At 44.8% G+C, this 143,768-nt stretch overlaps 6 protein-coding genes across 9 annotated transcripts in view; 5 read left to right on the top strand and 1 right to left on the bottom strand.

Annotated features, from left to right (window-relative positions):
- Positions 1-12,150, top strand: part of LOC119908586 (NLR family CARD domain-containing protein 3-like) — a 15,121-nt gene extending 2,971 nt beyond the window's left edge. The window contains exons 4-7 of the mRNA XM_038726372.1: positions 6,134-6,212; positions 9,179-9,408; positions 9,848-11,659; positions 11,796-12,150. Of these exons, the coding sequence (XP_038582300.1) occupies positions 6,134-6,212; positions 9,179-9,408; positions 9,848-11,659; positions 11,796-12,150 (2,476 nt within the window). The remainder of the gene's footprint in view (positions 1-6,133; positions 6,213-9,178; positions 9,409-9,847; positions 11,660-11,795) is intronic.
- Positions 12,151-19,367: 7,217 nt separating this feature from the next.
- LOC119908585 (stonustoxin subunit beta-like) lies at positions 19,368-22,461 on the top strand. The gene is made up of 4 exons (XM_038726371.1): positions 19,368-19,402; positions 19,924-20,112; positions 21,301-21,347; positions 21,498-22,461. Exons 1-4 carry the CDS (start codon positions 19,368-19,370, stop codon positions 22,049-22,051), a joined length of 825 nt encoding a protein of 274 aa, XP_038582299.1. The 3' UTR covers positions 22,052-22,461.
- A 16,004-nt stretch (positions 22,462-38,465) lies between these two features.
- Positions 38,466-53,488, top strand: LOC119909377 (NLR family CARD domain-containing protein 3-like). Its single transcript, XM_038727582.1, has 13 exons — positions 38,466-38,817; positions 39,008-40,134; positions 40,222-40,341; positions 40,540-40,656; positions 41,191-41,304; positions 41,862-41,975; positions 46,131-46,209; positions 46,390-46,612; positions 46,905-48,693; positions 48,821-48,994; positions 49,246-49,419; positions 51,105-51,151; positions 51,380-53,488. Exons 2-13 carry the CDS (start codon positions 39,986-39,988, stop codon positions 51,940-51,942), a joined length of 3,663 nt encoding a protein of 1,220 aa, XP_038583510.1. The 5' UTR covers positions 38,466-38,817; positions 39,008-39,985; the 3' UTR covers positions 51,943-53,488.
- A 2,433-nt stretch (positions 53,489-55,921) lies between these two features.
- Positions 55,922-112,706, top strand: LOC119908584 (kinesin-like protein KIF26A). The gene is made up of 18 exons (XM_038726370.1): positions 55,922-56,041; positions 56,150-56,407; positions 60,654-60,903; positions 63,955-64,079; positions 65,463-65,915; positions 70,572-70,696; positions 87,515-87,707; positions 90,626-90,811; positions 92,037-92,130; positions 92,220-92,491; positions 93,280-93,463; positions 96,325-96,481; positions 97,487-97,649; positions 99,208-102,412; positions 105,159-105,337; positions 106,388-106,408; positions 106,956-107,106; positions 110,011-112,706. The coding sequence occupies exons 1-18, from the start codon at positions 55,922-55,924 to the stop codon at positions 110,196-110,198; spliced, it is 6,324 nt and encodes a 2,107-aa protein (XP_038582298.1). The 3' UTR covers positions 110,199-112,706.
- Positions 112,707-131,902: 19,196 nt separating this feature from the next.
- On the top strand, positions 131,903-135,113 carry LOC119909410 (kelch repeat and BTB domain-containing protein 11-like). The gene has a single exon (XM_038727633.1). It carries the CDS (start codon positions 132,320-132,322, stop codon positions 133,502-133,504), a length of 1,185 nt encoding a protein of 394 aa, XP_038583561.1. The 5' UTR covers positions 131,903-132,319; the 3' UTR covers positions 133,505-135,113.
- A 4,209-nt stretch (positions 135,114-139,322) lies between these two features.
- ccr6a (chemokine (C-C motif) receptor 6a) overlaps positions 139,323-143,768 on the bottom strand; it is an 8,444-nt gene continuing 3,998 nt past the window's right edge. The window contains exons 1-2 of one of the 4 annotated variants that reach the window (XM_038727632.1): positions 142,072-142,913; positions 139,323-141,811 (exon numbers count right to left, since the gene is read on the bottom strand). In XM_038727632.1, coding sequence (XP_038583560.1) covers positions 140,666-141,802 — 1,137 coding nt within the window. In that variant the 5' untranslated portion in view covers positions 141,803-141,811; positions 142,072-142,913 and the 3' untranslated portion in view covers positions 139,323-140,665. Of the gene's footprint in view, positions 141,815-142,071; positions 142,914-143,768 lie in introns of those variants that run through there. The other 3 variants (XM_038727631.1, XM_038727630.1, XM_038727629.1) reach the window with 3 other exon arrangements.

Below are 143,768 nucleotides of genomic sequence, written 5' to 3'. Positions count from 1 at the left end.
TTCATACAGCTCATGAGAACCCTTTTTATCAACGCATTATTATAGACTACACCTGTTCATTTAGACATTCACACTGTCAGCGACCTTCTGAGCAGAGCGGAGCGGGACACAGCAACACAATAAATCTGTATGTGTGTCGGGGAGGGGCGCTGTGACTACTATCACAGAACGCAGACACAGTCAGCTACCCAATGAGGATTTTTATTCAATCCGAGCACAGATATTGTTGCTTCTTCTTCGTCCGAGGAACGTGCTGACGTATTGCGGTAAGCGTGTCGACTCATTTCCGTTTCCGGTGCTTGTGTGTTGGTACCGTGTTGTGCTGCTCTCGCTAAATAACAGTTACATTTGTTTGATTACAGCAGCCAACTGTCCACTAAACACTTATTCTTACAGTAATTTTGCCTAAGCACTCACAGTTCTTTCCATCTTTTAGTGACTGCTGTTCAATCTCATAGTTGTTCTAAAGTTTTGGTAACTGACGCTACAGTAATTTAGCTTAGCCGTTAGCGACTTTAGCTTAGCAGCTAGCGATGGCTTCTCCTTCTCCCTCTCTCTCTCCTACTTTCTCCTGCTCGGTGTGTCAGATGTTTAGTTACTCCTCTGCCTCCTTTAGCGGTAATGGTACATGTAATAAGTGTAGTTTATTTATAGACATGGAGGCGAGGCTCAGTGATTTAGAAGTCCGGCTCCGCACCTGGTAGATCTTGGTAGTCTTTAGCTACTGTAGCTAGCCAGTCCCCGGTAGTCGGTGCGGAACGGCCTGAGTTAGTCTCTGGTAGCCGTCCTCCGGCATCTCCTGTGCAGCCAGGAAAGGGGGGCTGGGTGACTGTCCGAAGGAGGAATAGTCGTAAGCATTCAAAGTCCACGAGGCATCATCAACCTGTTCACGTTTCTAACAGATTTTCCCCACTCAGCGACACACCCGCTGAGAAACCAACTCTGATCATTGGCAGCTCCATTTTGAGAAACGTGAAGTTGGCGAAGCCAGCGGCCATAGTTAAGTGCATCCCTGGGGCCAGAGCGGGCGACATTGAGTCTTATTTGAAACTGCTGGCTAAGGATAAACGTAAATACAGTAAATTGTTATTCACGTCGGCGGTAATGACTCCCGGTTACGCCAATCGGAGGTCACTAAGATTAATGTTGAGTCGGTGTGTACATATGCAAAAACAATGTCGGACACCGTACTTTTCTCTGGACCCCTGCCAAATCTGACCAGTGATGACATGTATAGCCGCATGTCGTCATTCCGCCGCTGGTTGTCGAGGTGGTGTCCAGCAAACGATGTGGGCTTTGTAGATCATTGGCAGACTTTCTGGGGAAGACCTGGTCTGATCCGGAGAGACGGCATCCATCCCACTTGGGAAGGAGCAGCTCTCATTTCTAGAAATCTGGCCAAGTTTATTAGTGGACCAAATCCATGACAACCCAGAGTTGAGACCAGGAGGCAGAGTCGCAGTTTAACACACTTCTCTGCCCTTCTTTTTCAGCAGTTACCCACCCAAAACCCTACGCAGAGTCGCAGTCTAACACTTCTCTGCCCTTCTTTTCAGCAGTTACCCACCCAAAACCCTACGCAGAGTCGCAGTCTAACACACTTCTCTGCTCCTCCATTTCAGGAGTTACTTAGTGAAAATCCTATAGTGATGGTGTCTGTCCCCCGACCATCGAAATTATTTAAAAAGGTAAACAGAAGAGGAGCTGTGCATAAAAACCTTATAAAAATTAAAACCACAAGAGCAATAGTGCAAACAAATAGGAGAGTTAAATGTGGACTCTTAAACATCAGATCTCTCTCTTCTAAAGGTGTACTAGTAAATGAACTAATATCAGATTATGATATTGATTTATTTTGTCTTACTGAAACCTGGCTGGGTGATGGAGAATATGTTAGCCTAAATGAATCCACCCCTCCCAGTCATATTAATACTCAGATTCCTCGAGGCACAGGCCGAGGAGGTGGAGTTAGTTATCTTCGACTCTAGCCTACTAATCAGCTCTAAACCTAAACCAAACTATAACTCATTTGAAAGTCTTGTTCTTAGTCTTTCGCACCCAAGTTGGAAATCACTGCAACCAATTCTCTTCGTTATAGTGTACCGAGCACCTGGCCTGTATTCTGAATTCTTATCTGAATTTGCAGAGTTTTTGTCAACTTTAGTCCTTAAAACGGACAAAGTTATTATTGTAGGGGATTTTAATATTCATGTGGATGTTGAGAGTGACAGCTTTAGTACTGCGTTTATCTCTCTGTTAGATTCCATCGGCTTCTCTCAGAGTGTTCATGAACCGACTCACTGTTTTAACACACCCTCGACCTTGTTTTGGTGTATGGTATTGAAATTGAACATTTAGTGGTGTTCCCACAGAATCCCTCTTTGTCCGACCACTGTTTGATAACTTTTGAGTTTGTATTGCTGAACTACTCGCCATTGGGCAAAAATTTCTATACAAGATGTCTGTCTGATAGTGCTATAGCTAAATTTAAGGATGCGATTCCATCAGCTCTAAATACATTATCTAGTCACAAAGTAACGCAGGACTCCTATGCTAATTTCAGTCCCTCCCAAATCGATCATCTTGTTGATAGTGCTGCAGGCTCGCTGCGAATGACACTGGACTCTGTAGCCCCTCTAAAAAAGAAAATACTAAAACAAAGACGGTTAGCTCCATGGTATAATACTGAAACTCGCAAATTAAAGCAAATATCACGGAAACTTGAGAGGAATTGGCGTTCCACCAAAGTGGAAAATTCTCGTTTAATTTGGCAAGATAGTCTTAAAACTTATAGGAAGGCCCTCCGTAATGCCAGAGCAGCGTACTACTCGTCATTAATAGAGGAAAATAGGAACAACCCCAGGTTTCTTTTCAGCACTGTAGCCAGGCTGACAGAGAGTCACAGCTCTATTGAGCCAAGTATTCCCATAGCTCTCAGTAGTTACGATTTCATGAGCTTCTTTAATGATAAAATTTTAGCTATTAGAGACAAAATTCACCAAGACCTGCCCTCAATTGGCACCGACTTATCTCTTAACTCAGGAACCTTAGAAACAGCTGTAGAACCAGATACATGTTTAGACTGTTTTGCTTCCCTCAATCTTTACCAACTAACTTCAATAATTTCTTCATCTAAACCATCAACCTGCCTCTTAGACCCCATCCCGACTAGGCTGCTTAAAGATGTTTTACCCTTAGTCAGCACCTCTATACTAGATATGATCAATCTATCTTTATCAACAGGCTATGTACCACAGTACTTTAAAGTAGCTGTAATTAAACCTCTTCTGAAAAAGCCCAAACTTGATCCGGATGTTTTATCAAACTATAGACCTATATCTAACCTTCCATTTCTCTCTAAGGTTCTGGAGAAAGCAGTTGCTAAACAGCTGTGTGACTTTCTACAGAGCAATAGTTTATTTGAGGATTTTCAGTCAGGATTTAGAGCTCATCATAGCACAGAGACAGCACTGGTGAAAATTACTAATGACCTCCTTATTGCATCAGACAAAGGACTTGTCTCTGTACTGGTTTTATTAGATCTTAGTGCTGCATTTGATACCATTGACCATCAGATCCTATTGCAGAGACTGGAATATTTCATTGGCATTAAAGGAACCGCTCTAAGCTGGTTTAAGTCCTATTTATCAGATCGATTTCAGTTTGTACATGTTAACGATGAGTCCTCCATGCACGCCAAAGTTACTCATGGAGTTCCTCAGGATCTGTCCTTGGACCAATCCTCTTCACTTTATATATGCTTCCTTTAGGCAATATTATCAGGAAACATTCCATAAGCTTTCATTGTTATGCAGATGATACTCAGTTATATCTATCGATCAAGCCAGATGAAACTCATCAGTTAGCTAAACTTCAAATGTGCCTTCAGGATGTTAAAACCTGGATGACCTGTAATTTTCTAATGTTAAACTCAGATAAAACTGAAGTTATTGTTCTGGGGCCTAAGCACCTCCGTGACGCATTATCTAAAGATATAGTTTCCCTGGATGGCATCGCCTTGGCCTCCAGCACCACTGTGAGGAATCTTGGAGTTATCTTTGATCAGGACATGTCGTTTAAGTCCCACATTAAGCAAATTTCAAGGACCGCCTTTTTTCACCTACGTAATATTGCGAAAATCAGGAACATCCTGTCTAAAAATGATGCAGAAAAACTAGTCCATGCATTTGTTACTTCTAGGCTGGATTACTGCAATTCCTTATTATCAGGCTGCTCAAAAAGTCCATTAAGACTCTTCAGCTGATCCAGAATGCTGCAGCACGTGTTCTGACAGGAACCAGGAAAAGAGATCACATTTCTCCTGTTTTAGCTTCTTTGCATTGGCTTCCAGTAAAATCCAGAATAGAATTTAAAATCATTCTTCTTACCTACAAAGCTCTTAATGGTCAGGCACCATCTTATCTTAAAGAGCTCATAGTACCTTACTACCCCACCAGAGCACTGCGCTCCCAGAATGCAGGGTTACTTGTGGTTCCTAGAGTCTCCAAAAGTAGACTAGGAGCCAGAGCGTTCAGCTATCAAGCTCCTCTCCTGTGGAACCAGGTTCCAGTTTGGGTTCAGGAGGCAGACACCATCTCCACATTTAAGAGTAGGCTTAAGACTTTCCTCTTTGATAAAGCTTATAGTTAGGGCTGGCTCAGGTGAGTCCTGAACCATCCCTTAGTTATGCTGCTATAGGCCTAGACTGCCGGGGGATTTCCCATGATGCACTGAGCTCCTCTCTCCTCTACTTTCTCTCCCTCTGTATGCAACCTTATCCCATTATTGCATGTTACTAACACAACTTCTCCCCTTTCTGGTAGTCTTGTGCTTTCTCGTCTCTCTCCTCTCTCCTCCTATCACTTCCTGCAGGTTTTCTGGCTCTGGAGCTGTGGAGTCTGGATCTGTGGCTGCGGGTCGCCTGCTGCCCCCGTGTTCCTGCTCGACACCCTCTGCTGCAACGACTATTGTTGCTAGTCTTATTGTTATTATAATCATTAACATTACGATGGTTACCATTAACACTATTATAAATATCTGTACCATTTTTCATTTAGTTTATAGCAACGTTACCTTTACTGTCTGTACCTCTGTGTGTATATTGTGTAGGCTGCCTCCCTCCCCTCTCTCTCTCCTTACATCTCTCTCTCTCTCTCTCTCTCTCTCTCTTTCTCTCTCTCTCTCTCTTTCACTCTCTTCTCTCTCTCTTTCTCTCTCTCTCTCTCTCTCACCCCAACCGGTCGAGGCAGATGGCCGCCCACCCTGAGCCATGGTTCTGCTCGAGGTTTCTGCCTCTTAAAAGGAAGTTTTTCCTTGCCTCTGTCGCCTAGTGCTTGCTCTTGGTGGGAACTGTTGGGCTTCTGTAAATATCATCACAGAGTACGGTCTAGACCTGCTCTTTTATGAAAAGCGCTGTGAGATAACTGTTGTTGTGATTTGGCGCTATATAAATAAAATTGAATTGAATTGAATTGAGATATTGACTCGTATTACTCATACTCGTACTCGGCAAAAGTACTTTATCCGTACCAGATACTTCAGCGGAGTATCCGGCTCAGCTCTATTGATTGTACAATAATTTTCCTCAAGACACAAACCGTCTTTATTCTGACATAAGATACCCATTCTTATCTTTAGTTTCTGTGCCAGTTGCTCCACATGATGTTTAAAAGACACCGCTGTCGAGCCAACTTCCCAGGTGTTTATAAAATTGGACCATTTCAGTAACATTAGGTGTGTAAATGGCCGGGAGATGTGCAGTGGAATAATGGATTCTTCAGAATAAAAACATTTTGTCTTCAGCATTCAGTTTTAGAACAAGCTTGAGATTCTGCAGAGACATCTAGAGAAACTAACAGTGTCAGCCTTCAGATGCAGGCTGAACAATGGATGGCCATCACCACGGTGACTGCTGTGGAAACCTTTAGTGTTTCTGGGATCTAATATCTCCGAGTGCTAGAAGGGGGCTGCAGAAAAGCATGATCCATTATTGGTGCTGACTTAATCTAAGGGTGTTGGTGTATTTGGAACTATCTGGATCACCTGAGAACAGGTCCTGTTCCATCACTCCATTCTTGAAGTGAAATGACATTAAATTATTATTTAATAATTAAAATGAATATTTTCTCCACAGAGTTGATCAGCAGAGCTTAAAGGTTCCCAGTGGTCAGTCTGCCCGGCAGCATCAAACAGACCTGGACTCCATATTTATGGTGTGTAAATGTACAAGCTCAGCTACTACTGCTAGAATAGAAAAGAATAGAATATTTTTGTTGTCATTGTAACAGTTCAGTGAAATGTGCAGTCCTTATTCAGTGCAAGACAGGTAATAAAATATATAAACATAAAAAAAAACAAAAGACACACTCAGACATTCATTCAGCAATATTGCACTCGTAAAAGTAAAGTGACTGTAAACTGCATTTGTGAATTAATTTTTGGCAGTATTTAATTTGTTTGTTCTTGTTTTGAGAGTCCTGTATCATCTGCCTGATGGCAGTAGTTCAAACATTCGGTTTCCAGGGTGTGATGAGTCCTGCACTATGTTTTGTGCTTTCCTGTTCCATTGAGAACTGTGTTGGGGCAGCCGACGATTTCTGTACGACCTTGATGACCCTGAAGAGCTCCTACAGACAGTAGGTCAGTAGACTCTCTATAGAGCAGCAGTAAAAGGACACCAGCACTTTTCGGGGGGTATTATTCTTCCTGAGGACTCTTAGGAAGTAAAGTCTCTGCTGGGCCTTCTTCACCAACTCAACTGAGTTTGCACCCCAGGGCAAGTCCTCCATGATGTTAACTCCCAGAAAGCAGAAGTTTGATACAGTCTGTTAATGAAAATTGGCTGAATGTCTGTTTTCTTCTTCCTGAAATTCACAATGCACTCCTTAGTCTTTTTTGTATAGAGCAACTGATTATTGTCTCTGCACCACACCGTCAACTGCATCACCTCGTCTCTGGGGGGGATGTGTCCACCTACAGAGATCCACACCACCACTATGGTGTCATGTGCAAATGTGACCATAGTGTTCCTGTGGTGGGTGGGGGTGGAGTTATATAGAATATAGAGCAGGGGACTATGCAGCCAACCCTGTGGGGAGCCAGAGGCTGAGGGTTGTGGAGATGGGGCCCACTTTGAACCTCTGTGTGCATTCTGTCAAGAAGTCCTTTATCCAAAAACAGTTGGAGTGTGGAAGTCCCAAGTGTGATAGTTTGGACACCAGTCTATAGGGGAGGATGGTGTTAAAAGTAAAAGTAAAGTCTATGAAGAGCAGCCGAGCGTAGCGCACCTGCTGCCCTGTACGCAAACTGGTGGATGTCAAAGGTGGGAGCGATGAATTACATGATGTGACTCCGGACCAGTTTCTCTAAGCATTTTATCACCACGGGGGTGAGTGTTACTGGCCGGTAGTCATTGAGGGCAGTGATGGTTGTTTTTTGGGCAGAGGGACTATGGTGGAGGACTTCAGGCAGGATAGGACAATGGTCTGGAACAGAGACTGGTTGGAGATCCTAGTGAAGACCGCAGCCAGCTGGTCTGCACAGTCCCTTAGCACATGTCCAGAGAGCAGTCAGGACCATATGCCTTAGTCAAGTTGGCAGCTCGCAGAGTGCGCCTCATCATACACTCCTCCACCGTGAGGATGGGGTTGTTGCGGACCACTGACAGTAGCATGGCTGCTTCTGGAATTGAAAAAACTGGTTCAGCTCCTCTGCCAGTCAGGCATCACCATCGGCAGCTCCAAGGTTGGTTCTGTAGTTGGTGATATGCTGGACTCCCTGCAACACCTGTCTGCTGTTGTTGCTGCTCAGGTGGTCCTCAATCCTCCTCCTGTAGTCCAACTTGGCCTTCCCAATGCCTCTCTTTAGGTTCGCCTATGCCACGCTGTAGAAGAGCCCTGTCACCCGATCCAAAGGCGGTGTTCCTTTCTTTTAGCAGCTGCTGGACCTGGATCTCCATGTTGACCTGGATCTCTGGTCATCCAGGGCTTCTGATTGGGATAGACCCAAATGTGTTTCTCCACTTTTACAATATCTGTGCAGTTCTTAATGTAGCACAGTACAGTGTCGGTGAACACCTCAAGGTCTGCATGTTCAAATATTTCCCAGTTTGTGCTGTCGATGCAGTCCTGGAGCTGGTGAGATGCTCCATCTGGCCAAGTTTTAACAGTCTTTGTGATGATAGGAGCGGTTTTCCTAACGGGGGTATATGCACTAGGTTGGGCGGTATACCTCATTATATGATATAATTTCAAAAGAGATGTAAAATTAGACAACGTTTATACCAGTTTAGTTTGATGTTGAGTTAATTATTAGGTTTCTGTAAAGTCTTGCCAGTGTTTGCTCCTCTCTGTCCCTCACCGTGCAGCCCCGCCGCTCCCTCTACATCTGCACGCAGCTGTCTACTCACAAACTCTCTAACAAGATGGAGGAAGACACTGCTGAAGGCTTGTAAGAAGAAAAACACTGTTCATTCAGTGTTTCACAAGTGAAAGGAAAGGAGGCAGATTCAATAAGTGAGCACTTACAAATAAGGTAGAGAATGCAGTAGGCGATAATTAAAACTTGAAATAAGAAAGTAGTTAGTACAAATAGTAACCAGTAAACGTGCCAGCTAACACTGACACCCAACCCAAACCCTCAGTTAATCCATTTTATTAGCGAGTGATCTGGCGTTGGTGAGGAAAACACTTTGAAGCTGTGGTTTGTGTGGCTACCTTCATAGCCTCATTATCACGCCGGCCCCGCAGCCTCGCTCGTGTTTACTCTCCCTGTACCGCCTTCGCCACCTGCCCGATGATGGTGATCCATGGGAGGCCGGGTCTTCTCGCTGTGTCCACTGGTATGTTGTGTGAGCAGAGAAACTCAGGTGTAGCAACACTCCTCTCACTGCAAGCTACAATCTCGATAAGATTGAGCTGGTAGTCCACCCAGCACAATGTAGATAGGACAAACACAAACAAAGAGCCACTGCAACTACGTGCTGCGTCATCATTGCCATCATGAAGTGAGATCTAAAAATCACTGCTTGAGGCATTTCTAGTGTAAACAGCCACAAACTAAATGATGAAGCCTCATTCTGATCCATGCTGCACTCTGCAGACCAGCAGGCTTTCTGTCTGTCACAGATGATCTGATGTTGACTTCTACCAGTTCAACTTTACATTTTCTTCTGTTCCAGCTGCTCCAGGAAAACATTATCAGTTTTGTGAAGAACGAGGTGAAGAAGTTCCAGAGAGTTCTGAGTCCAGATTACTCAGAATTCTTAGAGAGTCAGAGGGAGGAGGAGGAGGTGTTGGACTGTGAGGAGGAGGAGCAGAGGAGGAGCAGCAGAGAGGCATTTCTGAAGATCACACTGCACTTCCTGAGGAGAATGAAGCAGGAGGAGCTGGCTGAGCGTCTGCAGAGCAGTAAGAGGATTTGAACAGATTGAACATGATGGAAATGGAGGCAACACTGCTGTTAACACACATTTGGATCAGATCTATGAATTCTTCTGGGCTGAAACTCAGAAACTGTTCACAACTGATTACTTTACATTACATTTATTCATTTTGCTGATGCTTTTATCCACAGCGACTTATTGCTACATATGTCAGAGGTCGCATTCCTCTGGAGCAACTAGGGGTCAAGTGTCTTGCTCAGGGTCAAATTGGTAGACATGTCACAGTTGGGAGTTGAACTCGGGTCTCTCACACCAATGGCATGCGTCTAATCCACTGCTCCATCACCACAAACTGATGAGCTGATGAGATTTCATGAAGGAGGAAAATAAATACCATCTTGATGTTTTAAATTTTACATTTATCAGATTTACTGTAGCATCCACTTATTAATCACATTTCTTATTTCTTCATTCAGGAACTGCTGCAGTGTGCCGACGTAAACTCAAGTCTAACCTGAAGAAGAAGTTCCAGTGTGTGTTTGAGGGGATTGCTAAAGCAGGAAACCCAACCCTTCTGAACCAGATCTACACAGAGCTCTACATCACAGAGGGAGGGACTGCAGAGGTCAATGATGAACATGAGGTCAGACAGATTGAAACAGCATCCAGGAAACCAGACAGACCAGAAACAACCATCAGACAAGAAGACATCTTTAAAGCCTCACCTGGAAGAGATGAACCAATCAGAACAGTGATGACAAAGGGAGTGGCTGGCATTGGGAAAACAGTCTTAACACAGAAGTTCACTCTGGACTGGGCTGAAGACAAAGCCAACCAGGACATACAGTTCACATTTCCATTCACTTTCAGAGAGCTGAATGTGCTGAAAGAGAAAAAGTACAGCTTGGTGGAACTTGTTCATCACTTCTTTCCTGAAACCAAAGAAGCAGGAATCTGCAGCTTTGAAGAGTTCCAGGTTGTGTTCATCTTTGACGGTCTGGATGAGTGTCGACTTCCTCTGGACTTCCACAACAATGAGGTCCTGACTGATGTTACAGAGTCCACCTCAGTGGATGTGCTGCTGACAAACCTCATCAGGGGGAAACTGCTTCCTTCTGCTCGCCTCTGGATAACCACACGACCTGCAGCAGCCAATCAGATCCCTCCTGAGTGTGTTGACATGGTGACAGAGGTCAGAGGGTTCACTGACCCACAGAAGGAGGAGTACTTCAGGAAGAGGTTCAGAGATGAGGAGCAGGCCAGCAGAATCATCTCCCACATCAAGACATCACAAAGCCTCCACATCATGTGCCACATCCCAGTCTTCTGCTGGATCACTGCTGCAGTTCTGGAGGAGGTGTTGAAGACCAGAGAGGGAGGAGATCTGCCCAAGACCCTGACTGAGATGTACATCCACTTCCTGGTGGTTCAGTCCAAACTGAAGAACATCAAGTATGATGGAGGAGCTGAGACAGATCCACACTGGAATAAAAAGAGCAGGAAGATGATTGTGTCTCTGGGAAAACTGGCTTTTGAGCAGCTGCAGAAAGGCAACCTGATCTTCTATGAATCAGACCTGAAAGAGTGTGGCATCGATATCAGAGCAGCCTCAGTGTACTCAGGAGTGTTCACACAGATCTTTAAAGAGGAGAGAGGGCTGTACCAGGACAAGGTGTTCTGCTTCGTCCATCTGAGCGTTCAGGAGTTTCTGGCTGCTCTTCATGTCCATCTGACCTTCATCAACTCTGGTGTCAATCTGCTGTCAGAAGAACAATCAACATCCCATCTGTCAAAAGTATTCAGAGACAAACTTAAACTAACACATCTCTACCAGAGTGCTGTGGACAAGGCCTTACAGAGTCCAAATGGACATCTGGACTTGTTCCTCCGCTTCCTCCTGGGTCTTTCACTGCAGACCAATCAGAGTCTCCTACGAGGTCTGCTGACACAGACAGGAAGTAGCTCACAGACATATAAGAAGATAGTTGAGTACATCAAGAAGAAGATCACTGAGAATCTGTCTCCAGAGAGAAGCATCAATCTGTTCCACTGTCTGAATGAACTGAATGATCGTTCTCTAGTGGAGCAGATCCAACAGTACCTTAGTTCAGGAAGTCTCTCCACAGATAAACTCTCTCCTGCTCAGTGGTCAGCTCTGGGCTTCATCTTACTGTCATCAGAAGAAGATCTAGATGTGTTTGATCTGAAGAAATACTCTGCTTCAGAGGAGGCTCTTCTGAGGCTACTGCCAGTGGTCAAAGCCTCCAACAAAGCTCTGTAGGTGGAAGGATCAGTAGATTACTAGTTAGCAGGGGTTTTTGGAATTGATATTTTAAATACAATACATTGTACATTTTTATGTTTTATAGATGATCCATTACAAACTGGTTTTTTTGTCTCATCAATCCTCCAGACTAAGTGGCTGTAACCTCTCAGAGAGAAGCTGTGAAGCTCTGTCCTCAGTTCTCGACTCTCAGTCCTCTAGTTTAAGAGAGCTGGACCTGAGTAACAACAATCTACAGGATTCAGGAGTGAAACTGCTGTCTGCTGGACTGGGAAGTCCTCACTGTAAATTGGAAACTCTCAGGTCAGAATTAAGCTCATTGTTTAGTGTCACACTGGCTTTGCAGAGCAATTTACCTCAAGCAATTTTCAGTTTCATAAAAACAGAAGTCTCCCCTTGTCTTAAATCACTGTACTACAAAACAAGAAAAAATCTTATTAAATTTTCATATAGACCTACTACTGGGTCAGCACCATCTACCTAAACTCCATAATATAAGCTTACATTCCTTCTCGGCCACTGCACTCCTCCAACGAACGCCAGCTGGCTCTGCCGAGAGAGTTAGTTAGGAAGAGTTAACAAAAAAGTGCAATTAATACAAGATAATTAGAAGAAGAATAACACAGGAAGTGCGAGGTAGAGGTGTTATAAGAGGAAGTGTTCTCAGAAGAGATGAGTTTTCAAGAGCTACTTGAAGTTAGAGAGGGACACCCCTGCTCTGATGGCGTGTGGTAGCTCGTTCCACCATCGTGGTGTCACAGATGAGAATAGCCGGGACTGGGATTGCTTTGTGTGAAGGGATGGCAGAGCCAGGCGGCGTTCGTTGGAGAAGCATAGCGGCCGAGAAGGAACATAAGTTTGTATTATGGAGTTTAGGTAGATGGTGCAGACCCAGTAGTCACTCTGTATGCAAGCAATAGTGACTTGAATTTGATTCTGGACGACACGGGGAGCCAGTGGAGGTCACTGAGTAATGGAGTGACATGAGTCCTTTTGGGCTGATCAAAAGCCAGACGCGCTGCTGCGAGATAACAATGGCCTGTACCAGAATCTAGTTGGTGTACTGAGTGAGGTAGGGCGTGATTTTCCTTATGTTGTATAGAGCAAAGCAACATGACCGAGAGACAGCAGCAACATGGTCTGAAAAGGACAGCTGGTCATCAATCATGACACCCAAGTTTCTCACCACCTTGGTGATGGTGATGGTTGAGGAGTCAATTTGTAGTTTGATTTTATGGTGGATAGATTGCTTGGCTGGAATGACCAAGAGTTCAGTCTTAGAGAGGTTTAGTTGAAGGTGGCAAGCCTTCATCCATGCAGATATGTCTGAGAGACAGTCCGTGATCCGCGTTGAGACGGTGGGATCGCCTGGCGGGGAGAGGCCATGCGAGCGAATGATCGGCCCCAGTGAGGTGGTGTAAATTGAGAAGAGAAGGGGCCCAAGCACTGAGCCTTGGGGCCCCCCTGTGGAGAGGCAGTGGGAGGAGGATAATTGTCCTTGACACAAAACATTGTAGGAACGCCCCGAGAGGTAGGATTCGAACCACAGGAGTGCTTTACTCGAGATGCCCATTGCAGAGAGAGCAGATAGCATGATCTTGTGGTTGACTGTGTCAAAGGCAGCTGATAGGTCAAGCAGGATAAGAACCGAGGATTGGGCTGCAGCTTTAGCTGACCTTAGGGCTTCTGTTACAGACAGAAGATAGAACGCAGTATTTATCACATGAGTGATTGCTGGGACCACAGCAGGAGATATGGCTTGGAGGAGATTCGTAGGAATCGGGTCCAGTGGGCATGTAGTGGGACGGCTATGGGTCAGGAGCTCTGATACTTCGCTCTCTGTGAGAGGAGTAAACGAGTAGAGTGAAGAACCATTGACCTGGGAGGTCAGGGGAAAAGATGTAGTAGGACTGCGAGCAAGCTTGGTGGATAGAGGACACAGGCTATCCGGGCATGAGCTTAGTGTAGAGCACAGAGATTGTGTGGCATCATTGACCTCAAGTGAAGAAAATGTGTTGAGGGAAGGTAGAGCGGAAGCTACCACTGAGGAAAAGTGAGTGGGAGACAGGTTGCGGAGGTTGTGGCAGTGTGAGACAAACAGTGTTGGAACAATGGGCTGTTCCTGTAGGCATACCGTGAACTGAATGAAATAGTGGTCAGACACATGTAGAGGTGTGACTGTTAGGCACTCTGTGGCACAGTTGCGGACAAGAACGAGGACAAGCACCTTGCCAGCTTTCTGAACCAGTGTTAGATCAAAGGACTGAATGAGAGAGAGGAAGTCGAAAATCACAGAGACCTTTACCGGAGCGGACACAAAGACAGCATGGTATTTGAAAGAGGCATATTGATTCGGGAGTAGCAGCTGTGCGAATTTCCATTTGTTGGAAATTAAGAACCCCAGTCCCAAAAGAGAAAGAGTAATTGGTGGACAGCGCAGCGGGGGTAGCAGAGTTTTCTGGTTTGATCCTGGTCTCAGTGAGCACCAGTAGCCCAAGAGAAAATGTGTTAGAATAAGCAGTGATAAAGTCAGCTTTGTTAACTGTCGACTGGCAGTTCCATTCAATTCAATTCAATTCAATTTTATTTATATAGCGCCAAATCACAACAACAGTTATCTCTCAGTGCTTTTCATAAAAGAGCAGGTCTAGACCATACTCTGTGATGCTATTTACAGAAGCCCAACAGTTCCCACCAAGAGCAAGCACTAGGCGACAGAGGCAAGGAAAAACTTCCTTTTAAGAGGCAGAAACCTCGAGCAGAACCATGGCTCAGGGTGGGCGGCCATCTGCCTCCAACGGTTGGGGTGAGAGAGAGAGAGAGAGAGAGAGAGAGAGAGAGAGAGAGAGAGCAGCCTACACAATATACACACAGAGGGGTACAGACAGTAAAGGTTGCTATAGACTAAATGAAAAATGGTGCAGATATTTATAGTAGTGTTAATGGTAACAGTCGTAATGTTAATGATTATAATAACAATAGGACTAGTAACAATAGTCGTTGCAGCAGAGGAACACGGGGGCAGCAGGTGACCCGCAGCCACAGATCCAGACTCCACAGCTCCAGAGCCAGAAAACCTGCAGGAAGTAATAGGAGGAGACTGAGCTGACTCACCTGAGCCAGCCCTAACTATAAGCTTTATCAAAGAGGAAAGTCTTAAGCCTACTCTTAAATGTGGAGATGGTGTGTGCCTCCTGAACCCAAACTGGAACCTGGTTCCACAGGAGAGGAGCTTGATAGCTGAATGCTCTGGCTCCAAGTCTACTTTTGGAGACTCTAGGAACCACAAGTAACCCTGCATTCTGGGAGCGAAGTGCTCTGGTGGGGTAGTAAGGTACTATGAGCTCTTTAAGATAAGATGGTGCCTGACCATTAAGAGCTTTGTAGGTAAGAAGAATGATTTTAAATTCTATTCTGGATTTTACTGGAAGCCAATGCAAAGAAGCTAAAACAGGAGAAATGTGATCTCTTTTCCTGGTTCCTGTCAGAACACGTGCTGCAGCATTCTGGATCAGCTGAAGAGTCTTAACGGACTTTTTCGAGCAGCCTGATAATAAGGAATTGCAGTAATCCAGCCTAGAAGTAACAAATGCATGGACTAGTTTTTCTGCATCATTTTTAGACAGGATGTTCCTGATTTTCGCAATATTACGTAGGTGGAAAAAGGCGGTCCTTGAAATTTTCTTAATGTGAGACTTAAACGACATGTCCTGATCAAAGATAACTCCAAGATTCCTCACAGTAGTGCTGGAGGCCAGGGCGATGCCATCCAGGGAAACTATATCTTTAGATAATGCGTCACGGAGGTGCTTGGGCCCCAGAGCAATAACTTCAGTTTTATCTGAGTTTAACATTAGAAAATTACAAGTCATCCAGGTTTTAACATCCTGAAGGCACATTTGAAGTTTAGCTAACTGATGAGTTTCATCTGGCTTGATCGATAGATATAACTGAGTATCATCTGCATAACAATGAAAGTTTATGGAATGTTTCCTGATAATATTGCCTAAGCATATATAAAGTGAAGAGGATTGGTCCGAGGACAGATCCTTGAGGAACTCCATGACTAACTTTGGCGTGCATGGAGGACTCATCGTTAACACGTACAAACTGAAATCGATCTGATAAATAGGACTTAAACCAGCTTAGAGCGGTTCCTTTAATGCCAATGAAATGTTCCAGTCTCTGCAATAGGATCTGATGGTCAATGGTATCAAATGCAGCACTAAGATCTAATAAAACCAGTACAGAGACAAGTCCTTTGTCTGATGCAATAAGGAGGTCGTTAGTAATTTTCACCAGTGCTGTCTCTGTGCTATGATGAGCTCTAAATCCTGACTGAAAATCCTCAAATAAACTATTGCTCTGTAGAAAGTCACATAGCTGTTTAGCAACTTCCTTCTCCAGAACCTTAGAGAGAAATGGAAGGTTAGATATAGGTCTATAGTTGGCTAAAACATCCGGATCAAGTTTGGGCTTTTTCAGAAGAGGTTTAATTACAGCTACTTTAAAGTACTGTGGTACATAGCCTGTTGATAGAGATAGATTGATCATATCTAGCATAGAAGTGCTGACTAAGGGTAAAACATCTTTAAGCAACCTAGTCGGGATGGGGTCTAAGAGGCAGGTTGATGGTTTAGATGAAGAAATTATTGAAGTTAGTTGGTAAAGATTGAGTGAAGCAAAACAGTCTAAACATGTATCTGGTTCTACAGCTGTTTCTAAGGTTCCTGAGTTAAGAGATAAGTCGGTGCCAATTTTGTCTCTAATAGCTAGAATTTTATCATTAAAGAAGCTCATGAAGTCGTATCTACTGAGAGCTATGGGAATACTTGGCTCAATAGAGCTGTGACTCTCTGTCAGCCTGGCTACAGTGCTGAAAAGAAACCTGGGGTTGTTCCTATTTTCCTCTATTAATGACGAGTAGTACGCTGCTCTGGCATTATGGAGGGCCTTCCTATAAGTTTTAAGACTATCTTGCCAAATTAAACGAGAATTTTCCACTTTGGTGGAACGCCAATTCCTGTCAAGTTTCCGCGATATTTGCTTTAATTTGTGAGTTTCAGTATTATACCATGGAGCTAACCGTCTTTGTTTTAGTATTTTCTTTTTTAGAGGGGCTACAGAGTCGAGTGTCATTCGCAGCGAGCCTGCAGCTTTATCAACAAGATTATCGATTTGGGAGGGACTGAAATTAGCATAGGAGTCCTCCGTTACTTTGTGACTAGATAATGTATTTAGAGCTGATGGAATCGCATCCTTAAATTTAGCTACAGCACTATCAGACCGACATCTTGTATAGAAATTTTTGCCCAATTGCGTGTAGTTCAGCAATACAAACTCAAAAGTTATCAAACAGTGGTTGGATAAAGAGGGATTCTGTGGGAATACCACTAAATGTTCAGTTTCAATACCATATACCAAAACAAGGTCGAGGGTGTGGCTAAAACAGTGAGTCGGTTCATGAACACTCTGAGAGAAGCCAATGGAATCTAACAGAGAGATAAACGCAGTACTAAAGCTGTCATTCTCAACGTCCACATGAATATTAAAATCCCCTACAATAATAACTTTGTCCGTTTTAAGGACTAAAGTTGACAAAAACTCTGCAAATTCAGATAAGAATTCAGAATACGGGCCAGGTGCTTGGTACACTATAACGAAGAGAATTGGTTGCAGTGATTTCCAACTTGGGTGCGAAAGACTAAGAACAAGACTTTCAAATGAGTTATAGTTTGGTTTAGGTTTAGAGCTGATTAGTAGGCTAGAGTCGAAGATAGCTGCAACTCCACCTCCTCGGCCTGTGCCTCGAGGAATGTGAGTAGTAATATGACTGGGAGTGGTGGATTCATTTATGCTAACATATTCTCCATCACCCAGCCAGGTTTCAGTAAGACAAAATAAATTCATAAATCTGATATTAGTTAATTTACTAGTACACCTTTAGAAGAGAGAGATCTGATGTTTAAGAGTCCACATTTAACTCTCCTATTCGTTTGCACTATTGCTCTTGTGGTTTCAATTTTTATGAAGTTTTTATGCACAGCTCCTCTTCTGTTTACCTTTTTAAATAATTTCAATGGTCGGGGGACAGACACCGTCACTATAGGATTTTCACTAATTAACTCCTGAAATGGAGGAGCAGAGAAGTGTGTTAGACTGTGACTCTACGTAGGGTTTTGGGTGGGTAACTGCTGAAAAAGAAGGGCAGAGAAGTGTGTTAAACTGCGACTCTGCCTCCTGGTCTCAACTCTGGGTTGTCATGGATTTGGTCCACCAATAAACTTGGCCAGATTTCTAGAAATGATAGCTGCTCCTTCCCAAGTGGGTTGGATGCCGTCTCTCCGGATCAGACCAGGTCTTCCCCAGAAAGTCTGCCAATGATCAACAAAGCCCACATCGTTTGCTGGACACCACCTCGACAACCAGCGGCGGAATGACGACATGCGGCTGTACATGTCATCACTGGTCAGATTTGGCAGGGGTCCAGAGAAAACTACGGTGTCCGACATTGTTTTTGCATATGTACACACTGACTCAACATTAATCTTAGTGACCTCCGATTGGCGTAACCGGGAGTCATTACCGCCGACGTGAATAACAATCTTACTGTATTTACGTTTATCCTTAGCCAGCAGTTTCAAATAAGACTCAATGTCGCCCGCTCTGGCCCCAGGGATGCACTTAACTATGGCCGCTGGCTTCGCTAACTTCACGACTGATCTACCATGGTGCGGAGCCGGACTTCTAAATCACTGAGCCTCGCCTCCATGTCTATAAAAAAAAAAGAAAAAAAAAAAGAAACAAGTTCCATGACCCAACAGACAAGTAAACAGATGTGGGTGGTGCCTGTTTTAAAGGCTTGAGGAGTGCCTGATTTCTGTGCCTGATGGCAAGATACGTCTTGCGTGGACCAGAGACAACAGGAATAGTATAGTAGCACATGGCCTAAGTGTAGTTGTAGTCAGCAGCTTTAGGTGAGTAGGTGTGCCACAGAAAAGGAAAAGCTACTCTTGTAGGTGGCCTTGCACAGGTAGACTTGCTGGTCGTTACCCAAGGCCTTGCACAGGTAGACTCGCTGGTCTTTACCCAAGTAGGTCTTCACACAAGGATAGGTTGGTTCAGTGGTAGGTTTCACTGAACTAGTATGAGTCTAATTGCACACAGGTGTTGGGAATTACAACTGTTTTCACCCAGCTGAGATTTCCCTCCAGATTAACTAGACAAAAGCTTGGTTTCAGTGGGTGGGACACACACCCAGTTGTTTGATCTTGCTCAGCCGGCCTTCAGATTCTAGTGGATTGCTCAGTAAAAGTGCAAAGAAATAGCACCACAAGAGTAGGAAAGATAAAGTATTACCTCACTGCTGCAAACTCGTATTTGCCCTACAATTCTTGTATCTGAAACTCAGCTATGTAACCTCTGTTGGGTCGTTTGCCAAGATCATTACTGGTTTGTTAGTGCTCCTGGCTGTTGTAACGACAGTTGTTATGTTCATTTGAACCACCCGTGGCCAAGTCTGAATGGCCATTGTTGGCATCTTCAACTGAGGCCAAGAGGTAACGTTTGTTAACTTTCCTGGGAAGTGATTTAAGAACAGCAATAGACCCTCTCTACCGATGGTTTCTCAACCCAGGTGTAAATGGCTTCCTTGACACCTCTTTCAAACCATCCATTCTCTCTATCTAAAATGTGCACCTGATGGTCCTCAAACGAATGTCCTTTGTCCTACAGATGTAAATAAACTGCTGAGTAGTTGACCTGAGGGGTTAGCCCATCTGTGTTGAGCCATGCGTTTGTGTAGTTTTTGTTTGGTTTCCCCAATATACAGCTCTGTGCATTCCTCACGGCATTGGACCACATACACTAGATTGCTTTTCTTGTGTTTGGGTGTGCGATCTTTGGGGTGTACCAGTATCTGTCTAAGCGTGTTCTTGGGTTTAAAAAACACAGGGATGTGGTGTTTGTTGAAAATCCCTATGAGTTTCTTTGATACTCCAGACACATATGCAATCACAATGATGTTGCGTTTACCTTCTTTTCCTCATCCCCCGTAGTGTTGGTCTTCTTCCTGGATCTTGTGGCTGTTGAAGGATAAAGGACACTTATTTGAGGACCATCAGGTGCACTTCCCCACTGTCCATTTCAAAACTGAAGAAGTCTCTTGGATGAGGGACAAAATGTCTTCTTGTATCTTCTTCAACCAAGTCCAGTTTCCCTTGATTTTATCATTTTTTGTTTAACTGAGATTATGAAGTTTTCCTAATTTCAGTCTGTCAGGCTGTCTGATCACAGAGGAAGGCTGTGCTTTTTTGGCCTCAGCCCTATGTTCCAACCGCTCCCATCTGAGGAAGCTGGACCTGAGCTACAATCATCCAGGAGACTCGGGGGTGAAGCTGTTGTCTGTTGGACTGACGGATCCAAACGGGGGACTGGACAATCTCAGGTATGGACAGTAAACAAGAGCTCACACTCTGCAGATGATTCTAATGTCTTTGCTTTTGAGTCATTCCTTTCTGGTCCATTATTGAATGAACAGGTTTGAGGGTCCATCCACATCCATATGTTTGGGCCCAGTGGATGCCTTCTTACCCTTTCTCTAAGGGAAAAAAGCAACGATGAGCTGCTACCCCTCTCCACCCTGACTATGCCTCGTTATCCTGTCCATGAATATCGCAAAAAGGATTAGTGACAAACCACAGCCCTGGCAGAGGCCAACCTCCACCTGCAAAGAGTCCAATTTACTACAGAGAATCTGTATACAGATGATTATGATGATGATTATTAGGGGCGGCACGGTGGTGCGGTGGTTAGCACTGTCTCCTCACAGCAAAAAGGTCGTAGGTTCAAACCCCGCTTTCCGTGTGGAGTTTGCATGTTCTCTCCAAGTGCTCCGGCTTCCTCCCACCCTCCAAAGACATGCAGGCTAGGTTGATTGGTTACCCTAAATTGTCCTTAGGTGTGAGTGTGAGTGGTTGTTCGTCTATGTGTGGCCCTGCGATGGACTGGCGACCTGTCCAGGGTGTACCCCGCCTTGCACCTGATGTCAGCTGGGATTGGCTCCAGCCCCCCGCGACCCTGTATGCAAGTATAAGCGGTTGACGATGGATGGATGGATTATTATTATTATTATCATCAAAAATTGGTGGAAGGATTAGTGACAAAGCGCAGCCCTGGAAGAGGCCAACCTCTACCAGGAAAGTGTCCAACATACTTCAGAGAATCTGTACCAGATCATTATTATTATTATTATTATTATTATTATTATTATTATCAAAACTTGGTGATCCTCTGACTTCTCATCTAGCGTCATCATCAGGTCAACATGTTAGAGCTCAATACTTCAATGGATGAATGAGCAAATGTAGATAATAACATTATAAATGCTTTGCTGCTCAGAGAGCAGAAATACATTCCTTTATTGATATGAAATTCAATTTTAAAACCGTTTTCTCCCACTTCTTCTTCAGATATTTTTCTCTCAAACAGTGAAAGAATCCTGGAGACAGTTGACACAGATGAGTTTCAGCCTGTTTCTCTGTCACACTGACAAACTGAGGAACACTGCTTCATGTTGAACAGCAGTTAGAACTCATATTGGATAGAAAATCACTGACTGTGTTTCTTCATCCAGGGTGGACCATGGTGGAGAGCAGAGGTTAAAACCTGGTCTGAGGAAGTGTAAGTGTGGATTCAAACATTACTGACTAAATGCATCATCATAAAACTTTATATAAATGAAATGAAATCAGCACACAAAGAATAAGAATAAACCTTCAGATGTGTCTGATGATAAACTGCTGCTGTGTTGTGTCTCATTCTCTCCATCAGATTTCTGTGAACTCACATTGGACACAAACACAGCACACAGAAACCTCAAACTGTCTGACAATGAAAGGGAGGTGATATATGTGGAGGAGGAGCAGCCATATCCTGATCATCCAGAGAGATTTGACTACTGGCAGCTGCTGTGTAGAAATGGTCTGACTGGTCGCTGTTACTGGGAGGTCGAGTGGAGCGGAGGAGTTAATATATCAGTGAGTTACAGAGGAATCAGAAGGAGAGGGAACAGTGATTATTGTGTGTTTGGAAGAAATGATCAGTCCTGGAGTCTGAGCTGCTCTGATGCTGGTTACTCTGTCTGGCACAATAACAGAAAAACTGTCCTCCCTCTCTCCTCCTCCTCCTCCTCCTCCTCCTTCTACTCTGTCTCTGGTAGAGTAGCAGTGTATGTGGACTGTCCTGCTGGCTCTCTGTCCTTCTACAGAGTCTCCTCTGACACACTGATCCACCTCCACACCTTCAACACTACATTCACTGAACCTCTTTATCCTGGGTTTTGGCTCTGGTCCTATGATTCCTCAGTGTCTCTGTGTTCTCTGTAGAAGGAAGATACCTTCCAGTTGTTGTGTAGAAACTAGGGATGTCCCATAATGTTTTTTTGCCCCTGATCCCGATCTGTGTCATTTAATATTGACTATCAGATGCACTACTTGTATTTACTAAATAATTTAGTTGCACAGTGCACAGTTTAAGAACATTAAATTTCTCTCTACTTTTAAAAGTATCTTGCAGTATGTGTTCCTTTGCTGCAGCATTGCCTGAGTTAACAGAGAGAACTCACTGAATTCTGATGGGTTAGGGCTCTACGCTGACCTTTTGCCCAAGGAGCACCTGTGCACTTAAAGGAAATTAAATTAGATTACATGAAATCAATTTAAAACAAAAGGATTTTAAATAAAGAAATGTCAGCCCTCTGAAAAGTATAATCATGCATATGTACTCAGTTCTTGGTTTGGGCCCCTTTTGCATGAATTACTGCCTCAGTGCGGCGTGACATGGATGCTATCAGCCTGTGGCACTGCTGAGGTGTTATGGAAGACCTGGATGCTTCAATAGCGGCCTTCAGCTCTTCTGCATTGTTCAGTCTCATGTCTTTCATCTTTCTCTTGGCAATGCCCCATAGATTCTCTCTGGGGTTCAGGTCAGGCGAGTTTGCTGGCCAATCAAGCACAGTAATCCCATGGTCATTGAACCAGGTTTTGGTACTTTTGGCAGTGTGGGCAGGTGCCAAGTCCTGCTGGAAAATGAAGTCAGCATCTCCATAAAGCTCGTCTGCTGAAGGAAGCATAAAGTGCTCTAAAATGTCCTGGTAGACGGCTGCGCTGACTCTGGACTTATTAAAGCACAGTGGACCAACACCAGCAGATGACATGGCTCCCCAAACCAACACAGACTGTGGAAATTTCACACTGGACTTCAAGCATCTTGGATTGTGTGCCTCTCCATTCTTCCTCCAGACTCTGAGACCTTGGTTTCCAAATGAGATGCAAAATTTGCTCTCATCAGAAAAGAGGACTTTCGACCACTGAGAAACAGATCAGTTCTTTTTTTCTTTAGCCCAGGTAAGACGCTTCTGACATTGTTTGTCGTTCAGGAGCAGCTTGACAAGAGGAATACGACATTTGAAGCCCATGTCCAGGACCCGTACACATTTGAATATTAATGTGCCTTGATACAGCACTTTGAGAACATCCAACTTCTTTTGCAATTACCTTTTGAGGCTTTCCCTCCTTGTGGAGGGTGTCAATGATGGTTTTCTGCACAACTGTCAGGTCAGCAGTCTTCCCCATGACTATGAATTCCACTGAACCAGACTGAGAGACCAATTAAAGGCTCAGGAACCCTTTGCAGGTGTTTTGGATTAATTAGCTGATTAGAGTGACACTTTGAGCCTACAGTACTGAACCTTTTCACAATATTCTAATTTTCTGAGATTTTGAATTTGGGGTTTTCATAAGCTGTAAGCCATAATTATCAAAATTATATCAAATAAAGGCTTGAAATATCTCACTTTGCATGTAATGAGTCTATATAATTTTAGTTTCACCTTTAAGTTGAATTACTGAAATAAATGAACTTTTGCACAATATGCTAATTGTTTGAGTTTCACTTGTATATTATTAAAGTGCTCATTCAGACAGTTACATCACATCCATGAGCAAAAGATATAAACCTCAGTTTTGATGGGTGTTCTGTGTTGGACAGAGAGGACCCAAACGCACCGCTCAGATGAAACAAGTTTTATTAGGGAAAAAGGGGTTGAGGGAGTAATATCGATAATTTAATCGGAATCGTTAAAATCTTATCAATTCCCATCCCTAGCTGCTGATGGCTACAGCTCTTCTCATTCACTTCAATAAAGGTTGAATGATGTGTTTAAACAATGTAAATATGTTTCAGTTTATCGAAACTTAAATTACTGTCAAACCAGAGACCAAGATTCTTTGCAACAGGCCTGATATGATTCACCAGGGAACCAGCAGATTCAATTCAATTCAATTCAGATGGCAGTATTTGCTTTGCCATTTGCTGGGACCCAATGACCATGATATCTGTTTTGTCTGAGTTTAGCTGCAGTAAATTATTTGACATCACAGAGGCAGTTGGTATGTGAACTCCAGGGTCTCTGGGCAAGTACATCAGTGTGTCATCAGTGTAAATATGAAAAGAGACACCATGTTTCTGCACAATGTGTCCAGGGGAAAGCATATACAAGGAAAATAGAATGGGTCCTATGACCGACCCCTGAGGCACACCATATTTAACTGAACAGAATAAAGAGACAGTTGTTCACAGAGACACAGAACCTCCTATTGGTCAGTTAGGATAAAAACCATTCTAAAGCTGTACCAAAGATCCCCACCCAGTGCCTCAGTCTCTTGTGTTCAGTGGTGTCGAAAGCAGTGCTAAGGGCCAGGAGTACTAGGACTGAGTACATGAGCAGCCATTAAAAAGTCATTGGTGACTCTAAGCAGGGCAGTCTCAGTGCTGTTGTACTTCCTGAAACCAGATAGAAACTTTTCAATTTTGTTATTTTCCAGTACAGAGAGCAGTTGTTTGGACATTACTTCTTCTAAGATCTTTGCTATAAAAACATAATTTGGAACTTGGTCAAAAATTTCGAAGGAGGGACTATGTGTGTATGTGTATATCTATGTGTGGCCCTGCGATGGACTGGTGCCCTGTCCAGGGTGTACCCTGCCTTTCACCCAATGTCAGCTGGGATAGGCTCCAGCCCCCCCGCGACCCTGTACACAGGATAAGCGGTTGGCGATGGATGGATGGACTGATCCAGATCAGGCTTTTTTAATAGCGGGTTCACACAAGCAGATTTAAAATATTCAAGGACACAAAAAACAGAAAGCAAACAGGAATTGTTGTTAAAAGCTTCGCAGGGTAGGTGGGTCAGGGAGGTCTAGGAGGTCATGGAATGTGTTAAATGAAGTTCTCAACAGGAGACATAAATCAACTGCTCTGCCTGACCTTGGTGATGCCAAAGGTGATCTTGCACAGATTTTTAATAATCAATTTGCCTCAATAGGCATAAATCTGTCTAAAAAGATAAGTCAACCCCAGGGTGTCACCTTTAATGATTTTCTTTCTGGTAGCTACACTGATTCATTTTTCATGATACTGACGGATAGTACTGAACTCCTCAAGATCATTTTGGACTTGAGGACCTCATACTCTGCTGGTGTGGATGGAATATGTAGTAAGATCATGAAGGCCATTGCGAACGTCATTGTTGAGCCACTGGCTCATTGTATTAACCTTTCTTTACTTACTGGCATTGTACCTAAAATGACAAAAATTGCTAAAATAATCCCAATTTATAAATCGGGTGACCGAAATGATATGAGCAATTACCGGCCCATATCAATTCTACCCACTTTTGCTAAAGTACTGGAGAAAGTAGTATACAACAGACTCAGTGGTTATCTTGATAAACTGGATATTCTTGTTCCCTCTCAATACGGTTTTAGAAAAAAGAGCACAACTTGTATGGCAATGCTCGACCTAATAGAACAAATTTATGACTGTATTGAAGAGGGAAAATGTGGTGTTGGTATTTTCCTGGACCTATCAAAAGCCTTTGACACCATTGACTTTGATATCTTATTGCATAAATTACAGCACTATGGTATCAGAGGTCTAGCACTTGAAGGGTTCAGAAGTTATCTATATGAGAGGGAACAGTATGTCTATGTCGATGATCATAACTCTACTTGTAAGACCATAATCTTTGGGGTCCCCCAGGGCTCCATTTTGGGGCCACTCTTATTCATTCTGTATATAAATGACTTTATAAATTCACAAATTTATTTACATCACACAGGAACCCACATATACCCAAAATATAGTCAACTCAGAGCTAACCAAAGTTGACTCCTGGTTTAAATGTAATAAACTGTCACTAAAGATCAGCAAAACAACTTTCATCTTATTCAAATTGAACAAAACAAATTAACTACACTGCTTACTGCCTGATTAAAATTAATGGGCAGGTGATAAAAAGAGTGCATTCCACTAAATTCCTGGGGGTCCTCATTGATGACTCTCTTAACTTTACATGTCATATTGACCATCTTGTAAGCAAGCTATCAAAGTGTGTTGGCTTGTTCTATAAGATCAGACATTTTCTTCCTCTGTCTGCCCTTCTCATGTTGTACAAAACTCTCTTTGAACCACATCTTAATTACTGTAATGTGATATGGTGCAACACCTTTAAAAGTCATCTTAAAAAACTTGTATCTTTGCAAAAAAAAGCCATACGGGCTTTGTCCTGGTCAGAGATAATTCCCCCACCAACCCTCTATTCTATCGCTTTGAGTTATTTAAATTAGCTGAGCTAAATCAATATCATAATGCCTGCCTTATGTTTCAAATTGTAAATAGGCTGAACTCTAGATTGAGTAGTCTTATTCCTATCTCCAGCCAAACGAGAATCAAACCACTTATATTAGGAAAACGTCGCCGACATGTGCGCGCGAGTATGAGTGTTGTCTGTAGGGGGATGCAGATCTGGAACAGGATTGATGATGGCCTAAAGGTGTTGCTATATATCTCCAACTTCAAAAGACAACTAAAAAATCACCTTGTATCAACCTACATCTAATATCAAACTGTCTTTTAATGGATTACTGGGACGTATGTGTATGATTGTATGTGTATGTTTTGTTATGTATGTTCTGGTGTGCTCTGTGTGCATTTATCAAGTGTTAACTGTGTATACTACCTTTTCATAAATCATGGGCCCCCATCTATAAGCTTTCTTTAGCTTCTTTGGGAGACCCATTCACTATACCCAATTGATTCTGTACCCTTAATTGTATTTTTGTAATGTTTGAAGTGGTATTGTGAATAAACTCAACTCAGTTGTTAAGGATGCGAGAACAGGAGGAGTGTGGTGACGGTTACAGACCTGAACATAACTTTGCTCTTCTGATGGTCGTGCAGTCGATGTTGTTTGAGTAAGAATGTCTGATTCTTGTACCAGAAATGATCCCATCAGCATTAACTACAATTCATCCTACTGACAGATAAACTAATATAACATATCTACATCAACAACTGCACCTCAGGAGACCCATCTGTCAAACTCCTGAAGTTTGCTGACAACACAGTGGTCATCGGCCTCATCCGGAACGGTGACAAGTCAGCCTACAGACAGGAGGTTGATCAGCTGGCTCTCTGGTGTGGTCAAAACATCCTGGAGCTTAACACGCTCAAAACTTTGAAGATGATCAGGGACTTCAGGAGGAGCCCCCCCACTCTGCCCCCATCACCATACTCAACATCCCTGTGTCTGCTGTGGAATCCTTCAGGTTTCTGGGTTCCACTATATCCCAGGACCTGAAGTGGGAGCCCAACACTGACACCATCATCAAGAAGGCCCAGCAGAGGATGTACTTCCTGCGCCAGCTCAGGAAGCTCAACCTGCCTAAGGACCTGCTGAGCCAGTTCTACACAGCCATCATCCAGTCTGTCCTCTGCACGTCCATCACTGTCTGGTTTGGATCTGCCACCAAAAAGGACAGGATCAGACTACAACGGACAGTCAGGACTGCAGAAAAAATAATCTGTGCCAACCTGCCCTCCATTCAGGACTTATACATTTCCAGAGTCAGGAAATGGGCAGGAAACATCAATGCAGATCCATCTCATCCCGGACACAATCTGTTCCAGCTCCTCCCCTCTGGTAAGCGCTACAGAGCAATGTACGCCAAAACCAACAGACTCAGGCACAGTTTCTTCCCACAAGCCATCACTCTGATGAACAGCTGATTTCTGACTCACAGTGTCAGGAACAATTCCTGTGCAATAACCCAGTAACTCTGCCTCTACTGGCTAACACTTATTATTTATTCATCATTCTCAATTTCAGAGCTGTTCATAATGTTCATATTGTCATATTGTATATACTGTATACCAATACACCTACCTCAAGTCATAACTCCTGCACAAAATAATAATATATGTATTTATTCAAGCATCCTTTGCACTATGCTTAATCACACTGTGTACATGTGTACATGTATGCATGTATGTGTATTGACATTTACATAATACTCATCTCCATGCGTCATAACTGATGCTTTCAGACAGCGTGACAAAGTGTAAGGATATTAGGCTAAAGGTACCCTTCAGCGTCCGTATGAAACTCCCCCGTTTCCTACGTTGCAGCAACACAAGGGAGGCTAACCCTAACTGTTAGCACAGCCGATGTGCGCAGGTGTAGGGTTAGCCAGTCGACATGCATACATTCAGTGACTTAGGTTTAGGTACTAACATTTCTGATGGTTGTGGTAAGGGTAGGGGGGCTGTCAACACCTTTATAACGAACATTGTACGGGACTTTTGGTCTGTATGGGACGCGCCAGAGAGTCTCATAGAGATGCTTCCGGAAGTCACTCTTTCTCAAATCTTTTCAATCTGGTTTTAGGAAACAACACAGCACCCTATCTTCAGCATTTAAAGTGATAAATAATATTGTTGGGGCACTGGACCACAAGAAAATATGCACTGTTCATAGATTTATCGAAAGCTTTCGATGCAGTTGATCACTGCATTCTGGCAAATAGACTCCTGAGCATTGGCCCGACTAAACATTCAGTAGACTAGTTTGTAAATGATCTCTCAGGTAGAACCCGAAGTGTTCAGATGGCTGGCTCCTCCCCTTCCTTTTTGCCCATCTCCAAGGGTGTTCCTCAAGGCTCAGTACTTGGGCCCATATAGTTTTCAATTTATGTAAACAATCTCTGTGATAATTTATGATATGTGTACTATTTTTATGCTGATGACACTGTTATTTACAGTACTGCGTCATCTACTGCACAGGCCCTTTATCTCTTGCAGTCTACTTTTAATATTGTCCAGGACGATATAAAACAGCTTAAAGTAGTCCTACATGCAGAAATATCCAAGGTAATGGTTACTACTTCAAGCTTTTCAACTTTTGAAGTAAATGAAATTAAGTTAGTTAACAGTTAGTTTTTAGGTATAGTCATTGATTGTAAACTGTGTTTCAGAACTCATATTAGCAACCCGGTTTCTAAGCTTAAGATAAAGCTCTGCATACTCTACAGATCAAAATCCTGCTTACTCACTCGAGCTAGAAAATACCTGTTGACCGCCACTTTTCTTCCCATATTAGATTATGGTGATCTGAGGCCTCATGTATAAACCCTGCCTACACACAAAAAGGTTACGCACGCTTGTTTTCACGTACACATGTAAAAATGAACGTGACGTGAGAATGTGCGGACTGTCCGCAAACTTTTGTCTAGCTCTGTCAGTAAGCTCCAAAGTACTGAAACTCGTCAAATGTTTGAAAATAATGTTTACACTCGAGTTTCTTTGCTATGTCCATGAAGTAGTTTATGAAAAACACAAATATGTCGCTGATACTGTCACGGGTTGGCTGAGTGCAGACTGGGGTGAGGACCCAGATGCAGACAATGGCAAGGCGGGAGGACGCAGTTTATTGTGATTTATTAATTCAAAAAACTAAACTGAAACAGGCTTACATGGAGCTCGAGACAAAGTCCAAACAAAGGTAATCCAAAAATACAAGGAGTAATCCAGAACACAGGGAAATCCAGAAAAGGGAAAACATAGCACAAGGCGGAACACTCAAGAAGATGCAAAACTAGGAGCTAAGATACAGGGAACAATCTATAACACATGACAGACGGTACAAAAAGAGCTGAACAGAACCAGTAAATGAACAAGGGAATACACAAAGCTAAACAGAGAACACAAGACCAGGAGTAAACACTAAAGACATGAGCTAATGTACAGGACTAAGAACTAACTAAACAAGACTACACAGAGAAACACAGAACCAAAAACAGACTTAAACAGGAAAGACATGAACACAAAACCACATTCCTAACAGATACACCTTTAAAGTTTTATCATGTATGTGGAGGTTTAATATCAAAATAAAATCGAATGTGAGAGGAATAGAAAATGATGTCTCTCACACATTTAATCTCATTTCATGTCACACATTATCACTTTATCATTTAAACATTTAAACACACCAGCAGTGTTATTTGTGCTCGTGCTGGTGAGCCATAACTATTCCATATTGCACCTTTCAAAAGAGATATAAGCGATGTTCCCACTCAAACGGTGCAAACAAAAAAAGGCCTTCTCACTCCTACTCACTGCTAGTAGCTGACACAATATAGCTACGACAAAGGAAATTGCTTCATAGCAACAAAAATGGCAAAGCCAATAAAACCAGGTTGTCATAAGACAATCAGAAGGACTATGATAAACTACTTACAATCTAAGTTGATTATAGTCACAACCGTTCACTATGTACAATAAACACAGACATAACACACAGTACTCAGGCAGGTTGGGAATGGCAGAGAGAGGGAAAGAGTTCCTGTCAGTGGGGCTTAAGATGACTGCTGTCATCCAGGTGCCCAATCAGGAGGCTCCAATCAGCTCAACCGGACCAATCCAGTGTGTCCACCTGTTCTCCAGTACCTGCATACACTCACACACACACACTCTAATGGAGGAGAACAGCTGACAGTGCTGGGAGAGATAAACAAACAACAAAATGTGACCCCAGGGTCATAACAATGGGTGTTAGCCATATCAATAACATACTAAATTACAAAGGCCAATGTGACACAATATTGAGGTTATAGTAAGCCTGTGTAAAATGCATTTGAAACTTTAATGATGCCATGATCTGAACTTTGCAAAAGTTATTCAATTAATCCCATTATTAAATATATTAAAGCTACATTTTGATGTTCCTAAATATATTTTTAGCAGTTCATCTCTGATTGCATTCATTCTTTATTGATAACAAGACAAGACAACATTATTAGCGCTGACAGTCAGACTGTATTGAAAATCAGACTGAAATTGAGCACTATCATCTCAATTTCTCAGATAGTGCTCTTAAGTGGGTAGCATCTGTGGTGGGAATTGCGTGTTTAAATAAACAGCTCAGGCAAACACTTGTCTTTCTGTGAATTTTATTCAAGTCACACATCACAGATGAGTCTCCCTGAGTCCAGGGTTACATGCAGTTTGTTTGGAATTCCCATTACATTACTCCCTTTTAGCATTTTATGCTAACCAAACATAAGAATACAAACATTTTATTAACCTTAGCAGTACTTGCAGAGTAGGTAAGAATATAAGAAATAGAAAATATAAGAATAATATAAGACACAATACAAACACTTTTAATTATGCAAAATGTGGAATTTCATTATGTTTGCAAAGACTAATGATTCAGAATATAGCTAAGAAATTTAGAAATGATTCAGATTAAACTTAATTTTCATCCCCACTGAAAGGTGGGATCCACTCCATCGAATCGGTGGGTGCAGTATGTAATTGCATGTACTGACCCATAGATGATTTAATAGCTGTAGCAATCATAGATCTAGCACAAGGGATCACACAGCATGTCAGGAGGAGGAAAGCACCAAGAATGACAAACAGTGGGGTCAACATTTTAAACAGCACATTCTTCCATCCGCCTGTTGTCAGCCACAACCACATGTCGCATCCCCCAGAGTCCTGCGAGTCCTGACTCTTCTCCTCGTGCAGTAGATCGTTCAGGTGGGAGACAACATGAGTCATGTAGTCCGCGACATCTGGGATGTATGTACAACAGTCCGTTCCAATTATGTGGCAAACTCCGCCTTGAGTCGCCAGCATCAGGTCCAGCCATTCTGTTGATCTCTGGCATCATATCTGATCAGTTGTGTCACCTTGCCTACCCCTGTAATCAGTGTGCCCGTGGTGAGTGTTTGGGAGATTAGTGGTTCTAGGTGGTCTCAGAGACCTCCACTCCCCTCCCTCCCTAGGAACACAAGGCAGGGGAAAGCTCAGCTCACTCACTGATCTCGATCTTCACCTGGTCTGAGGCCTTTTGTGTCATGAGTTGTAGTTTTTGCCATTTGTTTCTGGTGTCCTTCTGTTTTCCTGTTCTTCTTGTTTCCTTGTCCTAAGTGTTTATGTCTTGTCTGGTGTTCTAGCTCGTAGTCCTGTGTTGTTTTGATATTGGTTTTGTAGTCTACTTGTTATTGTTTCTTAGTCACTGCCTTAACTCTTGTTCCTGCGTTTTAGTTATTTGTCCTTGTTCCCAGTCCTGTACCTTAGTTCATGTTAAGTGTTCACTCTGGTCTGTTTTGTGTTCAGTAACCTGTGTTTCGTCTGTTCCCCCGGTTGTCACTCTGCCTGCATGTCAGTGTCTCTATTCACTGTCTCTCTCTGCCTGCCTCGTTAATCTCATGTCTTTCACCTGTGTTGCTCCCGCCCTGCTCGTTAGTCCCTGTGTGTGTATATATACCTGGTGTTTCTGTCTTGCCTTTGTCGGGTCATTGTATGTTGTCACCCTGTGTAGCAGTGTGTCTCGTGACTCCAGCCTTACTCACCGTGTCTCCCTGTTACCCTGCTCAGTTTGGGATTCTGGTTTTCACCCTTTTGGATTTCTGTTGGACAGCCTTTGTTTTGGGACTCTTTTTTCTTTGTTTATTAAAACCCCTTGAACTGTACCTCCTTTGCCTTGCGTCCTGCATTTGGGTCCAGCCGATTCCTGTTCCTAGTGCTCCGTCGGTAGTCCGACCAACACCAGCTTCGTTGGTGGTCCGACCGGCACCTGCTTCGCCGGTGGCCCAGCCAACTCCTGTTCCCTCGTCGGTGGTCCGACCAACACCAGCTCCGTTGGTGGCCCAGCTGACTCCTGTTCCCTTGTCGGTGGTCCGACCAACACCAGCTTCATTGGTGGCCCAGCCGACTCCTGTTCCTAGTGCTCCGTCGGTGGTCCGACCGGCACCTGCTTCGCCGGTGGCCCAGCCAACTCCTGTTCCTCGTGCTCCGTCGGTGGTCCGACCGGCACCTGCTTCGTCGGTGGTCCGACCGGCACCTGCTTCGCCGGTGGTCCAGCTGACTCCTGTACCCTGGTCAGTGGTCCAGCCGACTCCTGGTCCCTCGTCGGTGGCCCCACCAACTCCAGGTCCGTTGGTGGCCCAGCCGACTCCTGTTCCTAGTGCTCCGTCGGTGGTCCGACCGGCACCTGCTTCGCCAGTGGCCCAGCCGACTCCTGTTCCCTCGTCGGTGGTCCGACCAACACCAGCTCCGTTGGTGGCCCAGCCGACTCCTGTTCCCTTGTCGGTGGTCCGACCGGCACCTGCTTCGCCGGTGGCCCAGCCGACTCCTGTTCCCTCGTCGGTGGTCCGTCCGGCACCAGCGTTGTTGGTGGCCCAGCCGACTCCTGTTCCCTCGTCGGTGGTCCGACCAACACCAGCTTTGTTGGTGGCCCAGCCGACTCCTGTTCCCTCGTCGGTGGTCCGACCAACACCAGCTCCGTTGGTGGCCCAGCCGACTCCTGTTCCCTCGTCGGTGGTCCGACCAACACCAGCTCCGTTGGTGGCCCAGCCGACTCCTGTTCCCTCGTCGGTGGTCCGACCAACACCAGCTCCGTTGGTGGCCCAGCCGACTCCTGTTCCCTCGTCGGTGGTCAGACCGACTCCAGCTCTGCGTGTCCGGTCCAAGGTCCTCAGCCCAGCTGTCTCGCCAGTGGTCCTCAGCCCAGCTGCTCAGTTCGTGGACCTCAGCCCAGCTGCAGCTCCAGAGCACCAGAGCTTTGGGTGCCGACCTCCGGAGAGGTCTTGCCGTCGGCCTCCCGCTTGGCCTCCAGTGGGTTTCCAGCCTCTTTGTTGGCCTTCCTGCCGTCCCCCTGAACAGTCCGGCCTCCAGGGCCGTACTCCGGGACGGCCACCTGAACTCTGTGGAACCCCTGGTCCTCCCGCCCAGTTGGGTCGTCCTCCCAGGCGACCTCCTGAACATTGTTGCCTCCCTGTTCTGCCCGGCCTGTTGGGTCGTCCTCCGGGACGGCCTCCTGAACTCTGTTCTCCCCCTGATTTGCCCGGCCTCATGGGTCACCCTCCGGGACGACCCCCTGAACTTTTGTTCCCCTCTGGATGCCTCGGTCAGCCTCCTGAACTGCCTTGCCCTGCCTGTTTGACCTCCCCCCTGTACTCTGGTCCCCTTCTGTCTGCTCCTTGGACTGTGGGTTTTTTGTTTTTTCTGGCCCTCCTCCAGTCCTCCCTCCGCCCACCCGGGGGCTGCATGGACATTTTGTTTTGGGACAGTTTGGTTCTTGCTTTGAAGGAACGTCTGGGATCCGTAAAACCCCTTGAACTGTACCTCCTTTGCCTTGCGTCCTGCATTTGGGTCCTCCAACCTGCTCAACCCTGCCTCACCCACACCAAACCGTGACATTTTGGTTGCTTTGGGTGGCGTGAATCCAAGTTGCTCTTTCAGCCACTTTTACTGCTGTTTCTGTTGTTAGCAGGATCTGAAATGGCCCGGTCCACCTGCGAGCCCACTAATGCTTTCTCCTTCCCATCAGGCCCATACCACACTGTGTCAGAAAATGTGCAGCCTGCTTTCTTCCAAACAGCTCTCGCATGTAATTCCTGCAAATCAGCAGTAGAAGTCAATGGTGGTTCAGGTAAAACAGTACATTGGGTGGTTAGTGTGTGATTTGCTGCAGCCTTTGCTGCAAGGTCAGCTCTGGCATTCCCCTGTGAGATAAGATCAAGTTTGTTCGTGTGAGCATCACATTTACACACAGCAATCATTTTGGGCAACAGTACAGCATCAAGTAGGTCAGCAACCAGTGTGTGATGAGCGACAGGTTTGCCTGTGGATGTTAAAAACTTCCTGTTTGCCCACAATCTCCCAAAATCGTGAATAACACCCCAAGAATAACGGTCTGTAAAAATATTTACAGTTTTGTTCTTTGCATATTTACATGCAGTGCAGCTAGCTGTGCTGCTTGTGCAGAATAGTTTGAAGGGAACAGTTTTGCAAAAATTGTGTCATGCAAAGTTGTTACTGCAAAACCTGCTCTATGTTTACCAGTTGCTGGATCACGTGATGCTGATCCGTCCACAAACAACTCCATGTCTGGGTTTGTTAGAGGAGTCTCCTGTAAGTCTGTCCTTGGGGAGCAGGCTTCTGTTATGACTGCAACACAATCATGCGGCTGTCCTTCACCTGGAGTTGGGAGGAGAGTAGCAGGATTCAGTACAGTGCAGTAATGTTAGATATATCAAGTAACACGGTGTTGTATCTTAGCCACCTGGCTGTGGAGAGATGAGATGTTTTTTGTTCAAGCAAAATCATCGACAGCATGTGGAACCAACAATGTCAAGTCTGAATAACCCACAATGTCACGTGATGCCATGGCTGCTTTTTCAGCAGCCGCCACAGCTCTCAGGCAGTTTGGCAGTAACAGAGTCCAGTTTGGATGAAAAATAAGCTCCATGTCTCAGTCCTCCCCCATGGTCTTGTAGTAGTACTGAGGTCATGTACCCCCCAGGGTCGGTGGAGACTGAAGAGCCAGCTTTAAATCAGCAAAAAACTCTCAGGCCTTCCCCATGTGCAGTTTCTGCCCATGGTGCCTTAATGTGAACACTGTCATCCATAAAAAGTTAATTTACCTGTTTCTTTGCCTCTCATTTTAGGATGGTCTAAAATGCTTCAATGTGCTTTGGGGTGAGAGGGCTCTTCTTTTTCCCTTTTGCAGTGATCACATGACCCAAAACAATATCATTCAGAAACAGACTGCAGGTTGGATCTGCTAGCTTCATGGCCATCATCAGGAAGGAGTTAAATCTAGAGACGTCTTTCACAAAGATTTGTTTGTCATTACTTTTTTTTTTAATCTCTTAGAGGGCTTTATCTCATGGTTATCAAATTTGACATCAGAAAATCTGTTTTCAGTTCTTACCTCATTCACTACAAAGAAAATATTTTACCTGTTGAAAGTCAACATTTTGTGTCTGACGTCTTTCCCCACCCACCGGCCTCACAGCATGTTCTCACCCAGGGTCCTAAATCCTCCCACCTGTCATGTTTAGCTTTGACCAGAGGGACATGAGGAACTGAGTTAGGAATCTGAAACAGAGTTTTGCAGTGTGGGTCATTCACAACAACAGAAACAGCACATCTGTTATTGCTCCAATACAACCAGTTCAGTCTCAGTGAGTTCTTATCTCTATGTTTTCTGATCCACTCTTTCTCAAAGCTCGTATCAGCACCAAGATGTTCGTGTGACCTGCAGTCTAGTTCTTGCGGGGACATGAAGTCTGTCTGAGTGTCTGTGTTATGGAAAAGTGTCTTGACCTCTGCGAGTAAGGAATGATTAACTGAGTTCACTGCTGCCTCTGGCATTTTCCACTGATAGACATATTGTAACTCCCTTTGACTCTGTTTAACAAACTGTGATGCCATCTCAGAAATTCTGGCCACCACAACCCCCTTGGGAGTGGAAATCAGAATTATGCCCAACAAACACATCATACCTCGAGATTCACAGGGCAGTCGTCTGACAGCAAGAAAGAATGTTTGAAATGTTTTTCAATCTCCTCACTGCATGTTGAAGCTGCTGTGAATCTCTCCAACCGAGGTTTCCCTGAAACCCCCACTGTCCTCAGACATCCAGCGCTCATTTTTGGAGTAGTTTGAAATTCTTGACTTCTAATGAGCGATTCTGTGGCTCCTGAGTCAACTAGAAATGTGATATCTTTCCCTGCCACATTGATTATATGTTCAGGCATGTGTTGAAATGCATCATTCTTGTATTTAGCAAGAATTAGCTTTGTTACACTCTGGGCAGTCTCGGGCCCAGTGTCCGTGCTTTTTACAGATGTAACAAGCATCAGATCTGCCACGTCCTCTGCCTCTGACTCCTCGACCCCGACCTCTGTATCTTCCTCTGTATCTTCAATTGAGTTGCCGCTGCTGCTCCAGCTGCAGGTTGGTCGGTAGGCGGAGCAGGTTTGGCCGAGGTGGCCGCGGGGGAATTGAGTCCAGGTCCGGATCTAGTTTGACACACTGAGATGCAGAATTGTTAGAGGGGTCGGTCCCTGCCTGTAGTTTTCTGTCCCTGCGGCTCGCCTCTCTCAGCCATGCTGAATATGCGGCCCAGTTAGCTTTAAAGGTTTTCTCTCCCTCTCCTTTTTCTCTAACTGAACCCTCAGAGTGTCTGACTGTCTCAGGTTGAAGCTGCCAGTCGCTGGAAAACCACACTGTTTAACCCACATGTCCAGCTGGTCAATACTGCCCAAACCATAAGTAGTCGCCATGTAATTAATATTTGGAGAATTCATCGTTTTTCACCTGCAGCTCAGAGTTTACGAGTCCTCTCACGCATGTAACGACCCGACAACGCCAAAATTGTGGTGGGAATTGTGTGTTTAAATAAACAGCTCAGGCAAACAGTTGTCTTTCTGTGAATTTTATTCAAGTCTTCTGCAGAAGGACTCACAGCAAAACACATACGCCGTGTACATGTATGCTCGAATGAGTGAGGAGAGCTCTGTGAGCCTGTTATTTATCCAGCTTTAGGGTCAATAATATCATCCCACAGAGACATATTGTCCCTGAAGTCTGGATAACACAGAGAACAGAGATATTTTGACTGTTACGTTTCCACAGATTCAGTGCCACATCAGAGATGACTCTCCCTGAGTCCAGGGTTACATGCAATATGTTTGGAATTCCCATTACACATCTTATCTTTATCAACGATCACAAATCGTATGTATTGGCAGCTATCAGTCTGAACCTCTTCACTTGCCCACTGGAGTGCACCGAGGGTCAATTCTGGGCCCTCTTATGTTTTGCATATATATATTAACAACCTACCATGTGTGTGCCCAGAAGTAAATATTCAAATGTATGCAGACGATACAGTTCTATACATACATGGGCCATCAAAAACATCAGTGGCAACTAAACTTACAAACGCTATGGTAAAGATCAGGGAATGGCTAAACCAGTGTAGCCTTCAGTTAAATGTCTCCAAGACAGTTGGTATGTTTTTTACTAAAACTACCAACTCCACAGCAAATCCGGACATTGTAATATGTGGTGAAAAACTTCAAATTGTTAAAGAATTTAAGTATCTTGGTATTCTCATAGACTCCAAATTTAATTTTAATTCTCATATCACCAAAACTGTCAAGAAAGTCTAATTTTTGATTTATCAGGAACTCAATGTCCACCCGAGCAGCCAAAATGTTTATGCATTCACTGATTTTTTCCGCATATGACTTACTGCCTCACCATCTGGTCTCAGGCCAACCACACCACTTTAAAACCAATACAATCCCTATACAAGCAAACACTTAAAGTTTTGGATAAGAAACCATGTCATTTTTACCACTGCAATATTCTGTCAAAATATAATTTATTAAGTTCGGAAAATTTTATTAAGTTCACAAATATCTGTCTAGCATATAAAATCCTTCATGGGCTGGCCCCTCCACCTCTTAGTGAGTTTCTGAGTTTAAGGTCCAACTCCAGTCGCCTCACTCGAGGAACATCCAGAGGAGACTGTGTCATTCCATTCAAGAAAACGTCATCACGCTCTGTGCAGTGTGTCTGGGAGGAATCAGATTTCCTGCAGCTGGATTTTCTGTTCAGGGTAGCCAAAAGCACACATTTTGTTTTACCTCCCCCAAATGACGTACGGTAAGGATTTAAGGCGTCCTCGGTGGTTTCGCTACAGGACACACCGACAACGCCCTCATTACTCCGGCGCCAGTGTGTTTTAGAACTGATTTTAAAGTTTTACATTTAAGGCTTTACATGGTCCGAGTACCCGCACAGCAGCTCGTGCCTGGAGAGCCTCGGGTTTTGGTTTGTTCCAGAGACCTGGCTGAAATCCAGAGGGGACAGGGCGTTTGCAGCTCAGGAACAATCTGCTAGAGGAGGTCAAACTACGAAGCGAGCTGACTGGATTATCCAGGTAATTTTGGAAGATGAATAAGATTTACCCGAGAAAAGCTGTCATGGCAGTTTAACCTGCATCTCTAAACTGCACCGAGCAGGTTATATTCTTGGTTTTATTTGGGATCATTTCACCACTAAATTTACCACTTTAATCTGAGTTTCCTCTCGGATTTTTCCCCCTCTCCCCTGGCTCTATTACTAAACAGAGAATTTCAAGAAGAACGCTGTGAACATAACTCCAGATGTGCTCAGTGTGCTGCCAATAAGTCTCCTTGGCCGTTATGAAAAACTGCGGGACCGAACACGCCCCTGAAATGTGAACGCGCACCAACTCCAGTAAAGTTCCCACCGTCTCAACTAACATCTTTTTCGCCGTCATCGTTTAACACCAGAGCAGCAGCAGAGTTTGCTTAATAACCCTGAGTTAAATCTGGGTTTGGTTCCCACCATGACATCCACCGATGTGTCCCTGAGCAAGACACTATCTGCTCCAGAGGCGCGCGACCTCTGACACATATAGCTGCTATAAGTCACTTTGGATAAAAGCTCGGCTAAATAATTATTTAATTATTAAAATCTCCTTGGGGTGAGAAGCTGTTGTCAGCTTTTATCCTGATATTTAAGAACATTATTGCATCAGTATCTTCACGTATATACAGCATTATTTAATTAATTATAGCCTAATAATTATTAAATTATTATTCTAAATACATGCCTTATCTGCATGTGTTATCAAACAGTCCCTCAATATGACACATACCCGAGTCTGTATATATCTTACAAACATGTTCTTATCCTAATTGTTAATATGCTGCCATTTTGGCCAGGTCTCTCTTGAAAAAGAGGTTTTAAATCTCAGTGAGATCAGACTTACATTTCTGGCAACATAGTACAAAGTTATATTTTCATTTTCTCACCACACCTCCTTTTTCTGTTGTTCTTTGGGGTGAAGTTCAGGATGAAAGTAAATTATTCAGATTAAAGGACTTTTTAAGGTTTTGGGGACAGTTTCTCTTTTTCTCTGAAGACTGCACAGCTGTACAGAAATGAATCTAATGTAGTTTCTTTTGTCCACAGTTGAAATGTTTGAAATAATGTCTTCCGTTTGGCTCCATCAGGTGGTGGAATGAAGAATGACACTGTGGTAGAGAGCAGTGATGATCTGAGATGTAAAGCTTGTTGTAATGAATGAGTGCAGCTCTCTCAGCATGTTGTTGTGTTTGTGTGAAGGTGTGGGCTCTGCTATGAATCAGTGTGAGGACAGAGAGGAGGGAGTCCCTCCCTCTAAAAGCACTCTGTGTGGGGAACATGACAGCCAGACCAAAGCTCAGAGGTGAGATGAGGATCTCTAACTGTCCAGGACTCAAATCACTCCACCATCATTATTCACTCTCAAAGCTCTGTGTGTGTTGTGTTGAAGCCCAGAGCAGCAGCAGGGACCAGACTCTGCTGGACCTGGACCTGGACCTGGACCCAGCTGTGTGTCCGTGAATAGTAACCAGTTGATGCAGCATCCTGTTGCTTTTAAAGGGCAGTGGAGGTAAATAAAATTTAGTTTTAAGCTGCTCACAGTAAAGCTGCAGCCAGACAGATAAACAACAACTGAAAGTTGCTATAAAACTCTGTAATACAGAGAAACTGCAGATTCAGCCGACAACTCACTACCAGAGACACCAGCACATAAATATATGTATTAAATCTACTGACAAGTGATTTGTCAGTTCTTTGTTCATACAAGGAAGAGACCAGACGCTATTGGACCTGTACCTGGACCCAGCTGTGTGTCCATGAAAAGTGACTGGTCAATGGAAAAACATATAAACTTCAAAAATGGACAATGTTCTGCTGATGAAAGGTGAGAATGTATGGGGTTTTTTTTCATGTTCTTTAATTTTCTCTTTTCTCACAAAAAAATTAACTGCAGCAAAAAGGGACAAATATCTGAACAAATCAATAACCGACAGCAGGGCAGTGGTCTAGATAGTGAGTCCAACTAAATCACAAACCTCTTCTGTCTAGTGGAATCTTTCAGTCAGTCAGTTTTGGATCTTTTCTGCTGCTCACAGCTTTCACAGACAGTTTTACCAAAGAAATAGTCTCTATGAACACTGCTGACAGGGTGTTGTCTGTGTTAACATGAACTCTGCCAATAGCTTCCCTGTGTTGTGTTACATTAGTGTCAGGGTCCAACATTCTTACTCAGGTAGCCTAAAACTGGATATGATGCAGACACTGTTACCAAGCTCCCTGCTGCTGAGCTGCAGTTATTCTGGCAAAGTGGCCCCAGTAATAACTGTGAGCCATGTGATGCCTTGGACTTTATAGAACAAACTAGAGGTGCTGCTGTAGTGCTGGTATTGTCATAGCTCTGTGTTTGGTCTCATACCAGGTTCCATCAGCAGAGACCAGACTCTCCTGAACCCAGCTGTGTGTCCATGAAGAGCGACCGGTCTAAGAGTTTAATCATTGAATTCAAAGATGGACATAACCGTGCTGAACAAAAGTAAGACTCTTACATGTTTGTGTTGTTTTGTTGACAGTCACAGGCTAAATGTACTTATCTTGATTAACATCAGCTGCAATGTTCTTCTTTATATTTTTGTGGCATCAAAGGACGTGATTTACCTCCCACTGGGACCACTCTTCTTCTATTGGCTCATGTGGGAGGGGTCAGGATGGAGGTCTGAATTCAGACCCTGTTCACGCTCCAATTTGTAGATCCACTTTTAATCTATGTTGAACTTCATAAGCTGCAGCTACATATCAGCAAGCTAATGGCTAACATACCTGCAGTGAGTTTATGAGACTGCAGTCCCCTCAAAGGACATGCCATCAGTTTAGCTTCTGTCACTACATTATCTTTAAAAACAAGCAGTTTACTGGCTGTTCTCTGAGCTAGTTAGCCATGGTGACGTTGATTGTAGCTGCTTTTCTTACTGAAGGTTTCTCTAAACACACTTGATGTGACAACAGGTCAAAGGTGCCATTTAACACATGAGAAAATCTTCAAGATTAACACATAAGGACAGACTTGATTTGTCATTTCATTGTTCATACCAGGATCCATCAGCAGAGACCAGACTCTCCTGAACCCAGCTGTGTGTCCATGAAGAGCAACCGGTCTAAGAGTTTCCCCATTGAATTCAAAGCTGGACATAACCGTGCTGAACAAAGGTAAGAATCTTAATGTTTTTGTTGTTAAGTTGACCGTCACAGGCTTAATATACTTTAGCCTGTGACGGTCAAGTCATAGCTTTGGAGAATGATACATAATTAGAATTCATCTACATATTCTACAACATTGACAAGGGAAACATGTTTATTCTTTCTGTGATTATGGACCCTCGCCAAAACTGTCCGTAAGTAATATTTGGCCCTCTGTCAGATTATGGTGCTTTGATAGCGGCAAAATATAAATAAAAACTGTGTTAGCGGTGCTGAAATAGATCTCAGTCATGACAGCAACAGTTACTCACATAATCACTTCCTCTTTAGTGGTTTTGCAAACAAACTAAAAGTGCGAGCACATTTTTTGCAGCAGTGCTTTATTTTGAGTTAAACTGAGAGCTTTTACTTTGAAAAATTGGATTACCCTGAATTAGAAGCACAGGAATTTCCTCTTACTGGAGATACTGGGGAAATGAAAAGGTGTCTGTAGGTTGATGGATACGGAATCAGACAGCAAAACCCACTGCTACGAACCTCAGATGGAAGCCCAGGGGGAGGAGGTAAGTACAATTTATAGTTTGTTCCAGGGCAGAAGAAAACCAGGAAAGGAGTAAGTTAACAAAACAAAAGGGATTTATTTACAAAAAGTGTCTCTAAATGCACAATCAACAGAAAAAACAGTCAATCACTATGTCTATGAAGATTCTCAGTCGTCCAGGTCATAGTTATCCAACGAAGGTTAAAAATCAAGGGCAACTGGACTTGGTTGAAGATACTGGAAGACGTTTCGTCCCTCATCCGAAGGACTTCTTCAGTTCTGACTGACTGGCAGGGAAACTCAGCTATTTAACCTCAGTGGGGTCGTTGGCCCGGGTCATCGATACCGCTGGTTCGTTAGTGTTCCTTGTTGCTGTGACGACAGTCGTTACAGTCGTTAAGACTACCTGTGGCCAAGACTGAACGACCATCTTGGTATCTTCTGTCTTAGTGTGTCTTAGTGTGTTACACTAAGACACACTAAGACAGATGCTGGTCCACCCCAAGGACCGCACACCCAAACACAAGAAAAGCAATCTAGTGTATTTGGTCCAATGCAGTGAGGAATGCACAGACCTGTATATTGGGGAGACTAAACAACCACTACACAAACGCATGGCTCAACACAGAAGGGCCAACTCCTCAGGTCAAGACTCTGCAGTCTACTTACATCTGAAGGACAGAGGACACTCGTTTGAGGACCACCAGGTGCACATTTTAGACAGAGAAGATGGATGGTTTGAAAGAGGTGTCAAGGAAGCATCTACACCAGGGTTGAGAAGCCGTCATTGAACAGGGGAGGGGGTCTACGCCACCACTTATCCCCCACTTACAATGCTGTCCTTTCATCACTTCCCAGGAAACTCAACAAACGTAACCTATTGGCCTCAGGTGAAGATACCAACGATGGTCGTTCAGTCTCGGCCACAGGTAGTCTTAACGACTGTAACGACTGTCGTCACAGCAACCGGGAACACTAACGAACCAGCGGTATCGATGACCCGGGATAACGACCCCACTGAGGTTAAATAGCTGAGTTTCCCTGCCAGTCAGTCAGAACTGAAGAAGTCCTTTGGATGAGGGACGAAACGTCTTCCAGTATCTTCAACCAAGTCCAGTTGCCCTTGTTTTTTAACCTTCGTTGGATAGTCAATCACTACACTTAACCACAGGAATCCCACTGTTGCCACTGCTGGTTACTGTCTCTGCCAACTGCCACACGCTCGCCGCAGACTCCAAACACTCAGTAACACTGAGACCACCATACTCTCCCCCACAGCAGCTTCGGTTATCCAACCTGATTGGCAGTAAACTTCTGTGTGTTGTAGTTTTGCACTCATATATAAATTGGAAAACTTGACGAAATAAAACATTTAAATACAAAAGATTTAAGACGGACATGCTTCTGCTCACCAAGTCTCAATAACTTAAACAGAGTGGTGTCTTCCAAAGATTACATTGGCATTATCTGCCTCATAGGCTGTGATGTGTTTTATTTCCAGTTCATGCTTTTATCAGGCAGTTCATCAGTGCTTGATGAAAACCATGTGCAGTTTTTCACTCCATCAGACACAGAAAATATCTCACGCACACTGGAAACATATTTCTGTTTCCCTCTTTTGAGGCATTGGTGGCAACCAAGTAAAACACAGGCTCACCTTTGGTCGGGGAAAGATCAATCAGGATGTCCTGCACAGTCCTTGGTCCTAAAACATTGATTGTGATCATCTCAGCTTTCTTCTTCCCAAGTGCATCTTCTTCACAAACAAATCAGTAGTGTCGTGAAGGTTAGCGTCGAACTATAGCCAAATTGAAGCCATTTTTATCCCACAGAGACCTGGAAACAGTTATACATGCGCTTATCACCTCACGGCTGGACTACTGTAATTCCCTGTATAGTGGCTGACCCATTCAACACTTTCCTGACTACAAGTGGTTCATAATGCAGCTGCTAGACTTTTAACTGGAACAAAGGGAAGACGACACATTACTCCGGTCTTGTCTCACTTGCACTGGTTACCGGTAAAATACAGAATTGATTTTAAAATTCTATTATTTGTTTTTAAAGCCCTCAATGGCTTAGCCCCACAATCCATTACTGATCTGCTAATTCCATATTCTGCACCTAGGTCGTTTAGATCATCTTCACAACAACTCCTCTTAGTGCCCTTCTCACGCCTCACAACTAAAGGTGACCGAGCCTTTTCTGTTGCTGCCCCCAAGCTTTGGAATAGTCTTCCATCTAACATCAAGTCCTGAACCACCATTGAGAACTTCAAATCTAATTTAAAGACCTACCTTTTTCTGTCCTTTATTTTTATTTATTTATAAATCCATTTTAATCTGACTTTCTCATTTATTTCCTTGTGACAGTGTGACACACATACAAGGCTTTGCCCTCATTTTGTCAGTTTCCACAGCAGCTGCTCTGAACAAGGCACCGATATTGCTTGCACCTTTAGCTGGTGTGGCCTTCTTGTGCATTTCTGTGGAAGCAAGTTGAGTAAAGTCATTCTCACCTCAATGGCCAACTGAAAATTCCCTGCAACATAAAGTACAGAAGGCTTTTGTGAAGTGTCGTGATCAGCACTGCTGCTGTTGCTATCGTATTAATCAGTGAATAGATCAGCATAGCAGTCAATTAACGGGACAAGGGAGGTCACGTATGGGACAGATCAATTAGGCCCAATATAAGGGACTATCCTGCTAATACTGAACAGTTGGCAACCCTAGTTCTGGAATTTACACTCAGCCCTTGCTTTTTAAGCGGGAAACAAAGTGGCCCACACCCCGCCACACAACACTATTCCAGCTGTTCCAGCCATGATGTGTGTGTCAGTAATGTTAAATGACTTGCCCACAGACACTCTTACTTACGCTTACTTTCTAGTTCACCAAGACATGCTGTTGTTGTGACATTAGCTGTAGCAGGAGAGTTATGAGTATCACTGTCTGGAGCTTCTGTGCTGCTCTGGGACTTTCTCATCCTCTCAGCTTTGCAGCAGAAGCTGTAACGGCTGTTTGCTAAAAAACAATTTACCTAACATTAACTACATCACTTGCTGTGTCTTTGTTTGCTCTGTATCATGATGTTAATTCTGCTGTTGGATTTCTCCAGAATCTTTTTACCTTTTGTTAGTTTTATATGGTATTTTACTGTATTATATTAGTTTACAATTTTATGATGAATTTTATGATGCCCAAAACCATCTGGTAAAGGGACTGTCGATGAAAACTAGCCTGTGGCTAACTCGGGTACATTTACATTTGCATTGAATGTTGGTCAGTCAGTTGGTCACCTTAAATGTTTAAAATCAGCCAGAGGGACGAGATATTCAAGTTTTTAAATCCTCTGTAACTTGGCTGTGCTCTCCAGTGGACATCAGTAGGTACCCACCCCTGTTACACTCATGCCCATCAATAGCACCAGTAGAAGCCTTCAGGTTTCTGGGATCTACAATCTCCCAGTAGCCGAGACCAACATCAGCAGGGGGCGGTTGGTGCTGACTGAATCAAGAGGGTCCCCTAAATGTGTTATAATCTGGTTAATCTGAGAAAAGATATTCTCCATACTTTAAAAAATAAAATAATTATTTTATAATTAAACAGATTTTTTCTTCACAGAGTTGATCAGCAGAGCTCAGAGGTTCCCAGTGGTCAGTCTGCCCAGCAGCATCAAACAGACCTGGACTCCATATTTATGGTGTGTAAATGTACAAGCTCAGCTACTACTGCTAATTACAGGAGCCACAAAGTAAATAGTGAAGCAGCATTCTGATCCAGTCTCCATGCTGCACTCTGCAGACCAGCAGGCTTTCTGTCTGTCACAGATGATCTGATGTTGACTTCTACCAGTTCAACTTTACATTTTCTTCTGTTCCAGCTGCTCCAGGAAAACATTGGCAGGTTTGTGAAGAACGAGGTGAAGAAGTTCCAGAGGGTTCTGAGTCCAGATTACCCAGCATGCTTAGGGAGGGAGGAGGAGGAGGTGTTGGACGGTGAGGAGGAGGAGCAGAGGAGGAGCAGCAGAGAGGCATTTCTGAAGATCACACTGCACTTCCTGAGGAGAATGAAGCAGGAGGAGCTGGCTGAGCGTCTGCAGAGCAGTAAGAGGATTTGAACAGATTTAACATGATGGAAAGAGGAAATGGAGGCAACATGGGAGAAGTTTCCATTTCAAACTCTGCTGTTAATATGATGCACACATTTGGATCAGATCTATGAATTCTTCTGGGCTGAAACTCAGAAACTGTTCACAGCTGATGAGCTGAAGAGATTTCATGGAGGAGGAAAATAAATACCATCTTGATGTCTTAAAGTTTACATTTATCAGATTAACTGCAGCATCCACTTATTAATCACATTTCTTCTTTCTTCATTCAGGAACTGTTGCTGCAGTGTGCCGACGTAAACTCAAGTCTAACCTGAAGAAGAAGTTCCAGTGTGTGTTTGAGGGGATTGCTAAAGCAGGAAACCCAACCCTTCTGAACCAGATCTACACAGAGCTCTACATCACAGAGGGAGGGACTGCAGAGGTCAATGATGAACATGAGGTCAGACAGATTGAAACAGCATCCAGGAAACCAGACAGACCAGAAACAACCATCAGACAAGAAGACATCTTTAAAGCCTCACCTGGAAGAGATGAACCAATCAGAACAGTGATGACAAAGGGAGTGGCTGGCATTGGGAAAACAGTCTTAACACAGAAGTTCACTCTGGACTGGGCTGAAGACAAAGCCAACCAGGACATACAGTTCACATTTCCATTCACTTTCAGAGAGCTGAATGTGCTGAAAGAGAAAAAGTACAGCTTGGTGGAACTTGTTCATCACTTCTTTCCTGAAACCAAAGAAGCAGGAATCTGCAGCTTTGAAGAGTTCCAGGTTGTGTTCATCTTTGACGGTCTGGATGAGTGTCGACTTCCTCTGGACTTCCACAACAATGAGGTCCTGACTGATGTCACAGAGTCCACCTCAGTGGATGTGCTGCTGACAAACCTCATCAGGGGGAACCTGCTTCCCTCTGCTCGCCTCTGGATAACCACACGACCTGCAGCAGCCAATCAGATCCCTCCTGAGTGTGTTGACATGGTGACAGAGGTCAGAGGGTTCACTGACCCACAGAAGGAGGAGTACTTCAGGAAGAGGTTCAGAGATGAGGAGCAGGCCAGCAGGATCATCTCCCACATCAAGACATCACGAAGCCTCCACATCATGTGCCACATCCCAGTCTTCTGCTGGATCACTGCTACAGTTCTGGAGGAGGTGTTGAAGACCAGAGAGGGAGGAGAGCTGCCCAAGACCCTGACTGAGATGTACATCCACTTCATGGTGGTTCAGTCCAAACTGAAGAACATCAAGTATGATGGAGGAGCTGAGACAGATCAGCACTGGAGTCCAGAGAGCAGGAAGATGATTGAGTCTCTGGGAAAACTGGCTTTTGAGCAGCTGCAGAAAGGCAATCTGATCTTCTATCAATCCGACCTGACAGAGTGTGGCATCGATATCAGAGCAGCCTCAGTGTACTCAGGAGTGTTCACACAGATCTTTAAAGAGGAGAGAGGGCTGTACCAGTACAAGGTGTTCTGCTTCGTCCATCTGAGCCTTCAGGAGTTTCTGGCTGCTCTTCATGTCCATCTGACCTTCATCAACTCTGCTGTCAATCTGCTGGCAGAAGAACAAACAACGTCCCGGCTGTCAAAAGTCTTCAGAGACAAACCTAAACTAACACATCTCTACCAGAGTGCTGTGGACAAGGCCTTACAGAGTCCAAATGGACACCTGGACTTGTTCCTTCGCTTCCTCCTGGGTCTTTCACTGCAGACCAACCAGAGTCTCCTACGAGGTCTGCTGACACAGACTGGAAGTAGCTCACAGACCAATCAGAAAACAGTTGAGTACATCAAGAAGAAGATCAGTGAGGATCTGTCTCCAGAGAGAAGCATCAATCTGTTCCACTGTCTGCATGAACTGAATGATCGTTCTCTAGTGGAGCAGATCCAACAGTCCCTGAGTTCAGGAAGTCTCTCCACAGATAAACTCTCTCCTGCTCAGTGGTCAGCTCTGGTCTTCATCTTACTGTCATCAGAAAAAGATCTGGATGTGTTTGACCTGAAGAAATACTCTGCTTCAGAGGATGCTCTTCTGAGGCTGCTGCCAGTGGTCAAAGCCTCCAACAAAGCTCTGTAGGTGGAAGCATCAGAAGATTACCAGTTAGCAGTTTGTTTTGCATTGATATTTAATATATTATATTGTAAATATTTTGTAGATGATACATTACAAACTGTTTTGTTTGTCTCAACAATCCTCCAGACTGAGTTTCTGTAACCTCTCAGAGAGAAGCTGTGAAGCTCTGTGCTCAGTTTTCAGCTCCCAGTCCTCTAGTCTGAGAGAGCTGGACCTGAGTAACAACAACCTGCAGGATTCAGGAGTGAAGCTACTGTCTGCTGGACTGGAGAGTCCACACTGTAAATTGGAAACTCTCAGGTCAGAATTCAGCTCGTCGTTAAGCTTCACACTGGTTTTGCAGAGCCATTTAGCTTCAGCACTTTTCAGTTTCATAAAAACAGACAACTCCTCTCCTCTTTAAACAATGTACAAAAACACAGGTAATAATCACATTATTACCAGTAGTTTTGATAATGTACGTCTCTGTTCAGGCTGACTGACAAACACAAACACGCACAGTCAAACTCATTTTTTAAAACACTGAGTTGATGATGTTTTCCTGATTTCAGGCTGTCAGGTTGTCAGATCACAGAGGAAGGCTGTTCTTCTCTGGCCTCAGCTCTGAGCTCCAACCCCTCCTATCTGAGAGAGCTGGACCTGAGCTACAATTATCTAGGAGAGTCAGGGGTGAAGCTGTTGTCTGCTGGACTGGAGGATCCACACTGGAAACTGGACACTCTCAGGTATGGGCAGAAAACAAGAGCACAGACACTGTCCTTCCTGTCTTGTCTGTCATGGGAGCAAGGTTGGCCCTGACAGTGTTGGAGCCCTAGGTGAGATTTTTTTATCTTTATCTATATAAAGGGAAACACAATATTCAGGTGGCAGGTGACAGTTTATATAATATAAATTTATTAATATAAAAAAATTAATAGAATTTAATGCAGTAAGGCCTTCAGGCATCCTGTAGATATTGCTTTTGATTATGTTTTCGCCTGTAGATCAACTTTTCTTTAATAAAATCCCTGCTCAGTTAGCACACAATTTAGTATTCCCTCATCTTTTGTGTCTTTTGGGGAAGTAAACTATTTAAATGTGCATGTTGCACCTTTTCACCTCAATGATAAATTAATTAATTTACTGATACCTGCTCAGAAAGAATCCCAAGAAAACTGGACTCTGATGATAACTTGTTTTACTAAGCTAGATAAAAGGTAATGCCCTGGCAGTGGCAAATAGCTTTGGTTTAATATTTGGTTTGATTACATTAATGTTTAAGTTGAGATTTACAAGAAATATTTTATTGCTATTGTATAAAGGGAATACTGCTAAAAAGCACGTTATTTGTTGAAAGTGTTTGCAAACCACATGTTATTGCACTTTTGTGTATATAACAGTACATTTAAATCAAAAGTGTGCAATACACTACTTTAGAATTCATTATTCAATTTTGTAATCGCGATTAAAAATTTGCCCAGCACTACTGAAAACACAATTAAACTCAAACTCAACATACTCAAAACTAAACACTACTAACAACTAAAAGACTAAGGAGCTCAGGAGATCATGAGCACGAGAGCGGCTATTTTGGATTCACCATGGCTTTTAAAGACTTCAGTAGGTGGCCAGGATCACTGATGAGGTGGGTGTGTCGGACCACACAGGAAGAAAGACCTGAAAACACAGAAGAGAGAGACAGGCCAACACCACACAGTCCTAAGGCCCCAGGCTGTCACAATGGCTACAAGAGTCTGGACTAGTTGTTACAACAATGAAAATGTTCAGTTGTATTTATGTCTTCTTTGAATTTCAGTATGTGTCTGAAACACACAGTAATGTTAATTGGCTTTCTTATTATGTTCAAATGTTAGTGTCAGACTTGTAGGCTTCTCTCTGGGCCTGTGAGGCCTGCAGTCCAGCAGAACCATATGTCTGTCACCACTGTGACGCTGCACATTTTGTGCACGTATTATTAATTTGTTCACTATGACTGACAGTAACTATGATACTTGGATCATCCCTACACACACACACACACACTTTACTTTTTCACCTGAAATACAACTCTTTATTGATGTGACATTCTTAAGTCAATTTGTTTTATTTATTTTATTATTAAATGACACATTTGTGTCAAAAAGCTTCACAGTCTTTACATCATACAGTGCCCTCAGTTTCTAATTTTTTAATTTAACAAATTACATAAATTACACAATACAAGTTGAATCTGTTTAATGCTCATGTGTGAATGTTGGTCAAATAGTTCTTCAGGTCTTTTTCTCTCAGACAGTGAAAGAATCCTGGAGACAGATGAGTTTCAGCCTGTTTCTCTGTCACACTGACAAACTGAGGAACACTGCTTCATGTTGAACAGCAGTTAGGACTCATGTTGGATAGAAAATCACTCTGACTGTGTTTCTTCCTCCAGGGTGGACCATGGTGGAGAGCAGAGGTTAAAACCTGGTCTGAGGAAGTGTAAGTGTGGATTCAATCTGACTCATGATGACAAAACAGCACACAGTCAGTTTCTCTTTCAATACAAAGTTGATAGTTGTGGTATTTATTCATTCAAACATTACTGACTAAATGCATCATCATTAAACTTTATAGAAATGAACAACATCAGCACACAAACAAAGAATAAACCTTCAGATGTGTCTGATGATAAACTGCTGCTGTGTTGTGTCTCGTTCTCTCCATCAGATTTCTGTGAACTCGCCCTGGAACCAAACACAGCACACAGAAAGCTCAAACTGTCTGACAACAACAGGAAGGTGACACATGTGACAGAGAAGCAGCCATATCCTGATCATCCAGAGAGATTTGACTGCTGGCCTCAGCTGCTGTTTAGAAATGGTGTGATTGGTCGCTGTTACTGGGAGGTCGAGTGGAGAGGAAAAGTTTATATTTCAGTGAGTTACAGAGGAATCAGAAGGAGAGGAGGCAGAGAAGACTGTGTGTTTGGATTGAATGATCAGTCTTGGAGTCTGATCTGCTCTGATGGTCGTTACTCTGTCTGGCACAATAACAGAAAAACGGTCCTCCCTCTCTGCTGCTCCTCCTCCTCCTCCTCCTCCTCCTCCTCCTCCTCCTCTGACAGAGTAGCAGTGTATGTGGACTGTCCTGCTGGCTCTCTGTCCTTCTACAGAGTCTCCTCTGACACACTGATCCACCTCCACACCTTCAACACCACATTCACTGAACCTCTTTATCCTGGTTTGGGGCTCTGGTCCTCTGGTTCCTCAGTGTCTCTGTGTTCTGTGTAGGAGGGAGACAACTTCCAGTCCTGTGGTTTAAATGTTGGTGGTGGACGAGGCTTCACTTTGGTTAACATCTGGCTCACTGATTGTGCCTTTAATGTCAGAAATGTGTTTTCTTAGAAATGGTGAAATGATCTCCTCTGGGCTGAACTTTTCACAAGTCTGAAAACTACTATATGTTAAAAATGTCTGCTACAAAGGTTAAACTTGTGAACAAACTGATATAAAGTGCAGTTTCACTGTTCATCATGGTCCATGACAGTCTTCTGAGTGTGCTTGCTAAGGTCTGGTGTTTCTGGATCACTGCCTTTGTTTCCCCAAATGTTTTGGTTGTTTTCTGTCATTTTGGATTTCTCACTAGTTGCGTTATGGATTACTTTGATTTAGCTTTTGGAATGCCTGCCTCACATCATCTGTAAGTCTTCTCCTCACAAAGGTGGACACCTGTCAGATGAAGAATACCGTAAACACCAGAGCAAAAGAAAGCCCTCCAGGAAGGCCCTAAAATGGTTGCTGGTTGGCCAAAGAAGTAATAGCATCAAAGGTGCAGGTCACTCTGGAAAATGCCCACTGGGTGGCGGACGACATCTACGCTAAAGTTCATGGAGCATCTTACTTAGTAGAAACAGGGGCAGAAGCGTCCTAAGTGAATTCCCCCCATGCAGTGTTGATGTGTCTAAAAGCTAACATTACATGGGCGTCGTAACCATTGTATTGTATGACAAGATCCACCCACTTTTTAAGACCAATGATATCGGACCCAGCTGTTTGTCTGTTTGTTCACCTTTCAGAGCGTCGTCAATCAAATCCATTCCACCTGAGAAATGCTCTAATAAACTCCATTCTGCGTTTTAAGCTACAGCCGTCACTTTCATGCTGCTTCATCATATCCATTCCATTCTGCTCATTTAGTGTCCATAAAAGTTAAACTCCATTCCTTGTTTTCACTGCTCATGACTGCTGTACTGCCGCGACACAGTGAGGTAAACAAAGCATTTTAGGATACCTGCTGCTCAGGTGTGTCTTTGTGTGAATATTCACCTAAAAAGCAGCTTTTTTAGTGACAGTATGTGAATACTGCTTTTAAAGGCATCATGTTGTCTTTATTGCTGCCTTGAATTACAGTTACACTTACGCTATGTTGTAACAGAGTTATCTAACATTTTTGTTTGGCTAGCTAGCTACAGTAATGTTAACATTAATCAACCAGAGTTAGCAGTTCTTTGAATCCTGGTCAATGAGAGAATCTAGCTGTGGTACCTGTGCCAAACCTGATTCAAAAATGGACTAGACAAAATTATTGTTTTTTCATCTGCATGTGTGTTGACTCAGCAGGGACAAAGTTGATCTACAGGAGAAACATATCTGAGAGCAACACAGAATGACTGAGAGCTGCACTGACATACAGTAAGTTCTGTTGAGTTTTAGACAGAAATTGGTGCAGAAAGCCCTCCTTGTCTTTCTATCCTAGTGACATCCCTGGTTGATATAATGTGTCCCTAGCTGTATCATGTGCTGTAGCATAAATTGCCACAATAAATTCTCTAAACTAGTTAGTTTCCATTACTGCTCTTTATCCAGCTCCACTATTCTCACTATAACTAATTAGTCAAGTTTAATCTCAGTCTTCACTCACAATCTACACAGCAGTTATGTAATTCAATGTCGAGCGAAGGATCATCTCAGCCTCCTGCAGTCGGAAAGTTCACGCTTCAGCGACATCATTCTCCTCCCACACACACACACACACACACACCCTTTGTTTCACAGAGATTTCATCGCCAGCTTACAGAGACTGAAACTGCTTCTCTACTAACAAACACAGGAAAGTCACAGAGATTCAGAGTTTTTCAGATAATCAGAGTTTATTAGAGTTTATTAACATGTACTCTCAGTACTGGAACACAGCTCGGGGGCACAGACAAGACTACAGGAGATACACAGTGAGTATCAGGTTATTATCCTCATGTAAAGTCTTCCTGCAGCTTTCAGGACTCGTCAGGCTGGAGTGGAGACCAACTGTCATCAGAAAAGTAATTTATGCAAAGAAGAAGCACAGTCAAATTAAAGTGGACAATCTGGCATTTCAGTGGTTTTCCATTGAATTTCTTGACTGTAGTTTTATTCCATTTATCCAAGTGATAGATTCATCATACTAATTTTTCCATTGATGAAAAACTTTTTTTTTACTTTGAAAGTCAGGTTCCTGTCTCTGTCGGTCTAGCTTGACGCTGGTGAAACGGCTGTTCGTGTGTGGAAACATGTACTGAATGAAGTTACTGTGTGGTTGAAACTGCTGTGCTTTGTGATTTGAACATGTAGATATGTCGAAGTCTTCACATCAGGAGGAGTTCACTATGATCCTTTTTCACATGCTTTATCAGCACATGTTGTTTTTCTCTGTGCTGAGAGTTCATATTCAATGTTTATTGATCCCTGTTGCTGAAGAATTTTGTTATACATTCGTTTCACTATTTCACTGTTGTACTCCAACATGTTTGATGTGAGTTTATTGTTCAGGAGAGACAAAACAGTCAGTCACATAAAATGTTATTTACAACTCCACTGTAAGCACAGATAAGTTGAATTTACTGTAACATTTCAAGGAAACCGGTTCCCTTAAAAAAATAAGTAAGTGTAATGAAAATCTGAATTGCCAAATTATTCAGCTAGTATTTTAAAGTTTTATGCACTAGATACAATTAAAAAATATTTAAAAGCATTTGTAATATCAATTGCTTTGCCAAATTACTCTACTTAGTATACTTAAAGTGAGTAAAATTATCTATCTGTCTATTGTTAAACTAGAACATTTAACTTAAGAAAATCTAAAAAGCGAATGACATAAATTCTTTAATCAGTTTTATTAATTATGTAGATGTTATATGTGGAAAAATACAACTGATATCAAGAGATCACGTATTGACTTAAAGGTCTTTTGTCTAATTTTGTAAGTAATTAATGGCTAATTTGCATATCAATATGACAATTGTGATGATGTTATTAGACACAAATTTGAAATTTGAAAAAGTGTATTTACTTGACACTAAAGGTACCCTAAAGGTACCCTAAAGGTACCCTTTAGTGTCTGTGAGATGCCCTTGGTGTGTCTTTATGAGACACTCCTGGGGCCTCTTCTACAGACCAAGTGTCTGTACGAGCTACGTTTGTGTTAAAGGCGTTGAAAGCCCCCCAAAGCCCCCTTCCCTTACCATAATAGTACCTAAACCTAAGTCACTGACTTTATGCATGTCGACCGGCTAACCCTAGCTGCTAGCCTCCTTTGTGTTGCCAGCAAACAGTGACGTTTCATACATACCTTTAAGTCAAATAATTACACTTCACCAACAAAGACCAAACTTGTGAAGATGTAGATTTAAATGGTTTACTGCTTATGATGGAGTTGAGATGAGATTATATGGAAGGGACGGATTCAGTGCCTGGATGGTGGGCTGAGGGATGGGGGAGAGGGTCAAGGGATGAGAGGATGAGGGGAGGCGAGCGGACACCCCCGATTCCTGTAAGCAGACAAAGAGAGAGAAGGGAGCAGGAGGAGAGAGAAAGGAAAAGAAAGGGATTTGGGTGGGAGGGATGAAAAAGCTGAGTAAAGGGGAGGTGAATGGAAAAGGTATGCTTAAGTACTTGGTATGCGGAAATTGGAATATAATATCATATATATATATATATCATATATATATGATATTAATATATAATAATATATGAAAGCGTCAGTTATGACAGACTGAGATGAGAACACGTTGGTAGGCTACATTAGCCTGTATGGCCATGATATATTGACTTAACTAAACTTCAGCCCTTTATTTAATCTGTAGTTTAGTTGGTTTAACTAAAATAAATAAAGCAAATTGTTTTCCATTTATATCAAGTAGAATTTAATGTCCTGCCAAAAATATTGAATAATCTAAATGGCTCTATTTATAGCTCTTTGATTCATTCACACACTCTCACACACTGATGCAGCGAGATGCAGGTGCTGGAGCAGTTTGGGTTCAGACATGGACAGGAGGATGTGGGCTTCGAACCACCGACCTGCTCTACCTCCAGAACCTCAGCCCTGTGTGTTATCATCTATCTGTTTGCTGATGTGCAGTGTGAATGTTGTCGATGTGCCAAAGGCAAACAGGGAATTAGGAGAAAATGAACCATGAAGTGTAAACTACACAGAACAGTAAGGTTTGTGATCTGACTGCAGGTGGTGGAGGGCGAGACTCCTCTTCCTCTGGGCTCAACGTGTCGCAGGAAGCGTCTCCACTCTGCAGGTGAGGATGAAGAGGAGTCCAGAAGCTGTGCCTCACGGCCGAACCCTGAGGGCTCGCTGTCGGCCAGCGAACTGAGCCGTTACGGCGAACCGGAGGAGGAGGAGCTGCAGAGACTGTGTCAGCGCTGCCACATCATGGCGTCACAGCTGAACAGACAAGCGGCTGCTCTGGCCGACAGCACGGCTCTGAAGGTCAGGACACAACAACACAACATTTAAAGTCACAACGAATAGGGGCCAAAGGGGTAAGCCAGAGTTGGAACAGTGAAGCCAACCAAAGCCTACAGGGAAGGCTCCACTCTGTGAATCTAAAAAAACTATTAGTCCATCAGTGACGCTGCGTTGGTGTTTGACAGGTGAGCCTCATAGGTATACTGTCTATGCTGGGGCCACATTCAAACAAGGCAACCAATGGGATAGAGGTTAAGTCAGTTTGATTGGTTGGTAGGAGCAGAGCGGCGGGGCGGGACCAAATACTTCAGAGCTCATGAGAGTAGCTACACTGAAATGTCAAACAAATCAATCAAGTCAAAGTTAAAGGTCAGGAGGTGAACACTGACGTGGGTCTGCCAACATTTTAGTTCATAGTGGATCCAGATTTGATCTGATAGATTTGTAAGGATTATGGATTTTGTATATTTCTGCTTTCACGTTGGGTCGAGGACAGAAAAGTCCTGGATGAATCTTCGCTTCCTGTCCTGTCGCTGTTGTCAGTGATGTGTGAAGGCTTCGCTTCAGAAGCGGACAGAGAAGATAGTTTGATGCTGAACTCCTCTGTCAGGTTTTTATAGTGAAGCGTGAACATGAGAGCAGCTCTGCTGGGCGAGAGAGCTCCACTTTCTATGCTGTTAACTCTCTCTCTCTGGTTTGATCTGATTTGTTGGATGATCTGACTTCGCTGCTTCTCTCTCTTTATCTCACTCTTTCTTGCTCGCTCGCCCACTCAGTTGGTCAGTCAGTCACACACACTGTTACGCCTCACCCATAAGCAGCTCTACGGGGTGAACAGCACTCCAACACCGACCCAAACCAACCACAGAAAAAGACCTTTGAAACAACCAAAACTGTGGGATTTATTAACATAAAGAGAAACAACCAAGAAAACAAATCAAGAAGACCAAAAGAATAAATTCAAAACACAGAATCCAGCCTGAGAGGCAGCGAGACCAGCAGTTCTTTCTGACGCTGGCTCAGGAGCTTATAAGGACCTGGTTTCCAGGCCAGGTGGACCTCATGTAACCAGAGGACAGAAGAGGAAAAGGGACAAACAGCACAGGAAAATACTTACAGCCAAAACACACACACAATGTTTGCTGTATAAGGTTGCAGATTTGATTCCAGGTTGAAAGCTCTGATATTGCTGTGGACAAGATGCCATAACTTTTCAATATAGAGAACCGTTTTCTATATTAGGCGGAACAATCAGAGCGTTTCAGCCACGTTATACGAGTCGTATTGAAGGTACCGAGGTCACCGGAGCAGGAAGTGGAGGCCCCGCTGCAGTAAAAGCCCAGAGGAGCTGCTCGGTCAGCAGAAAGGCGACTCCGTCAGCAGGAGCTTTATGAGCTCGTCACCGTGACGGATGATTGGTCCGACAGGAAGTGCTGAGTGTCAGATTCTGATTATTATCACGGCTCATATTTCAGAGCTCTGTCAGGTTTTACAGCCGAGAGAATAACTTCACAGGTTTTCAGCTGGTTTCAACAAATCAGAGTTTCAGCTACACTGTAGAACCGACTGTCATCAGAGGAAGGCGGTTGTTTTTTTGATGGCTGCTTCGGTTTCACGGCGGTGGTGTTTGGATGTTGAGACATGCTAGCTCCTGATTGGTCCTTTGGTCCAGACTGAAACGTTTCAGCAGCTGTTGATGGATTGTGATGAAACCTGGTTCAGACCTTGATGTTCCCCTCAGGATGAAACGTAAGAACTTTGGTGATTCTCTGACTTTTTAACCAATGCCGTCATCAGGTCAACATAAGTAAGTTTGTAGTGTATCACAAATCACAAATGGGCGTGTTGGAGGCTGTGACAATCATGACCAATCACATCACACACTGACGTCATGCTGAAAACATCCTGGACCCTAAACACACCAACTTGTCTTTGTGCTGCTTTAAAACTTGAACTACATGCAGTTTAACTCACTTACTGTTTTAAGAAGAGCAGTGTCGTCCTGCTGGAGATAAACGGTGCTCCCGGTCTTCAGGCCGAAGCCCCAGATCTGTTTAAAACAATGAGGCCAGCGGCGCACTGAGACTAATGAGCTGCTCACTGCAGGACCGACGACCAGCAACATCATTCAGCCGGCTGAAACACAGGAAACAACACGTGACCGCTCTTTAAAGCCTTAAAGCCTGTTCAGAAAATAACTGATAACAGATTCCAGACCAGGACGCACCAATCAGATCTCAAAGAACTGGTGCAGCTGATGCATCAGGTCATATTTTATACTTATAAAAACCCATGAGCTGAATGTTTTATCCAGAAAGCACTAAAGGGTTCACACACTTCAGTCTGTCAGATGGTTTCTGTGGTTCAGGAGTCAGTTTGTTAGAGGAAGAGATCACATGATCAGCTCGCCTGCTGCAGCAGGAGGCTGCTTCAGTCAGAAACAGTGTTTCCCAACCAGCCCTGGAAACAACAGAATAACCAAGACAAACAGATCAAATATGAGTCAGCTGTAACACCTGAACACTGCTGCGAGCACCGAGTTTTACTTCCTGCTCCGTCGCTTCCACGAGTCGACGCGGCTTCCTTCTGCAGGGAGACTGTTGAGTCTGTTGAGACTGTTCATTTTGTGTTTGTGTCAAACATTTCTTTAAGAACATGACTTTAGATATTTACAAAAAATTGCAGATTGCAAATTATAATATTTTATGAAAAGATTGATATTCATTGTAAAGAAAAGCCTGTATATTTGAACCTCTGAAAAATATTACGTTCACAAATACATGTTACATTATATTAAAGAATTATATGATCTGAAGGATTTAAAACAGAATTTATAAAGACTGGACTGTTTTTCTTTGATGTCTTTGTTGCTTGTACGTGATCCCCGTGTTTCTAGTTGTGCCATGTTCTATTCTGTCGTTTACTGTAGCCTATTTCGTATGAGATGAATAAGATTCAATAAAGTTTTTCTATTCTAGGATTCAATAAAAACAGCAGCTGTATTGTGTATCAGAGCATTTTTTATTAAACACAGTATAATCTTTGGGCTACGTTGTAAACCTGTGAATGGTGATATGAAATCCTCCATGTTAACCGGTGAAGTCACAGAACTCACATTTGCAGCAAAGAGTGTTACACGCCTGCAACAAGCCAGCATCGGCGCTCGCTCGGCACCGGAGGGTTTAACAACCCACTAGCACTCCGCCCTTAGTGGTTTCGGATGGCGCTCAATGTGGCGGATCCTCCGCATGAACGCGCAAACGGAGTGGAAGTATGTAGAGAGAGGGAGGAGCAAGCGGCTTCAGAAAGGCCCTCTCATCAACGTTAGCTAGCTAGCTTAATGTTGCCTTTTTAAAATGTCTGCCAGCTACTGGATTAAACAGTGCAAAATATTTGTGTCCACCCAAAGTGATTCACAACTATAGTCCATCTAGTTATAGTCCAGTCCATAAAAAGTTGTTTCTTTTCTCTTTTTGTGTCTATAGTAACCCCCAGGTTGAGAACCACTGCTTTAGATTGTTAAAAGCAAAGAAGGAAGTCGAGGAGAGAAATGCATCATGGTTAATGAGGCGGAAACGTCTGTAAAGTATATTTAAGTATCCGCTGAATAATGAGGCATTTCTGTTTCTTTGTCACGGCGGCGTTAAACTCATGTTTTGACAGTAGAAGAAGAAATGTTGAATTAAGATCCCGTCTTCACAAACAGAGCAGAGGACTGTGGGACTGATCTCTGTGGTTACGCTGATCTATGGAAGTATTTATACTCAGACTGTGTCTGAGCTTCAGTGTCACTTTTCATTTCTCTGCTCTGAGACGAACTCTGATTAATCTGCCAGTTTTAATTACAGCACGAGAACAGGAAGTTCGTCCTGTCTGTGCGTTTAAAGGGTAAAAAGCTTCATCGCTCTGCAGCAAATATCATCAATCACTGAATGAACTCAAACACGTCGCTGTGATCTGAGAGAGTAACCAGCTGTGCAGAGGTCACAGGTCACTTAGATCAAGTCAGTCCTGCGTAGTCAACAACCAAAAGCAGGAAACTTTCTGTGACAGAAAAACCTTCTGAAATGATTCACAAAGTGGTTTTTTGATGAAAATAAAGCAAATTTCCTAAGCAACAGTTCCAGAAATGCATCTGTTAACTGAACTTTGCAGATTTCGATTGATACAATCGATGATGTATTATTTTAAACCTTTGTACGAAGTTTTGAATGCAGAACTTCTAACAGAGTATTTGTACACTGAGGTATTAGTACTTTTACTGCAGTACCAGAGGAGATTGTGGGTTTTCGGGATCAGTCGTCTCCTCCGAGCTCCACACTCCTCCGTCAGCACACATCACCTTCAACGTGGCCGCCGGCCGAGTCCAGAGCCGGAGTCGGTCCTCGCTACGCTAACGAGCATCACGGGAGTCCGGCCTCTGTTCCGGCGCTCCGAGCCCGGAGGGCTGAAGGAGGAGCGTCACAGCGAGGAGACGACCGAGGAGACGACGGAGGAGTCAGACTGCGATCCGCTGGGTGAAGAGAGAGCTGCACTGACTGCTCTCACTTCACATTAAGATATGTTAGATAACGTTCATTCAGACACCTTTCCTCCTCCTCCTGCTCCTCCTGCTCCTCCTGCTCCTGCTCCTCCTGCTCCTCCTCCTGCTCCTCCTCCTGCTGCTCCTCCTGCTCCTGCTCCGCACTGACTGCTCTCACTTCACATTAAGATATGTTAGATAACGTTCATTCAGCCACCTTTCCTCCTCCTGCTCCTCCTCCTGCTCCTCCTGCTCCTGCTCCTCCTGCTCCTCTCTGTTTGGACCAAACATCAGAGATAAAGTGGGAGCATCGTGTTTAATAAAGAGACTCTTTACATTAAAGACTTTCTGACCCCGGGTCTGTTGCCGCAGCAGGGATCTGGACTTCTTCCTCCTCCTCCTGCTCCTCCTCCTCCTGCTCCTGCTCCTCCTCCTGCTCCTCCTCCTGCTCCTCTCTGTTTGGACCAAACATCAGAGATAAAGTGGGAGCATCGTGTTTAAAGAGACTCTTTACATTAAAGACTTTCTGACCCCGGGTCTGTTGCTGCAGCAGGGATCTGGACTTCTTCCCTCTCTTTAATCTTCGTATTGATTTGCCTTCAGTCTGTTGTTGGCAGCGAGGCGGGGGCCGGTGCCGGGGCCCCGGAGACAGATTCACCGCAGCGAGGAGCCTCAGAGGACGCTGAACAGATAAGTCCGTTTCACCTGCAGCCGCTCGGCTTCACTTCAGACCTGCAGGACGCCGCGTGTTCCCAGGTCACGTGACTCTGTGAAAGGAGGCGTCTCAGAGACCGGGACAGGGTTTCTGTCCGGCTAATTCAGTGTCATCGGTCACATTTATGAAGAGATCTTCATCGTGCTGCTTCAGAACCACGTTCTCGCTGATCAGACCTCTGCTCGTCTCTTTTGAATGCACTGGTTACCCTTCAGTGGTGTTGTGGTCAAGACCAAGACCAAGACCAAGACCAGTTCCCCACATGACATGACACACAGTGAAATGTGATCAGAGGTGCGTCTCAAACTGATGTGAAAGATCCACATTCCCATTAAAACACTAAGAGCTGAATTCTTTATTGTTGTTGGAACATGTAGATATGATGTTTTAATGTTTATGGAAATATAGATTAAACTGAAAGACAGAAAGCAGAAGCACAGACACAAAAACACACGCAGAATATAAAATACTTTAATGCCTCTGACTCCATGAAAGTCTTTAAACACGTTTCTTCATTCTGCTGAAGGTGATTCAGGCGGCTTACAAACATTTTGCTGTTGAAACTAACAGAATCTCAATTTCTAGGAGACGCTGCCGTCTTCACAACCAACCAGCAGGTGGCGCACCGACTTTATAATTCACAACATCTAAAAGGACCTGAACCTGTTGGATTTTCTGCTGGAAACAAACAAAGGTTCTCAGGTCTAATAAAATAAAACTTCCCAGCAGCCCCGGTGATTAATGAGATAATTAGAGCCGAGGGAGGCGGAGTTCACTTCGTCCCTTCAGCAACATCAAACACTCTTTAAAAGAGTAATCAGCGTTCAGAACTCTCATATCCAGAGAGGAGAACCAGCGCGTTGATTAATGACAGAGTCCAGTTTCTGCAGAATGAAAAGAATGTTGGTTATTTCTTGAGTCGTGCAGCCTGAAGACAGATGCACTCACTTCATCAGGACAAACTGAGGAAGAGAAAATCTGTGGATTTACTGAGTGTCAAAATGTGCAAAGGTGAGTTCCAGGCTGAGAGTCTCTGAGCGAGCAGGCAGAAGACTCTGCAGGACCAAGACCCGAGACCAGAACCAGCACAGGAATCAGGAGCCGAGCAGACAAATCAAAAGCAAACGTGACCCGTACGAGACATGTGTCTTATCCACTGCTCCATCACCACCTCCTGACGTACCGAACACACATCCAGTAAGACCCAGAGGAAACACGGGGTGACCCGACCAGAGACAAGACCACATACACAGGAAGTAAAACCAGACCAGGACACCAGGGGCAGCTAACTACAAAGTAAAACCGCAAACTTGAAACACAGACCAACCTCTCCTAAGAGAGCTAGAGTCTCCTCGCTGTCCTCGCTGTCCTCGCTGTCCTCGCTGTCCTCGCCGTCTGCGTCCTCAGAGTCGGTCAAACCTGATGGTTACAGAGTTATTTCAGCCTGTGAGGAGCTGCAGGATCTTCATCACTGATGCCGCCGTCGGCTGAGGTCGGCCTGATCCCTGACTCTATGAACCTGAACCTGCCGGGACCTCTGAGACCTGATCAGGACTAACGCTTTGATTCAGAGTCAGATCAGATGCTCAGCATGTTTCCACCTCAAAGAAAGAAACATTTGTCATTTTAAACTCACAGGAAACAGGAAACGCTAACGTCGTCCTGATCCAACGCCACGCTCCTTCATCAGTCTTCATCCACCAGCCAGCAGAGGTCGCCCACAGCTGCATGCTAACAACACGCTAACAGCTGCTGCCACGCCTCGCTGTCACCGCCGCTGACAAGGAAGATTTAAAGAGTGAAGAAGAGCGAGGCAGACTGCAGCTCTGCTCTCAGTCAGTGTTCAGGACTTTAAACCCAAAGGACCGGCACACTCTGGAACTCTGGGACCCTGGGAGCTGTCGGGACTCTGGGAGCTGGACTCTGGGAGCTCTCTGGACTCTGGGAGCTGGACTCTGGGAGCTGGACTTTTTAAACTGAAGCCTTGTGTTCCCAGATGATCAGGTCTTCAGTCTGCTCCTCTTTATTCCTCAAACGTTTGTTTCCACTTTATTTACATTCAGTCATGTGACTCGTGTCAGAGGCAACAGCAGAAGCAGCTGGAAACAGCTGGTGACGCCTTTTTCAAAGACTTTATCTTAAAAGCAAATCGGGGCGATGAAAGTTTGGAGCGACTCGACACCAGAACTCACTGGATCTGTTCGGTAGTTTCAGAGACTTCTTCATTCCAAAGCGCAACATGTTCATTTCCTTTCTGTCGTAGTTGTGATGAGATGTTCTGACGTCTAGAACTCTAAGTGGCTGTTTGACCTCCGGCCAGCTGCTCTGCAGAAAGACAGAGGTCAAAGGTCAAACCGAGGGCGCAGCTGCAGAGAGACCTGTCTGCTTCAGCTTCTGGCTTCACCCTGAAACTGACCTCAGTGCAGTTTAACACTCTGGGCTGTGCACTGCTGACGGTCTGAGCAGGATCTCCACCTGTACGAGTCCTGAAGAGACGACACAGAGAGGGCAGACTTTAACCCCGCCCTCCAGCCGATTGGCTGTAAAGCATCCCAGCACATACGTGAAGTCATCCGACGCCGACACCTGTGGTGGATCTGACCTCTGACCTCAGCTCCCCACGGACCGGACTGTAAATCTGCTGCAGACTCTGCTGACGGCTTTATGTCCTGCTGCTGCTGCCGTAGAGGAGCGAGAGAGAGAGTTTGTAAAGGAGAGAGTCTGTGTGGGCGACAGTGAGCAGCAGCTGGGTCGTAAAGTCTGTTCTCAGCAAAACTTCCACAAGTCTTTTCTCTTTGTTGCTGCAGGAAAAGTTCTTTCATGGAAAACTCCCCGGTTTATGACGTGTGTGCTGATTCCTCCTGCTCGCAGCGAGTGAAGCGTTAAAGATGCAGGACAGCTGCTCGGTGAAGCTGTCTGTGTGATAAAACCTGGCGTCCTCACTAACTGTCTCCGGGTGGTTCAGTAGAGACGCCTGAACAACAGAAGAACAACATTTACACACTCAGACACACAGAACCAACCTACTGCTTTTTACTGTCAAATGTCCTCTTTGTGTTTCCGTCCGTCTGCAGAGGACACCATGATGTAGCATTAAAATAAAGTTCATGAATCTGTTTCCTTCTGTTTGTCTTGGTTCTTCTGCTGTTACTGTTTCTCTGCTGTATCAAAGAAACATATTTAAATCTTCTATCATGACTATTTGTCCAATAACACAGATAATAAAATGAACGCGTTCAAGAATCAGCAGCTGAATCTGTTTCCTTCAACATTTTTAATGATCTCATTAGAAAACTTTTACTCTCACGTGAGATTTTAAACGGCCTTTTTGGAAAAGGAGGTAATGGAAACACTTTTGCTGAAGTAGTTTTGACTCTCATGACTGACGCTGAGCTGTTTCTTCGTCTCCGGACAGCATGAAACATGAAAGAGCAAAGAGAAACACGTTCCTGAGGACGTCTCTCCATGTTCCTCACAGTCATCATCATCAGTTTTGTTTACTGTTTGCAGCCTTGAGTAACGTTAACTTCTGACAAACTACACTTTGTGTCGCCGAACAGCTGACAGAAACGCCTGATTCATGATTTTGCAACTTTTCAAAAGTTTGCTTAAACTTTGCTTGACAGTTAGATGGAAACAAAGTGTTTGTTGTTTATCTGTCCGGCTGCAGCTTCCTGTTCTGGTCCATCTCAGCGCTCTCATGGCGTCGTTTAAAAAGCTGCCGTCTCAGTTCTTCTTTAACGCCGCAGCACTGACAGGAAGTTATTCATGTTTGAGGAGAGGAAGACGATGAATTCCAGCTCTAACCTTAAAAACCCTCTCCCCCCTTCTCTCCTCAGGACCCGGCTTACGCCTCCTTCCTCTTCGATAAGCTGCAGCGCCTCCAGTGGCCTCGTCGTGGCCGCCATGCTTCAGTGGACGCTCGCTGTGATGTCTGCGGCGCCGCCTTCCACCATCTGAGACGCCTCGCTCTGCGACGCGCTCTGGGCTTCAGCAGGGAGATGACGCCTCGCCCCGCCTCCCAAGGTGTACCACCGCCAACTCCCACCGCCACCCGGCCGGCCTCAGACAGCAGCTGGGGGGGCGAGGAGCTGCCGGTGAAGCAGCAGAGATGGTCGTATGACGAGCAGCAAGGGGGCGTGGCTCCGTGGGGATGGGGCGGAGTTCAGAGCACCTACCTGGGAGGGGGTGGGGCCACGGGGCTGGCCACAGTCACGCCCCTCCCTCTGAACGCACATCACTACCTGGAGGGAGTCTGGAGAGTCTCCTGCTGCAGACCTGAACAGACTACGGTAAGCGGGGAGGGACAAACTGCATGGAAAGGGATTTAAAACACTTTCAGATATAAACAGTAGCAGTGATGTTCAGAGGTTCACAGCTCTGACCTGACGCTAATATTCATCATCTAACTTTAACAGAACAGAAAAGACTGAGTCAACAGGTGGTCGGAGTGGAACCCCGACTTTGAACCAGGACCAGGAGACCAGGGTTCATGTCCCGTGTGAAACACATAAGTCAACAAGAAATATTTTTATTGAAGTTACGCGAGATACGTAAGTTAGCTTACGTGTTAACTGACCTACGTAGTTATTTTAACCCAAACCAGGATCTTTTTCTTAACCAAGTAGTTTTGGTGCCTAAACCAACCAGCGTTTCACGACTTTACTTTAATGTGCCGTTTCAAAATGGCGGTTTCGAATTGCTAGCGTTTTATTTTGAAAGTGTAACTGGACGTTGCATATTTATTGTTGCCAAGCGTTGCTAACTTGACCGCGGAGCCCTAATCTACGGGTGGGCGATATGGCAAAAACATCATGTCACGATTTATTTTCATTTTGGAGGTTCGGGACTGAACACAGCCTCCGAGAGCAGCAGAGGTCAGTTTGATGACAGGGAATACAGGACCGAGTTGGTTTTTTAGCCGGGTTTGAGTCTTTGCACCCCGGGGCGGACTCAGCTAATAAAGGACAGCTAGCAGCACGGCTAACTCAGCTAACTAGCTAAACATACAGTTAGCGGTTTATCAAAAAGTAAATGTATCATCACCAAACTCTTTAAATCACCTCGGTACTGTGTTCCCTGTTGGTCTCTGTGTTCGGTCCCCCTCACGCCGTGTTTACTGGGAGGCTCCTGAGCGCAGTTTTGTTGACCGCCGCTTGGCTCCGGTTGTAGGACGCCGCTATCTGACGTTTTCCCGGCCTGAAAACCTCCAGTGCCTGAGCAGAGGTGTAACGTCAAACACAAAACTCTCCCCTGGTGCTCTGAGCTCCCAGTCCGGGCTGATTCTGATGACCACTTGGCTAATTATATAACAGCAGCTAGTAGCCGCGGTAACTTTAGCAACAAGTGACACTTTCTGTTCGTCAGCAACCTCCATAAATCCCAGAGAGTCGAGGCAGAGCAGCCGGAGGACACGGGGAACTTTAATGTTCACTTTATGAGGCCCAACAGTTACTGTGTTGCCTTTGTAGACAGCAGCAGATCAATGAGCCGTGATTACAGAAGCAAATCTAACCTGAGGTCGGTGCAGGGGGGGTTATTGATCAGATGCCTGCAGACGTCACACCACAGGAGGAGGTGACAGGATCTTTCTCTACACGGCTGCTCGTTTCTGACTGAAGACGTGTTTTAACACGTCTAACAGTTATCTGCTGCGAACAATAATCTGTGTCTGAGAATCTTTTCAACAAAACGTGTTGTTAAAAAGTAAAATCAGGGGCAGCTGGTACTCGAGTCTCCTCCAAGAGGCTTCTTCAGTTCTGACAGAGAGTCCTGGCTATTTGACCCCTGTGGGCTCGTTATGAAGGCGACACCTCTCGGTTCGTTGGTGCTCCTGGACGTTGTGACGACAGATTTGATCCTTGCTTGGATAACAGCGGCCGAGTCCCGGTGACTCCTTCACCTCCTGCTGTTGTTCAGAGCTGCAGACGATCCGTCTCCTGTCGTCGCTCTGAGAATCCCAGATGACCATCGTGACCTCCAGCTGTTACATAATTCATGAAGCTCAGTGTGGATAGATCACCTGGGCCGCTTTCCTGACACCAGCGACCCGTCCTTACACCCTGACCGCTGTGACATCATTATAAATGGACTGTCGGTAAACCGCACACTGTGACCCCCACCGAGGGCTGACAGGCCGACAGGCACAGAGACCTTAAAACACATCCCTGATTCTGCTTTTGTGAATCTGAAATAAAATTTAATGAACTAAATTAGCTGCAACAACAAAGCTTTACTGAACGCACTGCAAAGCATCGTGGGTAATGGAGTCTTTAGTGACAGATGGACCTTTTAATCTCTACTTATCAAACTTCTTCTTCTTCTTAACTTCTTTAAAGAGGAGACACTTTTACCCTGAAGGTTGACTTGCAGGCAGTGTTACCTTCAGGAAATACTGCATCTATAAAAACTGCCAGTCAAATCCTTTAAGTCCAACTGTGACTTAGACTCACTTTTCCATTTCCCAGAATTCAGCAGTTCAGGTGAAACGAGATTAGGTTCGTGCTTCCTGTGGGTGGCAGCGCTGCAGACTCGTGGTTTTGGTGGAACAGCTGTTAATGTGGGATGAGTGCAGCCGGTAAACCCTCCAACCGCTGCAGGAAGCCGCGTCTTCATTCTCCACCTCATTAATCCCCTCAGCACATGGAGAGAAACCACAACCTCTTCAGTCGCCTCTGATCCTCTCGAGAACTGAAACAGAAACCTGCAGTGAGCCGGGGAAGCTTTCAGAGTTTCAGCTCTACAAACACACAACAGATCGTCCTCACCGGAATCACCGAGGGAATCTAGATAAAGAGAGGCCGAACAGAGCTCTGAGGAAACACACACTGAAGATTATTTGATTTATGATCATTGTTTTGGATGTTAGCAGTTATTATGTGTAGTAATGTCAGTATATCTAAGTATCTGCGTTTATGTTGGACGGTAAATGACAAGAAATGAAAGTAAAGAAATGCCAAAGATGTAGCGTGTATAGACATAGATATAGATGTGTACATGATTCCAGTCAGAGAAGGTGAATATGTCGTGTTAGATGCTGTGAAATCGTCGTCATGTGTTTCACTCGTTTCTTCCCCTTTAGAGGAGCTGTAGGTGCAAGATTGCAAAATGTATCTGCAGACACAGAAACTGATCCAGGACCAGGAACAGGTGGCACTAAGCTCATTACTCTGCCAGCAGCCAAGAGGGAGACACAAGCTGCAGTTTGGCATGAACCTAAAGAGCTGACTCACAGAGCGGCCAACACCAACCACACAAGCTGACACCAAACGAACTGCAGCGAAACAACCTGAACTCATCTGGATGCAACAGACCCAACCAGACGAAGCTAAATGGAATCAGGCCAAAAGGCCGCATACCAGATATATAACTATAAACCAAAAACATTAACCAAGCTGCACTAAACTAAACAAACGACCCACCCAGCTGTTTGTTGCTGCAGTCAGAAACCAAACCGAAACTCTTCCTGTTACTGGACTCAGACAGCATGAACCAAACCGGTCGCTGCGCCGCTCTGGCTTGTGTTCTGGCGGCGGGCTCGTCCTGCCGGCAGCTCTCTGTGTAATCCTGTTAGCTGGCAGAGCGTGTCCCGGGCAAACAGCTGAATAATGGACTCCCCGTTTGCCGCTTCCTGTTACCAAGGTAATCCACCGTAACCAGGCCAGATCTCAGCCCAGAGAAAAAAAAACTGTTAAAAAGAAGAGAGAGCATTGGAATCGGCCTGCGTCCTGACAGAACGAGGACAGAGCCGCTCTGAAGGATGCAGTTAATAAACTAATGATCCTACCGTTTGTGTCGCTGCAGCGCTCTGACACTGATGTAGAAAAACAGCTTGTTACATAGAATCCTGCAGGTGTACAATAAAACATTACAAACTCTTTATTAGATTCTGACTTTAGCAGAACAGCAGGTCCTCTGTGCCGTCCGGTCATTAGCTTGCCCAGAGGGATTAGCCATTAGCTTCAGCGAGCCAGCAGAAAGCCTTCAGTTCTTGACTCAGCAGCCATTTTGTGATGAAGCAGAAAGGGAAGTTTGGATGGTAGCGAGGCGGCTAATGACCGAGCTAATTAGTTAATAACTTCCTCCTCCGTGTTGTCCTCTGGGATCTGCCCGGCCTCGTCCCTGTTAGAGGACAGTTCCTAGCAAAGCGTAAATATATAAACATTAACTGAACGTCACCGTACAGAAACCAGAGGAGTCGATCCTTCTAAAGGTGGAATCCAGACACAAAAGGTGGATTCTTTCTCTTCTGAAGGATCGCTAGCAGTTTCCCTCTACTTCCAATCTGTGTGCTAAGCTAAGCTATAGCTGTGCTGGCCGATCTACATGTTGGACTCTTCCTATAAAACTACATTTCCCAGACTCCTCTAGACAGAACAGCAAAATACAGAAAACACATCAGGCAGATCAGAAACTAGCAGACCGAAACATTTTACAATCTGCAGCTGAAATGAATCAGTTTCTGATTCTGGATCAGTTCTGGATTCATTCAGAAACCATGCTAACATGTTTAAACTGATTCACTCCTCTGACTGGCTCTTTCTCCATTTACACAGCAGCTGAGGCTCATGGGTATTGTAGTATTTAAAGAGAAACACTTGGTACTTCTTGGTGGTACCACGTCATCCAGGAGCGTCTTCATTTTGAAGCGGCTCCTTTTCCATTGAAAAGCTCTATACTTCATCATTATTCAGTTATCCAATCCTTTAATCGTCCCCAGTGTCGATCAGCACGACTGGCGGTTTGTCCCAACGCCACTGCGGCCGGCAGATGTCATAATACACAGTTAAGAGTTTGCTATGGCGTGATCCTTGTTTCACTGCGGAGCTTCGACTGTGAGATTGACAGTCGAATCAGGCTCCGCCCATCGAAGCATCGAATCTTCGACTATTCGGTATCAGCCCTGGAGTTTACATTGGGTTAACTAACTCCCGTGTCTCGTCTGTCAGGGTCTGACTTCAGAGGGAGTTTATGAGACCATGAAGTATCCGAGTCCTGACGTTAAACCAGCAGCTCACAGCATCGCCACCCAGACCAGCCACCCGCCGTCTGCTGCAGCCGCCTTCTTCATCAGGTCAGTGAACGCCTTTAAGCAATGTCCGTCATCCATGACAATAATAATACATTTATATTAGGGACGCACCGTTAGGAAAATTCTTGGCCGAAGCCGAAACCGAATATGATGAAAAACTTTCCCAAATATCGAATAAGGTTTTTCACTTTTTTTAAATTAATCAATTTTTTTCCCATTGCATAACTTAAATAGTCAAAATGAGCTTTTTCCTCCATGTTTCCCACAAGATGTGGAGAGACTATGGTGGGGGGGCCCGGGGGCCCGAGAGGGTCCGGTAAAGTAAATTACATGAGTCTGTATCCTTTTAATGGACACATGTAATATGTTTTATACTTTCTGTGAATATAATCCAGCTAATCTTATTTCCATCCTGTACAGACGCCTTATTTTGAACAACGGACGTTGTCACATGTGTTTCCTCCTCGCGCTAAATTCATCCAGTCCGACCCGGTTTGATAAATAATGTTGTATGTGGTTCTCGTACGGCGTAACATGAAGACTTCACAGCCTCTCTTCATACTAAAGAGACAAACTGACATGATAAAGTCTCTAACCTGCCTGTCAGCTCGCTCTGGGCTGGACTGGATTTACCGTAAAGGCTTGAAAGGTTCTTTTCTAAGAAGTCAGCCACAGATCAGACCAGTGTCTCGGACACTTTTAAATGCTTCCACACTGTCGACATGGCAACGCAATTGTTCGGTCAAATTTATTCGGCCTTTTGACTTATTAGGTACTAGGAATGCAATGATATGAAGACAAAATATATATAAATGTATAAACACAAAATGAAAAGAAACTGCCGCTAAACAAAGACCAGCTGATAAAAGGACAGTGAATACAAAACATAACAAACAAATGACATACACAAGAACTGGAAAAAGTATGCATGATGGCATACGTAGTACATTTTAAAATCTTTTTACACATTGAAGAGGTTGAGAGCTTTCAGCAGCATCTCATGGTCTTCACTCAGCTGGCTCATAAAGATCTTAAACCTGTCAGGCTGCATTTCAGGGGGAATCTGTCTAAAGTGATGCCGAATATTTCCATTTCTGTTATTTCAATATTTAAAGCATCATATTCCGTTTCTACTCAAGATTTTTAAACTTTCCAACAGAACTTGTCCGTCAGCTTTCAGCAGGAACCTTTAAAAAGAGAAACAGACGGAATCTCATGAGTTCCCCCTCAGGGATCAATAAAAAGTTTCATTTCATTTCATCCCATTCTTCCCCCGATCCACATTCAGCTGCGAGGACACGCCTCACGAGTCAAACACAGACTCTTTCCTCTGCACAGAATCTAATTGGCAGATTTACTATTTTTATCCAGTTTGAGCGGTTGAAGCTGTCGAGGAGCAGCGAGGTCTTCGGGGTTCAGCAGGGTTTGAGTGTGACGAAGGCTTCGGCTCAGTTTATTAGATCAGATCAAATTTCCTTTGTTGTCCACGAAGGGAAATTCTTTCTGCTCATTACATTTACATTTACTCATCTGACATCTCTTCGCTTTTATCCAAAGCAACTTACATTTGAGGAACAACATACAAGCATCAACAGAGCATGAAATACAGCGCGAGATCTCCAACTGACAAGACATATAAATAAAAGCAGCAATAAATACTAGTAAGAGCTGTTAGCACATATCGCATCAATGGGGTAAATACCTAGGGAAAGAAGTTAGAGTTTACAGAAAGTGCAATCAATACAAGGTAACTGTAAGGGGATAGAAGAAGAAAAGCACAGAAAGTGCATGTTAGAGGTTCGAGGTGTTATCAGAGGCAGCCAGTATAGCTCACTTAGTTAGAGCGCTGGTTCCCCAAGTAGATCTGGGTGGTGATGGCGCAGTGGATAAGACGCATGCCTTTGGTGAGAGACCCGGCTTTGAATCCACTGTGAGACACCAATGTGTCCTTGAACAGGACACTTAACCCCTAGTTGCTCCAGAGGCGGACAGTAGCTCGTTCCACCATCGTGGTGTCACAGATGAGAACAGGGACTGAGGTCGCTTTGTGTAAAGGGATGGCAGAGCCAGGCGGCGTTCGTTGGAGGAGCGTAGTGGCCGAGAAGGAATGTAGGCTTGGATTATGGAGTTTAGGTAGATGGTGCAGACCAGGTAGTAGCTCTGTATGAAGCATCAGGGACTTGGATCTGATTCTGGAGGCACCGGGGAGCCAGTGGAGGTCACTGAGTAATGGAGGGACATAAGTCCTTCTGGGCTGATCAGAAACCACACGGGCTGCTGAGTTCTGAACCATTTGTTAGGGTTTCACTGCACAAGCTGGAAGACCTGCTAGGAGGACAGAGAGGTAACCATGGCCTGTACCAGCAGCTGGGTGGTGTACTGGTGATTTTTCTGATGTTGTATAGAGCAAAGCGGCACGACTGAGAGACAGTAGCAACATGGTCTGAAAAGGACAGCTGGTCATCAATCATGAAGTTTCTCACCACCCTGGTTGGAGTGATGGTTGAGGAGGCAGTTTGTAGTTTGATGTTATGGTGGATAGATTGCTTGGCTGGAATGACCAAGAGTTCAGTCTTAGAGAGGTTTGGTTGAAGTTGGCGAGACTTCATCCATGCAGACATGTCTGATAGACAATCTGAGATCCGCGCCGAGACAGTGGGATCGTCTGGCGGGAAGGATAGGTAGAGTTGCGTATCGTCTGCGTAGCAGTGGTAAGAGAAGCCGTGTGAGTGAATGATCGACCCCAGTGAGGTAAATTGAGAAGAGAAGGGGCCCAAGCACTGAGCCTTGGGGAGAGAGGCAGGGGAAGAAGGATAATTGTCCTTGCCACAAAACATTGAGGAAACGCCCCGAGAGGTAGGATTTGAACCACCAGTCATAACGAAACACAGCACAAATCAGGAGGTCTGATCCTAAAAGACAAGATTTTAGTGATGGGACGAGATCGGAATTAATTTTTGGGGGAAAAAAAATAATAAATGATGATTCAAATCTAGAGTGTTGTCTGTCCCATGGACCTGTCCATCTGCAGGTGAGGACTCAACATCCCACAAATATCAGTCCTGTCTGAATTCGGCTTCTAAGAAGCATAAAGGTGTAAATTGCCCCTCTACAGTAGGTGTGTCTGCAGACCTGAGGAGGGTCTGGACCGGTGAGATAAGTGACAGAGCACCTGTGGGTGTCACATGGTGCTGCTTTAAATACATATAAGCTAAGTACAGAGTAAAAATACATCTGTGACATAAAGCAGCAGTTTCAGTGAAACGACTCCAGCAGCTCCGTCCTGTTCAAACACCGGAGCTCAGCGGAAGACCTTCAGACGAGCCTCGAGGGTCGGTAACACCCACCGTTCACTTCAAAGACTTCCCAGTATGCATCTGTCAGAGGATGGTGAGAGCTGAGGGGAGGCAGCAGAGAGTCACTCTGCTTTTATCTGAAGATCTTTGAAGGCTCAATTATCCTGCAGCTCCCTGCAGAGCACACACACATACCTACCTACAAATAAACCTACACACATAAACAAGCTCGCAGGTTTGCACAAACTCACCCTTCTGACTCTGAGTGCATCCTGATTTCATGCTGCATTCTGTTTTTAGTCCAGATGATTGTGTTGTTCAGCAGTGTGAGGTCACAGGAAAATGTCCCTGTTGTCCTACTACATCTCCTCCTCAGATTCTTTTCCTCCTCATTAAAGTAAAGCAGGATGTTGCTGCTGCAGCTCATTCTGAACTGTTTAGTTTCAGACTGTAGCTGATGGTTCGTTTCATTCTGGATCAATCTGCTGATTATTTCCTCCATCAATCCATTGATTGTTTGGTTTGTCAAGATTCTGCCGTCACAGTTACCCAGAGCCCAAAGAGACGCCTTCACAACCAGCAGTCCAAAGATCAACGTTCTTAACAAATAAATTAAAAAAGAAGCAGCAGATCTTCATGGGAGAAGCTGAAATGATTCATTTTCTGACAATTATCTGAATTTGTAAACTAACTAAAGCTGTCAGATAAATGTAGTTTATTAAAAAGTACAACATCATATTCCTGGATTATAATTACTGATGCATTCATGTGTTCATCACTTTAAAGTTGGAGCTCTTGTTAGTGACTTTATATTCTGCAGCTTCATCAGGATTATATTGGGTTTTATTCATCTGAATCTGCAAAGTAACTGAAGATATCAGATATATAAAGTACAAGAACCTCAAAGCTACAGTGCTTTGGTAAATGTACTTCGTTACTCTCCACCACTGCTGGGTTCAGAGACACACACGGAGCCTCACTGGGGGGTCGACCCCTTCAGATCCAGCTCCTGATGGATCCCTGCGTCGCTGCGACTAAACATCCCCCTCGCCCTCCGACTGCTGCACAGCGGGCGCCAACATTCATTCAAAATGAAGCAACATGAGAGCAGCTGTCAGAGCTCGTCAGTGGGGGGGGGTCTGTCTGACGTCTCGCCACCTCTCTGTGTGAAAGCTGCTGGGCTTCAGTTGTAATTATCGGTGACAAACCCCCACAGTGGCAAAGTCACCAGTAACCCCCCCCCCCCCATCTGATACGGTATGCATTAACTGCTGCACGCTGTTCATGCTACAGAGAGCACAGAGGACGGAGAGGTGGGTGGAGTGCCTTTGAACAGAGGGCCTCCTGCTGCAGAGAGCCAGGGACAGACTGAGGCTGAACTCAGCCGAGCTCAGCTTCAATCAGAAGCACGAAGCGGGAAAGAGAAGAAAGAGTCCGTCATTCAGAGGAAGGGGTGAAAACGTGTCTCTGTCCACCCACACGTCAGCATGTGGGGGTGTGAGTCTAATTAGCAGGTGAAGACCAGGTGAGCCACAGGAGCCTGTCAGATCAGACTGAGGACACTAAAGTTCACTCGTCACACCTCGCTGTGATTGGCTCGGCTGTTTCAATGAGCTTCTCGTTCTTCAGTGATTAAAATAAGACTCTGAATGTTTTTTTAGACTTTCAGTAAAAACCCCAAAATGAACTGAACATTAAATCCCGCTCCCCTCTGAGGAGGGTCGGGTTCCCCAAAGTGGATTTCTGGCTTCCGGCCCGAGCTTTTGTATCGACGTCCTGGTCCTGAAGAGCTCCTCTCCTAAATCTGCGAGACTAAACAGGTCTGAGGTTTCTGCTCGGCTGCAGCGATGCACCAAAATATGACCTGGAACAGCACCAAGGAGGAGCTTTAACCAGGCAGGGTCAGAGCTGCTGCTGAGTCTGAAAAGATCAGGAATGTAAATCTCAGAGGTAGAACCATTGATCAGAACTTTATTAGTGTGATTACACTAAACACTAGTTAAAGGGCTATAGTCTCGTTGTTCATGCTCTGTAATGGCTTCAAACAGCAAAGATTCTTTGACATTTAGTGGAATTCCTGAGGGTGCTTTCAGAGATATTTAGCTTTGGATCAAGCATTAGCGTTCATGTTGCGGGGGGGTTATAAAGGACTGAAAGGATACTGGGCTGTAAATCTTTACCCGAGACACAGACGGACGTCTTCAGGTAGACGTTAGAGAAGCAGCAGGTTTCCCTTCCTTCATCTGTTAAAAGCTGTCGTCTGGAAATAATACATCCAGGTTTCCGTCTCAGCAGGACTCTCGGAGGCTTTTTAAGAATGTGGGTCATGTTAGTCCTCAGCGCTCCCGGGTTCCCGGGCTGCTGCTGACCTCCTCTCACTGCTGATGTATGAACACGGGGCTCTCAGGGCTCAGGGTGGATTCCCAGCAGAGCTCCTCAGGCTCAAACAGCAACATCCAGCTCATTCTCTGCTCTGCCACGCCGTGAGAAATCAGACTGGGATATTTTATATTTTTAAAGTGGAAGGAGAAGATGAGAGGCTGTGGGCACACCGAAATGGTCAAGCTCCTGAAAGTGAAATGATGTCATGACGTTTGAACCTGCGAGGTGCGAGAAAAACCAGGCTGCAGAGAAATCCTGACAACCAGCAGATCAAAATAACCAAAATCAGTTTAGTAAGCACAGAGAAAATACAAGATACTCTACAGAGAGAACTTTAGGCCATAAAAGAGTTTCTGCAATATACAGTATTTCACAAAAGTGAGTCCACCCCTCACATTTCTGTAAATATTTGATTATATATTTTCATGTGACAACACTGAAGAAATGACACTTTGCTACAATGTAAAGTAGTGAGCGTGCAGCTTGTATAACAGTGTAAAGTAGTGAGCGTGCAGCTTGTGTAACAGTGTAAAGTAGTGAGCGTGCAGCTTGTATAACAGTGTAAAGTAATGAGCGTGCAGCTTGTATAACAGTGTAAAGTAGCGAGCGTGCAGCTTGTGTAACAGTGTAAAGTAGTGAGCGTGCAGCTTGTATAACAGTGTAAAGTAGTGAGCGTGCAGCTTGTATAACAGTGTAAAGTAGTGAGCGTACAGCTTGTATAACAGTGTAAAGTAGTGAGCGTGCAGCTTGTATAACAGTGTAAAGTAGTGAGCGTGCAGCTTGTGTAACAGTGTAAAGTAGTGAGCGTGCAGCTTGTATAACAGTGTAAAGTAGTGAGCGTGCAGCTTGTGTAACAGTGTAAAGTAGTGAGCGTGCAGCTTGTGTAACAGTGTAAAGTAGTGAGCGTGCAGCTTGTATAACAGTGTAAAGTAATGAGCGTGCAGCTTGTATAACAGTGTAAAGTAGCGAGCGTGCAGCTTGTGTAACAGTGTAAAGTAGTGAGCGTGCAGCTTGTATAACAGTGTAAAGTAGTGAGCGTGCAGCTTGTATAACAGTGTAAAGTAGTGAGCGTGCAGCTTGTATAACAGTGTAAAGTAGTGAGTGTGCAGCTTGTATAACAGTGTAAAGTAGTGAGCGTGCAGCTTGTATAACAGTGTAAAGTAATGAGCGTGCAGCTTGTATAACAGTGTAAAGTAGCGAGCGTGCAGCTTGTGTAACAGTGTAAAGTAGTGAGCGTGCAGCTTGTATAACAGTGTAAAGTAGTGAGCGTGCAGCTTGTATAACAGTGTAAAGTAGTGAGCGTACAGCTTGTATAACAGTGTAAAGTAGTGAGCGTACAGCTTGTATAACAGTGTAAAGTAGTGAGCGTGCAGCTTGTATAACAGTGTAAAGTAGTGAGCGTGCAGCTTGTATAACAGTGTAAAGTAGTGAGCGCGCAGCTTGTATAACAGTGTAAAGTAGTGAGCGTACAGCTTGTATAACAGTGTAAAGTAGTGAGCGTGCAGCTTGTATAACAGTGTAAAGTAGTGAGCGTACAGCTTGTATAACAGCGTAAAGTAGTGAGCGTGCAGCTTGTATAACAGTGTAAAGTAGTGAGCGTACAGCTTGTATAACAGTGTAAAGTAGTGAGCGTGCAGCTTGTATAACAGTGTAAAGTAGTGAGCGTACAGCTTGTATAACAGTGTAAAGTAGTGAGCGTGCAGCTTGTATAACAGTGTAAAGTAGTGAGCGTGCAGCTTGTATAACAGTGTAAAGTAGTGAGCGTACAGCTTGTATAACAGTGTAAAGTAGTGAGCGTGCAGCTTGTGTAACAGTGTAAAGTAGTGAGCGTGCAGCTTGTATAACAGTGTAAAGTAGTGAGCGTGCAGCTTGTGTAACAGTGTAAAGTAATGAGCGTGCAGCTTGTATAACAGTGTAAAGTAGTGAGCGTGCAGCTTGTATAACAGTGTAAAGTAGTGAGCGTGCAGCTTGTGTAACAGTGTAAAGTAATGAGCGTGCAGCTTGTATAACAGTGTAAAGTAGTGAGCATGCAGCTTGTATAACAGTGTAAAGTAGTGAGCATGCAGCTTGTATAACAGTGTAAAGTAGCTGTCCCCTCACAATAACCAACACATTCTCACTCCTGACTCCTCACATATTGACGCTTGGTCAAGGTCCTTTGGCGTCGCCTTTTAACGACCTGGGTACCCCTTTAGCGTCAAGTTGAATGTACAACTTCCGGTAAAGTTAGCAACAATATATATGCAACGTCCGGTTAGACTTTCAAAATAAAACAGTAGCGTTTCAAAACATTGCCATTTTGAAATGGTGCATTATTAAAGTTGTGAAATAACCACCTCCTTACTCAGTCTTTTCTGTTAAATCTCATATACCTACATTTACCGTCAAAAACTGACGCTACTGGGCTTCCCCCACTGCGTTGAACTATGGCGCTACAGGGATCCCCAGTGCGTCACAAACTGACGCCGATTGGTCTTGACCATGCGTCCATATGTGACGAGTTAGGGAGGGAGAACGGGTTGAAATAACACATCACACAGACATTAATGTCTAAACCGCTGGCAACAGAAGTGAGTATTCCCCTAAGTTTCTTATTGATCACAGTCCCCAAAAGACAAATGTGTTTTTGACTTCACAGGAGTCGAGCTGGTGGACTGAAAGATTCTACGGGCCATTTCCTCCAAATCACTAAAGCTAGAACCTCCAGTTCAGACAGTCTTAGTTGTGAAGTGGTCGTAGCTGCCGTGACGTCCCCTGTTGGTTTGTGAACTACCGTTTTAAAGCCAAGTCATTTTGGCTGTCACCATATTGTTTTTTTTTAAGTTAGTTGGCTTAGCTAGGTGCATCTGCAATTCACTTTACCTGTGATTTTAACCAGGATGCTTATTTTGGCTAGAGACTTGTCAGTCAGCTTGTAGCCCCGCCCTAAAGTCTCCCCTGCTTCCTGGTCTCTGTTCCTCTAAATGGGACCATAATTTACTAAATGAACATCAGGCTGTGTTGAAGAACACTTGAAACTAGCGACTGAGACCATAAACTCATCGGGAAAGTGTTTACTGAGGGAATAAATCAGCTGAGAAGTAGAAACATTTTCTCAGAGACTTCTATACAATCACACTTCTTTCTGCAGCCGGTGGAGTCGCCCCCTGCTGGCTGCTGGAGAGAACGCAGGTTTAAGGTGCTTCAGTCATGAGAGCTGGAGGTTCCTGCTTGGTTAGTTCATGTGTCCAGGTTTTCAGATACTCTGCCTCCCCCTCAGAACACTGGAGTGAAGAATGATTATTAAAACATAAAAAGCATTTTCTTTCCTTTAGTGTTACAAAGTACTGCAGAGCACTGATCTGTGCAGCGCTGCCCGGCTCGTCCCCACAGATCTGTCGCTCTCCGTCAGCAGACAGCAGCAGTGGAGGGTGGAGGACAGAGTGTGGCAGGATAATCAGCATGAAGATGAAGCCTGATGGTGCAGAGGTGGAGCTGCTGACAAGCTAACGGCTGTCCAGGCTAATGAGGGCTGAGAGACTTGGCGTCTTTCATTTACACATTCAGAGTGACATGATTAATATCCTGAAACGTAATCTGCAGATCTTAATATTAACATTAGGGCTTTTTCTCCCATAACTATGACTTAATTGCCATTACATCACAGATATGCAATTTCTTAGTCTTTTTTACATTCTATCTGTCTATTGAATCTGCCAGTCGACCTCTGAGCCTGTAAAAACTCGTTACACCAGCGGCGGCTCCAATTGTTGCGATGATGGCTAAGGTGACCAGTGCAATGGTCTTACGTCTGCTATAAGACAATGATCGTTCCTTAGGCTACATACTGTACAGTATTTGTGAACAGCTACATCCTGAAGTTCATTGTCAATGAATGAACAGTCCACAGTGAAGATCAACAGATCTTTAGACCTTTGGATGTAAAGGCAACTACTTTAGCAATAATGACAAAACAAATGACTCTCACAATCATCTGATTTAACTGTGACAAACCTTTTATTTAGGAACAATAAATCCAGAATAAAGCGCAGTGGCACTGGGCTGATGATGTGCAATGAATAAAATTATTTACAGTTACTTTTGCATTGCAGCTAAAGGACCCGTCTCAAGTAATAGGCTTCAGTTATGTAATAATGTCACATATGCTGGATATGAAGGTGGATCAAACATAACTAATCTTAAATGTTTAATGGGGTACAGAGGAGCACAGTATTTATTAAAAAATTTTAAGTTACACACATTACACAAGACTAATAAGGTAAGCAGAGAGTAAAAAATCCACTTGTTATCCTGTAGTTACACAGTAATATTAGGACTGTGGGCTGTATTAAAGTTTCCACTGTTCTCTATAATCACACAGTAACAACGAGCTCTGTGTTGTTCTCCCATTCTCACTCTGTATTTACACATAAACATCAAGGCATGTAAGGGGAAATATAAAAGGTATATTCTATTATTTGTGGTTTATTTTCTGTGTTGCTTTCCTACTCCTTCTTTTTACCCTCCTCTGACAAGATGCCAGTGGTGGCCACATCATGCTACCTCCTCTTTCTTCTTCGGTTTCTGGCAATAAAAGAAAAATACAACACATCAAATAATTGTTACTGGTTAAGTGCAGCTAACTTTAAAATAACTCCACCACCACACATAAAACATGGCTTAATAACAATCACATTTAACATAAGCATAAAATTCGGCTTAATAATAACTATCAAGATTATTAGCTTAGCCTATGGCATTTTACTGAGCATAAATTAACCTAGTGGCTAGCGGACTTTTCCTCTCCTCAAGTCGCTGCATCTCCCGACACCACGGTTGAATTTTCAGCGTCGTCAGCGAGTCGTTTTCAGGTGGCAGAAACGTAGCTCTGCTGCTGGGCACATGACGTAAACACGTAAGGTTCCTCCTGGAACCCATAGAGATTGCATTCAGCTCGCAAAAAACCTTTACATGAAAGTCTTTGAGAGAGATCTGGGTGATTTACAACCAGACAGAAATCAAAAGAGGCGGGACTCCCCGGAACATGACTTGACGCTGATTGGACAGGGATATTCAGAGACAAACTGTCAAAAACAGTCACAGCTCACAGTGTGGTAGAAAGTCTGAGAAAAAAATCTCCTGCCTTATTCCCAGCTTGGCGGTGTGTCGCCCGGTCGCCCTAATGAACAAGCCGCCCCTGCGTTACGGTGTTACAGTAACTAGGATTCAAATAACGTGGATATTCAGTGTGTTTGCAGACTTCAGAGCAGGAAATGGATCAGTGATCAGTGATCAGAGAGGTCTGAACCTGCAGCCTGTTTTTAACCTGAAGATATTATTAGATATTTGAGATTCACACAAATCTGGATGGTGTTAATAATTAAAAGGTGAGCTGCTCTGGTGAGCAGCTGATCATCACTCTCTGACAGGTTCCCTGAGGCGGCTCACCTCGAATCGATTGGTGTCTGGTTCAGAGTATTGATCGGGATATGGATCTGTGGATAGTTTGGCTCAGGATACTCAGACTCTTTCTCTCTCTGCAGATATATTACTGTTTTTTTTGCAGTATTGATCTGCTCCTCTGATCACTCATCATCTGTCCAGTGCTACTGATTTATTGATTTTCTTTTTTAACCCCAAACCTCGTGGAGAGAAGAACTTTCCACGGTCTGAATCCACAGTGTGTTTGAAATTTTCTGTCTCTGTGAAGCTTCTCGTTAACTTTACTATCCTGCTTCTGCTCGATCGCTTTCCTCTCTGTCCAGTCCAGGGTGTGTTTAGCCTAGCTTAGCACACTTTCCCCATGCTGCCAGTGGGGTAACTGTTAGCCTAGCTCCATCAAACTCTGATGATAGTGAATCCTGATTAAAGTGCAACCATGACGGCCCCTGGGGACGTCTCTCAGCTGCTGTTTGTCCCAGTGATAATCTGCTAATAATACATTTCACACAGCATCAACACAAACAGAACTGTAAAGATCATCATTTACAGTAATAATGGTTAGTGCAACAAGTCCTCCAAACTGAACCACAACATACAGTAGGTGGTTTATCCAGGCCTCCCAAAACCACACATTAGACACACGTTAACTATGTTACGTAAGTCAATTGATCTTAACCACATGTTAATGTCGTGATCCGATCGCAGTTTGGTTAGGTTTAGTAAAATGTCGTGGTTTTGTTTAAAGTAAGTAAATTACTGTAGTCACGTGACCGAAGTCAGAAAAAGCTATTTAAGTTAAAACTCACAACATTTACTTGGTTTCACAAAGGACTCAAACGTAAGTCCTGTATTTGACCCGTCCTGCCTCTTTACGTAGACTAAACACGTCACCCGACTTCCTCCTGAGCTACTGTTGGACGGCTGCTAGAGGTTGCTGCCAATAAACGTGAATATTGGTCGTAATTTCGACCTATATTGTCATTTTCCTGGTGAGGACAGTCTCAGTTTGTGGGAAATAATTCTAATACCAAAACAATACTGTGGAATTATTCCTACTAAAATATATAACTAGTAAAACAAATATATAAGCGCAGTATTTTGTGTAGTTAATGAGCAACATAAATCGGTGCAGAAAATGACTGAATAATCTGCTGAATAACTGACCTGAGCGGAGGCTCAGTCCAGTCCTGCAGATCAACATCCAGTCAGAACCAGTTTCCCAACTGGTTTAATCGATGCTCAGAGAAGAAGCCAGTCCTGCAAACAGTCATTAATTAATTAATTAAGACCAGAGAGCGTTTCTTTATTCTCCAACTATCAGAAACTTTAAAATAACACAAACACATGACGCGAAACTAAAGCCACGTTCCACTTCAGGTTGCTCTGCATCGCCTCAACAGATCTGTTGTTTCTTCTCCACACACATGCTGAGTGCCTTTGAAGTCCGGCGGTGGGGGGGTCTGTCATCTCATGAAGTATTCATGTAGCATGTCAAGTGTGTGTGTGTGTGGTTTTCACGGCTGCTGTGTGTCGACGCGACGAAGAGGCGGGGCTGTGAAGAAAGAGAGAGAGAGAGAGAGGGAGGGAGGGAAGGTGAGCGAGGCGGACAGAGGGAGGGAGGTTGGAGCATCGCCAGTGTTTCCCGGCAACAACATCAGCGAGAGGCAGGAATCCACCGCCCTTCATTCACTCGTTCATTTCTACCTCCTGCTCCTTTATTCCTCCTCTGCTGCTGCTTCCCTTCATCTCCCCCCCCCCTCTCTCTCTCCTGGAGTTAGAGGAGGGAGGAGGAATAGGAGGAGGGAGGGGTGGAGAGGAAAGGCATTGCGATACTGCAGGAACAGACTGAGGAGCTACAGGAGAGAAGAGAGGGAGAGGAGGAGGAAGGAGGAGGAGGAAGGTACAATAAAAGAAATGAAGGTGAAGCAGAGGAGATAAAGGTAAAGGACAGAGATGGAAAGAGGAAGAGGTGGAAGAAAAAGAAGTAGGTGAAAGAGGAAAAGAGGTCAAATGAGAGAAATATCAAGGAGGAAAGTGAAGGATAACGATGGAAAGAAGAGGTGAGCGGAAGAAGGTCTGAATTTCAGCTTCACAGGAGGAGATCTGGTGCAACGTTTGGCTCAAGGATGCGGTCGGACGGAGGGATGAAGCTGTTGGATTTTTCTGGCTGGACAAACAGAAGTGAACGTCCACTCCTCTCTGCAGGACTTCACCACTCCGTTTTCTTTGGATCATGTTTCAACACCGCTTTTTCCCTGAAAACTTCCAGCCGACCCTGATCCCCAGGACTTCCTGTGAGAGACGAAAGACGAGGACACTGGTGGACAGACGGAGAGAGAGTTCACCGATGTGTGAAGGGTAAAGAGATCCGGCCGACTGAAACCTGTTGGAACGTTAAGAACTGATTCCAGAGCAGTTTGGTGGGAAGGACTCTGATCACTTGACTGAGAGTCACAGAGCTGCAGGACTGAAGTGAATCATTGCACAAATAATAACAGTAGGGAGAGATGGACGGACGAACTGAGCCAAGTCTCTCAGGTATTTGGGGAAAAGAGGAAGCGGCTGGATAAACTCATTGTTTGGTTTTGATCGGCGAGACATTTGTTGTCAGAGGAGGAAGTAGATCTGATTTCAGAAGAATGTTTCTGAAGACGAAATAAATCCTTTACCGATACGGGAAGTCATTGGTTTGACGATGGTTAGAAGTTACTTGGACTAAAGGAATGCGGATCATCAAAATCCTGCCTGGAACAACTAATTCTCCTTCAGAAGTTGCTGGATTCTTACCGGACACCTTCGGTCACGTGAACACATTGTTTTAGATTTTGGATCAAACCCAATTTGAAAACTGTCCTTGGAGCCCTGCGAGGCCGTCTGGGGTCAGTGTACTGGGTAACTCGTCATCTCTGACTCGATCTGAAAACTTTAATTTTCTGAACCTGCGCCGGCTCCACGTGCCGCCATGTTTCAGTATCCAACACTTTCATCACTGCTCATTCTCAGATATGTATCAGATTTCCCTCCTTTAGACTTGTGACTTCTGTTCTTGTTGGAATAAATCTGCTTCTTTACGATGGCGAGTGAGGATGAGAAGTTTGGACCTGGTTCTTCTTCAAGGCGAAGAACTTTGAGCAGATAATGGACTGGAAGGAACTGTGAGTATCTGTTCCCCAAACAAATCCTCTCACTAAGTTACTTTGGCCCAGTTATATGATGACTATCTGTTCGTTTATCAGGTTGCTGATGTGTGAAAACACAGTGGAAGAAATAAAGTAGAGAAATCCTGGTCCAGATTTAACCATAAGTTCCTTCATGGAGCAAAGGGAGCGATAACTTTAATGTGAGGTTATAAAATAAGCTCTATCATTTAAACCTGAGTAGCACCTTGGTACTCTTGGAGAGCCCGTCCCCTTCCATCAGTCTCTGAGGTCTCTTTCTGTCTGAGTCTGTTAAATCTATTACAGCCTCATTATTGACCCTCTGAGTCTCGCCGCCTCACATGAAACAGCAGCGAGCTAAACAGAAAGGTCAGAAAGATTTCTCTCTCTCTAGCGTTGCACCTGCTAATCTGATAAACTGCCCACTAATAAATATCTGCCGGAAACTGTTAGCAAAGACGGAAAGTTCTTCTCTGCTGTTCTAAACAAAAACAAGTGAAGTCTCTGACTCCCTGTGGAGGATAAAGTGGAGAGTGAACATCACACTGGGTTGCCAGTTTGTAGTGAACCCTCCTCCTTCTGTTTGTGTTGATTCAGCTTCATCTTGGAGGACGTAGCTGCTGCTTTACTCTGACAGTGTTTCTGTTTCTTTCTCTGCCCCCGCTGACAGAAATGTGTTGGACAAACTATTACAAACGCCCCTCGCTGTGTGATGGAACAGTAAATAGCAGTCTTGGGTTGGAAACCTCTGCTTAAATCCAGGTCCATATGTACACATTTTGGTGTGGAAATGACTGGTAGCGACAAAAAGATGGTTTCAGCCGGCAGCTGAACGACTCAAGGACAATTCTCACTTTGAAACGCTGGTGGCAACACGTTCTCACTCCCAAGTGGTCATGGTCAACACCCGTTGGCGTCAGTTTGTCAGTGCTCTGGGGGAAACCCCGTAGCGTCATTTTGAACAATAAATAATATATAACTGTAACGTCAGAGTGAGGAGGTGGTTGGGGTGGACGGTGGGCCAGAAACCAGACTGGTTTTCGTTTAACTGACGTAAGTTAAGTGACGTAAAGAACATTATTTTAACCAAAGCCATGATCTTTTCCTAACCCTAACCAAATTTTAAAACATAACCAACGTTAACAAGTCCTTTTATGTAGAAAGTTTAGCTGGACCGCGGAGCCCTAAACCTCGGAGAAACTATGCTAAAGGTTACCCAGGTTGTTAAAAAGCGACGCCAGCGGTCTTGATATTTGAGTTGGGAGTGAGAGGGTGTTGAATTGATGGAGAGGAGGTCGTGTAGCAGAGGAGCTGCTAACAAGACTATTTTTCTACTCCGACACAACAAACTCCTCCCTCCAGCTCTGCCTGTCGTCTTCCTGCGACAACTCGCCTCTCACCAGATTTCAGAGCGAGACTTCAGTTTCCTGTTAAAAACAAAAGGGGGCCACCAGGAGACCCTCGTAGGGATCCTGTCCATCATGCTGTCAGACACCTGGTCTAACAACCTGAGCGTGTCGGGGGCAACAAGAAGCTCGGTTTGGACGCCATTTTGTAGAAGATGTATGTTGCAGCTGCTGACTGAAGAATCTACTGCAGGATTCAAAACTTTGAGTGGAGACAGCGCCCAGGTTTAAAATGACCCTTTAAGCTACTGAAACACTTTGCAGATAACGTTAATTAAAAGTGTTTCCTCATTGTGTTGATAAAGAATAATGAAGGTGACATCACCTTTCTCTCTGGAACCAGAGCGTCAGGTCCGACTCTGCTGCCGGTGATCTGGTCTGCAGCTGCTCCGAGTCGCGTTGAAACAGGAAGTTTCTGTTTATTACCAGTTTTATTGCTCACAGTCAGCCTCTCATTTACCAGCAGTGCTAAATAAATAGTTTTAGTTGTGTTGATAGAGACCCTGAGCCGCTCTGGTGAATCTGTGTTGGTTTGTGTCTGAAAGCTTCATGAGAATAAAGAGGAGGCAGATTTAGAGGAGCTTAAATCAACAGCTCTCATTAAGGAAGTGTAAATGTCAGCGTTTCACCAACACACACCTACACACACAGAACCCCCCCGTGTCTTCCCACAGGCTGAACTCTGCCGTCCTTCATGGCAGCTGTAATTACACGCTCTGTTCTCTGATTGGACTCAGTGAGTAGGATGGAGGGATGAAGAGGAGGAGGAGTGCAGGGAGACTCTTCTTCTTCTTTAATGATGTCAGAACTGAGTCTAACCCTCCTCAAACCCCGGTTCCGGTTCTGGTTCTGGTTCCCAATGACTCATGGTTCAGATGTTAAATCCTCAGTAGTACAGATTATAAGAAATATCTGCTTCTGATAAAAAGTCAAAGGTTCAAGAAACCTGTAGACGTAAAACCTCGAGGTAAACGTTAACTACGATTCCCAAGGTGCATTTCACCAACAAACATCCAATCACTGGGCCTCTGTAACGTGCACCACACGCTGATGACACGCTGATGACACGAGCATTTCAAACTGAGACATGTGGTGACAAACTGAAATATGTTCTGCAGGGAGAGGCGACGTGTTCGTTCTCTGACTCGATGCTTTCTAACAGAACCGTGTTCAGTCTGAATCTCTTTGTCTCCTCAGGGCGGCTCAGAAGCTCAGTCTGTCCCGCAGGAAGAAGTCCCAGCCTGGCCCCGCTTCCTCGCCCGGTGAGGCCCCGGGACCCCTGCTGTACACCGGGGGCTTCAGCGGGGCCCTGCAGCTCTCCCCGCCCGCCGTCCCGCCATGCCTCCTCCGGGCCGGGTCAAAGGTGAAGGACACTCCTGGGATGGGGAAGGTAAGACGACATGTTGTTACCCAGAATGCCCTGCAGCAGAGTCCTGGTCAGCTGGTTCTCAGGCTGCTGGAAGCAAACAAGGCTCTTCTTTAGTTTTTTTGCTGGTCCCTGATCTTAATCCGGATCTGGGTCATTTCATCCCCCAGTTATAATTACAGCCTCAGTGACTTCCTGTTTCTCCTGTTGTCAAACTGTCCCCAGTAACAGCAGCTGGATCAGCTGTTAGCATGGACGTCCAGACAGCATCACTGGATCACTGTGAGACTGAGGTGGTCCTGCAGCACAGGTGCATTCTGGGAGCGCAGTGCTCTGCTGGGGTAGTAAGGTACTATGAGCTCTGATAAGGTGGAGCCTGACCATGAAGAGCTTTGTAGGTGAGAAGAAGGATTTTAGTCCTGCTGTCTCCTGGTCTTCCCTCCAGCGCCACCTTCAGCTGCTCAGACTGCAGGAGCAGATGAATGGATGCGGTCCAGCAGGACTCGTGTCTGCTGACATTATGTAATGTGTTTGCAGACATGCTCAGCTGTGTTTGGACTGGCGCTCAGCTGCTGGCTGCAGATCAGACGCTCGGCTGTCGGAGTTGATCGTGTTGCCAGATCGGCTGCTGTCTGCTGAGGGAAGCGATTATCCTGCAGTGGATTTTATTTTATCAGACCTGACATGCAGGACTCGGAGCAGGTCTCAACCACAAGACCTGGATCCCGACAGCTCGTTAATTAACGTCAGGCTCCATATGTTCTTTATGGCTGCGTGTTCCAAGAGGTTTCTCCCAAACCGTCTCTTTGCTTTCTGCTACTGCAAACACATAAATGAAACAACCTGTGGATGTCTTGATGAAATCTGGATGAAGTCTAAATGTTTGTGAGGGATGAAGCCTTCAGTGAGTCGGCCAGGTTCTCTGCTGTGTCTTCAGAGCCTGCTTTCTGTCAGTCTCTCTTCCGTCACCTCGCAGCTCTTTAAGATGAAACGTTCTGCAGCTGCTAATAACTGGAGCTTTAAAGTCTCCATGAAAGGAGCTGGAGTTCAGCCTGATTCTCCTTCAGATTATTCGGACGTCTGGGCCTCAGCAGCGGCACAAACGTTTAAGAAGTTAAAGAGCATTTTAATGAGACCGGACGAGTTCTGCTGCAGCTCAGACCTCCTGAATACTGATGCTCTGAGATCAGATCGCCTGCATCGGAGCTGCTGGTCGTCCTGCAGGTCCGCAGAGCAAACACCTTCAGACAGATAACAGACGTACCGAAGCCGAGATGGGCTGACGGGGGGAAGGAATGTGATTTTGTTTCTGTTGCAGCTGAGAGTTAATTTAGGTTTAAGAAAAGATAAAGTCATGTCACTGATGTAACTTAAGCACGTTGCAGAAGTTCACGGACGCTCGTTCCTTAAAAGAATCCATTTCCTTTGGGTTCTCGCAGCGACCGGAGGGCTCTCCTCTGTTTTTATTGGAGCTGGTTGGTCGTAAAGTGTTCGTGGTTGCGGGCTCATAAACAGTTTGATGGACTGAACTGAGAGCAGCTCAGCAGCCTGTAATGCCGTCACAGAGCCAATCAGACGGCTCACAGAGCAGCTGCAGAGATTCACTTTACGTCTTTAAACAGAACCGTCTTTCTTTCTATTCGTGTTCCTCGTTCTTTCTTCCTGCATTTCACCCATTTCATTATTTTTCTTTCTTCCATCTTTCTGTCTGAGTTTCATATTTTTTTGGATGCTTCATTTCTTTCTCCTTTTTTTCTCTTTCTTTTGTTTTTAATATTGTTTGTTGTAGTTTTTGATCTTTCCCTCCTTTTTCTGAGCTCCTTTCCTTCTTCTCACCTTCCTTTTTATTTCTAAATGTGTTTCCTTCTCTCTCTTTCTTTCTTCACAATAGGCAGTTTCCTCTTTGTACCCACAGTCAGAATCATTTCCATCTGCCTGAAGAAACCGAGAACAGAACAGATTTTCAGGTGAGGTGAAAAGGTGAAGAAGAAGAGCTGGATGAACTCTGATCGCCCTCCTTAACATTCAGAGCTGTTGAGGTTAATAAACTAAAATCAGTCTTTTCACTGTGGGCTGATGAAGCTCTCGCTCTGATTGGACGCTGCAGGAGGGCGAACAGAGCGTTCATGTGGAGCTTCTGCCTGAAGGTGATGAAAGGGACCAACATCTGGAGTTAAATGTTTTTCTTTAACCCTGACTCTCAGGGCTACAGTGAGACACAAGATATGACAGGATGAGTTCAGCTATAATTTAATTATTAATTATTATAAAACACTTTTTTAATACTCAAACTAAAGTGGAATGAAGCAGGTCACTTAAACAAATTAAACAGATTTTTCTTTCTGTCTTCCGCTTGATCAGGAGACTTTTCCCTCAAAGTGAGAAAATGTCTCGTGAGGTAACATGATGAATCACGTCTGGATAAACCTGTTTAACGATCAGCGGTATGAGGTTTATTAAAGGACTTCCTGCTGTCACAGACTGGAGGTCAGCTGATTATTCACTCCGCCGGCTCGCAGCGACGCCTCCTTTAAAAACTGCTGCGTCTCAGATTGTTATTGGCTTTAAACTTGACCTCCGAGCCGCCGCCGAGCGCCGACTCAGCAGCTCTGTGACGGACCAATAAAAAGCCCGCAGAGAGCCCGAGCTGTCACACAACACAACACAGCACAACCCCCCCAGGCTGCTCTGAGCGCAGACCAGCAGCTGCTGCAGGTCGGGAGAATCCTTCACTTTCACCTTTACTTACAAAACTAAGAATAAAAGTTGTTTATCAGTCTTCGGACTCATGTGACCTTAAAAGAGAAGTCAGGAGGCCTCTGGCGCTGGTTTAGAGTGTGAACGTTATTACTTCTGTTGCGTCCTTCTTGATGAATGAGTTCCCTGATCAGAGCGTGGCCCCCCTCCCTCCTCTCTGATGTGGACTTCCTGTCTGTCTCCAGGTCAGAGTGATGGTCCGGATCTGTTCGGTCCACAGCAGCGAGTCCTCAGAGTCCATGTCCCTCCTCAAAGTGGACGGCAGGAAGAAGCAGCTGACTCTCTGCGAGGCGTCAGCCGGCGGACGAGGCTCCGCCTCCGCTCCAAAGACCTTCCTGTTCGACGCCGTCTTCTCCCAGGATGCTTCGCAGGTGAGACGGGACCAGGTCTGCCGTTGAAACCTCAGAGCGACACATCCTGTTAAACCGAATATAGAAAGTGAGTCTGAGCTCGCTCTGCAGCAGGCAGCTCAGAGAGCGGCAGCCTGGATATGGATCAGAGTGTTATCTGTCGGTGCAGGAGGATCTGGGATGTGATGCAGACCTCCTCAGCAGACGGGTGGATTATAAAAACACAGAGAGTGAGTCCAGCTGAGCTCAGGCTGCAGCTGAGACATGATGATGTCACTCTGACAGCGTAGGTTTCACCTTCTGACAGCAGGCTGCTCTCCTAAACTGCCCCATCGTGTTAACGTAGAATATTAGATCGTAACGTAGCACGTGTGACGCTACCGTCCTTTACTGTGTAACCGTCACCGGCCCGTTCTCTCTCCCAACTCGTCACATATGAACGCTTGGTCAACACTCAGATTTCTAAATGAGCCCTCGCGTTCTTCTTCATCTCATTTTATTGGCGGCTGTACGTATGTGGCTACAAACTGCCACCTGCTTTAACATGTCAAACTTTTTACAGGGCAATATTTAAACGGGAGGATGGCGGGAAAGAAGGGTTAAATATGGGAAAAACAGGTGGGTTGAAAGGAATGTGTTGGCGTCGCTTTTTAACGCCCTGGTTACCCAGTGGCTCAGTCAAGTTAGCAAGAATGAATATGCAACGTCCGGTTAGACTTTCAAAATAAAACTAGTGGTTAACATTTTGAAACATCGCAATTTGGTCAGATTTAAGATAAGATACGATTTAAATGTATTAAATTAGTAGAAGTAAAAGAACAGATGCAGTATTGTAGAAGTATTTACACACTATTTACACTATGCAATCAGTGTTAATTATCAATAATAATTAGGCACCAGAACCACTTGGTTCAGGGTTTACGAAAACTGGTTTGGCTTAAAAAGACAATGTGACTTACGTGAGTTAAGTAACGTAACTTACACCAGTCTCCTGGGTGAGAGTCTGATTCACTCGTCCACCCCAAACATCCTTACACACCTTTCTGTTATCCAAACTCGAGCTACGTTGAACTTTGACACTGACGGCAGTTTGTTCCAAAAAGACGTTAAGGGGTTTTGACCGAGCGTCCATACGTGACGACGTGGCGGAGAGAACGGGTTGATGCAGTATGGATCCGATCTATGCTGGTTGTTGACTGTGCTCTAACATGATTGGTCGATACTGACTGAGTCTTGGTCCTGATAGGCTGAGGTGTGTTCAGGGACGGTGGCTGAGGTCATCCAGTCGGTGGTGAACGGAGCCGACGGCTGCATCTTCTGCTTCGGACACGCCGACCTGGGTAACACACACACACACACACACACACACACACACACACACATCTTTATGGCCGTCACTTCATTGTTGCGTTGGCTCCGCCCTCCCCAGGTAAGACGTACACCATGATTGGTCGGGACTGCTCCACCCAGAGCCTGGGCGTGGCCCCGACAGCCATCTCCTGGCTCTTTAAAGTGATGGAGGAGCGGAGGCAGAAGTCTGCAGCCCGCCTCTCCGTCAGAGTGTCGGCTGTGGAGATCTCCGGCCGGGAGGAGACGCTCACCGACCTCCTGGCTGAACTGTCCTCCTCCTCAGCAGGGGGCCCCCAGGAGACCCCGGGCCCCGCTGTGTCACTGCGACAAGACCCCCTCTGTGGATCCCAGGTAGAGAACAAACTCCTCCTTCATCCACTTCCTCTTCAGTCGTCTCTCTTTCGCCTCCTCGCCGTGTTTCTTCCCTTCGCCTCTCCAGCAGTGACCAGACTTTCAGAATACTCCTCTACTCTCTACTAACGATTTTAATTCTTGGATTAACGATATACATTTCTACTTTTCCTTTGTAGGCACTGGACTGCCGTTAGTTCAGAGACTGGAACGCCAGCTCCAGATCGTGATGTTTATTTGCTGGATTGTTTTCAGGCCTTGGTTCTGCAGATGTCTCTCAGGACAGGCGACACCATCAGGTCACCTTGGCGAGTTTCCTCTCTCTCAATCCTCTTTATCTCCTCCGTCCTTTCACTACCTCCTCCCTTCCTCTCCTCCTCACCTCCTCTTCACCCCAGAGACTCCATCTCTGTCCACAGCTGTCCAATCAGTCCTGACCTTCTTCCTTTTATTCTCATTCGTTCTGTTTTATCTCCCCTGGGCTCGCTCTGTCTGACGCCTTTTATCTCCTCACTTTCATTTTCTTTCCTTCATTCAGACTTCTTTTTCTCTCTGTCAAACCTCGTTCTGTCTCACTTCAGCTCTTATCTCTCTCTGTTTTATCTCTGACGTTGTTCTTTCTGGATGAGACATCTTCTTAACCTCGAAAAGACGTGTTTTAGCAGAGCTCACGTGTCCGTTGTACTTCCTGTTTACACCCTCGCCGTCACTCACATGTCGTCTCTGGGCATCAGAGTCTCTCCCTCCCTTTATTATCTTCCTTTTCCTCCCATGTCTCTCTCCATCAGCTGCAGAACCAGACGGAGCTGCGGGCATCCAATGCCGAGCGGGCAGCGTTTTTCCTGGACGCCGCCTTGGCAGCGAGGAGGAGCCACCGAACGCCGAGCGACCAGGAGGCCCGGAGGAACTCGCACTTCCTGTTCACCCTGCACCTCTATCAGGAGAGGCCGGACAAGAGCAACAAGGCAGCAAGTCAGTGTGTGTTTGTCTGTCAGGAGATATTTCAGGAAAAGTTCCATTAATTCTGTTCAGGGTCGTGACAGACGAACAAAAGACAAACAGCTGTGTTAGAAAACAGGTGGGTGTCTGATAGAAAGTCCAAGCTACAAGACAAGAAACCTGTGGCCGTAAAAACTGAAGGGAGACGTCAACTACGACTCCCAAGATGCATTTCTCTAACAAACATCCAATTTCACAGCTGTACATGTTCCTTCATCACCATGAAGACTGTAGTTTATCCCACATTCACCGTCCTGCGGCCCCAAACACTCCCTACAGCACCACATGTGGATTCATCCGCCGCTGAAAGTAGTCCAACAGGTTTGTCTGATAGAAACTACAAATTACTGAGCCTTTTTAAACCAACGGGCTTATAGCTGAGAGCCACAGACAGGAAGTCAAACAGTCTTCAGAGAATGACCAACACATTGTTGGTTTGGCCCTGATTTATTGACAATAAGAAAAATATAACATAACAGCAGACCTATCCTTCAGCTTTGGTTTTGTTCCAAGTGGTGGGGTAGAGTGAGGGTTTCAATCTTGTATGAACCTTCTAAAAGCTGCCCTTTGTTTTCTTATTTCCAACAAAGCAGCGGTGAACACCTGCACAGACGTGTCGACATCAGGTCAACAACTTGATGAAGAACCAGCAGGTTCTAGACGGCGAGCCCTCAGGCAGGAGTACGACCTGCCGTTAGTGATTGTGCAGCTCTCCTTTTCCTTCTGCTGTTCATTTCCAAACACAGAGCTGCTAATTAGAGTCATTTAGAGCTGCCGGTATGCTCGACAAGAATTTTAACAAGCAGAGGGGCTGCACTAACGCCACCTCCGCCCACGTCTACCTGTCACAGCAGAGAGATTTTCACAGTTATTAGTGTTTCCCTGCTTCCGTCTACAGCTGGAATAAATCTGCATGGCTAATGAGGCCCAGAGCCCCTGTGTCCTGCAGTGGTTATAGACCAGCAGATAGGAAACGCTCTCAGCACTTTCTAAATCTTGCTGATGCAGGCGAGTGATGGTTCACACCATCATTCCTCTGACTTAATGACCATTTAAATGAGCAGAGACAGAGAAGTCAGACTGAGACTGACCTATCAGATCTGAGCTGATCACAGACAACCTGAACTTTAAACATGTTCATGGTCCATGTGTGCATAAACATATATAATGTTATGGAGTCATGAATCTGATTACTCAGCACTCGACTTGACAAAATCCAATAAGACTTAAATGACTTGTAACTTCACTTGGACATGAAATGACTTGATATTTTCCAAAAAGCCCAAAGATTCGTAATAGAAATTCTGCAGCAAATCAACTTTTCAATTACTTGACAACAGACAAAGCTTGAACCAACTCAAATGCTTTTTAGTGCTGAATTGGTGCTTTTCTGTCTTATATCTGGATTCAATTAGTGGACTTTTCTGCCTTGACTTGGAAATCGACTTGGGACCTGTTGGTCTTGACTTGGGACTTGTTTTGAGACTTTAGTCTCTTGACATGGGACTTGTTTTGGGACTTCAGTCTCTTGACATGGGACTTGTTTTAGGACTTCAGTCTCTTGACATGGGACTCGTTTTAGGACTTCAGTTTCTTGTCATGGGACTCGTTTTAGGACTTCAGTTTCTTGTCATGGGACTCGTTTTGAGACTTCAGTCTCTTGACATGGGACTTGTTTTAGGACTTCAGTCTCTTGACATGGGACTCGTTTTGAGACTTCAGTCTCTTGACATGGGACTCGTTTTGGGACTTCAGTCTCTTGACATGGGACTCGTTTTGAGACTTCAGTCTCTTGACATGGGACTTGTTTTAGGACTTCAGTCTCTTGACATGGGACTCGTTTTAGGACTTCAGTCTCTTGACATGGGACTTGTTTTGAGACTTTAGTCTCTTGACATGGGACTTGTTTTGGGACTTCAGTCTCTTGACATGGGACTTGTTTTAGGACTTCAGTTTCTTGACATGGGACTTGTTTTAGGACTTCAGTCTCTTGACATGGGACTTGTTTTAGGACTTCAGTCTCTTGACATGGGACTTGTTTTAGGACTTCAGTTTCTTGACATGGGACTTGTTTAGAGACTTTAGTCTCTTGACATGGGACTTGTTTAGAGACTTTAGTCTCTTGACATGGGACTTGTTTTAGGACTTCAGTTTCTTGTCATGGGACTCGTTTTGAGACTTTAGTCTCTTGACATGGGACTTGTTTTGGGACTTCAGTCTCTTGACATGGGACTTGTGAATCAATGACTTGTCCCACCTCTGCTGGGTTGCAAGGAACTCCTCCGGGCTGAACTGATCTTATTCCTGAAGACGTGTTGTTTGAGATTGTGCAGTGGTTCTGGTCTCTGCTGCCTCACTCTGTGGTCCTGTGGAGGCTTAGACATTATCTGCTCTGATTATTTGTTATATTATTAGTTCTTTGCTCCTGCAGTGACCCGGTTTGCTCACAGAAATCAGTTAATCCGCTGAGCAGAATAACTGGATCACGTTTTTAGCGTGCAGTCTCCACTCCAGTGCCCATACCGCCCAGGGTCCATAGAAATATTTTCATATTTAAACAAGGCATGAGTTTATAGCAGCAGCAACGAATCCTTTACTGTAGGATTATACTTTCTTGATGTCATAAAGAGCAGAGGATTCATAGAGACCTCAGCTAATGTTGGGTATTTACTACTTGACAAATAACTTTAAACAGCCAATCAATTATTAAAATAACCATTGATTATGTTTCTGTCTATAAACAAATCAATGAAACAACCATTTAACCAGCCAATCGTTTCAGCACTAATGAGCAGTTCAACAGGCTGGATACTAACATCCCCTCTCTGCCTCAGTGTCCGGGCGGAGTCGTCTCCACCTCCTGGATTTGGGAAGCTGTGAGACGGACATCAGCAGGACCCGAGAGGGAGGCGGAGGTCAGTGCCTGTCTCTGTCTGCGCTGGGAAACGTCATCCTCGCCCTCGCCAATGGGGCCAAGCACGTTCCGTACAGGTACGAGCTCCCACTCTGAGCCCAGCAAGGGTCAAAGGTCACAGTGAGGGGCACGGCGAATGCACCAGGATGACAGGATTTATGGTATTTTTAATGAGTTTTTAGTGTGTCTTTAATGGTTGATTAGACTGATGATCGATCACTTTGTAATGCTGATTGTCATCTATATTCAGTGCTCTGGCGGATTGTTTTGTGAAGCTCTGTCTTTAATTTCAGGCTTTTACTTTGGCCTCACTTTGGTTCTTTTGAGTTTTAAGATGTTGACTTGTTTTGGGATGTCTCATTTGTTTAATTACCATCAGATTTTCTTCTCATTTACGTAGATTTTTACACAGTAAAAGCGTAAGAAAGACGAGATTGGGTTTTGCATCTTCTTCAGCTGTTGACAAAATGTTTATGTCCTGTTGTCAGTGAATCTTCAGGGGTGTTCAGGTAGAAAGTAAAGAGAAATTTCACCACTGGTTCTTCACGCTAATTTGTCCACTGGACTGTTTGTCTTTATTCACCCCAAACAGCCAAAGTACTGAAGGGCCCTCAGCAGAAACTCCAGTTCTTTCTGTTGTTTCCCTCCAGTCGCTCATCTTTTTATCTCGTCTCTGTACATTTATGAAGCTGATTCATGAAGACCTGGAATACACACAAACATTTTCAACTCACAGTGACAAAGTTTTGCATCAGTTCACCGTCATGAATCTGCATCCAAGGTGTTGTGGTTAACTAAAGAAGCTGAGGTTGCAGCATGTAGACTCAGTTTGCGACCCTTTTAGCTTTATTCTAGGTCTTTTCAAAGACAGGATTTCGTTTCACTCAATTTCTGACTACAGAGCACATGGGACGTGTAGTTCAAAGTGGGCTTCATTAATGTGAAATGAGAGATCATTCCTATTCCTTTTTGAGCCCAACTGTTGCGTGGGGTAATGAAAGGTTTCTTGGATCCTGTGGGGTTTCTCAGGCCTGTGGTGCTTTTTTTCTGGTTAACGAGGGGTTTCTTGATGTATTATTCAGGGACAGCAAGCTCACCATGCTGCTTAGTGAATCCCTGGGAAACATCAACTGTCGAACCACCATGATCGCCCACATCTCCGACTCCCCGACGAACTACATGGAAACGCTGACCACGGTGCAGCTGGCCTCCCGCATCCACCGCATGAGGAAAAAGAAGTCAAAGGTACTTCAGGTTTTATGCCGTCAATGATCTCTGCTCCTGGTTGGAATACAGCATTTTTGGTTTTCTGATACTGATCGGCAGTCAGTTAATTCCAGTATGAATGCAGTAGATGAACTTTTCATTTCTGTGCAGATTTTAAAAGTCCAAATACAGTTTCATGATAATCTAGTCCCAACAGTATTTAACTGAATTATTTTTACTTCTGTTACAGTTCCTCTTCGGCTGTAGTGGAGGGAGTTCATTCATGCCATTTCAAGAAATTTCAAAGATTAACAATCACATTTTTCATCCTTACGCCAGCATATTTCCGTTCTCATTATGCAAAAATCTAAGAACACTGTGTAACAAAATGACAAAGACAAAATATATCAACAGATATATAGGTTATAAATCAGAAGAATAAATCCCACATGAACCGTCCCCGACTCAATGCAACATACTTGACTTGTCTCTCAGGGAGCAATTTGAAGCAAGCAAGTTTGCAAACCGTACAGATAGACATTTCATTCACACACATTAAGTAAATCATTTTAAAAATACAAAAGTTGAAATACACAAAGGTTAATGGCAGCGGCCACTGCAAAGCTGGGCATTAATAACAGTCACCACAAAGGTACATTATGTCAAAAGATGCATTTATCTTATTTTATTTCTTAAATTGTGACTGTTTACAAGTCTAATGGCTTCTGGAATTTCAAACCTTTTGACCAAAAAAAATGACATAAAACAACAGCTTGTTTGCTCCTACAACCCACACGAGAAGCTCCGATATTAATAAAAATACATTTAACTGTGTGGAAAGAGAAAATATTTTTATGTGAACGGCACAATATGACTTTACAATGGTTAAAATAACACTGAATTAGATATTTTAATTGTATTTTTAAAAAATGACTCAATGTGGGGTAATGACCTTTTCTTTAATTAAAAACGTAGAAAAAAAGGTTCAGATGTTGACTTACTGATTGCTTGTTTTCGTTTCCAAAGATACTACTCGGTAATGCAAGTGAAAATGGCACCTGTGACTTTAGTATCAAATATTTCTCTCCAAGCTGAGACAGAAAACATTTTACAGTTTGTTTCCGAGGCTTGAAGATTCTTCTGTGGGAGTTACAAAGGCATTGGTTTGAGCTGATCCCCTGAGGCTGGTAACAGTACAATCCCTCCAATCTATAATGTAAATGTGTATGACCAGGTCAGAGAGCCATACTCCATAATTCAGAGAGGTTTTCTACCATCATATGACAGATAATCAATATGACTGTTCCTATGGGGACGCTCGCCTCGTGGTGAGATGAAAAACGCTTCCACTCTCATTAGAGGCTGTGTTGGTAAAATATAGACTGAAAAAAAAACATATGGAAACATGAGTTACAAGCTTATACAGTACATCTCACTGACAATTAATAAATCATTTGAATCCAGGCCTCAGTGTGCACTTCTAACCTCACGCTGTATCTTCAAATGTCACTCTGGAAATGGATTTGCCTTCAGGTTGATGGCTGTATAGTTCAGCTCTCTTTAGTGTGTTAATACGCTGTTTCTCTTTAATCTGCAGTACGCCTCCAGCTCGTCCGGAGGGGACAGTTCCTGTGAGGAAGGCCCGTCCCATCGACCTCCTCATCTTCGACCCTTCCACCCTCGGACCGTGGCTCTCGATCCGGACACGCCTCTGCTGCTCTCCAGTGATCCTGACTACTCCTCCAGCAGTGAACACTCCTGCGACACCGTCATCTACGTCGGTCCTGGAGGGAAGGCCATCTCGGACCGAGAACTGAGCGATAACGAGGGACCACCTTCCTTTGTTCCTATCATCCCCTCCCTCAACAAAAAGCGAGTCAAAGATGCACCCAGGTCTGATGGCGATCACTTTAAGTGTAACACGTTTGCAGAGCTGCAGGAGAGACTCGACTGCATCGATGGCAGCGAGGGCCCCGCCATGTTCAGCACAGAGGAAAAAGCAGCACAAGCAGCAGGGCTCGGGACTCAGACTGGAGCTACAAAACCCACAGAGGCAACGTTTCCCCCCAAATCTGATAAGAACTCTTCCTGCCAGTTCTTAGAAAGCGCACCAACCACATGCACAAATAAACCTGGCGGGGAACAATCCAAATTACCCTCAGCCAGCGGCTTCATGGACACTTCCAAACGGACAAGTGCAGATGGGGAGAAACTTTCAGCCACACCCTTTCAGCCTTGTACGGTAAAACCTGGGACTTTTCCCCAGAACTCAGAGCCTGTGGTGCGAGAGAGGGTCTACCTCAAAGGAGGTGTACCCAAGCCGTCAGCCTCACCGTCCTTACCCAGGACATCCAGAGCAGAGTCTCAGCCTGGGGAGGTTGTTGGTAGGACTCCCCCAGTGGGTATGAGTCAACAAGCACTGAGGCAAGGCCAACCACTGGGGCTCCCTAACACAGAAAGCGCCCCTCATACAGGTAGATACCCCATGGAGGCTAACAATCTGCGGGCAGCTCTGTTAGGAAGGGATTTTCTGAGGACTACCATTACACTGCAACAGCCTGTGGAGCTGAACGGGGAGGATGAGCTTGTGTTCACGGTCGTAGAGGAGCTTCCTCATGGCCTTGTGCCAGACAATGGCCGACCCTCTAACCTCCGCAGCTTCAACAATGACTGCTCTCGGCAGGCCTTAGCCTCTGGTACTCGCCCTGTGAGCATCATCAGCAGCATTAATGACGAGTATGATGCTTACACATCTCAGCATGGAGCTGTGGGATCTGGGGCTGATGTTGGCACTGAATGCCAGGAAATGTTGTTTTCCCAACGTGGCAACAAGCATTCAACTGTTGGCTCATGGCAAAGTGAAGTGACTGCTGATTCGGCTGAAAGTGAAGGCACTCATTCAACAAACAGGCTTCACTTGAGGGACAAAAACATGGCAACAGAAAATCCATCCATGCTGACCTCGCCAAGTATATTTCATAAACAGCCATTTTTGCAGCATGGTATCAAGAGCTCTCTGAATGACAGCGGCGTCTGTTTCTCAGAGCTGGACAGTGACCATGGTACTCCAAACAAACCTTCTTTTACCAAGTGCCCTCCCTCCATTGACTCAACCAAAGCCTCTCTCAAAGGCTCTCTCAAGGTGAGAACCAATACTCTGAACACTTCGGTGCCAGTCCAGATTCCCCATCACACCACCCATTCCAGTCTTCCCAGAAAAACCAAGCCTACCTCATCTGCAGCTGTGGGCTGCAGCAGACAGGAAGGCAGAAATGATGATTATTTGCTTCAGGAAAGCAGTGACTTTGATTCCAGAGAGGTTGAGTTTCTCTCTGTAGGTAAGCCACCAAGAAGTGGCATGAGTAGTGTTTTATCTAAAAGGCCCGGAGGCAACAGTAACAGTGTACCTCGGCCACCAAAAGCACAAATGTCGTCTTCAGCTCAGAGGGTTGTAGACGGCTGTGAGAAGTCCAGCAGCAGGAGAGGAGATACTTTCATCAAACTGCCTCGACTCACCCGAGGTGCAACGACTTTAGGCACTGTTTCTCTTCCCCAGAGCTCTGAATCAAAATGGGGTCATGAGGGTACTTCAGTGACAGGTACCCTGAAGTTTTCATCCTTGGGAAAAAAGTCCATTGGGCAGATAAGTAGTGTGTTCTCCAAGTCTGGATCTGGAAATATCTTTCCTCCTGCTCCACCTGTCAGACAGTCAAGCCAAGAACAAAAGATGAGGACTGTGATATCTCCAAGTGCCTTAAAAACAAGCAGCGACACTGGAAAGTCCCCATTCCCTAAAACACCGACCTCAGAGGAAGAATTCAACATCAGGCTGCGGGCAGATTCATTCAGCCACAGGACATCTAGTTTAAAAACTGAACATTGCTTTGCCAGGACATCTTCAAGCCTGAAGACACGAGGGGTCAAAGCAGAGTCTTCCAGGTACTACGGGAGTCTGATGTCTCTGGAGAGGTGTGACAGTCAGACCTTAGCTGGGTCCAGGCCTGAGCTGTTCAGGGAGAACAGTGGCGCTACTTTGGGAGGTAACAGCAGATCCAACAGATCAGTGCCAAGACTCGGGGTTCCAGCCACCACCTCCACATCCGCTCCTTCTTCCCAAGTTCCTCCTGGTGCTTTTGCAACTGCAAGTAAACTTGGACAGGTCAAAGGCAACAGCAGCTCACGAACAGCAGTTTCTGGTGGATCAAAGGTACGAACTCTGTCTACCAGCAGTTCCAAGAGCCTGACCTCCGCCCCTAAACCTCTTGATAATGTAGCTGGACGCAACACTAGCCTACCTCCAACTGGTAAGTCCCCAGCTCGTTCAGTGACAGGAGCTAAGACAGGAAGAGGAACCATCATGGGCACAAAGCAGGCCATCAGCAGAGCGGCTAACAGTCGGGTTAGTGAGCTAGCCACCGGGAGCCAAAGGAAGCAGCTCAGCAGGGGGCCTGGGGTAACAGGGAATGATGGCAATGACAGCAGGACTAGTAGTGTCAGTGGATCGCCAATCAACACGCCACTACCATCACCTTACAGCAAGATCACCGCGCCTCGGAGGCCACAGCGCTACAGTAGTGGGCACGGCAGCGACAACAGCAGCATCCTCAGCGGGGAGTTGCCCCCCGCCATGGGCCGCACCGCCCTGTTTTACCACAGCGGGGGGAGCAGCGGCTATGAGAGTATGATCCGAGACAGCGAGACCACTGGCAGCACCTCTTCAGCACACGACTCCATGAGCGAGAGTGGAGTGTCCTCGTCCAATAGAGGCAGGGTTTCTAAATCGCCCAAGAAGAGAGGAAATGGTGAGTCCACTTTGCAAAGAAAGAGAAAGATGCAAAAGATTCCATAATAATTAGCCATGTTCATTGATGTGGGGACATTAACAACCAACATCTGTCGTTTGTCCTGACAGTGGTGTTATAGAACAAAGGGGGGTCATTAAATCTAGGATGGTTCAGTCTCTAGGTAGCAGGGATGTGATCAGGACATTTCATGACAATCTGATCTAAATAGACTTTAGTATACTTTCTGTTCATATGCATATTTTAGCTTGCTAGTGTTAAGGTCCATGAATCAGGATCCATCCTTCAAGAACCATAAATATCCACAAATCTGCGCATTTCACATATCTGCTCTCACCCAGACCGATTAACTGACCTCAATATATGCTGCTGATACTGAGTCATAGTAAATATGGTTAGTATTTGGTAATTAGGTAATAGTACCTGGTGTTCTCATAGTGGCCAGTTAAGACACATACATTGACTGCATTGGTTGCTATTTGCATCATTTGTTTCATCTGTTTGTTTTGTTTTATAGATTATAGCTTGTATTTTGGTGGGCATACTAGGGGTGGGAGTCTCTGGGCATCTCATGATTTGATTCGATTACAATTCAGTGGGCTGCGATTCCATTATAAAACGATTATCGATGCATTTTGATGCATAATTTTTTTCTATACAGGATCTCTGGATAATTACTAAGCATTTAATTTGCAGATTAAAATCCAAAAGAAACATTAAACTAATTAGCTTAAATGGACTAGTTTGCATCCCTAATTTACTTTATTAAGCTCAGCTCAATGGTCTCTCATTTCTTTAACAACCAGTTGTCAGACTCCTCTGAACACAGAAAAATAAGTAGTATGTGTACAGGACAGAGCTGAACCCCAGATCAGCTTGTACTTGATGTTCTCAACACTTGCCTAGTAGGTTAGTTAGTAATGACATGCAGCTGATAATTAATATTACTGCGTTACTAATTTAGCTAACGTTACATAAATAAATAAATATTTTCAGCACCTTTCACGGGACCCAAGGACACTTTACACATAGTTACAGTGACAGAACAACAAAAAGTCATTCAGGATTGAATGCCTGGATAAAGAGCTGGGTTTTAGTAGATTTGTGAAAGTGTCCATACAGGGAGCATTTCAGATCTCTGTGGGGATGAGTTCAGGAGGGTGGAGGCTGTGACGCTGAAGGCTCTGTCCCCAAAAGTCTGCAGTCTGGTGTGGGGGCAGAGAGCAGGCCCTTCTACAGGGGAGATGTTAGCTCGCGCTAACAGCCTTCACTTTTCCAGCAGTTGGGGAAACTACAGACTTTTATTAACGGACACACAGTGACCTACGCTGCACGTTTGCTACCAGACTGAAACTTCCTGCTAGTATTTCCCTGTGCTAACTTTCAGCATCACGTTCTACCGATCACACACAGAGAGCTGCTGAGCGTTGAGTGTCACCATGCTCGCAGTGTGCGGGTTAAAATCATCACTTGTGCATTGATATAAATGATTGTGTGACATTTAAGTAGAGAGGTTACTCATTCCACAGCGGTGGTGGGCCGAATACAGCGGGAACACTGCTGGTCTCTCTGGTATGTGCGCCAGTTGTTATCAATTAACATTTAAATAATCGACATTTGTTAATCGATTCATAATCTTCCACGTCCATCTAAAAATCGATTATTTCTGCCACCCCTAGGGCATACATTGTGAATGAACAAAAAGCAGCAGCTCATGCAGAGGACTGTAAAAGTGAAGATATATAGATATATGGGCTATCTTAATATATATTCAGGAAGTGAAAGAGCTTTAAGACTCGCCTCTTCTGGAAGCTTTATAAAGACATTAACATATTGATGACTTATTCTAAAAGGTGCTCCCATCCATCAGAACGTGCGCGGCTCTTCAACACAATATTTTCATGAATGCTGAGCACACTGAAGATTACAGGTATTACAGGAGCATCTATCAGAGGCTGCTCTCCTCCCTGATATTCCACCGCATGAATTTATCTCTCGGCCCGGCGTTATCGTGAAATCTACATCCATGCACATTATGTGGGACGATATCGTAGAGTATTGTGCCTCTGAGCTCTTACCTTACTGCGGCTGATTGTGATTCATGCGGCTTGTTGGCAGCAGGTCAGGCAGCCTGATGCATACAGAATCAGCACTCGTGTGATCTGCCTGCCATCAGTCTGTGGATCTTGGCTCGTTTCTGCCTCATGAATATTACATGACGCCGCGGCAATTCCCGGTGTACATATCCAACTCCAATTATCACCCCCCCATCCACTACATACCACTCAAAGCATCCACACCCACACACCCTCCTCCTCAATATGTCACCGTTTCAGTCCTCGCTCACAGATACAGAGTGTTTCTAATAATCACTAATGGCTGTTTGTTTGTGCTTTTGTTTTTACTCTTTGCAGTTATGATAATCACAGAATCAGCCGCTATCTGACAGCCATGTGTACAAAGTCATTAAGAAGAAGATTGAGGTCTTTAGGTTGACGGCGGTGGCTTTAAACCTTATCAGCAGCGCAAATGGATGTTGACACAGAGGGGAGATATTGGTAAACCGGCCCAGACGATGAGGATAATTAAATCTAATGAGCTGTGTAGCTGCCTGTCACCTGCTGATATCAGGAACTAAATATAGTTATATAGTAGAATTATTTCAGAGACCCGATCGCCTTTGGACAAAACAAATCACTTCATGGATTCACTTTATTTATTCATTTTATTAATTTCCTTCCGTCAGGTTTCCAGCGGCGCCGTCTGATCCCGGCTCCCCTCCCGGACACCTCCTCTCTGGGCAGGAAGGCGGGGGGTCAGTGGGTGGACCTGCCACCGCTGGGCGAGCCCTTTGAGATAAAGGTGTACGAGATCGACGACGTGGAGCGCCTGCAGGGGAGGAGGGAGGTGGTGACCGGGTCAGAGGTGAGGGCGACTCCGTCTGCTCAGCTCGCCGTGCATGAATAATGTTGAATAATGTTGAATAACGTCTGCTGATCATGAATCATCACGCAAGAACCAATCAGACCAACAGATTTGATCTTAAGTCACACGTACGACATTCAGAAGGGATCCAGATCTGTTGTATCCAGAATTTTAGTTTGCTGAGGACACAGAGATCAACCAAAATAAAATATGTACCTAAAATCCAAATGAATCTGGTCACGAGATCGTCGTCATCCTGGCTGTGGTGTTTTAGATTCCTCACAGCAGCTCCTACACTTCAGTAGTAGCTGGAATATTATTTCTGCAGGTCCAGTTTCATCCTCGTCCCTCGCCTGCTGCAGGCTATAATATTCTCTTGTCTAATACCTCTGTGACTGTCACATGACCTCCTCTCATTAGTTAGTCATGCACCGCTTTGTTTTAGAAAGCTGTTTTTGGCTCTAACTTCATGTCAGATGATGTTCTCTTTCTGTCTGTCACGGTACAGCTCTGCTCTGAGGACACGTCGCCGGCAGCTGCAGTAATATTTATACCAAAAAACCTTTAACTGGGGAAAAAGGGCGAGCAGCAGAGGAGGGATCCCTCTTCAGGACAGGGAGACAGGAAATAGATGTCGTGTATGAACAGTTTGACATAGTAAAATGAGAGTTTGGACAATCAGGATGATCAAATGTAGCTAGTAAACGTGGAGAATGTTTCTCCTCATCAGTCCAGCCTGAGGGCAGACTTATCGCTGACTGAGGTTATCTCTGAGTCAATTACAGTTTAGCCTTAATTGGCTCAGATATGAGTGATGGCTGGAGGAGGAGGAGGAGGAGGAGGAGGTGCAGGTTCGGCCTCGGCTGGCTGGTCTTTACGGCCGTCGCCTCTCTGTGTTAACGGGTCATTAACCTTCAGTGAACAGTGTGTGGAGGGAAGGAAAGACATTAATACAGCTGATTTATTTTCACTTAGAGAAAGATGATCTGCATGTCATCACTCAGAGTCAGCGTGTGATCTCCTCTCTGTGTTTCTCTCTTCTCTCTGCAGCCGTTCCACGATGTCGAAAAGGTGAGTTATACTTTCAGGACGGGATCGTTCGCAGTCAGCAGAAGCATGTGCAGCCTTGATAAGCTACATAAATAAAAGGAGATGTTGGCCTCACGCATCCCTGTATCATTATGTTTTAAACTCAAACAGAAAAAACAATAAATGCTGTAATGAATAAAACTGCAGGGGTAAAACAAGAAGACAGCAGCAGGAAACTCTGTGACCACTCCAGCGTCAGAGCGTCACTCTCCCCTTATTTTTCTTACAACAGCTGTAATTGAAGCTGAGAGGCGACACTGATCCACCTGCTCGTCCTCAGCTGTCCTTAATCCTCCGCCCTGCAGATTAAGTCCACAGCCAGCAGATTAGCGCCCATGCTAATTTTATCTCCGGCTGGCTCCTAATTAAATCCAGCAGTGGACACAGATTGAAGTCTCAGAGCAGGTTAGCTGCCCCTCGTTCCACTTGTGGTAATCCCCCTGATATAAACCGGCCCCACGCTCTGCGGAGTCCGTCCTCCCGTCACAGAGACTCTGCCGGACTGACTCTGGGTTTGTCTGGTCCTCAGGGTCTGCTCTACTTTAACGCCCGGCTGAGGATGCTGGAGAGGCGGCAGCAGCAGATCAGGGAGCTGAAGAGCAAACACGAGAGGCTGAAGGTGGAGCTGGAGGAGGCCAAGAGCCGGCTGATGCTCGACCCGGGCAAATGGAGCGGAGAGTGTGAGTACGGTCCTGCTATTTAACAGAAAAGACTGAGTGAGGAGGTGGATGGAGGGCCAGAACCCCGACTTTGAACCAGGAGACCGAGGTCTGTGTCCTGTGTGAAACAAAAAATCAGCATTAAATGTTTTTATATATGTTCTGATTGACACGTAACGTAGTTATTTTAACCCAAACCATGACCTAAATTGCAGCATTTCACAACTTTAATAAAGTGCCGTTTCAAAATAGCGGTTTTGAAATGTGAGCGTTTTATTTTGAAAGTAACTAGACGTTGCATATTTGTTGTTGCTAAGCGTTGCTAACTTGACCGCAGAGCCCTAAAAATGATGCTAAAGGGCCTTGGCCAAGCGTCCATATGTGACGTGAGAACGTGTTGTTTGGCGGATGGAAACGTCATCACAGGTCAATAAGAGATTTTCACGGCACTTCGGTTCAGTTACCCCAAATGACGAGTTTTAGATCCTGTGAATAAACCGTGCTGTGTGTTGATCCAATGACTTGAGCTGACATGTCTGATATTTACTGATATGTACTCCACATTCTGGAAGATCTCTGAATGCGTTGAACTCGCTGTGAAAGGGTCTCGGCAAGAGCAGCGTAGTGGCGACACGCAGGGCGCGCTGCAGATTAACTTTACAGAATTATAAATCAGATGTGTGAAGCTGATCGGCCCCGGTCACGGCTGATTAAGCTGAAAACCGGCCGTTTCCAGATCTCTAGTTTTAAACGCTGCCTCACATCACAGAGCTCTCACTGATGACGTTACATTCAGCTAGAATTCATGTCCAGCTCCCAAAATGTTTTGAACAGTCGGATTTCAATCTGTCTTCAGTGTTTCTTGGTTACATTTACACGTTTTTGACATCAGATCAGAGTCCCGTGTCTGACTTTAGCTCTCTTCTTTAAACACTGAGAGCTGCTCCACGTCTCTGCAGTGTCTCAGACTCCTGAGCAGATCCTGCAGCTCCCTCCTCCCTCTTTCATCTCGCAGCACAAAAGGCAAACGAGTGCATTTCAAGCTCCTGACCCCGAACAACAAAGTGGACAAACAGAGAGAGAGTTTCTAGCTGAGTGCTGCCGGCAGCCCGGAGCCTCTGCAGCTCAGCTCGCCCCATTATGCTTCTATTTCTGGATCCTGTGAATAAAGAGCTCGCGGTGCTCCGGAGACGAGAGCCGCGGTGTTTGGAGAGGAGAGTGTTGGAGCAAACAGGCCAGAGGGAGAGGATTATATTTACATCTTTTCTTATTCCTCATTCAGCGGGACAAACTCTCAGGTCACCTCAGAGAAAAGCCTCCGATTCTTTTCACAAAAACAGTGAACTCTGCAAAAACCAGGAGAAAGAGCTCCGAGGCCTGAAGGAGTCCGGAGATCAATACGACATTATTCTCTTAGTGGCTGCAGGGGGAGAGGCTCATTAATCACCGGCTGCTTCCCCTCATGTGACGCGAAGATACAGAGTCCTGGTTAGCCTTCATCAGTGTATCCCAGCATGCCCTGCAGCATCAGAGGCTGTTAGTTCACCATCAGTCATTATGTCAGTCAGAACGCTGTCAACACACACTTGTTTCCTTCCATTACGTTGACTTACAGTAATTCCCTGGAGAAAGACTCAAACCTCAAACCAGTTTTTGCAGCAGTCCGCATCAAAAACTGCACTTCTTAATAAACATTCAAATAAATCAGGGAGTAGAGGAGCCGGTCCTCACAAGAAAAATGACACTGTAGGTTGTTTGTGCAGCACATTATTACGACCTGGATTAACGTTTATTGTGGCAGCGACCTCTAGAGGCCATTTAATGGTAGCAAAGGAGGAAGTCAGGTGACATTTACATTTATTCATTTAGCTGACGCTTTTATCCAAAGCGACTTACAGCTGCTGTACATGTCAGAGGTCGCACGCCTCTGGAGCAACGAGGGGTTAAGTGTCTTGCTCAGGGACACAATGGTGGATGTCTCACAGTGGGAGACCGAACCCGGGTCAAGCTGATTGACAAGTGACTACCATGGCGACCTGTCAATCAGGATAGAGGCGACTCGTATCCGCTGCTCTGTGACCTCTTTAACCAGCGTGGTTGAAAAAACTCATCAGGAGTCGGCTGCTCATTTTTTTTCTGTGAGAACATTTAGTTTGAAGACAAAGTTATCAGCCCTGTGAAAAAGTTAACGTGAAATACAGATGCACCTAGCTAAGCTAGCTAGTTAGCTCCGCACACAACCGTCTCGTCCAAATATGGTCACTTCCTGTGCCGCTGGTTGCAAAAACATGGCGGCGTCCTATTGGCCAGACTCGAGGCTTTAAAACGGCGGTCCACAAACCAACAGGTGACTTCATGATGACTGTGTCTACTTCTTATATCTTATATAAACCCCAGACTCAGGAGAACAATGTTTGAGGTCCCATGTTGAACCAAATAACATAAATAGTGTTACTGTTTTCCATAATGCACCCAAACTAGAACGTTCTCCTAAACCTAACCAAACTGCGACCATTTCACAACATTAACCACGTGTTTTGAGTCTTACTTCATATCGGGACAAACGACCTATGCTGTCCTGGCAGAACCTCTTGAGGATCTTCCTGTTTTTAAGTTTCCTTCAGTACCACAGTGATCCAGTGAGAGCTGTCTGTACATTAATGCTAACTGCTAACAGCTGATTCAGCTGCTGTTACTGGGGACAGTTTGACTAAATGTAAAACACACACAGGCTAAAACAAACAGGAAGTTCACAGCTAACTTCCTGAAGTCAGACAAGGAGTAACAGCAGGAGGGACAAAAGCCATACAGAAATGTACTGAGACATAAAAACTGTTCCTAAAACCTGCTGGTTTGGAGCTGGATCCACTTTGTGAAATGTTCTGAACACTAACCTGTCTCTTCCTGTCTGTGTCCCCCCTCCAGTCGACGTGGACCAGGACCTGGACCGGGAGTCCCAGGAGTACCTGGAGGCTCTGGCTCAGGCCACGGCGGACCTGGAGTACTGCGTCAACCTCTGCAAGTCCCGCGTCATGATGGAGACGTGCTTCGACATCGCAGCGATGACGGCCGCCGCCACCGTGCAGGGAGGACAGCAGGAAGTGGAGGTGTGAGAGGAGGGACCAGCATGGATGGATTAGAGGACCCGGATACTGAACCACCACTGGCAATCTGGACACTGTGGGTACTCCTGAGGCCCAAAAGAGACGTCAGTAAAGCTGCTTCAGACGGGTTCATTATTATTTAGCCGAGCTAGCAGCACTGCTGCAGGGACGCCAGCAGGTCGGTCCTGACTGAAATATCTCAACTATTGCATACCTGTCAAAATCATTTTCCCCAAAGTTTAAAATTCTGAGAGAATTATGGGATAATATTTAAACTGGAAATAATGAGAGAATCCCAGGAAAAATGAGAAGGATGACAGGTACGCTTTTTGATGGATTGTCAGGACGTTTGCCAAAAGAGAAAGACTGAAGTCTCGGCAGGGGGGCGCTGGAGAGCTGAAGGGAGGCAAAGGTCCTGTAGGAGGTGGACCTGAGTCAGAAACCTCTCTCCTACTGCTCAGAGTCCTAACTCCGTCACATCTGAACTCACAGATGTGAAACACATGTTGAATCATCCCGAGGATCTCACCATCTCTGAAGTCCGTCCAGAACAAAGGTCCAGAAATCAGCTGCAGAACCTCCTGAGGAACTTCATGTTTTTAAGTTTAGTATCACAGTGATCCAGTGAGAGCTTTCTGTGCACCATGCTAACTGCTAGAAAGAGCTGCTGACAGCTAATTTAGCTACTGTTAACAGGGACAGTTTGACTAAATCTAAGAAATACAGGCTCTAAAGAGATTAGCGGTACCCACCTGTAGCTGTCCTGACCAGAGCGGGTTTCCTGTGGTTAATGTCTGTGAAACGCCTCCAGAGCTTAGTGAAGTGATTGCTATGTGTGTGCAACAGGTTCTCACCTCAGTGCGTCATTACCGACGCTTTCAGACAGCGTGACAAAGCGTAATTATTTGACGCTAAAGGAACCCTTCAGCTTGCGTACGAAACGCCACCATTTGCTACGTCGCAGCAACACAAAGGAGGCTAACCATTAGCCGGTCGACATACATAAAGTCAGTGACTCAGGTTATCGGCACTAACATCTCTGATGGCTGTGGTAAGGGTTAAACACCTTTAACACGAACGTAGCTAGCTAGCTAGCACTTCCGGTCTGTACGAGACGGCATCTCGTACAAATAACTACGCTTTGTCACTTTTGCTGAGAGCGTTGGTATTGGACGCCCTGAGATGAGAACGGTCTGGTGTGTGACGTCATCCTGTTTGCAGTGTTCATTGAAATGATCGGGCGCCATCTTTAAGTGCGGTATCCAGTTCTTATGATCCATTCGTGGCGACCAATGAGAGGCGAGAAAGAGGAGAGAGAGTTTCTGACACCGGGGAAGGTCTGGATTTATCATCCTGAGGGGAAAAATTCATCAAGACGTCACAGAAAAGACGACATCGTTCATACAAAGTAAAACCTCTGGAAACAATGACGGCAGAGGAACAGACTGCAGATCAGATTAGAGAAGATAAACAGATCTCAGTAAGGATGAAAGCTCTGGAAGTGCCTTTGTATTTATTATCTAATTTAACACATTGATTTTTCATTATTTATCTCGTCTGTGTTCATGGTGCTGATCTTTAAATCAAACTTCTAATATATTCATTATGCAAAAAAGTGATCTGATTTTGGAGTAGAAAGTGTTTATATGATAAAAAGAAACTTCAGGTTTCAGAAAGAAATGGAAAAGAGGAGATATTATCTCAAACCTCAGCCTCTGCCTTCATCCTCCTGCAGTGTTTTCTGCCTTTGACACTGACTCAGAGTTTGTCGTCGTGTTTCTGCTGGTTTGATGTTCGTCTCCAGGAAGACAACAACTCCGACAAAATCTGAACACGCGGAACACAGATTTTTGATTTGCACGTCCCGAGGAGATCATTATCTCTGACGTCCGTCGCTGAGAAACATCGATAAAAATAGAAGCTGAAGAAGTTCCTGAGAACCTTCTGTTTTTCAGTTTCCTTCAGTATCATAGAGCTGTGAGTGAGAGCTGCCTGTACATTGGTCACCTGACGAGTTAAAGATCGTCCGAATATCATCTGTTTAAATATTTCCAAATCTGAACAACTCTTAAATCGACTTACTTACTTTCCAGTTTTAATAAAAATGCATAAATGCAAAAGTCTTGAATTCAAAAACAAACAGAAGTGAAACCTGAAGTCAGAGCGTGGCGTGTTTCTCCTTCTCCTTTGGAAAGTCCCTCCTCGTCCGTCTACTTTAACACATTCTCAGGCTCTTTTTAAAGTTTGCTGCATGAAAACGTTTCTTCTTCTCCTGTTTTAAATGTGTGACCTTCTGCATCCGGTCTGTGTTTCTGAGGTTGTGTTCGTTACAGAAGAAGAGAAAAGTTTTGCCAAACACATGTTTTTACCGTGACGTTGCTCTACCTTTATTGATCTACGCAGACTTTTTTATTTGTTTTGGTACTGTACAGTTTTATAATTATTTGTAAAGAGAAGAGTGGAAATGTACAGGATGAGCGTGTCGGCCCGGGTCATACGTGTTCATAAAGAGAAGTCTGGTCAAATCACTCCGAGTGCTCTTTATTGTTGTTGAATGATTCATCTGTCTGACCTGTAAAAGGAGATGCTGTCTGAAGCAGCTTTATGGTCTAACTTTAAATAACTGTCAACACAACAGCTGAAATAAACTAGGTGCAGGCAGCGTGCCGACGTTTCCAAAAGGCCAGTCTAACTTTATTGGCTGCTGTGAACATACGGCCATCTTTCATGCTGCTGTCTGAAGGAACAACTTTTTCATTCTAACTCAAACACATATGGACGCTTGGTCAAGACCCTTGGCGACATTTTTTAACACACTGGGTTCCCTTTAGCGTTGTTTATGGACATGTATTCAAGTTATCACAATAAATATGCAACGTCCAGTCACACTTTCAAAATTAAAGTACTCGTTAACATTGTGAAACTTTGGAACTTTTGGAACAGGACGTTGTTAACATTGTTAGGGAAAGATGATGTTTTGGGTTAAAATAACTACGTTACATACGTTAGTTAACTTAAGTAAGTCATGTTACCCTAATAACCTACGTAACGTAAATAAAAACATTTAATGTTGCAATTTAGTTTCACACGGGAAACTCAGACTTTTCTGGTAAATATCCGGCACCTATCTGCACAGCCCGTTTCTCATTCCCAGGTTGCCAAGTAGCTTCGCTCTGTCCCGTCCTTCAGTGTCTGGTACCGACGCACTGGGCAAAGCCCAGAAAGGTCAGAATAAGGAGGCGGGTGGGACAAAATCCAGACTTTCACCGAGGATACCGTGTTCATTTCCTGTTTGAAACAAAATCGCAACATCGTTAGCTTTTAGTGATGTTACATAACTTACGTAATTGAAGTCATTGTTTATTTTTACCCAAACTATTATCTTTTCCTAAACTTAACTAAACAATGTTTCACAATGTTAAAAGTAGTTTTATTTTAAAAGTGTATTTATTCATGCTAACTTGACCGTGGAGCCCCACACGTGCAGAAACGATACTAAACCAGGGCGTTAAAAAGCCACGCCCAGCGTCCAAGTGTGATGCCCTGGGATGAGGTTGAAAAAACAAAAATCAGTTGGAAGTCACAATGTGTCAAAAAAAAGATCTTCATCTGGATCAGGTGAACAAAGTGAACCCGCCTGAGAGAACGCGGTGACCCTCTGGATGGTCGGTGCATCGTGGCGTGAGGGACCATCCCTGCGTCCTGACGTCTCTTTAGTCCTGCCGGTACTGCTGACATTTCCCTTCCCTCTCATCTGACTTCAGAGCTCGGCGGCGGCAGAGACGGCCGCCTGTCAGCCGATAATCTGGTATCTCAGAGTGGAAATGTCAGACGAGTGGGCGCTGTTTCATCCACAGGAAGACGTTTCACCCTGAAACCCAGCGTCAGTGACTGACAGCTCGGCGTTACATCAGATACAGCCTTCAAAGACCAGACGCTTCATGGCAGCGTTTCCCAGATCAGCCGTTAGCTTACAGACAGACTGAGGAACACGTACATAGAAACTTTGTACTTTAACATTCATTTATACTCTTTTTAAATCAGATTAAAGTACAAGGTACTACTTACTACAAGGAAAGCTCAGATGCCGCTCTGTGAATCCTTTAGTGCAGGGACGACGAGCAAAGACGCTCAACATGTATTTTAGAATAAGAAACCAAATACTCTCATTTTAAAAGAATTTTTCAATTCAATTCAATTTTATTTATATAGCGCCAAATCACAACAACAGTTATCTCACAGCGCTTTTCATAAAAGAGCAGGTCTAGACCGTACTCTGTGATGTTATTTACAGAAGCCCAACAGTTCCCACCAAGAGCAGCACTAGGCGACAGAGGCAAGGAAAAACTTCCTTTTAAGAGGCAGAAACCTCGAGCAGAACCATGGCTCAGGGTGGGCGACCATCTGCCTCGACCGGTTGGGGTGAGAGAGAGAGAGAGAGAGAGAGAGAGAGAGAGAGAGATGTAAGGAGAGAGAGATGTAAGGAGAGAGAGAGAGGGGAGGGAGGCAGCCTACACAATATACACACAGAGGTACACACAGTGAAGGTAATGCTGCTATAGACCAAATGAAAAATGGTACAGATATTTATAATAGTGTTAATGGTAACCATCGTAATGTTAATGATTATAATAACAATAATAACAATAAGACTAGCAACAATAGTCGTTGTAGCAGAGGGTGTCGAGCAGGAACACGGGGGCAGCAGGTGACCCGCAACCACAGATCCAGACTCCACAGCTCCAGAGCCAGAAAACCTGCAGGAAGTGATAGGAGAGAGGAGAGAGACGAGAAAGCACAAGACTACCAGAAAGGGGAGAAGTTGTGTTAGTAACATGCAATAATGGGATAAGGTTGCATACAGAGGGAGAGAAAGTAGAGGAGAGAGGAGCTCAGTGCATCATGGGAAATCCCCCGGCAGTCTAGGCCTATAGCAGCATAACTAAGGGATGGTTCAGGACTCACCTGAGCCAGCCCTCACTATAAGCTTTATGAAAGAGGACAGTCTTAAGCCTACTCTTAAATGTGGAGATGGTGTCTGCCTCCTGAACCCAAACTGGAACCTGGTTCCACAGGAGAGGAGCTTGATAGCTGAACGCTCTGGCTCCTAGTCTACTTTTGGAGACTCTAGGAACCACAAGTAACCCTGCATTCTGGGAGCGCAGTGCTCTGGTGGGGTAGTAAGGTACTATGAGCTCTTTAAGATAAGATGGTGCCTGACCATTAAGAGCTTTGTAGGTAAGAAGAATGATTTTAAATTCTATTCTGGATTTTACTGGAAGCCAATGCAAAGAAGCTAAAACAGGAGAAATGTGATCTCTTTTCCTGGTTCCTGTCAGAACACGTGCTGCAGCATTCTGGATCAGCTGAAGAGTCTTAATGGACTTTTTCGAGCAGCCTGATAATAAGGAACTGCAGTAATCCAGCCTAGAAGTAACAAATGCATGGACTAGTTTTTCTGCATCATTTTTAGACAGGATGTTCCTGATTTTCGCAATATTACGTAGGTGAAAAAAGGCGGTCCTTGAAATTTGCTTAATGTGAGACTTAAACGACATGTCCTGATCAAAGATAACTCCAAGATTCCTCACAGTGGTGCTGGAGGCCAAGGTGATGCCATCCAGGGAAACTATATCTTTAGATAATGCGTCACGGAGGTGCTTAGGCCCCAGAGCAATAACTTCAGTTTTATCTGAGTTTAACATGAGAAAATTACAGGTCATCCAGGTTTTAACATCCTGAAGGCACATTTGAAGTTTAGCTAACTGATGAGTTTCATCTGGCTTGATCGATAGATATAACTGAGTATCATCTGCATAACAATGAAAGCTTATGGAATGTTTCCTGATAATATTGCCTAAAGGAAGCATATATAAAGTGAAGAGGATTGGTCCAAGGACAGATCCTTGAGGAACTCCATGAGTAACTTTGGCGTGCATGGAGGACTCATTGTTAACATGACTGAAATCGATCTGATAAATAGGACTTAAACCAGCTTAGAGCGGTTCCTTTAATGCCAATGAAATGTTCCAGTCTCTGCAATAGGATCTGATGGTCAATGGTATCAAATGCAGCACTAAGATCTAATAAAACCAGTACAGAGACAAGTCCTTTGTCTGATGCAATAAGGAGGTCATTAGTAATTTTCACCAGTGCTGTCTCTGTGCTATGATGAGCTCTAAATCCTGACTGAAAATCCTCAAATAAACTATTGCTCTGTAGAAAGTCACACAGCTGTTTAGCAACTGCTTTCTCCAGAACCTTAGAGAGAAATGGAAGGTTAGATATAGGTCTATAGTTGGCTAAAACATCCGGATCAAGTTTGGGCTTTTTCAGAAGAGGTTTAATTACAGCTACTTTAAAGTACTGTGGTACATAGCCTGTTGATAAAGATAGATTGATCATATCTAGTATAGAGGTGCTGACTAAGGGTAAAACATCTTTAAGCAGCCTAGTCGGGATGGGGTCTAAGAGGCAGGTTGATGGTTTAGATGAAGAAATTATTGAAGTTAGTTGGTAAAGATTGAGGGAAGCAAAACAGTCTAAACATGTATCTGGTTCTACAGCTGTTTCAAAGGTTCCTGAGTTAAGAGATAAGTCGGTGCCAATTGAGGGCAGGTCTTGATGAATTTTGTCTCTAATAGCTAGAATTTTATCATTAAAGAAGCTCATGAAGTCGTAACTACTGAGAGCTATGGGAATACTTGGCTCAATAGAGCTGTGACTCTCTGTCAGCCTGGCTACAGTGCTGAAAAGAAACCTGGGGTTGTTCCTATTTTCCTCTATTAATGACGAGTAGTACGCTGCTCTGGCATTACGGAGGGCCTTCCTATAAGTTTTAAGACTATCTTGCCAAATTAAACGAGAATTTTCCACTTTGGTGGAACGCCAATTCCTCTCAAGTTTCCGCGATATTTGCTTTAATTTGCGAGTTTCAGTATTATACCATGGAGCTAAACGTCTTTGTTTTAGTATTTTCTTTTTTAGAGGGGCTACAGAGTCGAGTGTCATTCGCAGCGAGCCTGCAGCACTATCAACAAGATGATCGATTTGGGAGGGACTGAAATTAGCATAGGAGTCCTCCGTTACTTTGTGACTAGATAATGTATTTAGAGCTGATGGAATCGCATCCTTAAATTTAGCTATAGCACTATCAGACAGACATCTTGTATAGAAATTTTTGCCCAATGGCGAGTAGTTCAGCAATACAAACTCAAAAGTTATCAAACAGTGGTCAGATAAAGAGGGATTCTGTGGGAACACCACTAAATGTTCAATTTCAATACCATACACCAAAACAAGGTCGAGGGTGTGGTTAAAACAGTGAGTCGGTTCATGAACACTCTGAGAGAAGCCAATGGAATCTAACAGAGAGATAAACGCAGTACTAAAGCTGTCATTCTCAACGTCCACATGAATATTAAAGTCCCCTACAATAATAACTTTGTCCGTTTTAAGGACTAAAGTTGACAAAAACTCTGCAAATTCAGATAAGAATTCAGAGTACGGGCCAGGTGCTCGGTACACTATAACAAAAAGAATTGGTTGCAGTGATTTCCAACTTGAGTGCGAAAGACTAAGAACAAGACTTTCAAATGAGTTATAGTTTAGTTTAGGTTTAGAGCTGATTAGTAGGCTAGAGTCGAAGATAGCTGCAACTCCACCTCCTCGGCCTGTGCCTCGAGGAATGTGAGTATTAATATGACTGGGAGGGGTGGATTCATTTAGGCTAACATATTCTCCATCACCCAGCCAGGTTTCAGTAAGACCAAATAAATCAATATCATAATCTGATATTAGTTCATTTACTAGTACACCTTTAGAAGAGAGAGATCTGATGTTTAAGAGTCCACATTTAACTCTCCTATTCGTTTGCACTATTGCTCTTGTGGTTTAATTTTTATGAGGTTTTTATGCACAGCTCCTCTTCTGTTTACCTTTTTTAAATAATTTCGATGGTCGGGGGACAGACACCGTCACTATAGGATTTTCACTAAGTAACTCCTGAAATGGAGGAGCAGAGAAGTGTGTTAGACTGCGACTCTGCGTAGGGTTTTGGGTGGGTAACTGCTGAATTAGAAGGGCAGAGAAGTGTGTTAAACTGCGACTCTGCCTCCTGGTCTCAACTCTGGGTTGTCATGGATTTGGTCCACTAATAAACTTGGCCAGATTTCTAGAAATGAGAGCTGCTCCTTCCCAAGTGGGATGGATGCCGTCTCTCCGGATCAGACCAGGTCTTCCCCAGAAAGTCTGCCAATGATCAACAAAGCCCACATCGTTTGCTGGACACCACCTCGACAACCAGCGGCGGAATGACGACATGCGGCTATACATGTCATCACTGGTCAGATTTGGCAGGGGTCCAGAGAAAACTACGGTGTCCGACATTGTTTTTGCATATGTACACACCGACTCAACATTAATCTTAGTGACCTCCGATTGACGTAACCGGGAGTCATTACCGCCGACGTGAATAACAATCTTACTGTATTTACGTTTATCCTTAGCCAGCAGTTTCAAATAAGACTCAATGTCGCCCGCTCTGGCCCCAGGGATGCACTTAACTATGGCCGCTGGCTTCGCTAAATTCACGTTTCTCAAAATGGAGCTGCCAATGATCAGAGTTGGTTTCTCAGCGGGTGTGTCGCTGAGTGGGGAAAATCTGTTAGAGACGTGAACAGGTTGATGATGCCCCGTGGACTTTGAATGCTTACGACTATTCCTCCTTCGGACAGTCACCCAGCCCCCCTTTCCTGGCTGCACAGGAGATGCCGGGGGACAGCTACCACAGGCTAACTCAGGCCGTTCCGCACCGACTACCGGGGACTGGCTAGCTACAGTAGCTAAAGACTGATCTACCAAGGTGCGGAGCCGGACTTCTAAGTCACTGAGCCTCGCCTCCATGTCTATAAATAAACTACACTTATTACATGTACTATTACCGCTAAAGGAGGCAGAGGAGTAACTAAACATCTGACACACCGAGCAGGAGAAAGTAGGAGAGAGAGAGGGAGAAGGAGAAGCCATCGCTAGCTGCTAAGCTAAAGTCGCTAACGGCTAAGCTAAATTACTGTAGCGTCAGTTACCAAAACTTTAGAACAACTATGAGATTGAACAGCAGTCACTAAAAGATGGAAAGAACTGTGAGTGCTTAGGCAAAATTACTGTAAAGAATAAGTGTTTAGCGAACAGTTGGCCGCTGTAATCAAACAAATGTAACTGTTATTTAGCGAGAGCAACAACACGGTACCAACACACAAGCACCGGAAACGGAAATGAGTCGACACGCTTACCGCAGTACGTCAGCAGTACGTCCAGAAAGAAAAAAGAATCAAAATGAACTACAACATACAGCAGCCACAAAATAAACTACTGGTTGTATTTCAAAAACACTGAAAATGACATTTTGAACAAGCTGCACATCTGAAAAGCGCAGCGAGGCGTCACATGGGCCCCTGAGGACGGGCCCCGCACTACCGATTACAACATGCTCTGACTGTTCTTATTTCACATCGGCTGTTTTGTAAAGGGGTTGGCGACACCAGCGACACTTTAATAAACGTACCTACTGAATAATTAGATTCAAGTTCAAGTTTTAGAATTCATGAAGCTGCAGTTTCATTTTATATTTGGAGAAAAACGATTTAAATAATCAGATGGAGCTTTTAGAAACGTCCAACAGGCAGAGAGCAGCAGCTGAGCTTCAGCTCGTCCTTCCTTCACTCTGTTACAGAAATCAAACGCTGTGAATGAAACGCCGTTCTTTGGAGGTCGTCCATCATCACGCGGAGGGGCTCCTGGTTGTCGTGGTAACCAGGATGAAATGGCTTTCTATTGACTCGTTCGTGAGTAAATTAACCTTCCTTCAGGAGGAGGAGGAAACAATCTGTCCTCCTCCTCTTCTTCTCTCTCTGACTGATCTTAATTAGTGCTTGTCACCTGACCTGCTCTCCATGGAAACGGTCGCTGTCACTCGCCTTTCAGCCGTTCACCCGGTGCAGCGCTCGCTCACATCCAGCTTCAGGAAACAAGCATCACATCCTCTGAAAGATCTTTATTCTGAAGGGAATGAATGAAGAGGTTTATTTGCCTTAGAGCAGCTGTAAACAATCTAAACAAAGTGTGGAACGTGTCTGGTTCTGGTTCTGGTTCTGGTGTCTGAGTTCCACTGACTGACAGGAACTGGACCAAACTCCATCCAGACTGTAAAAGAAGAACCTGGAGGACAAACAGCTCGTCGTCTTCGCTGCCTGCTGGTGAAAAACACGTTTGAGAGCAGAGTTTGTTTTTCAGCTGAACTCCGGCTGAACTCGGCTGTCACCTCTTTAAATGAAGCTGTGATCAAACAGGAAGTGGTTCAGCGCTGCTCTCTAACGGCTGTCAGACGCAGAAACCCACGACTTCATTATCTGAAATGTGACTTCCACCTGAACCCTCGCAGCTTTGACTCTTCACTCTCCGACCGGTTTAGATGGAAGACGAGGTTTAAACAGACTGAAGCTGATCTCAGATCAGAGCTCTAAGATCAACACCTGCAGGGAACTCCCCAAACACACGACCTTTGACCGCTGAGATTGACAAAACGTTTCCACCACATTACATCACTGCAATGTTTCCTGCTCACAGGTGCAGACTCACAGCTGGTGGTGAAGGAGGTGAGGGACACAGATTTTAATATTTAACTAAATCAACAATCAACAAGATTCAATTTCAGATTTCAACCATCTTCGGTTCCCTGACAGCGTGCAGGACTCAGGACCTCGGCTTAAAAACTTCAGACCTTCTTCACTGGAGGAACAGAACATCCAGGCTGCGCAACAGCAAAATGTGACAAAAAAGAAAGGATATAAACGCTCCTCATGGTTTCTTTCAGTACTTTACATATTCAGACAGACGGCAGCGTTGCACAAAGAGCCTCAGTGCTCTAAATAGTGATACCAACGAAGAAGAAGAAGAAGAAGAGGATGTACAAAACTTAATTTGCCATTGCAGGTTTGATTAATGACACAGTGACCAGGAGTAAAAGTACCACAGTGTAGAAGTACAAGTTCAGGCAGGCATTCAAAGTTTAACTTACGACAAGTACAAAAGTATTTGCATCAAAGTATACAGAATAATATATTACTGGCTTATAAATAGTGCTGCATCACTTCAATGCTGCAGCTGGTGAAGGTGGAGCTCATGTTAAACACTTCATATTCTGCGGGATAGCTTGTTATTTTGTGTTACTAATGTGAATCTGCAAAGTTACTCAAGTTATGAGAGAAATGTAGAGAAGCTACGCAGACGATACAACTCTACCTATCCTTCCCGCCAGGCGATCCCACCGTCTCTGTGCGGATCACGGACTGTCTATCAGACATATCTGCATGGATGAAGTCTCGCCACCTTCAACTAAACCTCTCTAAGACTGAACTCTTGGTCATTCCAGCCAAGCAATCTATCCACCATAACATTAAACTACAAACTGCCTCCTCAACCATCACTCCAACCAGGGTGGTGAGAAACTCCATGATTGATGACCAGCTGTCCTTTTCAGACCATGTTGCTACTGTCTCTCGGTCGTGCCGCTTTGCTCTAAAATCAGGCCCTACCTCACTCAGTACGCCACCCAGCTCCTGGTCCAGGCCATGGTTACCTCTCTGCCCTCCTAGCAGGTCTTCCAGCTTGTGCGGTGAAACCCTTACAAATGGTTCAGAACTCAGCAGCCCATCTGGTTTCTGATCAGCCCAGAAGGAGTCATGTCCCTCCATTACTCAGTGACCTCCACTGGCTCCCCGTGGCCTCCAGAATCAAATTCAAGTCCCTAATTCTGCATACAGAGTGACTACTGGGTCTGCACCATCTACCTAAACTCCATAATCCAAGCCTAAGTCGCTTTGGATAAAAGCGTCTGCAAGATGAGTAAATGAAAATGTAAGTAAAAAGTTTCCCTCTGAGATGTGCTGGAGTAGAAGTTCAATTCAAGTTATCACACTGAGCCAAATCCTGGAGCCGAGGAACAGAAGGGGCTGGACCAGGTCTCAGACCTCGAGGCAGAGCAGATGCAGTTCAATGATTTAATACGATGAAACAGGGAAACAGTCCAACAGCTAGAAGGCAATGTGCAAATCCAAAATCCAGGCAAGGGTCATAACAGGAAGCAGTCCAACAAACGAGTCCAGCAGGGTACGGGCAAGAATACAAAGTCCGGTAAACAGGCAGGGTCCAAGGGAGACGCTGGTACTCAAACAAAACCCTGGGGCACTAACAGCAGGAGGGGGACAGGAAGTCCAAGTGTACGAGCTGGAACAGAGTGAGGGGAACAGACCAGTGAGGAGGAGATAACGAGGGACAGGTGGAACGAATCAGACGAGAGGAAGAGTTTACCAAAATAAGACAGGAAACACTTCCACGCCAAACCATGACAAGTAAAGCACAAGTACCTCACCAAATTTAGTAGTACACTACTGGGTACCTCATTCTCTGATACGTCAGGTTCTTCATTTCAAGTTATTAGAGAATAAAATCTGCTTCCTGTTCATGATGTTTAACAAACTGGTGCTAACATGTTCTAACTGTTTTATTGATCTGTTCGATCGGTTTCTGCTCCTCTGGCTGACTAAACGTTTCTGACGTGCAACAGGAGGAACTTCAGGATGAATACTTGATACTGGCGGATTAATACGCTGAGAGTTTGGAGATACAAGCTTTTCTCCTGACAGCAGCAGGTAAGAAGATAAATGGCACAAAATTAAAGTTTCAAAGAAGCAGTTCAGGAAATAAACAACAATAAATCTCATTACAGGCGTTCTGATGAGAACCTGCTGCAGGCCTGTTTGTTTCTCTGCACTTTAATTTAGAGACAATTAACAACCAGAACCATTAATATTCATGAGCTGTCGTCTCTATCCCCGCCCCCTTCAGAGCAGGCTCCCTGTCAATCATAAATGACAAAATGACAAGCGCTTATGTGATAAAACCTGATTTTTCACAAAGCGCTAACTAAAGCACGGCACGTGTGTTCTGCTGCTCACTTTAACAGGTGGAGGTACTCAGATCCTTCACTGCAGTGAAAGTACTAATACCACACTGTACAAATACTGCACAAGTACAAGTCCTGCAGTGAAAATGTCACTAACATAAAAGTATGTGAGAATAATCAGGAAAAACTTAAAGTATTAAAAGTGAAATTACTCGATTGATTAAAATGGACTAATCTGTATAATATAATAAAACATCAGATTTTATTCTCGTCTTGCGAGAACTGAAGCTGTCAGATACGTGTAGTGCAGTAAAAAGTACAGTATTCCCTCTGTTATGTGGTACAGTAGAAGCAGAAATACTCAAGTAAAGTACAAGTACCTCATGTCATAGACCAGTGTGATGTCATAGAACAGTGTGATGTCATAGACCAGTGTGATGTCGTAGACCAGTGTGATGTCATGGAACAGTGTGATGGCATAGAACCAGTGTGATGTCATAGAACAGTGTGATGTCGTAGACCAGTGTGATGTCATAGAACAGTGTGATGTCATAGACCAGTGTGATGTCGTAGACCAGTGTGATGTCATGGAACAGTGTGATGGCATAGAACCAGTGTGATGTCATAGAACAGTGTGATGTCGTAGACCAGTGTGATGGCGTAGACCAGTGTGATGTCATAGACCAGTGTGATGGCGTAGAACAGTGTGATGTCATGGAACAGTGTGATGGCATAGAACCAGTGTGATGTCATAGAACAGTGTGATGCCGTAGACCAGTGTGATGGCGTAGACCAGTGTGATGTCATAGACCAGTGTGACGGTGTAGAACAGTGTGATGGCGTAGACCAGTGTGATGTCATAGACCAGTGTGATGGCGTAGACCAGTGTGATGTCATAGAACAGTGTGATGGCGTAGACCAGTGTGATGTCATAGAACAGTGTGATGTCATAGAACAGTGTGATGTCATAGACCAGTGTGATGTCATAGACCAGTGTGATGTCATAGACCAGTGTGATGGCGTAGAACAGTGTGATGTCATGGAACAGTGTGATGGCATAGAACCAGTGTGATGTCATAGAACAGTGTGATGTCGTAGACCAGTGTAATGGCGTAGACCAGTGTGATGTCATAGACCAGTGTGATGGCGTAGAACCAGTGTGATGTCATAGAACAGTGTGATGTCATAGAACAGTGTGATGGCTTGGACCACTGTGATGGCGTAGACCAGTGTGATGTCGTTGAACCAGTGTGATGGCGTAGACCAGTGTGATGGCGTAGACCACTGTGATGGCGTAGACCAGTGTGATGTCGTAGACCACTGTGATGTCGTAGAACCAGTGTGATGTCATAGACCACTGTGATGGCGTAGACCAGTGTGATGTCGTTGAACCAGTGTGATGGCGTAGACCAGTGTGATGTCGTAGAACCAGTGTGATGTCGTAGAACAGTGTGATGTCATAGAACAGTGTGATGGCGTAGACCAGTGTGATGGCGTAGACCAGTGTGATGTCGTAGACCAGTGTGATGTCGTAGAACAGTGTGATGTCGTGGACCAGTGTGATGTCGTGGACCAGTGTGATGGCGTAGACCAGTGTGATGTCGTAGACCAGTGTGATGTCGTAGAACAGTGTGATGGCGTAGACCAGTGTGATGTCGTGGACCAGTGTGATGTCGTAGACCAGTGTGATGGCGTAGACCAGTGTGATGTCGTAGACCAGTGTGATGTCGTAGAACAGTGTGATGGCGTAGAACAGTGTGATGTCGTGGACCAGTGTGATGTCGTAGACCAGTGTGATGGCGTAGAACAGTGTGATGTCGTGGACCAGTGTGATGTCGTAGACCAGTGTGATGTCGTAGACCAGTGTGATGTCGTAGAACAGTGTGATGTCGTGGACCAGTGGGATGGCGTAGAACAGTGTGATGTCGTGGACCAGTGTGATGGCGTAGACCAGTGGGATGGCGTAGAACAGTGTGATGTCGTGGACCAGTGTGATGGCGTAGAACAGTGTGATGTCGTGGACCAGTGTGATGTCGTAGACCAGTGGGATGGCGTAGAACAGTGTGATGTCGTGGACCAGTGTGATGGCGTAGAACAGTGTGATGTCGTGGACCAGTGTGATGTCGTAGACCAGTGTGATGTCGTAGAACAGTGTGAAGTCATAGACCAGTGTGATGGCGTAGACCAGTGTGATGGCGTAGAACCAGTGTGATGGCGTAGACCACTGTGATGTTGTAGAACAGTGTGATGTCATAGACCACTGTGATGGCATAGACCAGTGTGATGTTGTAGAACAGTGTGATGTCATAGACCACTGTGATGGCGTAGACCAGTGTGATGTCGTTGAACCAGTGTGATGGCGTAGACCAGTGTGATGGCGTAGACCAGTGTGATGGCGTAGACCACTGTGATGGCGTAGACCAGTGTGATGTCGTAGAACCAGTGTGATGTCGTAGAACAGTGTGATGTCATAGAACAGTGTGATGGCGTAGACCAGTGTGATGTCGTAGACCAGTGTGATGTCGTAGACCAGTGTGATGTCATAGAAAAGTGTGATGGCGTAGAACAGTGTGATGTCGTGGACCAGTGTGATGGCGTAGAACAGTGTGATGTCGTGGACCAGTGTGATGTCGTGGACCAGTGTGATGTCGTGGACCAGTGTGATGGCGTAGAACAGTGTGATGTCGTAGACCAGTGTGATGTCATAGACCACTGTGATGGCGTAGACCAGTGTGATGGCGTAGACCAGTGTGATGGCGTAGACCAGTGTGATGGCGTAGACCAGTGTGATGGCGTAGACCAGTGTGATGGCGTAGAACAGTGTGATGTCATAGACCAGTGTGATGTCGTAGACCAGTGTGATGTCGTAGAACAGTGTGATGTCGTAGACCAGTGTGATGTCATAGACCAGTGTGATGTCATAGACCAGTGTGATGTCATAGAACAGTGTGATGTCATAGACCAGTGTGATGTCATAGAACAGTGTGATGTCATAGACCAGTGTGATGTCATAGACCAGTGTGATGTCCTTCAGCGTCGCAGCTCCGTCTGAATTTCTGTTCGACTGATTTTCACCATCAGAGCTCAACGATCACTTTGTTACTTTCATTCTAACACCAACACAGTCTCACCGTCTCGTCGTCGGTCACACCGACAGACAGCAGGTTGGCGGCCGCCTCCTGATGTTGGTAGACTGAAGACGCTCAACCATCACAGACCGAGTCGCTGAGGGAGAACCAAAGTTTCCATTCTTACCTTCAGTGCGTCTCTGCTGTCTGTTACTCCCCGTCATGATGATGACGATGTTCAGGTCTTCTTCATCATCCCTTAAATCACCAAACATGACGTTTAAAGGGCGACTAGACTGAAGCCAAACAGAGGCCAGCGTGTGAGCGAGTGTTGACCTGTGAAGGAGCAGCAGGTCGCCTCGTCCTCTCAGGGACTAAATGAAAGCTGATTGGATCCTGGCTCAGCAGCAGCAGCCCCGTCAGGTCCTCCCCTCAGAGGAGTCTCCTCTCTAACAACAGCTGAGTTCCTTTTAATAAACCACAGCGAGGCCGTTAATGAATGAGTTGAGTCTAAATCTGAAATAAGATCTGTTACTAACAATAAAGACGTGATTAATCTACAGCTGGGAGACAGAAACAAGTCAGGGATCGTGGAAAGAACCAAAGCGGCAGCTCGTCTCCGTGACAACGATCGGGAATGTCTCTGTAATAAACGTCCGCAGCTCAGTGGAGTCTGGACAGGAAATGGTTCCCTCTATCAGACTGAAGACAGGAAGAACCCTCCATGTTCGCTGATGCAGCAGCGAGATCAGAGCAGTGCATCATGGGAGCGTTATTAAACTTCTGAGACGTGAGCTGCAGGTCCGATCAGACTCAGCAGGTCAGAGTTTGGGAACAGAATCCACCGTTAATCCAGATCATAACGACCCCCCACAGGTCCAGGCTCCGCCCACCCACACGTTACCCTGATTACCCAGCATCCTCCTGTGCCTCCTCCTCTCATTACGTGAACACGTGAAGCCGTCTGCTGATGTCAGATCAGGGCGTCACTTCACCCTGACGCTCGTCTGTCAGGATCAGCCTCCTCTGCCTGACTTCTTCACTGAAAACTGACTCGACGGCCCACAGAAAGGAGTCCACAGGTGAGGCCCTGCTGGGGGCGGAGCCTGAAGTCAGTTCAGCCTGACTCCTCACCTTCCCTCAGGTACCAGTGGAGACTCTGAGCTCATCTCAGTCCAGCGGGCAGCCTGAACACTTTGGTCCAGATCCAGACCTTCTGGGTCTCCATTGTGAAACTGGAACAATCTGAGATCTGGAGAAAAAAGTCAATGAGTTCCAAATATTTAGAGGAAGAAACCAACAATGTGCAACTTTAACTTTACCAGGACAAAATGTTTCCTGAGCCGACTGAAAATGTCTGAAAGTTCTTCTGGGAAAAATAGTGAAAACATTTATCGCAGTATTTCCTCATTTAAAAAACGTCTGTTTCACAATAAAAGCATGAAAATGAATAAAATCCCCTTAAAGCAGTGAGACTCACAGCGCTGCAGCACCCACCGCAGGACGCTGAGGGAGGTTTGACTTTCTGCCACCTTCTAAATACTTCAACAGGAGTATTTAGTCCACATATAAAGTTTTTCTGTTTAAATGAAATTAGTGACCAGTTCAATGATCAGATCACATTTAAACACAGATACCAACTTTATTTAACACCTTCAGTGCAAAAACAGAGCAGATCTCTGACTCTGTGTCTCTCGTTCTCTGTCTGACTTTAAAACAGCCATAAAGTGTATTTCCATAATAAGGATGTGTGTCGGAGTCTCTGCCAGAGAAAAGTACAAATCAGTACAATCATAAGAAGTAATGCAGATATGTGAAACGCTCTCTGAAGCTTGTACACAGCGGCCATGACACTATGCAAATACTAGACATGTATTAGAAGTGCTAATAACACGCTGTCTAGATTAATACAACAAATAAATAAATAAGAAATATTCACAGTATCAGTTCTAAAACCCTGAGAGCTAAAGTGTTTCAAGTTATTCGCTCCATCAGTCTAGATTTGGTTAAATCCAATAAATAAAGACATTTGTCACCTGGAAACAGTCCAGTTCCTCTCAGAGCCTCGACCACGAGCTGCTGACCAGCAGACAGCAGCAGACAGCCTGAGTCAGAGAGCAGAACCTGGCGGAGCTGCTAGAGACCAAACCCAGAGAGAAGACTGGCCTCAGCATGAAGCAGCGTGTTGCTCTGCAGCAGCTGGAGGAGAAGAGCTGCTGTCTGATGTTCGATACCTTAAGGAGGAAGAACAGGAGTCAGCTTTAAGGTTCCTGCAGGTCTCACTGAGAATTGTTACCAGCGGTGGGGGGGGGGATTCATTATTATTATTATTATTATTATTAATTGTTTATTTTTAAAAGTTTTCCTTGTTCAGTTTGGGTCCCCTTTGCACCCCAACAGCCTTTCAATTCAATTCAATTCAAATTAGCTTTATTGGCATGAATGTGTAACAACAATAAAGCATCATACAAACTACATAGGAACAATCAACCCCATACATTTCATTAAACAAGTAATCAAAGCGTGTGTGTGTGTTAAAAAAAGAAAAAGATATTAAAAATTTAAATAAATAAATAAAACAGTGTGTGTGTGTTAAAAAAAGAAAAAGATATTAAAAATTTAAATAAATAAATAAAACAGTGTGTGTGTTAAAAAATAAAAATATATTAAAAATAAAATAAATACATAATACCGTAAATGTGTGTGTGGGTGTATTAGACAAAAAAATAATAATTATTGATTAAAAAATAATAATAATAATTTTTTTTTAAAAGAAGTCAATATCAAATGTAAAAACAAAACAATTACTAAAATATCAATCAATGAAAATAATAATAATTTGATTAATTATTAATTATTTATTCATCCAGCAGTCGTCCTTCTTTCGGACCATACAGGACTTAGACCATGCGCACACATCATGAAGTTCATCTGGCCATCAATAAATAAAGTAAAACATAAAACGTCCCTGCAGGTTGTTAGAGTCTCTGTGGTTCTGAGTTTCTGACACTAGATGGAGCCGTTTGTTCAGACGTGTTTGTCTCCTCTCGTCCTTTACTCCAGTTCTGCTTCCTTATCAACTCCTCCTGCTGTTGCTGCCTTTAAATCTGCTTCCTTCATCTCCTCTTCCTGTGAAACTGATAAGAAAACATTTCAAACTGCAGCTCGCTGTTTAGTCTAAAGCTCTGAAAGTTTCTTCCTTCTGAGTTGTAACGTAAAGAACGGGTTCATCTGTGCAGCCAGGCTGAAACTCAGACTGCTTTGTGATCGATTTCAGATTCTCACATCTCGTCTCTCAGATCTGCCTCCTGCACAGCAGCTGCTCTGACATCTGGACGAGCTGGAAGTCACAAAGTACTGCACTAAAGTACTGCACTACAGTACTGCACTAAAGTACTGCACTAAAGTACTGCACTAAAGTACTGCACTAAAGTACTGCACTACAGTACTGCACTAAAGTACTGCACTACAGTACTAAAGTACTGCACTACAGTACTAAAGTACTGCACTACAGTGCTAAAGTACTGCACTACAGTGCTAAAGTACTGCACTACAGTGCTAAAGTACTGCACTACAGTGCTGCACTACAGTGCTAAAGTACTGCACTACAGTACTAAAGTACTGCACTAAAGTACTAAAGTACTGCACTACAGTGCTACAGTACTGCACTACAGTACTAAAGTACTGCACTACAGTACTACAGTACTGGTTCTTTACTTGATGATTATCTTTAGGTTCAGACTGCAGCTGCTGATTTTCATCAGTCAGCTGATTGTTTCCTCCACTAAGTGATTATTCTGTCAGATGTTTTCTCGGTGGCTCCTTCACATGTTTGTTCTGTCAGTTTAAACCTCAGAATGATTCAAACACATTCAAATAATAAAAAGGAAAAACAGAAAATCTTCACATTAAATGTTTTTACATTAAATGACTTCAAAGATTATTAAATTAGTTTCCAGTTAAATTTCTGCCAGCTGAACTTTATAAACTGCCGGAGTTTCATTTAGATCCAAACATCAGATTTTAGAAACTCTTTATGTGTAAAAATCTGACTGAAGCAGAAGGAGAAAATACTCAGGCAAAGTACAAGTACCTCTAATTAATAAGTACAGTATTTGAGTAAACGCACCTCTGATTCTGCTGCATTTTACAAAGACCAAACTAATCAATTCAAAAACACATGAATCACTGAAAATATTAATCAGAACTCCAATAATCAGATTCTTGGATCAAAACATCTGATGTCGCCAACAAAACTGTTTTTTCTGAGCTGGTGGAAAATAACTCAGTACATTTAGGGTGGATTTCCCTAAAGTGGGACGCTTAAGGTCTGGTGTTTGGAGGTCCCCCATAAATACAGGAATACCAGTGAAAGTACTGGTTAGCCAAAGCTGTGGTGAATGTCACATGAGGGTGGAGCAATCATCAAACAGGAGGAGGCACCTGGTGGAAAGACCAGTGACATATTGACAAACTTAAGGACGATAAGGTCTATTTAAAATAACCTAACTTTACACATTTAAACTATATATTTTATATTATTATCAAATTTTCTAGTGTCCCACTTCAGGAAATGTGGTTTTGAAAAGTGGGACAGTTTGATTTACGTAATGTGGGACAGTACAAAAAAGTGTTTTTGACAGGGTTTCAGTGTTTAGGTATTAGAATGCTGTACGACATGTTTAACATGGGAAATTGTTATTCTTCGGGGGATGTTTGTGTGAAGGGAGTAGAAAAAACAGCTCTTAATTTAAAAAACAATAAAACCAATACACTTAATTTTATGCATCTAATGATTCATTCATTTAAATGTATTTCAAATGGCAAAGCAGAGAAAGACACGGAGAGATTTTCAGACGCAGAGTGAGAAACAGAAGGCAGGATAAAAACCTTTGTTTGTGTTTGTTGTGAAGTAAAATAAATTAGAGTCAGAAATTCTGATGGTGCTTTTAACTCTTTTCATAACACAGGCTGGTGTCAAAACGATCATATGATATTTACATATTATTAGTTGATGTTCAGTCATTAATGTTTCATTCATCCATAATCAAGCCAGTTACTAACTTAAGTTTTAATATTTTACATGAATAAAGGTTATTTTATATTAGGAAGCGTCTGTCTGTCATTTCCTTTAGGAAAGTGTTATCTGTATGTTGTCTTTTGATTTGTTTAGGACACATCCTGAGGTTTTTAAAATGGTGCTGGGTGTTGATTTAATATAATTAATATATTCACATCGCAATATGCCACAGAAGTCTGAAAAACAAAAAATGTCCCACTTCAGGGCAATTCACACTCAAATACTGTCACAAAGTACAATTCTGAGGTAGCCCTTGTGTACTTTACTCAAGTACTTCTACTCCACTACATGCATCTGAATACTTGAGTTACAGATTGAGATTATTGATGCAATCAGTTGATAAATGATATTACAGATTAAACTGAGCTGACACCAATAATCAACAATCATTATAATCCTTTAATATATGATTATTCTCATGGGCCGTTTGCTTTCAGCACTTTAAATAGATTTTGAATGCAGTACTTTTACTTGTCTTGAGTGTTTAAACTGTGGTATTACTACTTTCACTGTAGTAATATATGTCAGTACCGCAGTAGAACCTGCGGTAAAAGAACGCATTGTGTTCCCGACGGGTTCTGCAGCAGCAGGAACCCTTCGAGGTTCTGCAGAGGCTCGTGGTTCCTCAGAGTCGGAGGGGCGTCAGCTCCGGAACACAGAGTCCAGTGTGGAGCTCCGAGCCCGCGGTCACTGCGCGCCTTTGTGTCCGCGGAGAAGCTCCGGGCTCTGCAGCAAACCTCCCCTGACAGCAGGAGGGGAAGCCCCGCTTCATCGGCCGCCGCGCCCCGGTGAAGCGGCGGAGGATGGGGGATCCGGAAGGGACGTTTATCGACCAGGACGCGGATCAGGTCTGTGTGTGAAGAGGAAGAAGGGAAACTTGGAGCAACAGAGGGAATAAAGGGGAAGAGGAGGAGTGAGAGGGGCGTTCACTGTGGCGAGGAGAGAAAGAAGTCTGGATCTCCAGACGCATAATTGTCTCTGACCGGGATCGATCTGATCCGCAGCACATCCGGAACAAATGGAGGCCAGTGAGGGCGAGGAGGGGTCCGCCGGGGCTCTTTGTTCACACCTCGGCTCCGGGGCCGCGGAAACGTCGCAGCAGATCAGCGCAGAAAACTGCTACGAGCTCCTGACAAAAGCCAAGAGCGGCGGATCGCAGCGCGAGAGGGACCGGGTCTACCGGTACATGAGCGACAACTACCTGCAGGTGCTGCGGAGCCCCGGGGTGTACGGCCGGCTGACCGCGGGGGAGCGGGAGCACATCCTGGCCCGGAGGATGGAGGGGAGGAAGGTGCTGGCGGTGGCCGAGACCAGCGAGGTGTGTGACCGCGGGGGGAGCCGGGAGAACAGCCGGCCGCAGAGCCCGCTGCTGGCCGCCCCGGAGGACTCCAACCACCGGCGGGTGTTCTGCCTCCACCCGGAGCGCCAGCAGTGGGAGGTGCTGACCGGCCTGCCGGAGGAGGTCCCGGCCAAAGGCTCGGGGATGTGCACCATGTACAACTACCTGTTCGTGGCGGGGGGGATCCGGGCGCACGGGGACGGCCGCTCCAAAGCGTCGGACCGGGTCTTCTGCTACAACCCGCTGACCGGCCTGTGGAGCCAGATCCGCCCGCTGACCCAGCCCCGCTGCCAGCTCAGGCTGGTCTCCATGGACGGCTACCTGTACGCCATCGGAGGGGAGTGTCTGTTCACGGTGGAGCGCTACGACCCGCGCGCGGACAGGTGGAGTCCGGCGGCCCCGCTGCCCAAAGGCTCCTTCGCGGTGGCGCACGAGGCGACCTCCTGCGGCGGGGAGCTGTTCGTGTCCGGGGGCTCGCTCTTCTACCGCCTGCTGCGGTACGACTCCCGCCGGGACGAGTGGGAGGAGTGTCCGTTCAACGAGAGCCGGCGGCGCTCCACGGACATGGTGGCGCACCGGAGCCTCGTGTACCGCTTCGACGTGGACCGGGAGCGCGCGGGGGTCAGCGTGTACAAGTACAACACGGTGGTGAAGGTGTGGCACGGCGGCACCTCCTTCCCGCTCCACAACCCGCTGCCGTTCCGGTGCGCGGTGCTCGGGGACCAGATCTACTGCGTCAACCGGAGCCAGACGCTGCGGTTCGAGGTGCGGGAGGAGCGGGAGGGCTTCCTGCCGGATGTGCTGCCCTCCCCCGCAGAGGCCAGAGGAACCCTGGTGCCCTTCGTCCTCTCTCTGAACAAATGATCTGCCCCGGGATAAACCCCCTTTGGTCCAGAACCCGGACTAAAGACTAAGACCAGTAACCCGCCTTCCCGCCGCGCTGCTGTGCCTTCCGGTCTGACTTTCACCAAAACCTCCTTTAATGAAAACATGAGATTAAAGATCTGGACCCCAGAGGTCCGGATCCGGCTGCTCTGGACGGAAGTGAATGTTTGAGAACCTTGATGCAGTTTTTGATCCAGGGGATTCGGGTGGGCGGGGCTTAAACTATACCTGAAAGCTGACACACAGTGTACACTTAAACCCCGCCCACCCGACCTTCTGAAAACAGGTAAAACAAACCTGAATCTTTTCCCCACCTGGTCCAGGTACTTTTGGCCCCGCCCCCTTTATCACAGAAATGGGAGGAGCAAAACAACGTGACGTGATGATTTTAAACCCAGATGTTAAAGTTAAATCTGGGTCCTGATTGGTTTATTGTGAATTCATGATGTGTTTCACAAAACTGTTCAAACATAAACCTTCTTCTTCAGACTCAAACCAGCAACCCGTCGGTCCGTCCCTCAGTCTGTCCCACTTCCTGTCTGTGGCTCTCAGCCGATTGGCTCCTGCTGACGTTTAACCTTTAGTCTTTAAAAACTTCTGGGCTTCTTATTTAGAAGTTACTGTTACATAATCCTGTTTTACTAGTAATAACAATAATCATGCAGTACTTGTATCATAGAAACTCAAAGTGCTTCAGGGTGACGCACGGTTACCCCTAACTAACCAATAATTGTGCTGCTAGTAAATAAATACTAAGAATCAGACTCACTGTTACCAATAAAACAGGAATAGTTAGTAACCGTTAAACAGCCTTTGAACAGCGCAGAGGAAGTTCAGGTTTAAATTAGAGCTCAAGTTAAAGTTCAGCAGGTACCCGAGGATTCTTCCATTTAAAACATCTGATGTGAAGATTTGAGTATTTTAATGTGTCTGAATCATTCTGAGGTTTAAACTGAACAGTTCAGCCTCAACAAACAGCAGGAAAATCCAGATTTACACGAAAGCATTAATAAAAATGATCTAAATATCATAATAAAACAGTCAGAGGTCGATTTCCTGATTACACTCACATACTTTCAGTAACATTCCCACGGCAGGACTTTTACTTGGAACAGAGTACTTGTACAGTGAGGTGTTAGTACTTTTACTTAAGTAAAGTATCCGAGTACTTCGTCCAGGCCTGGTTAGTGACACATGAACCAAAGTGGGTCTGACTGGATTCTGGCACCAAACTGAGCCGCAGAGTCTGGAGCTGGTTTCAGTCTGAACATGAAGGTTTAACACTGAGTCTGATGTGACCACAGCTCACACAGGACCAGGGTCCGGACCAGAATCTAGACCTCGGGTCACACGGTGACTAACTGACCAATGAGAACGCAGCATGATGCATGCAGCCGTCATGGTAACCAGGTTCTGTCTGAACAACTGGACCTTTGTCGCAGCAGAGAGATGCATGCTGGGAACTCCGGGAGTGTTTCTGAATGTGGTATACAAATATTCAGATCATGTACTCATGTAGCAATACTACAATGCAAGTATTATCTGCCTAATGTACTTCATCAAATAAAAGTACTCATTTGCAGTAAAACAGCCGTCAGAGCTTTATTTTAATTATTATTATATATATTATTATATATATATATATATATATATTATTATATATTATATATTATTATATATATTATATATTATATATGTATTATTATATATAATATATATTATTATATATATATATTTATATTATTACATATATTATATTATTATATATATATATTATTATATGTATTATATATATATATATATTATATAATATATATTATATTATTATATATTATATATTATATATTACATATATAATATATTATATATATATAATTACATATATATTATATTATTATATATTATATATATTATACTTGATGCATAAACATGTTGTAGCTGCTTTATTTATGATATAAATATATATTAATCTATGTCAGAGCATCAGATTTAAAAGGAGTTTTAAATTTATTTAAAACTTTTAATAAAAGTTTAAAAGTTTTAATATTTGGACCTGGACGTTAATGTTGCACCAGAAAACATTGTGATATCTGAAGATTAATTTGTACTTTTACAATAAAAAGCTGAAATATTCCAATTTGATAGAAAAATCTAACACTTTCAGATAAAGTCATAATTTTATGACATAGTTTTATTTTAAAAAGACTTTGAGATACAGTTTTTAATATTAAAAGCCTTATAAAGAGGAAAACTGTACTGCATGTGTACATATGATGTACTAGTATAACTTCACTGGAGGCACAGGATGAGGTTTTTATTAATAATCCATGCAGCTGCAGCACCGAGGACACAAACAGTCCACAGAGTTTAAACAGAACCGGTCCTGTTGCCAGCGGAGACGCTGAGCAGCGTGCTGATGATGATCGCACCGAGAGGTCCCTGAACACATCACACACACGCGCACACACACACAGCCTTGTGGGGACCTCTCAGTGACTAAATGAACTCTAACCCAAACCTGGACCTGATTCTGACCTGGACCCAGACACGAGTCCCCACCAGGACATAAGAACATGAAACAGACACAGCAGGTCCAGCTGAGTCCATCTGTTCAGTCTGAAGGTCAAACTGAGCCGCCTCCCTGCAGCAGCTTCATCATCATCATCATCGTCGTCGTCTGTGGAGAGGACAGCTGCTCTTTTTCTGTCTGACGGCTGAAACGTCTTTGTCTCGTTCTGTCATTTAAAGGAAGGACGCATCTGATGACGGTGACGTGACCTGAGTCCACTTCCGGCGCTGGAGCCAGAACCTGCAGATGGATTATGGTTTACAGACGTCTCCACTTCTGATTCGCTCATTTCTGAAATAATTATCAGATGATAAACTAACCTGTTCCACACCTGAACGCTGACAGCAGGTCTCAGAGCGTGAGGCTGATGGAAGCAGCGGCTTCAAGACACGTCTTCCATCTGATGCAGCTGAAAACATTAATATCTAGAATGTTTTGTTATTTATATTTTACAGGGGCTGAAGTAACCAGAGGAAACCTCACGTCTCTGAGAAAATGTTTCTACTTGTCAGCTGATTTATTCCCTCAGTAAACACTTTCCTGATGAGTTTCTGGTCTCAGTCGCTAGTTTCAAGTCTTCTTCAACACAGCATGATGTTCATTTAGTAAATTATGGTCCCATTTAGAGGAACAGAGACCAGGAAGCAGGGGAGGCTTTAGGGCAAAATCAGATTTGGGTCACACTGACCTGCAGGCTGAACGTACAGATGCACATAGCTGAGCTAGCTGGCCAGCTCCACACTGAGCCACGCTGTCTCGTCCAAATGTGGTCACGTCCGGTGCTAAAAACTCAACATGGCGGTCCACAAACCAACGGGTGACGTCACCATGGCTACGCCCACCTCTTCCATGCAGGATTAAACCAGAGTCTCAGACTGTGAGGAGACTTTTAAACGCTGATGAGCCGGCAGTTTCTCTGCTGCTCTGAAGTAAACCTCATCCTGGTTAAAGCCGCTCTGATCCTGCAGACGTGTGGTTTGATTCTGCAGGAAACAGGATCTCAACGTGAGGACAGAGACAGAGGACAGAGGACAGAGACAGAGACAGAGGACAGAGACTGGGACAGAGACAGAGGACAGAGACAGAGACTGGGACTGAGACTGAGACTGAGACACACACAGAGACAGAGCCAGAGACTGAGGACAGAGGACAGAGGACAGAGACTGAGACAGAGGATAGAGGATAGAGGACAGAGACTGGGACACACACAGAGCCAGAGACTGAGACAGAGGACAGATACTGGGACAGAGACACACACAGAGCCAGAGACTGAGACTGAGACAGAGGACAGAGGACAGAGGACAGAGACTGGGACTGAGACACACACAGAGCCAGAGACTGAGACAGAGGACAGAGACTGGGACAGAGACAGGGACAGAGACACACACACAGAGACAGGGACAGGGACACACACAGAGCCAGAGACAGGGACAGAGACACACACAGAGCCAGAGACTGAGACAGAGGACAGAGACTGGGACAGAGACAGAGACAGGGACAGAGACACACACAGAGACAGAGACTGGGACACACACAGAGACAGAGACAGGGACAGAGACACACACAGAGACAGAGACTGGGACACACACAGAGACAGAGACACACACAGAGACAGAGACTGGGACAGGGACAGAGACTGGGACAGGGACAGGGACAGAGACACACACAGAGCCAGAGACACACACAGAGACAGAGACAGAGACAGGGACAGAGACACACACAGAGACAGGGACAGAGACAGGGACAGGGACAGAGACACACACAGAGCCAGAGACAGGGACAGAGACACACACAGAGACAGAGACTGGTACAGAGACACACACAGAGACAGAGACTGGGACACACACAGAGCCAGAGACAGAGACAGAGGACAGACAGGGACTGGGACACACACAGAGCCAGAGACAGAGGACAGACAGAGACTGGGACAGGGACAGAGACACAGAGACAGAGACAGAGACTGGGACACACACAGAGCCAGAGACAGAGACAGAGGACAGACTGGGACAGAGACAGAGACAGAGACTGGGACAGAGACAGACACAGGGACAGAGACAGAGACAGGGACAGGGACGTTGTGGAGTCTGAGCCGGCAGTTTGACTGAGCCGCTGTGTTTCAGCCTGAATGTGATGAACTGTCGACTGTTTACAATCTGAAAGACTCGTTCATATTTCATGTGCAGGGCGGCGGTTTAACTGCGAGCGCTGATATAATAACCCACAGTGTGTGTTGGGGGGGGGGGGGTCGCCCCGCAGGCTGGACTCCTGATGTGACTGGTTTCTTAATGAGTCGGGAGGCTGGTACAGTTCAGCAGGCTTGAAGGAACAAGAATCACTGGTGCCAGAAAGAAAGAAGAGAGTTTATGAAACATAACAAAACAGCGAAGAGACAGAAGAGAAAAGCCAAGAAAGGAAGTCACTGATTAAACCGGAGCCTCTGCACTCTGCACAAATCAATAAAGCGTCTCTCCTGCTGACAAACTGTCTCCGTCCTCTCTGAGTTTCTGGACCTGAAACCTGTTCAGCGTCCCAGCAGGACGTGCAGCTGCTGGTCCTGAGTTTCTGGCCTCTGGGGGCGGAGCTTTGGCTCATTAGCTGCACCGTCATCACAAAGCAGAAGTTAGCTGACAACAAAACTCTTCTCTATAATTATATTGCTTCATTTTATTATCTACAGAAGTTACATGAAAATAAAGTGTTTCCTAAAATGAACGACCTCCCAGTGTCCAGAGCCGCCAGAGGAAAGCTCTGTACTCAGGGGACAACGCCGAGAGAGAAACTCGACCATCTGAGGAGGAAACCGTCTGCAGACCGACTGTCAGCCAGTGAAAACCTTTGCTGCATTATCAAACGTCAAATACGACAAAGACTGAAGAGCAGCTGAGAACTGCAGGAACAGGAGAAGGTTCCAGTTTCCAGACTCCAGCAGTCTCCTCAGATCCCGGACCAGGTCTCACTTTCAGCGTCTGATAAGAGTCTTTGTGCTATTTTCAGTTTAATTTGGGGTTCACACGTTTCATACATTCGTTTTTCTTCTCTGGAAACGGGGGGCTGGAGGTCTTCAGATCACTGAACTCAATGGACTGTGAACTGAGTTTCAAAATAAAAGCAGTGATCCTCCTGACAGAGCTGAAAGTGAGACCTCGTCATGAAATCAATCTTTGTGGACGAGTCAGAAACACAGAGTTGGTGAAGTTTCTTTGTTTCGTACGAGACAAATAAAAAGAGTTTGAATGAAAACATTTATTGTGTAAAGTCCAACTCAGATATGAACAGCACATTCATCAGTTTCAATGTTACATAACTCAAATATTACAGGAACAGGAAACTAAAAGATAAAGAGCGATTACAGGAAGCAGAAAGTAAAATCAAAGCGAGGCAGTTCACCTGAGGTTACAGAGTTCAGTCTGACACTTTAACATGTAAACAAAATCCAAAGCCTTCAGACTCTCAGCTGGCTCCAGGTCCAGGTTTTAATCCCGACAATAATCTGTCAGCTGATTAAGTTTAAAGCGAAGCTGCTGAGTGAGAGCGGATCAGAGTGAAACTGCTGAATAAAGTCTAAAAGTGATTTTAAATGTGTTTTACTGTGTCAGTTATCTGTTTGATTTTATTTTGAAGGTCACATCGAACCTCTCTCCACAGCAGGAACAGAATCCTCTTTATAAGGATCTAATTGGCCGAGACGTTGTTACATCTCTGAACATACGGATTCTCAAAAACCAGCAATACAACCCCCGTCCAGTAAAAACCACGTATCTCCAAAGATGAACTTGTTGCCCTGTGAGCTGACGATTCTTCTTTTAAAATGAATCATTTAAGACCTGAAGGAGGACGTCAGCACAACAAGCTCGTGGAAACTGAATGGAAAATTGGAGATACGTGGTTGTCACACTGCGGTTTTCCCTGTTGAGTCCACTGTCCGTCCTCAGGTTCAGGTTCAGGTTCAGGAAAGATAAGGGGTCTTCATGGTTCAATGACAGACTTGAAGCACTAAACTGGACTTCTTGACCTTTCCAGTCTTGAACCCAAAGCCCAGTCTTTCCTGAACCAAAGTGGTGTAGTATCTCAGGCTGACACCACGTGGGTCTCTGCTGACGAACCAGCCACCCTGACCTCTGACCTTCGGCTCACGCACAGTACGGAAACCTCCTGAACTGCAAAATAATAATACAGATAGTCCCGACAGCAGACGGGTTTCCTTCAGATCCAGGAGGCGTGTGGGCATCATTTCTAGGACAGAGGCACTCAGCTCTTCTAAAAGCAAAGCGACGTTTGGTCAGTTTGTCTCGGAGCTGTGAGCAGTTCAGCCAGACGGACGTTTCCTTATCAGATTGTTTCGTTTCAAAAGTTTTTTTAAGTCCTGAAGAGGTTAAAAAAGTAAAAATGAAAGAACTGTTGCAGATTTAAACCCCTCTGATTTACAACACAGGATTACAAAATGATTTACAGGCTCGGGTCAGGTTTGGACTTTTAGATACCAGCAGGCCCCAAGCTGAGCTCCAGAGATCTTTGGGCTCAGGGGGGGAAGTTCCTGGTCCACAACAGACGGACGAGCCCGCCGGGCGTCCTCACATGGTGAAAGACGAGCCGTTGTCGCTGGATCCGTCCACCGAGCGGCGAGCGGACATGTAGATCTCGGAGGTGACCCTGGAGAAGCGGCGTGGGGCGATGTACCTCTTCCCCAGACACCACAGGTCCTGGACGATCCTCCTGAAGTGGTTCCTGAACTTCACCCCGACGAAGGCGTACAGCACCGGGTTCAGGCAGCAGTGCAGGTAGGCAATGGTCTGCGTCACCGTCTTGGCAGTGAGAATGACGTCCGCAAATTCACACGTCTGCTCCCCGAACATGTTGACGGTGTCGAACAGCAGCGTGACATTGTAGGGCAGGTGGCAAATGATGAACACCGCCACCACGGCCAGCACCACCCGCACCGCCTTGTGCCGCTGGAAGTTTCTGGCTTTCATCAGGGTGATGATGACGCCGGTGTAGCAGAAGACCATGATGAGCAGCGGAAGGAAGAAGCCCACGGCCAGCTGGGTGCTGGGGACCGCCACCTTGGTCATCCAGGCGGTGGAGTTGTCCGAAAACTGAAACTCACAGACGTAATGATGAGCCTCGGAGGTCTGGTTCACCATCGTGTCCTCCATGAAGGCTTCCAGGGTGTGGGAGGGCTCATACCTGCTGTAGAAGTAGAAGGTGGGGAAGGACAGCAAGAAGGCGGAGGCCCAGACGATGGTGCACATGACGCGGCTGTACTGCAGCGAGCGCAGTCTGAAGCTGCGGCGTGCCTGGACGATGGCGATGTAGCGGTCGGTGCTTATGCAGGCGAGCAGCAGCATGCCGCTGTACAGGTTCACGCTGTAGGAGCCGCGCAGCAGCTTGCAGGCCGTGTTCCCCATCGGCCACTCCGACAGCTCGTTGTGGACGATGAGAGGCAGCGACACCACGAACAGCAGGTCTGCGATGGCGACGTTGAGCAGGTAGACGTCGGTCATGGACTTGGCCCTCTTGTAGCAGGCGTAGGTGACGATCACCAGGCTGTTCCCCACAAAGCCCAGGATGCAGATGATGGAGTGGATGTACGGGCCGACCACCAGCTCCACGCTGTGGTTTTTCTGGTGAGAACAGGGTCCAACCCAGTTGCCATAGTCATAGGTGTCATTAAGGGTGTCATTTAATTGGTCGTATGAGTAGTCGGCCATCTTCTTCTTCTGCTGTAAACAAAGCGAGCAGAGACAGAAGATTAAACTGTGAGGATTTCTCATGAATTCACTCTGAAGTTTGAACGTTTGGAAAATCAAGCAAAAGATTTTGGTTTTCGGGGATAAAGAGAGAAAACAAAGATTAGCGGGACATTTACTGACAGCCATAACTGTGTAACTCGCCTTCAAGCTGGTTTTTGAACGAATGAATCGATTATTAACGTGCTGATCAGTGAGCCTTAGAGGTGCTGATAGGTGGAATCCGTTACCTTCGGACAGAGCTAGCCGTTTCCCCTCGGTTCCAGTCTTTATGCTAAGCTAGCCAGCTGTAGCTTCACATTTACCTCTCCGCAAGAAAGAGCAGAGGATTTCACTGAATGTCACACTGTACCTTTAGAAACTGAGTCAAACACTGACGCTGACTGTTAAAGCCGGACGCTAAGCAGAAGTAAAGCTCTCAGCGTGACGACGAACAACAACTGGAGTCCCGACGCTGTAGAGATTGAAAGTTAAACCCTCTGAGGAATTCAGTGGAGAATGCGGAGATGGAGTCTCTGATCATGAGGTTACAGCTTGTTGAACCAGTTTACAGGTAGCAGCTTGTCATACTGACAGCAAGAATGTGAACCCTGTCTAACCTGGTGTCAGCTGTAGTTTTGTTTCACTCATGGAGGCTAAATCCACGTTATCCAAGTTAAACTCGAACACAAAAGCTGCTATAAGCGACTTGACAGGGAGCGAGCTACAACATTAGCTGCGTCTCCATAGGGCTTCTATAAATCACTCCACAGACAGAAGCCCATTGAACAAAAGCATCTTTTAAATTAACATTTTGTCTGTAAGCAAACGAGCTAGCTGTCAGTCAGCCACAGTAGCTCGCTGTGTGTTGACCGTATTTTAAATTTAGCGTCTCCATATTTTTAATACTGATTTCCTCACAGATGGTATCTGATGTAACAATCACTTTATGGCTTTGTTGGAGAGCTGAGAGTCAAGGTCAGCGTCAGAGCCCAGCGTGGAGCCTGTTTCACTGGGTTGAATTCCAGTTAAGAACCAATTAAGGCCTAATGACAGAAGGACTAGAAGAGACTTTCTGTGGACGGAGAGATCCTGAGACTCTAAGTCCTGACCAATAAATCTGTTTAGAGGTTTGTTGCTTCTGTTTAGTGTCGTTAAGGAGCTTCATGTCGGTGGAATAGTGCTAAAGTGGTTGGTAATTGGTATAATAATTAATGCTATATCTCATCCCTACTTTTTATTACGTTGCTACCAGGCTTCAGTCTAATGCAGAGCGGCGTGCGTTCTGTGTGCACCACCTGAGGACAACTTCTTCTTCTTCTTCAGTTTCTTGGCTGCCTTCACGCTGCTCCACCTGGAGATGCTTTATTAAGCTCTGTCTCACACAACCAACACCTCCTCCATCACAGAGACGATGATCACCGTCAGCTGGATCGTTTCATATAAAAGGGTTTAATGTGAACGTGAAGAAGAATGTGTGAAATGTGGGATTGATGCTGAAGACGAGTGTTCGATCAGACTCTGCATCTTTTAAACAGCAGCAGACATTTGTAAAATCTAAAGTGTGTGTGCAGCTCAGACAGTCCTGTGAATTTAGTTTAGATTCTGGATCTTCTACCTGCTGAAATATCCTGTTTGATGTTTATCAGAAAACAGAAATGAACATTTTCACTCTGACTTTTATTCGTCTGATGTAAAAACCACCAGAGTAATCTACACACGATATTTAAATGTTACGAAAGCAGCAGAAATGTCAGAGCTGGTAAGAAGTGATGAAAATGTTCCAGTTGTGGTCGCCTGAGGTGGTGAACGTGTGAATGTTTGTTCTCAGGTGTCTGAACGCTCAGAGGAAGTTTGCAGAAAAAGAGGTCAGTTCAGTCTGAAACACTGAGTGACCCAGTTCATGTGGTTTCTTCTGTTCTCTGAGGTTTCGATTAAAATGTGCCTC

The sequence above is a fragment of the Micropterus salmoides genome, unplaced genomic scaffold (assembly GCF_014851395.1).
Source record: "Micropterus salmoides isolate LMB-PRFRI ecotype aquatic unplaced genomic scaffold, ASM1485139v1 Ms_hic_scaffold_18, whole genome shotgun sequence".
Classification (NCBI taxonomy): domain Eukaryota; kingdom Metazoa; phylum Chordata; class Actinopteri; order Centrarchiformes; family Centrarchidae; genus Micropterus; species Micropterus salmoides.
This window is presented reverse-complemented; position numbering and strand designations above follow the sequence as displayed.

Coding starts and splice junctions, on each gene's coding strand:
- LOC119908585 (XM_038726371.1), top strand. CDS start 19,368: ATGGTCCTCAAACGAATGTCCTTTGTCCTACAGAT. Junction 19,403..19,923: donor ATGTCCTTTGTCCTACAGAT/GTAAATAAACTG, acceptor GAGATTATGAAG/TTTTCCTAATTTCAGTCTGT. Junction 21,348..21,497: donor AAAACCTGGTCTGAGGAAGT/GTAAGTGTGGAT, acceptor TCTCTCCATCAG/ATTTCTGTGAACTCACATTG.
- LOC119909377 (XM_038727582.1), top strand. CDS start 39,986: ATGAATGAGTGCAGCTCTCTCAGCATGTTGTTGTGTTTGTGTGAAGGT. Junction 46,210..46,389: donor ACCTGGACTCCATATTTATG/GTGTGTAAATGT, acceptor CTTCTGTTCCAG/CTGCTCCAGGAAAACATTGG. Junction 49,420..51,104: donor TGGAAACTGGACACTCTCAG/GTATGGGCAGAA, acceptor TTCTTCCTCCAG/GGTGGACCATGGTGGAGAGC.
- LOC119908584 (XM_038726370.1), top strand. CDS start 55,922: ATGCAGGTGCTGGAGCAGTTTGGGTTCAGACATGGACAGGAGGATGTG. Junction 87,708..90,625: donor ACACTCCTGGGATGGGGAAG/GTAAGACGACAT, acceptor GTCTGTCTCCAG/GTCAGAGTGATGGTCCGGAT. Junction 96,482..97,486: donor GCCAAGCACGTTCCGTACAG/GTACGAGCTCCC, acceptor TGTATTATTCAG/GGACAGCAAGCTCACCATGC.
- LOC119909410 (XM_038727633.1), top strand. CDS start 132,320: ATGGAGGCCAGTGAGGGCGAGGAGGGGTCCGCCGGGGCTCTTTGTTCA.